At 44.0% G+C, this 142,141-nt stretch overlaps 47 non-coding genes across 47 annotated transcripts; all 47 read right to left on the bottom strand.

Moving 5' to 3' along the window:
• Nucleotides 1-43,441: 43,441 nt before the first annotated feature.
• On the bottom strand, nucleotides 43,442-43,515 carry trnat-agu (transfer RNA threonine (anticodon AGU)). The gene has a single exon. It is a non-coding gene; the product is annotated as a tRNA-Thr (tRNA).
• Nucleotides 43,516-45,711: 2,196 nt separating this feature from the next.
• Nucleotides 45,712-45,785, bottom strand: trnai-aau (transfer RNA isoleucine (anticodon AAU)). The gene has a single exon. It is a non-coding gene; the product is annotated as a tRNA-Ile (tRNA).
• A 2,195-nt stretch (nucleotides 45,786-47,980) lies between these two features.
• trnai-aau (transfer RNA isoleucine (anticodon AAU)) lies at nucleotides 47,981-48,054 on the bottom strand. Its single transcript has one exon. It is a non-coding gene; the product is annotated as a tRNA-Ile (tRNA).
• Nucleotides 48,055-50,250: 2,196 nt separating this feature from the next.
• trnai-aau (transfer RNA isoleucine (anticodon AAU)) lies at nucleotides 50,251-50,324 on the bottom strand. The gene has a single exon. It is a non-coding gene; the product is annotated as a tRNA-Ile (tRNA).
• A 2,195-nt stretch (nucleotides 50,325-52,519) lies between these two features.
• On the bottom strand, nucleotides 52,520-52,592 carry trnai-aau (transfer RNA isoleucine (anticodon AAU)). Its single transcript has one exon. It is a non-coding gene; the product is annotated as a tRNA-Ile (tRNA).
• A 2,196-nt stretch (nucleotides 52,593-54,788) lies between these two features.
• trnai-aau (transfer RNA isoleucine (anticodon AAU)) lies at nucleotides 54,789-54,862 on the bottom strand. Its single transcript has one exon. It is a non-coding gene; the product is annotated as a tRNA-Ile (tRNA).
• Nucleotides 54,863-56,454: 1,592 nt separating this feature from the next.
• On the bottom strand, nucleotides 56,455-56,526 carry trnae-uuc (transfer RNA glutamic acid (anticodon UUC)). Its single transcript has one exon. It is a non-coding gene; the product is annotated as a tRNA-Glu (tRNA).
• A 530-nt stretch (nucleotides 56,527-57,056) lies between these two features.
• On the bottom strand, nucleotides 57,057-57,130 carry trnai-aau (transfer RNA isoleucine (anticodon AAU)). Its single transcript has one exon. It is a non-coding gene; the product is annotated as a tRNA-Ile (tRNA).
• Nucleotides 57,131-58,712: 1,582 nt separating this feature from the next.
• trnae-uuc (transfer RNA glutamic acid (anticodon UUC)) lies at nucleotides 58,713-58,784 on the bottom strand. The gene has a single exon. It is a non-coding gene; the product is annotated as a tRNA-Glu (tRNA).
• Nucleotides 58,785-59,316: 532 nt separating this feature from the next.
• Nucleotides 59,317-59,390, bottom strand: trnai-aau (transfer RNA isoleucine (anticodon AAU)). The gene has a single exon. It is a non-coding gene; the product is annotated as a tRNA-Ile (tRNA).
• Nucleotides 59,391-61,586: 2,196 nt separating this feature from the next.
• On the bottom strand, nucleotides 61,587-61,660 carry trnai-aau (transfer RNA isoleucine (anticodon AAU)). Its single transcript has one exon. It is a non-coding gene; the product is annotated as a tRNA-Ile (tRNA).
• A 2,197-nt stretch (nucleotides 61,661-63,857) lies between these two features.
• trnai-aau (transfer RNA isoleucine (anticodon AAU)) lies at nucleotides 63,858-63,931 on the bottom strand. Its single transcript has one exon. It is a non-coding gene; the product is annotated as a tRNA-Ile (tRNA).
• A 1,593-nt stretch (nucleotides 63,932-65,524) lies between these two features.
• trnae-uuc (transfer RNA glutamic acid (anticodon UUC)) lies at nucleotides 65,525-65,596 on the bottom strand. The gene has a single exon. It is a non-coding gene; the product is annotated as a tRNA-Glu (tRNA).
• Nucleotides 65,597-66,128: 532 nt separating this feature from the next.
• Nucleotides 66,129-66,202, bottom strand: trnai-aau (transfer RNA isoleucine (anticodon AAU)). Its single transcript has one exon. It is a non-coding gene; the product is annotated as a tRNA-Ile (tRNA).
• A 1,593-nt stretch (nucleotides 66,203-67,795) lies between these two features.
• trnae-uuc (transfer RNA glutamic acid (anticodon UUC)) lies at nucleotides 67,796-67,867 on the bottom strand. Its single transcript has one exon. It is a non-coding gene; the product is annotated as a tRNA-Glu (tRNA).
• A 531-nt stretch (nucleotides 67,868-68,398) lies between these two features.
• trnai-aau (transfer RNA isoleucine (anticodon AAU)) lies at nucleotides 68,399-68,472 on the bottom strand. The gene has a single exon. It is a non-coding gene; the product is annotated as a tRNA-Ile (tRNA).
• Nucleotides 68,473-70,065: 1,593 nt separating this feature from the next.
• On the bottom strand, nucleotides 70,066-70,137 carry trnae-uuc (transfer RNA glutamic acid (anticodon UUC)). The gene has a single exon. It is a non-coding gene; the product is annotated as a tRNA-Glu (tRNA).
• A 532-nt stretch (nucleotides 70,138-70,669) lies between these two features.
• trnai-aau (transfer RNA isoleucine (anticodon AAU)) lies at nucleotides 70,670-70,743 on the bottom strand. Its single transcript has one exon. It is a non-coding gene; the product is annotated as a tRNA-Ile (tRNA).
• A 1,593-nt stretch (nucleotides 70,744-72,336) lies between these two features.
• Nucleotides 72,337-72,408, bottom strand: trnae-uuc (transfer RNA glutamic acid (anticodon UUC)). The gene has a single exon. It is a non-coding gene; the product is annotated as a tRNA-Glu (tRNA).
• Nucleotides 72,409-72,940: 532 nt separating this feature from the next.
• On the bottom strand, nucleotides 72,941-73,014 carry trnai-aau (transfer RNA isoleucine (anticodon AAU)). Its single transcript has one exon. It is a non-coding gene; the product is annotated as a tRNA-Ile (tRNA).
• Nucleotides 73,015-75,210: 2,196 nt separating this feature from the next.
• Nucleotides 75,211-75,284, bottom strand: trnai-aau (transfer RNA isoleucine (anticodon AAU)). Its single transcript has one exon. It is a non-coding gene; the product is annotated as a tRNA-Ile (tRNA).
• Nucleotides 75,285-77,480: 2,196 nt separating this feature from the next.
• Nucleotides 77,481-77,554, bottom strand: trnai-aau (transfer RNA isoleucine (anticodon AAU)). The gene has a single exon. It is a non-coding gene; the product is annotated as a tRNA-Ile (tRNA).
• A 2,196-nt stretch (nucleotides 77,555-79,750) lies between these two features.
• trnai-aau (transfer RNA isoleucine (anticodon AAU)) lies at nucleotides 79,751-79,824 on the bottom strand. Its single transcript has one exon. It is a non-coding gene; the product is annotated as a tRNA-Ile (tRNA).
• A 2,196-nt stretch (nucleotides 79,825-82,020) lies between these two features.
• Nucleotides 82,021-82,094, bottom strand: trnai-aau (transfer RNA isoleucine (anticodon AAU)). The gene has a single exon. It is a non-coding gene; the product is annotated as a tRNA-Ile (tRNA).
• Nucleotides 82,095-84,285: 2,191 nt separating this feature from the next.
• On the bottom strand, nucleotides 84,286-84,359 carry trnai-aau (transfer RNA isoleucine (anticodon AAU)). The gene has a single exon. It is a non-coding gene; the product is annotated as a tRNA-Ile (tRNA).
• A 2,196-nt stretch (nucleotides 84,360-86,555) lies between these two features.
• Nucleotides 86,556-86,629, bottom strand: trnai-aau (transfer RNA isoleucine (anticodon AAU)). Its single transcript has one exon. It is a non-coding gene; the product is annotated as a tRNA-Ile (tRNA).
• Nucleotides 86,630-88,825: 2,196 nt separating this feature from the next.
• trnai-aau (transfer RNA isoleucine (anticodon AAU)) lies at nucleotides 88,826-88,899 on the bottom strand. Its single transcript has one exon. It is a non-coding gene; the product is annotated as a tRNA-Ile (tRNA).
• Nucleotides 88,900-90,493: 1,594 nt separating this feature from the next.
• On the bottom strand, nucleotides 90,494-90,565 carry trnae-uuc (transfer RNA glutamic acid (anticodon UUC)). The gene has a single exon. It is a non-coding gene; the product is annotated as a tRNA-Glu (tRNA).
• A 531-nt stretch (nucleotides 90,566-91,096) lies between these two features.
• On the bottom strand, nucleotides 91,097-91,170 carry trnai-aau (transfer RNA isoleucine (anticodon AAU)). The gene has a single exon. It is a non-coding gene; the product is annotated as a tRNA-Ile (tRNA).
• A 2,197-nt stretch (nucleotides 91,171-93,367) lies between these two features.
• trnai-aau (transfer RNA isoleucine (anticodon AAU)) lies at nucleotides 93,368-93,441 on the bottom strand. Its single transcript has one exon. It is a non-coding gene; the product is annotated as a tRNA-Ile (tRNA).
• A 2,197-nt stretch (nucleotides 93,442-95,638) lies between these two features.
• trnai-aau (transfer RNA isoleucine (anticodon AAU)) lies at nucleotides 95,639-95,712 on the bottom strand. Its single transcript has one exon. It is a non-coding gene; the product is annotated as a tRNA-Ile (tRNA).
• Nucleotides 95,713-97,909: 2,197 nt separating this feature from the next.
• Nucleotides 97,910-97,983, bottom strand: trnai-aau (transfer RNA isoleucine (anticodon AAU)). The gene has a single exon. It is a non-coding gene; the product is annotated as a tRNA-Ile (tRNA).
• A 2,234-nt stretch (nucleotides 97,984-100,217) lies between these two features.
• Nucleotides 100,218-100,291, bottom strand: trnai-aau (transfer RNA isoleucine (anticodon AAU)). Its single transcript has one exon. It is a non-coding gene; the product is annotated as a tRNA-Ile (tRNA).
• Nucleotides 100,292-101,885: 1,594 nt separating this feature from the next.
• On the bottom strand, nucleotides 101,886-101,957 carry trnaa-ugc (transfer RNA alanine (anticodon UGC)). Its single transcript has one exon. It is a non-coding gene; the product is annotated as a tRNA-Ala (tRNA).
• A 542-nt stretch (nucleotides 101,958-102,499) lies between these two features.
• On the bottom strand, nucleotides 102,500-102,573 carry trnai-aau (transfer RNA isoleucine (anticodon AAU)). The gene has a single exon. It is a non-coding gene; the product is annotated as a tRNA-Ile (tRNA).
• Nucleotides 102,574-104,807: 2,234 nt separating this feature from the next.
• Nucleotides 104,808-104,881, bottom strand: trnai-aau (transfer RNA isoleucine (anticodon AAU)). Its single transcript has one exon. It is a non-coding gene; the product is annotated as a tRNA-Ile (tRNA).
• Nucleotides 104,882-107,090: 2,209 nt separating this feature from the next.
• trnai-aau (transfer RNA isoleucine (anticodon AAU)) lies at nucleotides 107,091-107,164 on the bottom strand. Its single transcript has one exon. It is a non-coding gene; the product is annotated as a tRNA-Ile (tRNA).
• A 2,208-nt stretch (nucleotides 107,165-109,372) lies between these two features.
• trnai-aau (transfer RNA isoleucine (anticodon AAU)) lies at nucleotides 109,373-109,446 on the bottom strand. The gene has a single exon. It is a non-coding gene; the product is annotated as a tRNA-Ile (tRNA).
• A 2,208-nt stretch (nucleotides 109,447-111,654) lies between these two features.
• trnai-aau (transfer RNA isoleucine (anticodon AAU)) lies at nucleotides 111,655-111,728 on the bottom strand. The gene has a single exon. It is a non-coding gene; the product is annotated as a tRNA-Ile (tRNA).
• Nucleotides 111,729-113,936: 2,208 nt separating this feature from the next.
• On the bottom strand, nucleotides 113,937-114,010 carry trnai-aau (transfer RNA isoleucine (anticodon AAU)). The gene has a single exon. It is a non-coding gene; the product is annotated as a tRNA-Ile (tRNA).
• Nucleotides 114,011-115,604: 1,594 nt separating this feature from the next.
• Nucleotides 115,605-115,676, bottom strand: trnaa-ugc (transfer RNA alanine (anticodon UGC)). The gene has a single exon. It is a non-coding gene; the product is annotated as a tRNA-Ala (tRNA).
• Nucleotides 115,677-116,218: 542 nt separating this feature from the next.
• trnai-aau (transfer RNA isoleucine (anticodon AAU)) lies at nucleotides 116,219-116,292 on the bottom strand. Its single transcript has one exon. It is a non-coding gene; the product is annotated as a tRNA-Ile (tRNA).
• A 6,749-nt stretch (nucleotides 116,293-123,041) lies between these two features.
• trnai-aau (transfer RNA isoleucine (anticodon AAU)) lies at nucleotides 123,042-123,115 on the bottom strand. The gene has a single exon. It is a non-coding gene; the product is annotated as a tRNA-Ile (tRNA).
• A 3,865-nt stretch (nucleotides 123,116-126,980) lies between these two features.
• Nucleotides 126,981-127,052, bottom strand: trnae-uuc (transfer RNA glutamic acid (anticodon UUC)). Its single transcript has one exon. It is a non-coding gene; the product is annotated as a tRNA-Glu (tRNA).
• A 2,198-nt stretch (nucleotides 127,053-129,250) lies between these two features.
• On the bottom strand, nucleotides 129,251-129,322 carry trnae-uuc (transfer RNA glutamic acid (anticodon UUC)). The gene has a single exon. It is a non-coding gene; the product is annotated as a tRNA-Glu (tRNA).
• A 542-nt stretch (nucleotides 129,323-129,864) lies between these two features.
• On the bottom strand, nucleotides 129,865-129,938 carry trnai-aau (transfer RNA isoleucine (anticodon AAU)). The gene has a single exon. It is a non-coding gene; the product is annotated as a tRNA-Ile (tRNA).
• Nucleotides 129,939-131,534: 1,596 nt separating this feature from the next.
• trnae-uuc (transfer RNA glutamic acid (anticodon UUC)) lies at nucleotides 131,535-131,606 on the bottom strand. Its single transcript has one exon. It is a non-coding gene; the product is annotated as a tRNA-Glu (tRNA).
• Nucleotides 131,607-142,141: the final 10,535 nt, after the last annotated feature.

Genomic DNA, 142,141 nt, shown 5'->3' with positions numbered 1-142,141 from the left:
TTAGAAATTACATTTTGATCAGGCATCCACGAAGAACATTGTTAGGTAATTTTTTTCAGTCAAGGTGTGATCTAAAAACAAGAAAATTCCCATTTTGAATCTGAGTTGGTGAACGTCTTGCCTCCTGCCAGCATCGCAAAATAGGTCGTCTGCCTTAGGTAGCGGGCATTAGTCCTAAATCGAGAAACGATTAATAGTTACTTTACAAACGCCGCAAATCCTGACCGTGCCATTACTTTTGAGGACTAGAACAATCGGGCTGGCCCACTCAACATAAGAACATGTGAAAATAAGAATTTCTAACAGGAGTAGGCCATCTAGCACCTCGAGCCTGCTCCGCCATTCAATAAGATCATGGCTGATCTGGCCGTGGACTAAGCTCCACTTACCCGCCCTCTCCCCATAACCATTAATTCCATTATTGGTTAAAAATCTATCTTCTGTGATTTGAATACATTCAATGAGCTAGCCTCAACTGCTTCCTTGGGCAGAGAATTTCACAGATTCTCAACCCTCTGGCAGAAGAAATTCCTTCTCAACTCGGTTATAATTTGCTCTCACGTATTTTGAGGCTGTGCACCCTAGTTCTAGTCTCCCCGACCAGTGGAAACAACCTCTCTGCCTCTAGCTTGTCTATCCCTTTCATTATTATATTATATGTTTCTATTGGATCACCCTTCATCCTTCTGAACTCCAACGAGTAAAGACCCAGTCTACTTAATCCTCATCTCCAGTATCAGCCTAGTGAATCGTCTCTGTACCCCCTCCAAAGTTAGTATATCCTTCCTTAAGTAAGTTAACAAAAACTGCACGCAGTACTCCAGGTGCGGCCTCACCAATACCATGTACAGTTGCAGCAGGACCTCGCTGCTTTTGTATTCCATCCCTCTCGCAATGAAGGCCAACATTCCATTGGCCTTCCTGATTACCTGCTGCACCTTCAAACTAATTTTCTGGGATTCATGCGCAAGGACACCCAGGTCCCTCTGCACCGCAGAATGTGGTAATTTTTCCCCATTCAAATAATATTCCTTTTTACTGTTTTTATTTCCAAAGTCGATGACCTCACATTTCCCGACATTGTATTCCATCTGCCAAATCTTAGCCCATTCGGTTAACCTATCTAAATCTCTTTGCAGCCTCTCGGTGTCCTCTACACAACCCGCTTTTCCACTAATTTTTGTATCATCTGCAAATTTTGTTACACTACACTCTGTCCCCTCTTCCAGGTCATCTATGTACATTGTAAACAGTTGTGGTCCCAGCACCGATCCCTATGGCACACAACTAACCACCGATTTCCAACCCGAAACGGACCCATTTATGCCGACTCTCTGCTTTCTGTTAGTTAGCCAATTCTTTATCTGTGCTAATACATTTCCTCTGACTTCGCGTACCTTTATCTTCTGCAGTAACCTTTTGTGCAGCACCTTATCGAATGCCTTTTGGAAATCTAAATACACCACATCCATCGGTACACCTCTATCCACCATGCTCGTTATATCCTCAAATCCCTTCTGTCCTAATGCTGATCAATGTCGCAGAGATATTGTGGGGCTATTGATATAAATATAGGAATAGGAATGTTCAACCACTCCACACTGTTCCTCTACTAATGAGCTCATGGCTAATCTGTATCCAAACTCCATTCATCTGCCTCGGTTCGTTGTCCCTAAATACTCCCAAATTACTCAGTTTTGCCGACTCACTGAATCTATCAATGTCTCTTTGTAATTTTATGCTACTTACTACCTCATAAATCTTTGTTTCGTCGCAACCTTTGATCTATGGCTCTCTATTCTGTTCTTGAAGACATTAACGAATACAAGTGATCCTATATAACAACATAAGAGCGTAAGAAATAGGAGCATGAGTCGGCCATATGGCCCCTCGCGTCTGCTCCTGTATTTATTACGATTCTGGCTGAACCGATCATGAACTCAGCTCCACTTACCTGCCCGCTCACCAGAAGATCTTATTTCCTTATCGGTTATGAACCTATCGATCTCTCTCTTAAATTTATTCAATTACCCAGCTTTCACAAAAAGGTTATGCCCCCTCGTTCTAGTCTCCGCTGTCAGTGGAAACATCCTCTATGCTTCCATCTTGTGAAGGCGCTTCATAGTCTTAAATATTTTGCTAAGATCACGCTCATTCTTCAGAATTCCGATGAATAGAGGCCCAACCTCCTCAACCTTCCTTCATAATCAACCCTCTCATCTCAGGAATCAACCTAATGAACCTTCTCTGAACCTCCAACAAAGCAAGTATATCCTTTCGTAAATATGGAAAACAAAACTGTTGCAGTATTCCATATGATGTCTCACCAATACCCTGTATATCTTTAGCAAGACGTCCCTGCTTTATACTCCATCCCCTTTGCAATAAAGCCCACGATTCCATTAGCTTCCCTGATCACTTGCTGTACCTGCATACTAACCTTTTGTGAATCATGCACAAGTAACCCCAGGTCCCGCTGAAATGCAGCACTTTGCAATATTTCTGCATTTAAATAATAACTTGCTCTTTGATTTTTTTTGCCAAAGTGCATGATCTCACACTGTACTGCATTATGCTCCATCTGCCAACATTTTCCCACTCACTTAGCCTGTCTATGTGCTTTTGCAGATGTTTTGTTCCCTCCTCACACATTGCTTTTCCCCCCATCTTTTTATCATCAATAACCTTGGCTACGTTACACTCGGTCCGTTCTTTCAAGTGATTAATATAGATAGCAAATAGTTGAGGGTCCAGCACTGATCCCTGCGGCACCGCACTAGCGACTGTTGGGCAAACCGAGAATGAACACTTCATCCCATCACTCTGCATTCTGTTAGTTAGCAAATCCTCTCTCCATGCGCATATCTTTCCCCCAAACCCCGTGAACCTTTATCATGTGCAGTAACCTTGTATGTGGCACCTTGTCAATTGCCTTCGGGAAGTCCAACTATACAACATCCACTGTTTCCCCTTTATCCACCCTGTTTGTTACATATTCAAGCAAATTTGTCAAACATGACTTTGCTTCATGATGTAAGATATCTGTTCAGATTTTCTGCCAACTCCATGTTTCCCATTACTAATTACCCGTTCTCAACTTCTTACGGACCAACATTTATTAAGCCACTCTTTTCCTTTCTCTATTCCGGTATCTTGCTATATGTTTTTATATTTCCTGCTACTTTAATTTCATAGTCTTACTTTTCTATTCCTTTTCTTAATCAATTTTAATCATTCTTTGCTGGCTTTTAAAAGCTTCCAAATCTTCTATCCTCCCACTAGTTTTGACCAATTTGTTTGCAGTTGGATATCGTGGTTTTTAGCTTCAGTTAGCCACGGATGTATATTTTTTCTTTCACACCCTTTGTAAAATCCTTATACAATACCACAAATCCACACGAGGCACATTCTATGGACAAGGTCACTCTGTGACCTGCACCTTTATTCACAGGACCAAGAAGTGATGACCCTGCGTGGGACCTCTCTTTACATACCTGGATGTCAAGGTGAGGGATGTCTCCCACAAGTTCACCCGCTGTGGTCAACGTGCGCATTTCTCAAGTAGACACAGTATTGCAGTGTTGTTACATGAAGGTTACATTCATGATAGCCTTTTCTCCTCACTGGAATATATATTTCAGAAGAGTAGTGAAATATCTCCGTAATGTACGCCACTGTTCATTCCTCGTCCAATTTTCCCAGTCCACTAAACCAACTCTGCCCTCGTACCTTCACTGCAACGTGTATTTAAGCTTAGTACGCTGGTTTGAGATCCAACTATCTCAACCTCCATTTGAATTTGAAATCCAATCATGCTATAATCACTAATTCCGATTGGATTCTTTACTCGGAGATTGTTCATTAATCCTTTCTCGTTACACAGGAGCAGATCCAAGATCGCCTGCCCCCTGGTTGGTTCCGTTACATACTGCTCAAGGAACCTCTCCCTTATGCACTCTCTGAACTATTCCTCAAGGCTATCATGACCAATTTGATTTGTCCTTTGAATATGGAGGTTAAAATCAGCCATGATTATTGCTGTTCCATTTTTAGAAGCCCCCACTATTTCCTGGTTTATGGTCCGACACAACAGAGATCCTAGTCTTAGCGACTTATAGACTACGCCCACCAGTGACCTTTTTCCAGTTATTATTCCTTATCTCCACGAAAACTGTTAAACATCATGATCATTTGAGCCAATTTCGTTTCTCACTGTTGCAGTTCGTCCAGTATTGACCAATAGAGCTATCCCGACTCCGCATCCTTTCTGTCTGTCCTTCAGGTCAGACTCGTTTGTATTTTGTTGTGCCGTCAACTCATCTATTTTGTCACGAATGATATGTACAATTAGACATGGAGCTTTTAATTTTTTTTTACCCCATTTTCCTGTTTGCAGCCTCTCTCCTTCAAAATTACTTTCTTGATTTTTGCTTTATTATTCAAGATCCACTACCTTGAGAATGTATTTTCAGGTTCCCATCCCCCAGCTAAGCTACTTTAAACTCTCCACAAAAGCACTTGCAACCCTCGCCCCACCGCGCCCGCCCCCCCCCCCCGCCACGAGGTTTTTGGTCCCGGCTCTGTTGATGTGAAACTTGTCCGTCATTTACAGGTTCCACCTCCCCCCAGAAGCGGTCCCAATGCCTCACGAATCTCAAGCCCTCCCGCCTGCACCGTCTCTCCAGCCATGCATTCATCTGCTCTATTCTCCTATTCCACCTTCACAAATCCATGCTGACTCGGCCTGACTGCAATTTGCTTTTCCAACTGTCCTGCTATTGCTTCTTTAATAATGGAGTGCAACAATTTCCCAACCAAAGATTATAGGCTAACTGGCTGTAGTTTCCTTCCTTTTGTCTGCCTTCTTTTTTAAATAGGGCCGTTAGATTTGCAGTTTTCCAATCTGCTGGGACCTCACCAGCATCCAGGAGATTTTGGTAAATTACAACTAATGCATCAACTATCTCTGCTTCTCGGCCTCTTAAGACCCCAGGATGCAAGCCATCAGGTTCAGGGAATTTAGCAGCCTTTAGTCCCATTATAGTGCTGAATACCCCTTCGTTAGTGATATTGATTGCGTTAGGTCCTCCCCACGATTGCCCCTTGGCTATCTACTGTTTGGATATTTTTAGTTTGCTCTACCATAAAGACTGATACAAAATATGTGTTCAAAATTTCTGCCATGTTCCCCTTCACTAATTCCCTAGTCTCGTCCACTAAGAGACCAACATTTGCTTTGTTGCATATAAACTACATCCATAGACATTCCCTTGCCTGCTAATTTGGATATTACCTCAAATAAAAACACAAACTTTCGTTCGACATTAACTACCTTTTATGATTCCATGTTGGCTCTAACGAAACACTCACGTTTACCTAATTGTTCAACAACAATTGGTGGAAACCATCAGGTCTTGGTGTTTTTCATTTTTTCGTGATTTTAATTTTAATTTTTCTGTTACTAGTTTCTTGCTTACGTTAACTTTAGTGAGTTCCAGTCCTTGATTCATTACTAATTTTGCTGGAATTTCACGTAAAGTATCGTCTTCCTCTACTGTGAGCACGGACATAATGTAATTACTCAAAAACTCTTGTATTTCCTTGTTTTCATTTGCAATATTACCCATGCCTGTTTTAAAGGGCTCACATTACCACTGAATCATTTTTCCTTACATTATAATAAAAAAGCTATGTTTTTTTCTTGATGTCCGTCGCAAGTTTGATTTCCAATTGCGTCTTTGCAGCTCTTGTTATCTTTTATTGTCTAACTTTGCTGTTCCTTATATCTCTGACAATCCACTCCTACGAAACTATTATTTCCACGTTTGTAGGTCCTTTCCATTACATTGATGTTGTCTCTCATCTCTTCCATTCAACATTGTCCACGACACCTGCTCCTGATCAGTGATGCTGGTATATATTGGGGCAATCACCTGGGCCCTGTACATGATCAGTGATGCTGGGATATATTGGAGCAATCCCCTGGATCCTGCTCCTGATCAGTGATGCTGGTATATATTGGAGCTATCCCCTGGGCCCTGCTCCTGATCAGTGATTCTGGGATATATTGGGGCAATGCCCTGGGCCCTGCCCCAGATCAGTGATGCTGGTATATATTGGGGCAATCTCCAGGGCCCTGTTACTGATCAGTGATGCTGTGAGATATTGGAGCAATCCCTTGGATCCTGCTCCTGATCAGTGATGCTGGTAAATATTGGAACAATGCCCTGGGTGCTGCTCCTTATCAGTGACGCTGGGATATATTGAGGCAATCACCTGGGTCCTGCTCCTGATTAGTAATACTGGTATATATTAGGACAATCCACTGCGTCCTGCTCCTGATCAGTAATGCTGGTATATATTGTGAAATCTCTTGGTTCCTGATCCTAATGAGTGAGGCTGGGATATTTTGAGTCAATGCCCTGGGTCCACCTCCTGATCAGTGATGTTGGTATATATTGGGGCAATCTCCTGGGTTCTGCTCCTGATCAGTGAAGCTGGGATATGTTGGGGCAATCCCCTGGGTCCTGTTCCTGATCAGTGATGCTGCTATATATTGGGGAAATCCCTTGATTCCTGCCCCTGATCAATGATGCTGGTATCTATTGGGGCAATCCCCTGGGTCCTGCTCCTGATCAGTAATACTGGTATATATTAGGACAATCCACTGCGTCCTGCTCCTGATCAGTAATGCTGGTATATATTGTGAAATCTCTTGGTTCCTGATCCTAATGAGTGAGGCTGGGATATTTTGAGTCAATGCCCTGGGTCCACCTCCTGATCAGTGATGTTGGTATATATTGGGGCAATCTCCTGGGTTCTGCTCCTGATCAGTGAAGCTGGGATATGTTGGGGCAATCCCCTGGGTCCTGTTCCTGATCAGTGATGCTGCTATATATTGGGGCAATCCCTTGGGTCCTGCCCCTGATCAATGATGCTGGTATCTATTGGGGCAATCCCCTGGGTCCTGCCCCTGATCAGTGATGCTGGTATCTATTGGGGCAATCCCCTGTGTCCTACCCCTGATCAGTGATACTGGTATATATTGGGGCAATCCCCTGGGTCCGGCTTCTGATCAGTGCTGCTGGTATATATGGGGGAAATCCCCTGGGTCCTGCTCCTCATCAGTGATGCTGGTATCTATTTGGCAATCCACTGCAACCTGCCTCTGACCAGTGATGCTGGTATATATTGGGGCAATCCTCTGGGTCCTGCTCCTGATCAGTGATGCTGGTATCTATTGGGGCAATCTCATTTGTCCTGCTCCTGATCAGTTATGCTGGTATCTATTGGGGCAATCTCCTTTGCCCTGCTCCTGATCAGTTATGCTGGTATCTATTGGGGCAATCTCCATTGTCCTGCTCCTGATCAGTGATGCTGGTATATATTGGGACAATCCCCTGGGTCCTGCTCCTCATCAGTGATGCTGGTATATATTGGGGCAATCTCCAGGGTTCTGCTCCTGATCAGTGATGCTGGGATATATTGCGGCAATCCCCTGGCCCCTGTTCCTGATCAGTGATGCTGCTATATATTTGGGCAATCCCCTGGGTCCTGCCCCTGATCAGTGATGCTGGTATCTATTGGGGCAATCCCCTGGGTCCTGCCCCTGATCAGTGATGCCGGTATCTATTTGAGCAATGCCCTGGGTCCTGCTCCTGATCATTGAATCTGGTAGATATTGGGGCAATCCCCTAGGTCCTGCTCCTGATCAGTGATGCTGGTATATATGGGGCAAATCCCCTGGGTCCTGCTCCTCATCAGTGATGCTGGTATATATGGGGGAAATCCCCTGGGTACTGCTCCTCATCAGTGATGCTGGTATCTATTGGGGCAATCCCATGCAACCTGCCTCTGACCAGTGATGTTGGTATATATTGTGGCAATCTCCTGGGTCCTGCTCCTCATCAGTGATGCTGGTATCTATTGAGGCAATCGTCTGGGTCCTGCTCCTGACCAGTGATGCTGGTATCTATTGGGGCAATCTCCTTTGTCCTGCTCCTGATCAGTGATGCTGGTATATATTGGGGCAATCCCCTGGGTCCTGCTCCTGATCAGTAATGCTGGTATATATTGGAGCAATGCCCTTGGTCCTGCTCCTCCGCAGTGATGCTGGTATATATTGGGGGAATCCCTTGGGTCCTGCTCCTCATCAATGATGCTGGTATATATTGGGGCAATTCCCTGGGTCCTGCTCCAGATCAGTGATGCTTGTATATATTGTGGCAATCCCCTGCGTCCTGCCCCTGATCAATGATGCTGGTATTTTTTGGGGCAATCATCTTTGTCCTGCTCCTCATCAGTGATGCTGGTATATATTGGGGCAATCCCCTGGGTCCTGCTCCTGATCAGTGATGCTGGGATATATTGTGGCTATCTCCTGGTTCCTGCTCCTGATCAGTGACAAGGGGATAGGTTTTGGCTAATCTCCTCTGTCCTGGTCCTGATCAGAGATGCTGGGAAATATTGGGGTAATCACTTGGGTGCTGATGCTGCTCAGTGTGCAAAGCACTCTGCTGGAAAGTGTTTGAATGTTCGAGCAGATAAATGTTTGGTCAGCCAGGTTAAGTGCCATGGCAGAAGGACGTGTTTTTGCGGGTGCCTCGGTTCAAACTTTAAGAATAGTCATTTCAGATTGATCAAGGAACCGGAACTAAATCCCGAATAAACTCACCCGGCCAGCTCGAATGGGGAGGGATCAAGGCTGACACTGGCTTCATGCCCCGTCCAATTGCACGCAACATTAGATTCAATGGAAAGCAAACCGGCCGGCCTGTAACAAGTGTCCGTCCAGAATTCGCCTTGTTCGCGCTTGGCGGATGTGATTCAAGTTTTACCTGGAATTAGATGCAAGGGTCAGATAACATGAATGAAATAAAACCATCAATTAGACATTTGAAAATAAACATCAGCCATGAGATGGGTCGGAACAGGAGAGAGCGATAATCACTCTCAGAGGATATACTTCAAACTAAAGAGATCAGAACAAGGAGCAGAGGAGGACACCGGGCCATGAGGAGGGAGTAGTCTGTTTGAGTGTCAAACTCCGGCAAACAGCATAGAGGGAGTAAGGCTGAATCTTCTCTACCTGGGCAAGAAACATCTGGGGTGCGAAACGACAGCAGCAAAATGGACCAAAGGAGAATGTTGTGAAATCTCCTGTGGCACATGAGGTACCTCTTTTGTGAAAACTCCAAAAGGACACAAACCCATTGGGGCAGGAAGAGGTAGACATATTTTTTTAAATGGGTATTGGCAATATTAGCGGAGTTTTCTCTTTTGCTCCCGGATATGTAATGGCAGTAGCGATTGACTGAGCTCTTCTACTCAGTCCCATTTCAGTCATTGATCACTGGGGCAACCTTTCAACTTTCGGTGAAGAGGGAAACCGGATGCTGTCGAATGGGTGGATGTTTCAAAAACCCGACTCGGTTTTGTCACCTATTTAACTCAATGAAAAGCAAATTACTGAGCTGTGCACACTCTGTCTGTCTGTATTTCTAAATGTTAGTATATGTATCCATCTATTTCTATCTCTCCATTTCTCCATGTCTCTATCTCCATAAAAATATCGATCTATCTATCCATAAATCTGTCTCCCTCTCACTCTCTCTCTCTCTCTCTCTCTCTCTTACACACTATAATATATATATATATAAAGCTGCCTCTCCTTGTTTATCTCGCGGACTGTCTCTCCGTCTATCTGTCCATAAAACGATAAATGTCTGATGGTCTGCCACCTGTTTATCTGTCGATCCATCTCGTTATCCATTCCTTTATCTCTATCTATCTCTTTCTAATAATTCCTGTAATGGGAGAATTTCCACTTACATCTCAAAGCTATTCGAGCAAGTCACTGTGAATGGTCTGATGGTGTAACTAACAATGTGATCTTCCACCTTGATGTTGAGTAGGTATCTGAATTGAAACGGATCAATGCTATTCTGCTGTTTTCCACCTGTGAGTGTGAAATGAATAGGTTGCAATTTGATCGAGGGAATATAAGGTGATTAAATCACAATGAAATTTACTCTAAACATTTAGTACTCCATTTACAATCAATTGGAAATGAAAACAATTGGAATGATTTTTGGCCAATTGCAGATCTGTATCATTCAGTTTACCCAGTAGATATAAAAACAATATATTAAATCAATGAATATCTGTCTGATTTGATGTGATATTGTTTTCACTGTCAAACATTTAACACCCCCTGTCTGGAGCCCACAATGATAATCGGACGGGAAACAGACTGCTCAGCAATAATAGAACCCGTCTTATTCGCCTTCCTTTTAATTCAATGCAAGAACTATGGCTGGTTATGTAAATCATTCTCCAGCCACATTTGATTCTACTGACCTCATCAGTTATTGTTTAACGCCAAGATGATAACGATTCAAATCTTCTTCCAGAGCTGACAATAGGCAGCAGACTATAAACTATTCATTAAATAAGTTTCCCAGTGACAATTTCGCGGCAACAATATACTTTCATTCACATAACAAGTGGAATAAGCTGAATACGATGAATTGTTGGATATGGAGACTTGTGTAATGAGCACAATGTTTACAGTTAAATACCGTTTACATAATGACATAATGGTATGGTCATTTCCAAGGAACATCGACAGAAAATGGGATTTGAAAGATAGAATCCGGAATACAATTAAAATGGTTACGGAATTAATATCTGAAAATGGAGACTTACCAGGAACGCCAGTAAAAGCGAGGGCAGGAAAATACATTTTCTGTGTACGTTTAATTATCTTCCATTCCGTATATTCAACTGACTGACTCCGATCCATTCGTTCTACATCTGCAGAATGCTGCTTCGGTTTGTTCAGCAGACGAAACTCTTAGAGGCAATTTGGTTTAACACATTGAACGCATGCCCTTAAGTAAGGTGGGCGAAATCTCCACTGTATAATTAGGTAGAAGGAGAATGATATTAGTTACAGCGACTAAGCAAACAGATTCAGCTAATCACTTTTTTAAAAACATGTTGCAATGTCACATTTACGTTTAGTCAGATATTGCACAGATGGAAAATGAATCTCCCCAAAATCCAGGGAAGAACAGACTATGTGAAATCTTCAGTCTGGCAGCATTGGGTAATCGGGAACAGGTTTGGTTCAGGTTTATGATTAATTTTCTGGTTCCGTTATTTCAGAAAATGTCTCTCCAATTCTCAGTGTGCACTTTAAACTCAGCCAATGTAATCAAATTATGTGGGTGAAATCCCGTTAATATATTTATATCGTTTCCACAGCCCTTAAAATGTTGACACCCTCCTCGAGACCACAACGAAACTGTAGACATGCCGATGAATTGTTCCCAGGAATTTACATCCATTGACCCTTTACAATGTCAGGTATGACCATGTGCCTGCTGTAAATATTGAAACATCCCTGAGGCTTCCCACCAATATTGATACACATCCAGGAGCCTGTCCGACAAGTGTCCGAGTGCCCCATCCCTATAAATGGTGATGCAATCATTGTTAACTGAATAAAGATTTACAATTTCAATAGACTTACTGGATTTATGGCACAATTTCTGTGAACCCATCCGTAAATACAAACTGTTCCACAGAACCACTGCAAACAACAAGCTGCCAGGAGTATGTTGCAGTTATGTTCCTACTTCCTGGGACAGAGTAGAAAATCACACATTACCGCGATCCTCATCAGACCTAATCCATGAATCTTTACCAGGCATGAACGTTCTGTGGAGAGATTAGAGGAACTGGAAATGTTCTCCTTCGGCAGTGAAGTTTAAGCGGTGATTTAACAAAGACGGTCACAATCATGAATTAGATTGATTAGATCGGGAGAAACTGCTTCCACTGGAAGGAGGTTCGGTAGAAAAATGGTACAGCAGCTAAAACTTCCCACCAAAATCTAGGAAAGACATGAGGAGGCTTGATTTTATGCATCGACTTGTTCTGATCTGGAACACAATGGCTGAGAAGGTGAGCAAGCAGATACAATAGTAACTTTCAAAAGGATATGAGATATATACTTGAAAACATGATCTGTTTGCCTTTATATTCTATTCATCTATTTATAAACCAAAATAACCGATATCCATTTTAAGCAACTTCACAGCTTTTTCTGCCATCTTTCACGATTTGTGGATATGCACGCCAAGGTCTCTCTGTTCATCTAGAATATTCTATGTCGTGCCATTTATGCATACTGACTTTCCATATTCATGCGATCAAGCGGTATCACTTCATACTTCGCCACCTTGAACACCATCTACCAAGCTGCTGCCCATTTCAAAATCATGTCTCAATCAACTTAAAGCCTATCACAATCCACATCATTACCGACTACTTTGCCAAGTTTTAATTTATCTCGAAAGTTTAGAATTCCGCTCTTTACACACGATTCGAGGTCGTTTATAAAAATTGCAAAGAGCAATGGAGCCAAAATATACACCGAGGAACACCACGGCAAACCTCCTCACAATCTGAAAAACATCCACACACCAGCACACTTCACTGGTGTTATTGAGCTAACTGTGCATGCATACCGACACTTTCATGTTAATTACCTGGGCTTCCATTTCTTAATGACCTCTGGTGTATCACTTTGTCGAATATGTTCGCAATGTCCATAGATGCAAAATCAACTACATCAGGTCAAATAATGGCAAGAAAATCTTCTGCTGATTACCAATTACCGACCACCTTCAGCTGATGAATCAATTCTTCTTCATGTTGAACACCACTTGGAAGAAGCACTGATAGCATGGGCACAGAATGCAATCAGGTTCCGGGACTTCAATGACCATCAACAAAGGTGGCTCAATATCACCACTATTGACCGTGCTGGACGAGTCTTGAAGGTCATAGCTGCCAGACTGAGCTTTCACAACACAAAAGTGGCATGCAATGTCAACCTCCAACATTCAACAGCATTACGATCGCCGAATCCCCGCCTAACAAATCCTGGGGGTCACCATTGAGGAAATCCTTATCTTGGCCAGCTACATAAATAATGTGGCAACAAGAGCACGTAGGAGGCTGGATACTCTTGGCGAGTGTCTCAACTCCTCACTCAGATTTTCTACCATCTACAAGCCACATGACAGGAGTGTGGATGGAATGCACTCCACTTGCCTGGATGAGTGCAGCTCCAACAACACAAAAGACGCTCAACCCCATTCAAGACAAAGCAGCCCGCTTGATTGGAAAACCATCCATCACCCCTTAAAGATTAATTCCCTCCAAAAGCAGTGCACCGTGGATGCACTATGTACCATCGACAAGATGCACTGCAGAAACTGGCCAAGGGTTCTTCGGCAGCACCACCCAAACCAGCAAACTCTTCCAGCTCGAAGGACAAGGGCAGCAGGTGCATGGGAACATCATCACTTAGAAGTGCCCCTCAAAGATACACAGCAACCTGACATGGTAATATTTAGCCGTTCCTCCATCGTCGCGGAGTCAAAATTCTGGAAATCCCTATTTAACATTACTTTTACCCCAAGGACAGCAGCAGTTCAAGAAGGCGGTTCACCACCGCCTTCACAAGGGTAATTAGGCGATGGCCAATAAATGCTGGCTTTGCCAGCGATGACCACATCCCAGAATGAAAAAAATATCTAGGGACCCATTTATATCCGCTGATTTGTATTACACATCGGATGACACGAAATGCTCGACACAGCTGGATACTTGTGCGGAGCAAAATTGTGGCCAGTTGTAAAGGCTTTGCTTTGACACCAACCTCACATTCCAGGGTAATAATTGGCATAGAATTAGTGTACAAAGTATAGAGGGCGCAGTATTCATAACATATATTGTGGTGAGCATTTGTAGCCAGTACTTAGCAAGACAAACAAGACAGGGAGAAGTTCTGAACTTTGTTTTCGTGAATGAATTTGGATGGGTGAGTGAAATTATTTTGGTGGCATTGATCATAATTCAGTAAGATTTACAGTCGTTATATAAAAGGAGAAAGATAGACTAGGAGATAAATTTTTCAATTGGGGAAAGGCAAGTTTTACTGAGGTGGGATGTGATTTATGAAACGTGTACAGGAAACTACAGAAGTTAAATCAGTGTCGGAGTAGTGTGAGGCATTCAGTGAGGAAATAGTGAGGGTTCAGAGCAAATATCTTCCTATAATGAAAAAGCGTCTCAACATCTAGAGCCTGCTGTATGTCAATTAATAAGATAATGCAAAAAAGGAAGCTTAAGTCAGATACAGAAATCTAAATACTGCACAGAAACCCAAGCGGAGTACAGAAAGTGGAATTAAAAATGAAATTAAAAAAGCATGAATAAACATTGGCAAGTGGAATCAAAGATAACACAAATATGTGTTTTAATACATAAAGGGCAAAAGCCTAGCAAAAGAAAGTGTATGATCTATTAGAGACCAAAAAGTAACATGTGTGGATTTAGAAGACGTGGGAATGTTTCTCAATTAATAATTTGTACCTGTCTTCACAATGGACACGATGCAGACATATCAGTTAAGAGTTGGTGTATGAAATATTAGATTAGATGAACGTAGTGAGAAAGGAAATGTTAAGGAGTTTAGCATATGTGAAAGAAGATACTTCACGAGGCTCAGAAGAAATTTACCCCAGGCTATTAAGATAATCAATGGAGGAATTAGGGGAGGCTCTGACCATCAATTTCCTATCCGCTCTGGTTAAAGATGTGGTGCCGGAGGGCTGGTGGATTGCTAAAGGTGCACCATTGTTTAAAATGGAGAAAGGGATTCACCGAGTAATTAAAGCTGTGTGAACCAAACGTCGACCGTGGGAAAATTATTGGGAAACAAATCTGAGGGACATTATTTATCATCATTTGTAAAGGCACAGATTAATCAATGACAGTCAGCATGGATTTATTAAGGGAAAGTTATGCCGAACTAACTTGATTGAATTTTTTGAGGCGGTAACAAGGAGAGTCTATGAGGGCAGTGCGTTTGATGTAGTCTGCATAGATTTTATCCATTGCTTGCAACAAACTCCCACACGGAAGAAAAATAAAAACCATGGGATCCAAGCGAAACTGTCCCAGTGGCTGGAAACAAACATAGACATAGAAACATAGAAACATAGAAAATAGTTGCAGGAGCAGGCCATTCAGCCCTTCTAGCCTGCACCGCCATTCAATGAGTTCATGGCAAAGGGTAATGGTTGACTGGAAGCCTATTTCCAGTGGGGTTCGGTTGGGCTCAGTACTTGGCCCCTTGCTTTTTTTTTTATATATCAATGATTTTGGGCTAGACTTTCCATTAGTTTCTGCCCACTACCACCCTCTTATCACCCATTTAAATGCTCTGATGCTATAACGCCTGCTTATCTCCTAGTTACCCAAAAAATTTAAACTAACGTCCATTTATAGCCCATTTATTACCCATTTTCCCCCAGCATTAGTTTAGGCATCAAGTTAACGCCGAAAATTAATTTAACCTTCCGCCCATATTTGTATGACATCAATGCTCAGAATACAGGTTTTGAAAGAAACTAATGCCCAGAAACCACCCAGAAAATCGCTCGCCCAAGAAAACGCTGATAAAAAGCTGCACTCACCTGACCTTAAGCCAGTGGCATGGAATCTCTTTTGTAAATCGAATGACTTTTCATAGAAAAGGCAGCTTAAAATTCTGGGAAGCTTTGATTTAATCTGTGAATTATTTTAAGGCGAATATCAAAATTGATGAAACATCTTATCATATTGTGGACGAATTAACATTATTTTATGAGATTTCGGATGAAAATGTATTGTTACTGAAAAATAGGACCAATAGTAATTGTAATGGGCCCTGTAATTTCTCAGCCTGTATTGATGACTACTCACATGCTGCAGACAAGAGATGGGAGAAGGTATGTTGAAGAACATTATGTGCCCAATCAGGGACACGGCAGACTGAGGAGGAGGAGCAGAACAAACACCCAACGCACTTACAGGGAGAAACAGTCTTACCTGAACTTGTCCGAGAGCACGTGCCTTAGGAGAGTGCGATTGCAAAAGGAGGTCATCACTGAGATATACCAGCTCCTGAAGGAGATCTGAAGCCTAACAGCACCACCATGACCGCACTGTCCATTGAGGTCAAATTTACTGCACCACTTTCCTTCCATGCACCTGGCTCCCTTCAGGCCTCAGCATGTGAAATGTGTGCCATCTCTCAGCATGCCACACATTGCCGCTTTCGATAGGTGACTGAAGCCCTTTACGCTCGGAGGATGGACTTTATAAGGTTCCCTTTGACCAGGGAGGCGCAGACTGAGAGGGCTTTGGGTTTCTCAAGAATAGCAAAATTCCCCAAGGTGCAGGGAGCAATAGACTGGACGCACATCGCCATGCGAGCAGCCTTTCATGATGTAGATGTGTTTCTGACCCGAAAGCGATTCCACTTCCTGAATGTGCAGCTCCTTGTTGACAATAAGCAAAAAATCATGGCAGTCAATGCAATATTTCCAGGCAGCATCCATGATGCGCACATCTTGCGTGAGATCACTTTGTCAGTCCTGATTAGGTGTCAGCCACAAGTTCACGGTTGGATGCTGGGTGATAAAGGATATGAACTTACGTACTGACTGATGACTCCCCCTGCGTAAGCCCCAGAGAGAAGGCGAGAAGCGAAACATTGAAAGCCACATAGCCATACACAATGTCGTGGAAAAGATAAGTGGAGTGCTTAAACAGCATTTCAGATGCCTGGACCAGTCTGGAGACGAATTACAATGACAACCAGAGCAGGTTGCTCAGTTCATTTTGGTGTGCTCCATGCTGCATAATTTGGCTATCAGGTTGGGATAAGAATTACCAGATGGGACTGCCGGCCCACCTCAGGAGACAGGAGAAGAGGAAGAAGATGAGGTGGACGATGAACCCGGGGAAGACACTCAGGTTGACTTTGAAACCATGCCCCCACCCCGATCTAGACCGCAGGAAAATGCCCATGGATGCTACATAGCTGTAAGACTGTTGCAGGAGCAACTCATAAATGAATGTTGCCTGAAATAATGTTGGTGGTATTTACGCAGCTGCAAGTGTTGTGTCTGCACCTTATAAATGAACGGTTTGGGTTACATTGCTGACAGTTACCGTTATGGTTGATGTTCACTTTTCATGGTATGCAGTCGCCAGTGTTTAACGGTACAACAATCTGAATACAATGCACAACAATGTTAAAATTATTTTTAAAAAGTTAACTTAACGATTTTTTTTTAATTCAGAAAAAAACATAACACAACACAACACAACAGTAACCCCCTTCCAAACCCCCAGACCAATCTTTGAATATTTTAACAACACAATAACAATAGATTTTAATTTAAAAAGCCTGCATACCTCACTTTCCCCCAAACCATACCAATAATGAAACATTTCAAAACAGCAATTATTTAATCAACTAACACTAAATCGAAACACACACCCAGCCCACAGGCAACAATATTAATGTACAACAAATCCAATCCCTCCCTTTCTGCGGCCACGCACCTCCTTCCCTTTGCCCCCGGGTCTGAGCAACACCTCTTCCCTTCTCACGACTAACACCAAGCTGCGTTGCCGCAGTGTTCTGCAAGCACTGCTTCGATGGGCGGGGGTGCGGGAGTGAGAGGGGAGGGGGGGGTTGGGGGGCGGGGGTGACTGTAGATTGTCCAATTGGGGTGATGATGGTGGAGAGGACATTTCTGTGGAAATATCCTCTGAGCCTGATGTAAGACCGTCCTCCTGGCTAACATGAGTTTCATGAAGAAGTGCGGCATCTTGGGGTGCAGTGCCCGATTCCGGGACCATTAATAGCCCTCTGGCAGCAATGTCCTTGGCTATTATCTCCAGATCCTCCGCTCTCCGTCAATTTCTCCTTCATGTTAGCAGATCGGGTGTCCATCTGCTGAGATATTCCACCCATTGTCTGGACGGGCTCTTGAACAATCTCACCTCTTCTCCTGGACAAGTTACCCATGTACACGCTAAGAACTCCCGTACGTGGAGCAGTCCTACTGCGGTGAACCAATCTCCGCGGGGTCGTCACCGGCAGAGAATCACTGGAGGCACCCTGCGGCAAAGCGCTTAGCCCCGCTACCTCCTCGTCCGAGGAGGACATGGCCACAGGAAAACTGGAAGCTCCTGCCGCTGCAGGCTCCCCTTCCACCTCCTCACTGTCCTCAGTGGAGAGGAGGACCCGCAGCAGAACGGGTGAGATTCAGTCTCCACGAATCCAGAAATAATTATGACCGGCTCCATCGGTTGAATTGGTGGTTTGATTGCCATGGCCTGCGCTCTTGGTTGAGCTAGAAAACAAAAAAGAGATAATTAGTGGAGACGGGGTGCTAGGGTCACATGGGAATCCAAACGCTACACAGGAATATGCTGGAGAGCAAGTCTAATGTTGTAAGAATGATGATAGGCTTCACATTTGATGAACATCATGATAGTACAAGATCATCATTGCAACGATTTTCATGATCCCATCATTAATTACATAACATTACATTATTTCACGTAACATTGCATAACATTGCATCAATAAACCATCAATGATATATTTTAAGAATATAAGTGGCTTTAATTGACTTTACATCACCCAATGGTTTATAGTTTACAAACGTGGCATAAGGTCAGGTTCTGAAGCAGCATAGGTGGGCGAACGATTGTGGAACACCAAAAATGCCAGCGACCAACCTCGCGATCGGTGTGGGTGCATAGATCTGCTGGGTCGCCACCCATGCTCCGCAGCTCGTTCCTGTTCTACTAAAGCTTTTTCTGCAAAAGGTTTGGCGTTTCGTAAGATCATTGCCAGTTATTGTTACAGATACAGATACATAGATTGCTGACAGATATTTTATTGTTATCTTTATTATTATAAATATTATTATTATTACACAACACAACACAACACGCATGACTGTCCACCTGTAAATGTTATACATATCGTCGCACGCATGGTTACAACTGACGTCTGCAAAAATATTGTTTAACATCCAGGTTTATTTTAATTGCTGAATAAGAATTGATCAAATCGAAACGTAAACGTTTATGATGGGGATTGACAAGGTGGGTGCAGAAAGGATGTTTCCACTGATAGGTTAGACAAGAACTAGTGGGCATACTCTTAGAGTAGGGGGTCGCGCATTTTGGACTGAGATGAGGACGATTTTATTCTCGCAGAAGGTTGTAAATCTATGAAAGTCATTGCCTCAGATAGCTGTGAAAGCTCGATCATTGAATAAATTTAAGACAGAGATAGACAGTTTCTTAAACGATAAGTGAATAACGGGTTATGGGGAATGGGCGGGGAAGTGCAGCTGATGACATAATCAGATTAGCCATGATCTTGTTAAATGGCGGAGCAGGCTCGAGGGGGCCTATGGCCTACTACTGCTTCTATTTCTTATGTTCTTAACGTCTTATTTCCAATTAAACATTCACTGTGTTCCTTTAAAATATCCAGTCCTCTATTTCTACTTAAACACTCATTATGTTCCCGTAAATTATTCAGTTCTCTATTCCTAATTAAACGCTCACTGTTTGCTACTAAATTCCCCAGTCCTCGATTACTAATGAAACTCTCACTGTTTGCCCCTAAATTACCCAGTCCTCTATTTCTAATTAAACATTCACTATGTACCCTAAATTACCTAGTTCGCTATTTCTAATTAAACACTCACTGTTTGCCCCTAAATTACCCAGTCCTCTCTTTCTAATAAAACTCTCATTGTGTTCCCCTAAATTTCCCAGTCCTCTATTTCTAATTAAACACTCACTGTGTTCCCCTAAATTCCCCAGTCCTCTATTTCTAATTAAACACTCAATGTGTTCCCCTAAATTCCCAATCCTCTATTTCTAATTAAACACTCACTGTGTTCCCCTAAATTCCCCTGTGCTCTAATTCCACTGAAACACTCATTATGTTCCCCTAAATTAGCCAGTCCTCTATTTTTATATAGACAATTACTGTATTTCTCTGCAATTAACTTTATATGATTTGTAACTGAACAGTTGTTCTATTGCCCGAAATGCACCAGTTCTCTGTTTCGAATTAAACTCTGTCTGTATCCCTCGACATTCACCTGCCCTATATTTGTATTTCGACAGTAACTGTTTTACCATGAATACCCTGATTAACCCCATTTCCTGTCATGTCCTCGCCGAGCTCATTCTGACCACGTGATCCACCTCCTGGTCACCCGAACCGATTCTCACTCAGTCCCACAAAATGGCTGACATCTCCAATTCCGATCCTGGCCCACCACGCTAGTTCATACTCAGAATGATTCTCTCTGTTCTCTTTCTAAGCCCATTCCTTTCAAATCTGCCGTCAAGATTAACTCCAAACAATTCCAAATTGATAGACCTTTTTGAAAACCTTCGCCCCAATCTCCAATTTCCCACTTCTCTCCAAGGTCCGTGAAATTATTGTGTACGTGTTGCCCGTAATTCGACGTTTAAACTGCCCAATCAGATTCCTGCCCTTGTCGCAGCACCTCTTCATCTTGGAGCAAACCAAATCAAATGTCAATATGTAAGTCAGACATCCGGGACAAAGCTTGCCGTGCTCCAGCGCAGATATCTTCCTTAGAATTCCCTCTGAGTTGTAGGCCATATAGGATTGAGATGATGAGAAACTTCTTCACTCAGAGAGTTGTTAACCTGTGGAATTCCCTACAGCAGAGAGTTCTTGATGCCAGTGCATTGGATATATTCAAGAGGGAGTTCTATATGCCTTTTACAGCTAAAGACATCAAGGGGTTTGGAGAGAAAGCAGGAAAGGTGTACTATGGTGAATGATCAGCCATGATCTTTTTGAAAGGTGGTGCAGGCTCGGAGAGCGGAATGGCCCACTCCTGCACTATTTTCTATGGTTCTATGTTTCTATGTGCTCCATGTCAAATCAGGAGCTGCACAGTCGCTTGAATCTTCCATATCTGGTGAAGGTGGCAGCATTTACCTGACCAGTTCTGAGGAGGCTGATGACTGTCCACCGGTACGAGGAAGGTTATATCCCTTAGGTTGTATTATTGGACTCCTCGGTGAGGAACTCATTCCACCTTAGATTTAATAAGGAGTGTGGGACACTGGGCCCCCGGAAGGAGGGAGGGATTGTGGGCCTCAGTAACCCAAGGCAGAGAGGGAGAGAGGGATTGTCGGCCTGAGTAACTGCAGGGCAGGGAGGGAGGGAGTTTGTGCCTCAGTACCCACAAATCAGTGATGGAGGGAGTGTGGGTCTTAGTACGCCCAGGACAGGGAGGGAGGGAGTGTCGGCCTCAGTAAATCCAGATTTAGGGAGACGGGTAGTGTATGCCTCAGTACCGCTAGGGAGGGACGGAGGGAGTGTGTGACTCAGCACCACCAGGGAAGGGAGGGAGTGGGGCCTCAGCACACCCAGTGCACGCAGTAAGGGCGTGTTGGCCTCAGCACCCCTAGGGCAACGAGGTCGAGAGGTAGCTTGGGCCTCAGCACCCCCAGGGCCAGTAGGGATGGAGTGTGTGCCTCAACACCCCCGGGACACGGAGGGAGGGAGTGGGTACTCTGCAATCCCAGGGCAGGTTGAAGATGGGGTTGGACGTCGTAGCAACAAAGAAACATAGAAAATAGGTGCAGGAGTAGGCCATTCGGCCCTTCGAGCCTGCACCACCATTCAATAAAATCATGGCTGATCAGGCAACTTCAGTTCCCCATTCTTGCTTTCACCCCGTATCCTTTGATCCCTTTAGCCGCAAGGGCCACCGCGAACTCCCTTTTGTAAAATGTAACGAAATGGCATCAACAACTTTCTTGCTAGATTATTCCACAGGTTCACAATTCTCTGAGTGAAGAAATTTCTCCTCATCTCGGTCCTAAATGGCTTACCACTTATCATAAGACTTTGACCCCTGATTGTGGGCTTCTACAATATCGGGTACATTCCTCCTGCATCTAACCTGTCCAATCCCGTCTGAATTTAATTTAAGACTATGAGATCCCCTCTATTTCTTCTAAATTCCAGTAAATATAAGCCTAGTTGATCCAGCCTTTCTTCTTCTGTCAGTCCTAACATCCAGGGAATCAGTCTGGTGAAACTTCGCTGCACTCCCTCAGTGGCAAGAATGTCCTTCGTCAGATTGGGAGATCAAAACTCCACACAATATTCAAGTTGTGGCCTCACCAAGGCCCTGTACAAATGCATTAAGTCCTCCCTGCTCCGATACTCAAGTCTTCTCGTTACGAAGGCAACATGCCAGTTGTCATCTTCACTGTCTGTTGTACCTGCATGCCAACTTACAATGACTGATGTATCATGACACCAAGGTTTCGTTGCACCTCCACTTTTCCTAATCTGTCACCATTCATATAATATTCTGCCTTCCAGCTTTCGCTACCAAAATGGATAACCTCACATTTATATACATTATATCTGCCATGCATTTGACAACTCACCTAACCTATCCAAGTCACGCTGCAGCCCCTTGAATTTGATGAAGTCTGCCCTTGTTGGATGTCGTCTCAGGAGGTATGGAAAATTGTCCATGTTGTCATCTTTATGGAGCTTGATAACGGCGGGGGCAGTGCTGTGTGTTGAGGGCAGGTTGGTCTTGGACTTTTCTCTTCAGGCTGTTTAATATAATGCCCATGCTCTCGTATGGTTCGGAGAAGGTGTTCAAGATGGCTTCATGTTCGGTCAACGAATGTGCGCAGGCACAGGCATCGTTGGCGTACTGTAGTCCCGTGAAGGAGGTTGGGATGAACTTCACTCTGGCAGGGAGGCGGCAGATGTTGTACAGATTCTCGTTTGGCCTGTAAATTAGCTCCTCTCCAGAGGGGAGCTTGCTGAACGTGAGATGGAGCATAGCAGCAAGGAAGATCGAGAAGAGCGTGATGCGATGACAGCGCCTTGCTTCTCCCCGGTCCGTACATTGAATGGTTCTGTGCTGGATGAGTTGATCGGGAGCACGGCCAGCATTCCGTCCAGCAGAAGGCGGAGTAACTTGACAAACCTTTATGTGCAGTCGAATCTGAGGAGGACGCTCCATCATCCCTCATGGTTGACAGAATAGGCGGCTTTCATGAGATCAAAAAAAGCCATGTACAATTGTTGGTGCTATTCCCTTCATTTCTCTTGTATCTGCCGCGTGGTGAAGATCATATCCATTGTGCCAATTAGTGGGCGGAATCCGCATTGCGACTCTGGGAGGAGTTCCTCAGCCACAGGGAGAAGGTGGTTGAGGAGAATTCTTGCGACTACTTTGCTGTTGGTCGAGAGCAGCGACATTCCTCTGTAGTCGGACTCGTCAGCTTTCTTAATGATCATCACAATTAAACCTAGGCTGAGATCTCCTGGTGTGATCTCCTTGTTCCAGATAAGACAGATGAGGTCATGAATCCTTACCTGTAGTGCTTCACCGCCAAGCTTCAGTACTTCCGAGGCGATTCCCTTTGCTCCTGAGGCCTTGGTGTTTTTAGTTGCCGGACGGCCTTTTCAAAATCGTGCCGAACTGCGATTGTGTCAAGGAGGTGATGGGTAACATGCTGTGGGATGCATTCAAGGCCACTCACGTCATGGACACATTGTTGGTGGCGAAGATCCTCGAAGTGTTCTTTCCAGTGGCAACTGAAAGCCTCAATGTCCTTGAGGAGCACCTCTCCGTTCTTGACTTTCAGTGGAATAGGACCTTGTGTCATAGGTTCTACTGCACTGAAATATCCACCCACGTCGTGTTTGTCGGCTAGATGCTAGATTTCCTGCGCTATTAATTATCTATTAGTTGGAGTTTCTTTATTAAATTCACGTTCTCTATTCGTATGAGGTTTTATAATATTTTGAGGGGCTGTATTAGTTTGAGTTTCTCGAATAGTTTGCGGTGTATTATTTTAGATGGCTGTATTTGTTTGAGGTTCTCATATTGGTTTGAATTTCACTCATTGTTTGAGGTACTATATTAGCTGGAGTTCCTCTAAATGGTTGGAAGTGTTGTATCATGTTACGCTTCTTTATTTATTTGAGATTCTGTATTAATTTGAGGGTTTTTATCAGTTTGAGGGGCTGTGGTACTTTGAGGTTCTCTAGTAGTTTGCGAATATCTATTAGTTTGAGGATCTTTATTGTTTTAGGGGTTGTATCTGTTTCACGTTCTCTATTAGTTCTAGGGGCTGTATTAGTGTAGTAGGCTGATTTATCGGAAATGTTATGTTAGTTTCAATGGCTGTATGAATATAACTTGCTGTGTGTGGTGGAGTTGCTGTATTAGTTTTAAGGTCCTCCATTAGTTTGAGGTTCTCTATTAGCTTGACGTTCTCTATTTATTGTATTAGTTTGATGTTCTCTATTAGTTTAAGGGTCTGCATTAATTAGAGGTTCTCTATTAGTTTGAGGAGCTGTATTAGTTTGAGGTTTTGTATTAGTTTGAGGTCCTGTCGTGGTTGGAGATTCTCTATTAGTTTGCGGTGCTCTATCAGTTTGATGGGCTGTAATATTTTGGGCTTCTCTGTAAGTTATATGTTCGCAATTAGTTTGAATTTCTCTATTAGTTTGAGGTTATCTAATAGTTTAAGGATCTCTATTTCTTTGATGGGCTGCATTAGTTTAAGGGGCTGTATTAGTTTCAGTTCTTGTATTAGTTTGAAGTTCTCTATTACTTTGAGGAAATATATTAATTTCAGATCCTCGAAAAGTTTGATTTGTTGTATTATTTTAAGGATTTGTCTTAGTTCCTTTATAGGTATTAGGAAATCTACTAATTTGTGGTTCTTTACTCGTTTGGGGGTCTGTATTAATTTGAGAGACTGTATTAGCTTCAGGGTCTGTATTAGTTTGAGGAGCGTTATTAGTTTGAGGGTCTGTATTAGTTTGAGGAGCGTTATTAGTTTGAAGGACTGTATTAGTTTGAGGGACTGTATTAGCTTGAGGGACTGTATTAGTTTGAGGGGCTGTATTAGTTTGAGGGTCTGTTTCATTTTGAGGGACTGTATTAGTTGGAGGGACTGTATTAGCTTGAGGGGCTGTATTAGTTTGAGGGTCTGTATGAGTTACAGGGTCTGTATTAGTTTAAGGAGCTGTATTAGTTAGAGTTTCTTAATTAGTTTGAATATTTAGGTTATTTTGAGCGTCCCGATTAGTTTGAGGGTCTCTATTGGTTTGAGTAGATTATTCTGAGTGTCCCTATTAGTTTGAGTTTGCTTGTTTCAGTTTCTATCTTGGTTTAAATTTCAATATTAGTATGCGTTTCATTAATAGTTTGAGTCTCTCTATTAGTTTGAGGGTCTGTATTAGTTTTAGTTTCTTTATTATGTTGAGGGTATGTATTACTTTGAGGTTCTCTATAGATTTTTTAAGTTAATTTGACGTTCTTGATTAGTTTGAGTTTCTATTACTTTGAGGTTCTCTTTTAGTTTGAGGTTATCTTTTAATTTGAGGGTTTGTATTAGATTTAGTTTTAGTTTGAAGTACTTTGTAATATTAAAGGATTGTTTTAGTTTGAGGTTCTCTTGGTTTGAGGGGCTGCACTAGTTTGAGATTCTCTATCAGTTTGATGTGCTGCATTATTTTGAATGTCTGTATGATGAGAAGTGATGTATTAGTTTGCATTGTTTTTCCTGTATCAGTTTGAGGTGCAGTATTACTTTTAGGTAAGCTACGAGTATGAGGCACCGCATGTATATGAGGTGCTGTATGGGTATGAGAGGCTTAATAAATATGAGTACCTGTATTAGTTTGAGGACGATCATTGACATTCCCCATTTTAATTGTTTGACTGGATTTCCCTCGTTATAGAGATCAGCCACTTCCGAGACTGCACTTGAACAGCCTTGAGGAGGACATTCTAACATTTGTAATTTAACGACTGAATGCCTGCATTTAAAAGGGCAGCCACGACCCCGTTTGTAGTACACAAGACCTGAGAGAGAAACTCTAACATTGGGAAAGTAACTACTGAATAGCTACAGTTAAAGAAAGCAGCTACATCACAGAGAGCAGGAGAACAGCCCTGCGACTCTAAAATTTGGAATGTAATTACTGAATAGCTGCAGTTAAAAAAGACAGCCACATCACAGAGTGCAGTAGACCAGCCCTCAGAGCCATACACTAACATTGGGAATGTAATTACTGAATGAGCACAGCAGAGTAAATAACATCACCCAAAACAATATGCGATCTCCAGTTTGGCCTGATGGTTTTTGAAACAACAATGCAATTGCTGGGACGAGACAGCTGGAAACTTTCATGCGTTAATTAATGTGAGCAGAATTGTCCAGTCTTTGGGTTTCCAATTTGAATCTCTGCAGTAAATATATTCGTTCACAACAGGGAGTTAAATCGGCTGTCGTAATCTGTTTGTTCAAGTTTTTAAAATAACTGTTTTGATCGATGTTGCAACCTCAATGTCCCCGTGGAGAGACTGCAGGGTATAACTTAAAGGCGCTGGAATTGTACCGCCTCAAAGTATAATTCAGGTAGATTGCCTGCAGCACGAAGAGGCACATCGTTTCACACGGAAATGCTTCCAATTCGATATGCCGAGAAAATATGCTACACATTCATTGCCATCATTGGTGTTCCTGGTGAGTGACTAAAGCCATTGAAGTAGTCCAAATCTGTGTTTGAGCTGGTCTCTTGTTTTGCCCTTTCACTGATAATGTTACATCCTGGACTTGTGCTCACGGGTATACAGATACCTGATTGGTGATATCATTCCGTTCAGACAAATGGCCTGAATAACCACTGTGGTTTGATTCAGTTGCTCCATCTGAACATAAACTTGTGTTTGTAACTAACAGGATGATTGAATTATCAAGCTATTGTCTTTCGTCGAATATTGTGTACTTTTGAAACAGTCCTTACTCCACGCAACTATCTGAGAGAAGGTATTAGTTGGAGTGTCTGTCACTGTCGGATTTACTGAGTGTGAGTCACTACCGGGCATGGATCATGATACCCCAGTGACAATGTATTACAGTGAGTGTCTGTCACTGTACGATGTACTGAGTGTCGATCACTAACCGGTGTGGAACATTGTATCCCAGTGACCATGTATTACTGGGAGTTTCTATCACTGTAGGATATACTGAGCGTGGGTCACTAATCGGTGTGGAATACCGTACCTCAGTAACCATATATTACCAGGAGTGTCTGTCACTGTAGAATGTACTGAGTGTGAGTCACTAACCGGTGTGGAACACTGTGCCCCAGTGATCATGAATTATTGGGAGTGTCTGTCACTGTAGGATATCCTGAGCGTGGTTCACTAACCGGTGTGGAACACTGTACCACAGTGACCATGTAGAACTGGGAGTGTCTTTCACTGTAGATGTGTACTCACTAATGGTCACTACCCGATGTGGAACACCATACCCCAGTGACCATGTATTACTGGGCGTGTCTGTCACTGTAGGATATACTGAGTGTGTGTCACGAACCGGTGTGGAACACCGTATCGCAGGGACCATATATTACCGGATGTGTCTTTCACTGTAGGATTTACTGAGTGTGGGTCACTAACTGGCTTGGAACATTTTAACCCAGTTACCATGTATAAGTTGGAGTGTCTGTCACTGTATGATTTACTGAGTGTGAGTCACTGCCCGGCGTGGAACATCATACCACAGTGATCATGTATTACTGGGAGTGTTGTTCACTGTAGAACTGTACCGACTGTTGGTCACTAACCTGTGTGGCACACCGTGGCCGAGTCACCATGTATTACTGGGAGTGTGTGTCACTGTAGGATATATTGAGTGTGGGTCACTGACCGGTGTGGAACACCGTACGCCAGTGACCTTGTATTACCGAGAGTGTGTGTCACTGTCGGATATACTGAGTATGGGTCATTAACTAGAGTGAAACATCGTACCCCATTGACCATGTATTACTGGGCATATCTGTCTCTGTAGGATATACTGAGTGGGGGTCACTAACCGGTCTGGAACACTGTACCCCAGTGACCTTGTATTACTGGAAGTGTATGTCACTGTAGGATATACTGCGTGTGGGTCACTAACCGGTCTGGAATAATGTACCCCAGTGACCATGTATTACTGGGAGTGTGTGTCACTGTAGGATATACGAGTGTGGGTCAGGAACCGGTGTGGAACACCGTACGCCAGTGACCATGTATTACTGGGAGTATGTGTCACTGTACGTTATACTGAGTGTGGGTCATTAACGAGAGTGAAACACCGTGCCCCAGTGACAATGTGTTACTAGGAGTGTCTGTCATTGTATCATCTACTGACTGTGGGTGACTATTCAGTGTGGAACACTGTACACCAGTGACCATATATTACTGGGAGTGTGTGTCACTGTCGGATAGACTGAGCAGGGGTCACGAACCAGAGTGGAACACCGTACCCCAGTAACCATTTATTCGTGGGAGTTTCTGTCACTGTCGGATGTAGAGTGTGGTTCATAGAAACATAAAAATATAGAAAATAGGTGCAGGAGTAGGCCATTCGGCCCTTCTAGCCTGCACCGCCATTAAATGAGTTAATGGCTGAACATGCAACTTCAGTACCCCATTCCTGCTTTCTCGCCATAGCCCTTGATCCCCCCAGTTGTAAGGACTTTATCTAGCTCCTTTTTGAATATATTTCGTGAATTGGCCTCAACAACTTTCTGTGGCAGAGAATTCCACAGATTCACCACTCTCTGGGTGAAGAAGTTTCTCCTCATCTCGGTCCTAAATGGCTTAACCCTTATCCTTATTACTTCTCCTGCCTCTTCTGAGGCGCACGCTCGGAATCGAGAATGACTCGATTCCACACTAAAACTTAGGTCCCAGAGGGCTTAAGAGTCCAATGCATGACTTGATTTCTCTGTCACAGGTGAGGCAGACGGTGGTTGAACGAACGGGAGTGTGGGGTGCCTGGGTTGCTGCGTCCTACTTCCGCGATCTACGCTTGGCTTCAGTTTGCTCTCGGCGAGTCTACTGGAGGTGCTCTGCGCTGTGCGGATGCATTGCCTCCAATTTGCGTTGGCTTGGGCCAGGGTTTGCCAGGTGTAGGTGGGGATGTTCCATTTCTTCAAGTAGGTTTTGAATGTGTCATGGTGCGTTTCCTCTGCCCACATGTGGCTCGCTTTCAATAACGAATTAACGGGTGGAGTGTTTGCTTTTTGAATCTCATGTCAGGCATGCCGACGATGTGGCCCGCCCAACGGAGCTGATTGACTGTGGTTAATGCTTCGATGCTGGGGATGTTGGCCTGACCGGTAACACTGATGTTGTTGCGCCACTCCGGCCAATAAATTTGCAGGAAATTGCGGAGGCAGCGTTGGTACTTCTCTCTTGCTTTGAGGTGCCTGTTGTAAATATTCCATGAGTTTGAAGCTTATAGGAGGGCGGGTATCACTACTGCCCTGTAGACCATGAGCTTGGTCCAGGGTTTGAGGTCCTGGTCTCCAAGCACTTCCTTCTTCAGGTGTCCGAAGGCTGCACTGACACACTGAAGGCAGTGTTGGACTTTGCCATCAAAGTCTGCCCTTGTTAACAGTGAGCTCCCGAGGTATGGAAAATGGTCCACATTGTACAGTGTATTGCCCTGTAATCCCATGCTCCACTGAAACTCAGAGTGGATGTCGAGTTTCCCTGCGCCTATCCCCGCAGATACATTCTGAGGGCTACATTCACAAGATAATTCACTCACCATTCACACTGGAGGTCCTCTCGCCCTCACCGGCTTTGGGCTGGGAATGAAAACCCTTGCAGGTTGCTGATCCTGATCCTGTCCCCAGTGCACTGCCCTTGCTGAAAGTGCAAGTGCTGGACCTCTGGTTTGAACAATATTCTATCCCAACACTCCAAAATGCCGGTGTGGGAGCTCGGATGGTTTCTAGCTATGCTGCCTTTTCTTGGGATACAGGGAACCTTCGTTGTTCCAATTCTACTCCTGTCCTCTCCTTCACATATTTTTCCGGTTCATTGATGATTGTGGTCGCGCAATGTTATTTTCTAGCCATGAACTGGAAAATGTCCTAACTCGCACAAAGTCATGATCACCTCACCCCTATGTTTACTGACCTACATTGGCTCCCGGTTAAAGAACGCCACGATTTTGAAAATTCTCATCCTTGTTTACACATCTCTCCATGGCTTTGCAGCTCCCTACCTCTGTAAACTTTTTCAGACTCACAACCCCTCAAGATAGCTCCGCTCTTCAAGTGCTGCCCTCTCGAACATCCCTCATTATACTGCTGAACCATCGGTGGCCTTACCTTCAGTTGTTTGGGACCTAAACTCTGGAATCGCTCCCTGAACCTCTCCACTTCTCTAACCATCTTTCCATTTTAAAGTTATCCTGAAAATCAACCCTTTTCGCAAGCTTTTGGTAATATGCCTTAATTTCTTCTTTTTCTGTCGGTGTCATTTGTATCTGTGTTGTCCTGCTTTGAAGCGCCTTGCGAAGTTTAACTAGGTTAAACCTGCGATATATATAACAGTAATTGTTATTATTATTAATAATTATATTAATTATTTTAAATAGTATTATTAATCGTTAAAATTATAATTATAATTATATTTATGTGATCAACCTTGCTTATAATTTGCGCTACTCTCTCTCCTTCTCATGCTCCGTCTGTCACTTCCATTTCCGTCTGCAACATCTCTATGTCCATTTCCGAGGATCGGCTCTCTACCAACATCTATCAGACTGCGGCCGACTCTGACAGCTACCTTGATTATATGACCTCTCACCTAGCCTGCTGGAAGGACTCTTTGATACTTTCCAAATGTCGCTGCCTGCGTTCCATCTGTTCCGATGAAGCCACCTCCCACACCAGTGCTTACAGCATGTCTTTCTTTTTCTGAGCTGAGGATATCCATCCTCTGTGGTCATGATCCTGTGAGTCTGTAACCTAGCGTGGAGTGGGTAGGAGAGGAGGGGCGAAGCAGAGACATGGAAACAGTAACCGTTGAGTCAATACTTCGGGCTGAGAGGCTACAGTGGTGGGATGGTTCCCCGGTCCCCCACTGGTTGATTAGCTTCCTGCAGTGACCATGCCCTGTTCTGAGAAAGATCACCAGGCTGGTTCCTGAGATGAATATGTTGAATTATGAGGAAAGGATGAGCAGGTTGAGCATATATTTGTTGGAGTTTAGAAGAATGCGCGGTGATGTTATTGAAACGTATAAGATTCTGAGGTGGCTCGACAGGGTAGATGCAGAGAGGGTGTTTCCCCTCATGGGGGAATCTAGAACTTGGGGATAGAGTTAAAGTATGTTCCTGATGTTGGGGAAGTCCAGAACCAGGCGATATAGTCTGAGGATCAGGGGTAAGCCATTTAGGACCAAGATGAGGAGAAACCTCTTCACTCAGACAGTTGTTAACCTGAGGAATTCCCTCCCGCAGAGAGTTGTTGATGCAGTTCATTGGATATATTTAAGAGGCTGTTAGGTATGGCCCTTACGCTGAAGGTACCAAGGGGTCTGGAGGGAACGCAGGACAGGGGTTCTGAGAGAATGATCAGCCATGATCTTATTGAATCGTGGTGCAGGCACGAAGCGCCGAATGACCTAATCCTGCCCCTATATTCTATGTTTCTATGGACAGAGTCCTCAATCCAATTTCCCGCATTTATCCTCAGCCGAAGATTCCCCACCACTGTGGTGGACAAGGCACACCGCAGTGTCAATCCAATCTGCTGCCTTACTTTCATCGCCCCTGATCGTCCCTGCTAGAACCATGATAGGGTCCCCATGTCCTCACCTTGGTCTCAACCAACCCCCACATTCAATTGCTGTCACTTCCTTCTTAGTCCCACCACCAGACATATCCCCTTTGAGCATTCCCAATGGATCAGTCCCTCCACGACAACCTGGACCACTCCTGAATCGCCCCCAACAGTTCTCCCCAACCACCAGACCTTCCTGTGCAAAACCTAGGAGATGCAGCACCTGCCCTTTCACCTCCATTCATTCCATCGTCCAGGCCCTTCAATCTGAAACAGTAATAGACTTGTATTTCCTCCAATGTAGTATACTGTATTCGCTGTTCACGATGCTGTCTCCTGTAGATTGGGGAGGATTAAAGAGAGATTGTGTGATTACATTCCTGAACTTCTCAATTGTGTTTGGAAACGTGTGTCTCTCCCTCTCTCTGTCTCACACTGCCCCGCTCACTTTCCCCTTTAATTCTACATCCCACTCCCAGTCTGACATCTCCATCTTCCACAATCCAAAATGTTCCCCTTTGTATCTCAATGGGGAACAGCACCACAGGTTTCCATTATCCATTTATTGCAACCCGGCCATAAAACTGAGATGAAACTTTTCATATCAATACTACCGCTCCCATTTCCTCAGACAGCATGTGCTGGTAATGAAGGATGTCTTCAGTCGAGCCACTGCGAGTGGAGGAGGTGTGAGCTGGTGCTTGGGACCAGCTTTCGGTGTACGGCAGGCGGGCAGGACCGCACCCCGTTGGATCTACTGACCTTTCTTCGCCACATTCCTGGGCCGTGGGAGCCTTCTGATCTTTGCCAGATTTACCTTGCTCCCCACCGTCCCACCGCCCCACTCTGTAATCCTGCTCTATCCACTTACATCTCCTCAGGACCTTTTTCCTGTTCCTTTAGTTGTCCCATTTGTCTTACACCATCATCCCTTTTGTCGTTGAATCACTTCTGCCCACCATCACATCAAAGACCTTCAACTTTGTTCTTTCCCCCTCCGACCACAACTTTCTCTGTCTCTGCCATTGCGTTAAAACTGTTCCAGTATTGAAGAAAGGTTATTACATGAAATGTTAACTCTGTTTCTCTCTGCACAGATGCTGCCTGACATATTGAGTGTTTTTAGCTTACTCTGTATTTTATCAGATTTACAACCGTTTGTATAGGGGTAGTCAAAGCAGAGGGAGAGAGTGGGAGAACGTGTGGAGCCTTGGGGAAGGCACACCTGGATCTCCTGGCCCACAACCAGGGCCGTGAAGGCACTTCCATTGTCCGCGAAACTGTCCTCGGCTCACTTTAAATGCCCGGTATCCCGAGGCCTGGGAAACACAGCCGACCACAGTTAAATTGTAAAATAAGTTAAACCCGTAAAATAGTTTAAACCAGAAGCTGCCATCCCCATTAATACACTCAGAGAATTGTTAACCTGTGGAATTCCCTGCCGCAGAGAGTTGTTGATTTCAGTTAATTGGATATATTTAAGAGGGAGTTAGATATGGCCCTTATGGCTAAAGGTATCAAGGGGTATGGAGAGAAAGCAGGAAAGGGGTACTGAGGGAATGATCAGCCATGATCTTATTGAATGGTGTTGCAGGCTCGAAGGGCCGAATGGCCTACTCCTGCACCTATTTTTCATGTTTCTATGTTACTATTAATATTGCACACCCGCCCGCTGGGATGGCTCGGCTTCCCTCCCACTGCCCCGTCTCTGCTAAACTGGGAAGCAGCGGGTGGGAGGTAGGTTGGGTTGGGATGATATAATGTATATGTTAACCCATGACCCGACGTACACCCGGCTGTTTTTGTGCTAAATGACAGGCCTTACTGTCTGGGCTCAGTATTCGACAATGTGTGACCATTAATTGACCGTCTCTTTTCCCTTCTGTTTATTACAGTGAATTTAGTGGCGATTGTGATCCTGTCCCGGGGAAAGTGCGGGCTGTCCACCTGCACCACTCGCTACCTGGTGGCCATGGTAGCGGCGGATCTACTGGTGGTCATCACTGACGTCATACTGTGGAAGATCAGTCGGTATTATTTCCCTTGGTCTTTCCTGGATATCACCCCTGTGTGTTGTGTTACATATGTCCTGTCCCGTGTAACCACATACTGTTCTGTCTGGTTCACCGTCACTTTCACCTTTGATCGATTTGTGGCCATTTGTTGGGAGAAGCTGAAAACCAAACATTGCACCGGGAGAACTGCGGCTGTGGTTCTGGCAACAAGCTGCATTCTGCTCTGTTCAAAAAACATTCCCTTCTTCTTTACATTAGAACCTCGATATATAATCGGCAATGTTCTGTGGTACTGTGTCCCAATCCCAGCCTATTATACTGAGCCCAGATGGATGGGATTTGACTGGTTTGATACGGTTTTAACCCCACTGCTCCCATTCGCTGTAATTCTGTTGCTCAACGCTCTGACCGTCAGACACATTTGAGTGGCCAGTCGAGTCCGTAAAAGACTGAGGGGTGAGAGCAAGGGGGGGAATGGCAGTGACCCAGAAATGGAGAGCAGAAGGAAGTCTGTCATTTTACTCTTCAGCATATCCGGCAGCTTCATACTGCTGCGGCTGATAATTGTTATAGATTTCTTTTATTATAGCATGACAGGAATAAATCCCAGTGATTACAGTGATTCTTTAGATCAATTGACAAAGGTCGGATTTATACTGCGGAATTTAAGTTGCTGTACAAACACATTTATTTACGGGGTGACCCAGTCCAAGTTCAGAGAGCAGTTGAAGAGCGCGGTGAAATATGCGGTTACATCAATTGTACAATTAATTAATAAACAGAAATACTGAACGCAGCCCAGAGGCGGGTCCCTGTGTTTGCAGTCCAGAAATGTAATATTTAGCAGCAGAATCCCTTCCATTGAATTACACCAGGAATGGCTGGTGATCTGATCATAAACCCTGCGGCGGGACAAGCACTGTGTGTCGGATACGGCAATATTTCTGATTGAAAATTCCCAAATTGTTTTTTGGGAAAGTACCACACGAGCATTCTCTCTGAACTCTTCTGCAACGGGTCACTGCAGCTATTTAGTGCAGCTAGACATTGCATCTTTCAGATTGAGAGGCTCGACAATAGGTAGACAGGAAGTGCTGAGCTCTAGTTCAGTGGGTTATATTATACAGAACATAGAGCAGAGAATCAGGCTATTCGGCCCAACCAGTGTGTTATGGTGAGTATGCTTAGCACTAGATTAGAAAGTAAGAAACTGAATGAGGCAGAGGTGCACAGTATGACGTGCCAGACTGAGCAGGAGGTCCAGACCATACACACAGTGCATTTACAGCGAGAAGTGGTCTTACATCGATTTACCAAGGACACCTGCCTTCGGAAACTGCGCTTCCACAAAGTGGTTATCACTGAAATATAAACATAAGAACATAAGAACATAAGATTTAGGAACAGGAGTAGGCCATCTAGCCCCTCGAGCCTGCTCCGCCATTCAACAAGATCATGGCTGATCTGGCCGTGGACTCAGCTCCACTTACCCGCCCGCTCCCCATAACCCTTAATTCCCTTATTGGTTAAAAATCTATCTATCTGTGATTTGAATACACTCAATGAGCTAGCCTCAATTGCTTCCCTGGGCAGAGATTTCCACAGATTCACAACCCTCTGGGAGAAGATATTCCCTCTCAACTCTGTTTTAAATTGGCTCCCGCGTATTTTGAGGATGTGGCCCCTAGTTCTAGTCTCCCAACCAGTGGAAACAACCTCTCTGCCTCTATCTTGTCCATCCCTTTCATTATTTTAAATGTTTCTCAAAGATCACCCCTCATCCTTCTGAACTCCAACGAGTAAAGACCCAGTCTACTCAATCTATCATCATAAGGTAACCCCCTCATCTCCGGAATCAGCCTAGTGAATCGTCGCTGTAAACCCTCCAAGGCTAGTATATCCTTCCTTAAGTAAGGTGACCAAAACTGCACGCAGTATTCCAGGTGCGGCCTCACCAATACCCTGTACAGTTGCAAACTAACTTTTTTGGATTGATGCACAAGGACCCCCAGGTCCCTCTGCACCGCAGCATGATGTAATTTCTCCCCATTCAAATAATATTCCCGTTTCAGGTTTTTTTTCCAAGGTGGATGACCTCACATTTTCCGACATTGTATTCGATCTGCCAAACCTTAGCCCATTCGCTTAACCTATCTAAATATCTTTGCAGCCTCTCTTTGTCCGCTTTCCCACTAATCTTTGTGTCATCTGCAAATTTTGTTACACTACACTCTGTCCCATCTTCCAGGTCATCTATGTATATTGTAAACAGTTGTGGTCCCAGCACCGAACCCTGTGGCACACCACTAAACACGGATTTCCGACCTGAGAAGGATCCATTTATCCCGACTCTCTGCTTTCTGTTCGGCTGTTCGTCACTTACCAGGAACACCAATGAAGGCAATGATCATGTCGCATATTCGCAGGGCATATTGAATTGGAAGCCTTGTCTGCGTGGAATGATGTGCCCCTTTGTGCTGCAGGCAATCTCCCTGAATTATACTTTCAGGCGGTACAATTCCATCGCCTTTACGTTATACACTGCGGGCTCTCCACGGGAACATTGAGGTTGCAACATCGCTCAAAATAATTATTGTTAAAACTTGAACAAAGAGATTACGACAGCCAATTTATGTCCCTGTTGTGATTCAAATTTGAAACTGCAAAGACTGGACAATTCTGCTCACATTAATTAACAAATGAAGGTTTCCAGCTGTATTCTCCCAGCAATTGGTTTGTTGTTTCAAAAACCATCAGCCCAAACTGGAGATCGCATATAGTTTCTTGTAATATCTTTTGCACTGCTGTGTTCATTCAGAAATTACATTCCCAACGTTCGAGTTTCCCTCTCAGGGCTGCTCTACTGCACTCTGTGAGGTGGCTGCCTTCTTTAACTGCAGCTATTCAGTAATTATATTCCCAATGTTCGAGTTTCCCTCTCAGGGCTGCTCTACTGCACTCTGTGATGCGGCTGCCTTCTTTAACTGTAGCTATTCAGTAATTACATTTCCAATGTTCGAGTTTCCCTCTCAGGGCTGCTGTTCTACAAAGGGGGTCGTGGCTGCACCTTTCAATGCAGGAATTCAGTACATAAATTATAAATGATGGAAAGTCCTTCTCAAGGCTGTTTTCGTGCGGTCTAGGAAATGACTGATCTCTTTAACTTTGGAAATCCAGTTAAACAATTAAAGTGATGAATTTCTATGATGGTTCTCAAACTAATATAGGCCCTCATATTCATTAAGCCTCTCATACCCATACAGCGCCTCCTACACATGCGGTGCCTTATGCTCGTAGATTACCTAAAAATAATACAGCACCAAAAATTCATACAGCAAAAACAATGCAAACTAATACAGCATTTCTCATCATGCAGGCACTGAAAATAATACAGCATATCAAACTAATAGAGAACTTCAATCTAGTACATCCCCACAAACCAAGAGAACATCAAACTAACACAATCCTTTAATATTACAAAGTACCTCAAATTAAAAATAAAACTAATACAACACCTCAAACTAAAAGGTAACCTCAAACTAAAAGAGAACCTCAAAGTAATACAGAACCTGAAACCATTAAGGAATATCAAATTAAATTTTTATAAATCTCTAGATAACCTCAACATAAAATGGACACTTAAAATAATAATGAATCTGAAACTAATACAGACCCTCAAAAAAACAGAGACACTGAAACTGTTAATGAAACTCACATTAATATTTAAATTCAAATTAAGAGTGAATCTGAAACTGATAAACTTAAACTGATAGGGAGCCTCAAAGTAATCCACTCAAACTAACAGAAAAACTAATAGGGAGGATCAAATAAGCCAAATATTCAAGCTAAGAGAGAAAATAAAACTAATACAGCCCATCAAACTAATACTGTCCCTCAAACTAATACACTCTCTCAAACTAATACAGACCCTCAAACAAATACAGTCCGTCAAACTAATACAGCCCCTCAAGCTAATATAGGCCCTCAAACTAATACAGCCCCTCAAACAAATATAGCCCCTCAAACTAATACAACCCCTCAAACTAATACAGGCCGTCAAACTAATAGAGAACCTCAAACTCATCGAGAAACTCAAACTAATACAGTCCATCAAACTAATACAGTCCGTCAACCTAATAGAGAAGCTCAAACTCATCGTGAATCTCAAACTATTACAGACCCTCTATTAGCTTGAGGTTCTCTGTTAGTTTGACGTTCTCTATTTATTGTATTATTTTGAGGTTTTCGATTAGTTTAAGGGTCTGCATTAATTAGATGTTCTCTATTAGTTTGAGGTTTTCAATTATGTTGAGTTCTCCAATAGCTTCAGCGGTTGCATTAGTTTGAGCTTCTCTATTATTTTGAGGAAATATATTAATTTGAGCTTCTGGATAAGTTAATATTCTTGTATTATTTTAAGCGGCTGTATTTGTCCAAGGTCCACTACAGTAAGTAGTACATCTATTAATTTGAGGTTCATGATTAGTTTGAGCAGCTGTATTAGTTTGAGGGTCTGTATTAGTTTGAGGCCTGTATTAGTTTGAGGGATTGTATTAGATTGAGGGTCTGTATTAGTTTGAGGGGCTGTATTTGTTTGAGAGTCTGTATTAGTTTGAGGTGCTGTATTAGTTTGAGGGACTGTATTTGTTTGATGGACTGTATAAAATTGAGGGGCTGTATGAGTTTGAGGGACTCTATTAGTTTGATGGACTGTATTATATTGAGGGCAGTATTATTTTGAGGGACTGTATTAGTTTGATGGACTGTATTCGATTGAAGGTTTGTATTATTTTGATGGACTGTATTAGTTTGAGGGATTGCATTAGTTTGTGGGACTGTATTATGTTGAGAGGCTGTATTAGTTTGTGGGGCTGTATTAGTTTGAGAGGCTGTATTTGTTTGAGGGACTGTATTAGTTTGAGGGTCTGTATTAGTTTGAGATTCACGTTGAGTTTGAGGTTCTCTATTAGCTTGACGCACTGTATTAGATTGAGGGACTGTATTAGTTTGAGTTTCTCGATGAGTTTGAGGTTCTCTATTAGTTGGACGGTCTGTATTAGTTTGAGGGGTTGTATTAGTTTGAGGGGCTATATTAGTTTGAGGGGCAGTATTAGTTTGAGGGACTGTATTTGTTTGATCGACTGTATTCGATTAAGGGTCTGTATTCGTTTGATGGACTGTATTAGTTTGAGGGATTGCATTAGCTTGTGGGATTGTATTAGGTTGAGGAGCTGTATTAGTTTGAGGGTCTGTATTAGTTTGTGGGGCTGTATTAGTTTGAGAGGCTTTATTAGTTTGAGGGAATGTATTAATTTGAGGGTATTTAAACCCAATACAGCAACTCTACCACACACAGAAAGTTATATTCATACAGCCATTGAAACTCACACAGCATTTCCGATAAAACAGTCTATGAAACTACTACGGCCATTAGAACTAATAGAGAACGTGAAACAAATACAGCCGCTAAAACAATAAAGATCCTCAAACTAATAAATAACCGCAAACGACGAGAGAAACTCAAAATATTACAGCCTATGAAACTGATAAATACCCTCAAATTAATACAGAATCTCAAATAAATACAGCAGCGTCAAATAATATTACAATTCCACCATTTACAGAAACTCAAGCTAATATATAACCTCAAACTATAAAAGAAACTCAAACCAATATGAGAAACTCAAACAAATACAGCCACCTAAAATAATACACCTCAAACCATTAGAGCAACTGAAACTAATGCAGCCTTTCAAATTAATACAGCCACTCTAACTATTATAGAACCTCAAACTAATAGAGAACGTGAATGTAATATAGAAACTACAACTAATAGATAATTAATAGCGTCTAGCCGACAATCACGAAGTGGCTGGATTTTTCAGTGGAGTAGAACCGGTGGCCCAAGGTCTTATTCCACTGAAAGCCAAGAACAGAGAACTGCTCATCAAGGACAGTGAGGCTGCCGGTGCTGGCTGGAAAGAACACTTCGAGGATCTTAGCAACAAAGAATCCGCCTTCGATGTGAGTGTCCTTGACTTCATCCCACAGCATGCTACCCATCACCTCCTTGGCACAATCACAGCTCGGCACGAGTTTGCAAAGACCTTCCGACAACTAAAAACAACAAGGCCTCAGGAGCAGAATGAATCCCCTTGGAAGTACTGAAGCTTGGCAGCGAAGCACTAATGGCACGTATTCATGACCTTATCTGGAAGGAGGAGATCATGCCAGGAGATCTCGGAGTAGATTTAATTGCGATGATCTTAAAGAAAGGTGATGAGTCTGACTGCGGTAACGACAGAGGAATCTCGCTGCTCTCAACCAAAGGCTAAGTCATCGCAAGTTTTCTTCTCAACCACCTTCTCCCTGTGGCTGAAGAATTCCTCCCAGTTTCGCAATGTGGATTCCGCCCACTAATTGGCACAATGGATATTATCTTCACCACACGGCAGATACTAGAGAAATGCAGCGAATAGCACCAAAACTTGAACATGGCCTATTTTAAACTCACGAAAGCCTCCAACCGTGTCAGCCATGAGGGTTTATGGAGCGTCCTCCAAAGATTCGGCTGCACTTCAAGGTTTGTCACCATGCTCCACCTTCTGAATGATGAAATGTAAGCCGTGCTCCCGGTCAAGGCATCCATTACAGAAACATTCCACATACGGACCGGGGTCAAGCAAGGGTGTGTCATCGCAGCACGAGCGGAAGGAAGCAGAAGCCAAGTCCATGGCACCGTGAGTAGCTCTGCTGCACAGGAGGGCAGGATAAAGAGTGGAAGAGCTACAGTGACAGGGGATTATATTGTAAAGGGAATAGATAGGCGTTTTTGCGGTAGGAAACGAGAATCCAGGATGGTATGTTTCCACCTGGTGCAAGCGTCAAGGATGTCTCGGAGCGGATGCAGGGCTTTCTGAAGGGGGAGGGTGAACAGCCAGTTGTAATTGTGCATACCGGTACCAACGGGATGAGGTCCTCCAAGCTGAATTTAGGGAGCTAGGTGTTAAATTAAAAAGTAGGACCACAAAGGTACCAATCTGAGGATTGTTACCAGTGCCACGTGCTAGTCAGAGTCGGAATCGCAGGATAGCTCAGATGAATCCATAGCTTGAGGAGTGTTGCAAGAGGGAGCGAATCAAATTCCTGTGACATTGGAAGCGGTTCTGGTGGAGGTGGGACCAGTACAAACCGGACGGTCTGCACCTGGGCAGGACCGGAACCAATGTCATGGTGGGGGTGTTTGCACGTGCTGTTGGGGAGGGGTTAAACTAATATGGCAGGGGAATGGGGACCCAAGCTGGGATTCAGAGGGAGGTAAAATGAGGGCTGAAGCAAAAGATAGAAAGGAGAATAGCAAAAGTGGAGGGCAGAGAAACCCAAGGCAAAAATAAAAAGGAACACATTACAGAAAAAGTCTAAATGAAAAAAGAGGGATAAAAAGACAAGTCTGAAGGCTCAGTGTCTCAATGCGAGGAGTATTCAGAATAAGGTGGATGAATTAACTTCGCTCTTTATGATGAAAATATAATTGGGGTCACGGAGGCATGGCTCCAGGTTGACCAAGGCTGGGAACTCAACATCCAGGGTATTCAACATTCAGGAAGAACAGACAGAAAGGAAAGGGAGGTGGATTGGCGTTGCTTGTTAAAGAGGAAATAAGCGCAATAGTAAGAAAGGCCATGAACTTGAATGATGTGGAATCCATATAGTTATAGCTACGGAAAACCAAAGTACAGAAAAGAGAGTGAGAGTAGTGTCCAGGCAACGAAACAGCAGTAACGAGATTGGAGATGGCATCAAACAAGAAATTAGGGATGTTTGCAATAAAGGTACGGCAGTTATCATGGGCGGCTTTAATCTACAGATAGATTGGGCTAACCAAACTGGTAGCAATGCGGTGGAGGAGGAATTCCTGGAGTGTATTAGTGATGGCTTTAGAGACCAATATGTCGAGGAATCAACTAGAGAGCTGGCCAACCTAGACTGGGTGTTGTGTAATGAGAGAGGACTAATCAGCAATCTTGTTGTGCGAGGCCCCTGGAAGGGTGACCACAATATGGTAGAATTATTTTTAAGATGGAGAGTGAAATGTTAATTCATAGACTCGGGTACTGAATTTAAGGAAAGGTTACTTCGATGGTATGAGATGTGGATTGGGTAGGATAGACTGGCAAATGATACTTAAAGGGTTGACAGTGGATACGCAATGGCAGACATTTATCGATTAAATGGATGAACTTCAACAATTGTACATCCCTGTCCGGAGTAAAAATAAATAGGGGAAGGTAGAACAACCGTGGCTAACAAGGGAAATTAGAGATAGTGTTAAATCCAAGGAAGAGGCATGTAAATTGGCGAGAATAACCAGCAAACATGAGGACTGGGTGAAATTCAGAATTCATAAAGAAACAAAGCTTGCACAACAGGCTCGATCTCACCTTCTTGAAGACACAGTGAAATATACTGTAGAGTTTATAACTGTTTGAGAACATAAAATGTCAGTAAAATACCCCGTTCTTTTCTCGACACTGATGGGCTGTGAAAGGGAGACCGGCCGAAGTCCCACATAGCCGCACTGACCCCGAGGCAAGGTGAAATTCTAACAGGTTCAGTCCATAGCAGTGCTATGCTGAAGAGAGATAAGTGTCGCGAATCAAGGAGAGATTTAATAATACTGATGTTGAATGTCGGTTACATCAATCACTCCATGAATTCACTGCTGGGAAATTCAGAGCTTGTAAATTGCCTGTGAACGCTAAACAGAGACACACAGTGAGCCAATGTTCAATATAGGAGGGGCCCAAGCCAAATGAATGCTCGGGATAAGTTATCAGTGGCCATGGCCCAGGCATTCACTGATTCCAGTCTTGCAGACGTTGCTAAGTTTAAAATGCTTAATATTTCCACACTGGCAATGCATTGACAGATGGTCAGCTAGAGTGATATGCCGCAAAAATGTTCATGGAAGGCTAAATTAAGCCATGATTGGCAACATTTACGGTGTCAATCAGCACTTGTTGAGCGAGATCTCCCCATTTGCTGCTGAGTTTGAAACGGAAGGCACTGAAGTGTGGGCTGCATCACGACAACGAATGATGCGCTGCTGATGGTTGGGGCAGCAAGAGTGCAGTGAGCTGTAAATTTGTTCAGGAACAGCCTAGCAATTCAAACGGCCGGAAATACAATGATCCCTGACCGGGTATCGAACCAGGCCGAAGCGGTGAAAGCGCCGAAGCCTAACCACTGGACCACCAGGGAAGCTGCTACACATTTGCTTGCCAACAAGCAGACCAACACAGTCTTTCCTGCTTGCTCCTTTCAAATTCTCACCACATTCGCGCCATTTAAAACTGTTCGTTGCAAATGGCATTTTTTTTGTGGAGAACACCAAAGATATGTCCGCGCATCCACAGCATCACATGCGGGTAGGCATCCACTGAAATCTATTTCCTTCTGTCCTTTTCTCGGGATTTTTCACTCTCGGTGCCGGGTGAACATTTAATTTCGTGTTTTTGTCCTGAACTGCTGCCTTTTGCCCATCTCCAGGCGACAGAACCGTTCTGTCTGTCTGTTCCTACTTTTGAGCATTTACGGGAACAGGCCTCCGGTTCATCCTTTATCAGCAAACGAAGAAACAGAAATAAACAGAAGGATGTGCCTCTCCACCCCGTCGGCAAAGAAGCAATGACTGTTATTCCAAATAATTCCCAACCCTTGGGATTCTGTGTGGATTTGTTTCATTAAAAAGATTTCATTTTCAAAGTGACTAAAAACCGAATAAAAATTATGAAAAACACTGGAAGGGCCCGTACGGGGATCGAACCCGCGACCTTGGCGTTACTAGCACCACGCTCTAACCAACTGAGCTAACCGGCCACAAATTGTGCTAACGTTGCGTGAAAGCTCAGTCTGCGGGGATTGTGTTTCCAACTCACACTGGATGACAGATTTACTGCATAAACATTGAACACATCACATCGCTTAAACATTGTTCACTGTTCATCTACAACACTGCGCAGAGTGTAAATAGAACGTAACAGAAAAAGAGCGCTAAATCTAAAAACAATTCATGTTGAAAATTATTATCACGCAACCGCTGAACAGCCCACTGTCCCGATATAAAATCAGCCACTAGCCTTAGAATGAAGGGAACGCGAAATAACCAAAAATTGCTGAAACACGGGATTGAGCCATGAACCATCTGGATCTTCAGTCAAACGCCTTCCCAACTGAACTATTTCGGTCTGACAGTGAACGAAGCAAAGTTTTCTCACACCGTTTTGAAAGAAAACCTGACCCCGGAAGGAATTGCCCCACCCACTCTGTCCTCGTTTCGGGGCAATGGGTCCCAAACACATCTCAGAGCTCAGGTTGTGTCAATGTAAAATATAATGATACCGAAAATCTTAATGCTCATGTTCCGTTATCACTGCCCACGATCCAGGCAGTGGTCTTGTACACGTTGCTAAGTTCAAAATGTGTATTATTTCGCACTGGCAATGAATTAACTGATATCTGTGCTGTGATCAACTAGGTTACTTAGGGTGATGTCGTGCAAGAACGTAATGGAAGCCTAATTATAATGGTGATTGTTTTCACACTGCAGTTAAATGTTGGCAAACGTACAGTGTCAATCAGCAATTCCAGTTCCATATGTTGATTTAATGTTCTGCTGAAGTGTTCATAAAGAAACAAAGCTTGCACAACAGGCTCGATCTCACCTTCTTGAAGACACAGTGAAATATACTGTAGAGTTTATAACTGTTTGAGAACATAAAATGTCAGTAGAATACCCCGTTCTTTTCTCGACACTGATGGGCTGTGAAAGGGAGACCGGCCGAAGTCCCACATAGCCGCACTGACCCCGAGGCAAGGTGCAATTCTAACAGGTTCAGTCCATAGCAGTGCTATGCTGAAGAGAGATAAGTGTCGCGAATCAAGGAGAGATTTAATAATACTGATGTTGAATGTCGGTTAGATCAATCACTCCATGAATTCACTGCTGGGAAATTCAGAGCTTGTAAATTGCCTGTGAACGCTAAACATAGACACACAGTGAGCCAATGTTCAATATAGGAGGGGCCCAGGCCAAATGAATGCTCGGGATAAGTTATCAGTGGCCATGGCCCAGGCATTCACTGATTCCAGTCTTGCAGACGTTGCTAAGTTTAAAATGCTGAATATTTCCACACTGGCAATGCATTGACAGATGGTAAGCTAGAGTGATGTGCCGCAAAAATGTTCACGGAAGGCTAAAGTAAGCCATGATTGGCAACATTTACGGTGTCAATCAGCACTTGTTGAGCGAGATCTCCCCATTTACTGCTGAGTTTGAAACGGATGGCACTGAAGTGTGTGCTGTATCACGACAACGAATGATGCGCTGCTGATGGTTGGGGCAGCAAGAGTGCAGTGAGCTGTAAATTTGTTCAGGAACAGCCTCGCAATTCAAACGGCCGGAAATACAATGATCCCTGACCGGGAATCGAACCCGGGCCGCTGCGGTGAAAGCGCCGAAGCCTAACCACTGGACCACCAGGAAAGCTGCTACACATTTGCTTGCCAACAAGCAGACCAAGACAGTCTTTCCTGCTTGCTCCTTCCAAATTCTCGCCAGGGAAAACTGTTCGTTGCAAAAGGCATTTTTGTGCAGAACACCAAAGATATGTCCGCGCATCCACAGCATCACGTGCGGGTAGGCATCCACTGAAATCTATTTCATTCTGTCCTTTTCTCGGGATTTTTCACTCTCGGTGCCAGGTGAACATTTCATTTAGTGTTTTTGTCCTGAACTGCTGTCTTTTGCCCATCTCCAGGCGACAGAACCGTTCTGTCTGTCTGTTCCTACTTTTGAGCATTTACGGGAACAGGCCTCCGGTTCATCCTTTATCAGCAAACCAAGAAACAGAAATAAACAGAAAGATGTGCCTCTCGACCCCGTCGGCAAAGAAGCAATGACTGTTATTCCAAATAATTCCCAACCCTTGGGATTCTGTGTGGATTTGTTTCATTATAAAGATTTGATTTTCAACGTGACGAAAAACCGAATAAAAATTATGAAAAACACTGGAATGGCCCGTACGGTGATCGAACCCGCGACCTTGGCGTTATTAGCACCACGCTCTAACCAACTGAGCTAACCGGCCACAAAGTGTGTTAACGTTGCGTGAAAGCTCAGTCTGCGGGGATTGTGTTTCCAACTCACACTGGATGACAGATTTACTGCATAAACATTGAACACATCACATCGCTTAAACATTGTTCACTGTTCATCTACAACACTGCGCAGAGTGTAAATAGAACGTAACAGAAAAAGAGCGCTAAATCTAAAAACAATTCATGTTGAAAATTATTATCACGCAACCGCTGAACAGCCCACTGTCCCGATATAAAATAAGCCACTACCCTTAGAATGAAGGGAACGCGAAATAACCAAAAATTGCTGAAACACGGGATTGAGCCATGAACCATCTGGATCTTCAGTCAAACGCCTTCCCAACTGAACTATTTCGGTCTGACAGTGAACGAAGCAAAGTTTTCTCACACCTTTCTGAAAGAAAACCTGACCCCGGAAGGAATTGCCCCACCCACTCTGTCCTCGTTTCGGGGCAATGGGTCCCAAACACATCTCAGAGCTCAGGTTGTGTCAATGTAAAGTATAATGATACCGAAAATCTTAATGCTCATGTTCCGTTATCACTGCCAACGATCCAGGCAGTGGTCTTGTACACGTTGCTAAGTTCAAATTGTCTATTATTTCGCACTGGCAATGAAGTAACTGATATCTGTGCTGTGATCAACTAGGTTACTTAGGGTGATGTCGTGCAAGAACGTAATGGAAGCCTAATTATAATGGTGATTGTTTTCACACTGCAGTTAAATGTTGGCAAACGTACAGTGTCAATCAGCAATTCTAGTTCCACATGTTGATTTAATGTTCTGCTGAAGTGTTCATAAAGAAACAAAGCTTGCACAACAGGCTCGATCTCACCGTCTTGAAGACACAGTGAAATATATGTCGAGTTTGTAACTGTTTGAGAACATAAAATGTCAGTAAAATACCCCGTTTTTTCTCGACACTGATGGGCTGTGAAAGGGAGACCGGCCGAAGTCCCACATAGCCGCACTGACCCCGAGGCAAGGTGAAATTCTAACAGGTTCAGTCCATAGCAGTGCTATGCTGAAGAGAGATAAGTGTCGCGAATCAAGGAGAGACTTAACAATACTGATGTTGAATGTCGGTTAGATCAATCACTCCATGAATTCACTGCTGGGAAATTCAGAGCTTGTAAATTGCCTGTGAACGCTAAACATAGACACACAGTGAGCCAATGTTCAATATAGGAGGGGCCCAGGCCAAATGAATGCTCGGGATAAGTTATCAGGGGCCGTGGCCCAGGCATTCACTGATTCCAGTCTTGCAGACGTTGCTAAGTTTAAAATGCTGAATATTTCCACACTGGCAATGCATTGACAGATGGTAAGCTAGAGTGATGTGCCGCAAAAATGTTCACGGAAGGCTAAAGTAATCCATGATTGGCAACATTTATGGTGTCAATCAGCACTTGTTGAGCGAGATCTCCCCATTTACTGCTGAGTTTGAAACGGATGGCACTGAAGTGTGGGCTGCATCACGACAACGAATGATGCGCTGCTGATGGTTGGGGCAGCAAGAGTGCAGTGAGCTGCAAATTTGTTCAGGAACAGCCTAGCAATTCAAACGGCCGGAAATACAATGATCCCTGACCGGGAATCGAACCCGGGCCGCAGCGGTGAAAGCGCCGAAGCCTAACCACTGGACCACCAGTGAAGCTGCTACACATTTGCTTGCCAACAAGCAGACCAACACAGTCTTTCCTGCTTGCTCCTTTCAAATTCTCGCCAGGTAAAACAGTTCGTTGCAAATGGCATTTTTTGTGCAGAACACCAAAGATATGTCCGCGCAGCCACAGCATCACGTGCGGGTAGGCATCCACTGAAATCTATTTCATTCTGTCCTTTTCTCGGGATTTTTCACTCTCGGTGCCGGGTGAACATTTCATTTAGTGTTTTTGTCATGAACTGCTTTCTTTTGCCCATCTCCAGGCGACAGAACCGTTCTGTCTGTCTGTTCCTACTTTTGAGCATTTACGGGAACAGGCCTCCGGTTCATCCTTTATCAGCAAACCAAGAAACAGAAATAAACAGAAAGATGTGCCTCTCCACCCCGTCGGCAAAGAAGCAATGACTGTTATTCCAAATAATTCCCAACCCTTGGGATTCTGTGTGGATTTGTTTCATTATAAAGATTTGATTTTCAACGTGACTAAAAACCGAATAAAAATTATGAAAAACACTGGAATGGCCCGTACGGGGATCGAACCCGCGACCTTGGCGTTATTAGCAACACGCTCTAACCAACTGAGCTAACCGGCCACAAAGTGTGTTAACGTTGCGTGAAAGCTCAGTCTGCGGGGATTGTGTTTCCAACTCACACTGGATGACAGATTTACTGCAAAAACATTGAACACATCACATCGCTTAAACATTGTTCACTGTTCATCTACAACACTGCGCAGAGTGTAAATAGAACGTAACAGAAAAAGAGCGCTAAATCTAAAAACAATTCATGTTGAAAATTATTATCACGCAACCGCTGAACAGCCCACTGTCCCGATATAAAATAAGCCACGACCCTTAGAATGAAGGGAACGCGAAATAACCAAAAATTGCTGAAACACGGGATTGAGCCATGAACCATCTGGATCTTCAGTCAAACGCCTTCCCAACTGAACTATTTCGGTCTGACAGTGAACGAAGCAAAGTTTTCTCACACCTTTCTGAAAGAAAACCTGACCCCGGAAGGAATTGCCCCACCCACTCTGTCCTCGTTTCGGGGCAATGGGTCCCAAACACATCTCAGAGCTCAGGTTGTGTCAATGTAAAGTATAATGATACCGAAAATCTTAATGCTCATGTTCCGTTATCACTGCCAACGATCCAGGCAGTGGTCTTGTACACGTTGCTAAGTTCAAATTGTCTATTATTTCGCACTGGCAATGAAGTAACTGATATCTGTGCTGTGATCAACTAGGTTACTTAGGGTGATGTCGTGCAAGAACGTAATGGGAGCCTAATTATAATGGTGATTGTTTTCACACTGCAGTTAAATGTTGGCAAACGTAGAGTGTCAATCAGCAATTCTAGTTCCACATGTTGATTTAATGTTCTGCTGAAGTGTTCATAAAGAAACAAAGCTTGCACAACAGGCTCGATCTCACCGTCTTGAAGACACAGTGAAATATACTGTAGAGTTTATAACTGTTTGAGAACATAAAATGTCAGTAAAATACCCCGTTCTTTTCTCGACACTGATGGGCTGTGAAAGGGAGACCGGTCGAAGTCCCACATAGCCGCACTGACCCCGAGGCAAGGTGAAATTCTAACAGGTTCAGTCCACAGCAGTGCTATGCTGAAGATAGATAAGTGTCGCGAATCAAGGAGAGACTTAACAATACTGATGTTGAATGTTGGTTAGATCAATCACTCCATGAATTCACTGCTGGGAAATTCAGAGCTTGTAAATTGCCTGTGAACGCTAAACATAGACACACAGTGAGCCAATGTTCAATATAGGAGGGGCCCAGGCAAAATGAATGCTCGGGATAAGTTATCAGGGCCGTGGCCCAGGCATTCACTGATTCCAGTCTTGCAGACGTTGCTAAGTTTAAAATGCTGAATATTTCCACACTGGCAATGCATTGACAGATGGTAAGCTGGAGTGATGTGCCGCAAAAATGTTCACGGAAGGCTCAAGTGATCCATGATTGGCAACATTTACGGTGTCAATCAGCACTTGTTGAGCGAGATCTCCCCATTTACTGCTGAGTTTGAAACGGATGGCACTGAATTGTGCACTGCATCACGACAACGAATGATGCGCTGCTGATGGTTGGGGCAGCAAGAGTGCAGTGAGCTGTAAATTTGTTCAGGAACAGCCTAGCAATTCAAACGGCCGGAAATACAATGATCCCTGACCGGGAATCGAACCCGGGCCGCAGCGGTGAAAGCGCCGAAGCCTAACCACTGGACCACCAGTGAAGCTGCTACACATTTGCTTGCCAACAAGCAGACCAACACAGTCTTTCCTGCTTGCTCCTTTCAAATTCTCGCCAGGTAAAACAGTTCGTTGCAAATGACATTTTTTGTGCAGAACACCAAAGATATGTCCGCGCAGCCACAGCATCACGTGCGGGTAGGCATCCACTGAAATCTATTTCATTCTGTCCTTTTCTCGGGATTTTTCACTCTCGGTGCCGGGTGAACATTTCATTTAGTGTTTTTGTCATGAACTGCTTTCTTTTGCCCATCTCCAGGCGACAGAACCGTTCTGTCTGTCTGTTCCTACTTTTGAGCATTTACGGGAACAGGCCTCCGGTTCATCCTTTATCAGCAAACCAAGAAACAGAAATAAACAGAAAGATGTGCCTCTCCACCCCGTCGGCAAAGAAGCAATGACTGTTATTCCAAATAATTCCCAACCCTTGGGATTCTGTGTGGATTTGTTTCATTATAAAGATTTGATTTTCAACGTGACTAAAAACCGAATAAAAATTATGAAAAACACTGGAATGGCCCGTACGGGGATCGAACCCGCGACCTTGGCGTTATTAGCACCACGCTCTAACCAACTGAGCTAACCGGCCACAAAGTGTGTTAACGTTGCGTGAAAGCTCAGTCTGCGGGGATTGTGTTTCCAACTCACACTGGATGACAGATTTACTGCATAAACATTGAACACATCACATCGCTTAAACATTGTTCACTGTTCATCTACAACACTGCGCAGAGTGTAAATAGAACGTAACAGAAAAAGAGCGCTAAATCTAAAAACAATTCATGTTGAAAATTATTATCACGCAACCGCTGAACAGCCCACTGTCCCGATATAAAATAAGCCACGACCCTTAGAATGAAGGGAACGCGAAATAACCAAAAATTGCTGAAACACGGGATTGAGCCATGAACCATCTGGATCTTCAGTCAAACGCCTTCCCAACTGAACTATTTCGGTCTGACAGTGAACGAAGCAAAGTTTTCTCACACCTTTCTGAAAGAAAACCTGACCCCGGAAGGAATTGCCCCACCCACTCTGTCTCCGTTTCGGGGCAATGGGTCCCAAACACATCTCAGAGCTCAGGTTGTGTCAATGTAAATTATAATGATACCGAAAATCTTAATGCTCATGTTCCGTTATCACTGCCCACGATCCAGGCAGTGGTCTTGTACACGTTGCTAAGTTCAAATTGTCTATTATTTCGCACTGGCAATGAATTAACTGATATCTGTGCTGTGATCAACTAGGTTACTTAGGGTGATGTCGTGCAAGAACGTAATGGAAGCCTAATTATAATGGTGATTGTTTTCACACTGCAGTTAAATGTTGGCAAACGTACAGTGTCAATCAGCAATTCTAGTTCCACATGTTGATTTAATGTTCTGCTGAAGTGTTCAAAAGAAACAAAGCTTGCACAACAGGCTCGATCTCACCGTCTTGAAGACACAGTGAAATATATGTAGAGTTTGTAACTGTTTGAGAACATAAAATGTCAGTAAAATACCCCGTTCTTTTCTCGACACTGATGGGCTGTGAAAGGGAGACCGGCCGAAGTCCCACATAGCCGCACTGACCCCGAGGCAAGGTGAAATTCTAACAGGTTCAGTCCATAGCAGTGCTATGCTGAAGAGAGATAAGTGTCGCGAATCAAGGAGAGACTTAACAATACTGATGTTGAATGTCGGTTAGATCAATCACTCCATGAATTCACTGCTGGGAAATTCAGAGCTTGTAAATTGCCTGTGAACGCTAAACATAGACACACAGTGAGCCAATGTTCAATATAGGAGGGGCCCAGGTAAAATGAATGCTCGGGATAAGTTATCAGGGGCCATGGCCCAGGCATTCACTGATTCCAGTCTTGCAGACGTTGCTAAGTTTAAAATGCTGAATATTTCCACACTGGCAATGCATTGACAGATGGTAAGCTAGAGTGATGTGCCGCAAAAATGTTCACGGAAGGCTAAAATAATCCACGATTGGCAACATTTACGGTGTCAATCAGCACTTGTTGAGCGAGATCTCCCCATTTACTGCTGAGTTTGAAACGGATGGCACTGAAGTGTGTGCTGTATCACGACAACGAATGATGCGCTGCTGATGGTTGGGGCAGCAAGAGTGCAGTGAGCTGTAAATTTGTTCAGGAACAGCCTAGCAATTCAAACGGCCGGAAATACAATGATCCCTGACCGGGAATCGAACCCGGGCCGCAGCGGTGAAAGCGCCGAAGCCTAACCACTGGACCACCAGTGAAGCTGGTACACATTTGCTTGCCAACAAGCAGACCAACACAGTCTTTCCTGCTTGCTCCTTTCAAATTCTCGCCAGGTAAAACAGTTCGTTGCAAATGGCATTTTTTGTGCAGAACACCAAAGATATGTCCGCGCATCCACAGCATCACGTACGGGTAGGCATCCACTGAAATCTATTTCATTCTGTCCTTTTCTCGGGATTTTTCACTCTCGGTGCCGGGTGAACATTTCATTTAGTGTTTTTGTCATGAACTGCTTTCTTTTGCCCATCTCCAGGCGACAGAACCGTTCTGTCTGTCTGTTCCTACTTTTGAGCATTTACGGGAACAGGCCTCCGGTTCATCCTTTATCAGCAAACCAAGAAACAGAAATAAACAGAAAGATGTGCCTCTCCACCCCGTCGGCAAAGAAGCAATGACTGTTATTCCAAATAATTCCCAACCCTTGGGATTCTGTGTGGATTTGTTTCATTATAAAGATTTGATTTTCAACGTGACTAAAAACCGAATAAAAATTATGAAAAACACTGGAATGGCCCGTACGGGGATCGAACCCGCGACCTTGGCGTTATTAGCACACGCTCTAACCAACTGAGCTAACCGGCCACAAAGTGTGTTAACGTTGCGTGAAAGCTCAGTCTGCGGGGATTGTGTTTCCAACTCACACTGGATGACAGATTTACTGCATAAACATTGAACACATCACATCGCTTAAACATTGTTCACTGTTCATCTACAACACTGCGCAGAGTGTAAATAGAACGTAACGGAGAAAGAGCGCTGAATCTAAAAACAATTCATGTTGAAAATTATTATCACGCAACCGCTGAACAGCCCACTATCCCGATATAAAATCAGCCACTACCCTTAGAATGAAGGGAACGCGAAATAACCAAAAATTGCTGAAACACGGGATTGAGCCATGAACCATCTGGATCTTCAGTCAAACGCCTTCCCAACTGAACTATTTCGGTCTGACAGTGAACGAAGCAAAGTTTTCTCACACCTTTCTGAAAGAAAACCTGACCCCGGAAGGAATTGCCCCACCCACTCTGTCCTCGTTTCGGGGCAATGGGTCCCAAACACATCTCAGAGCTCAGGTTGTGTCAATGTAAAGTATAATGATACCGAAAATCTTAATGCTCATGTTCCGTTATCACTGCCAACGATCCAGGCAGTGGTCTTGTACACGTTGCTAAGTTCAAATTGTCTATTATTTCGCACTGGCAATGAAGTAACTGATATCTGTGCTGTGATCAACTAGGTTACTTAGGGTGATGTCGTGCAAGAACGTAATGGAAGCCTAATTATAATGGTGATTGTTTTCACACTGCAGTTAAATGTTGGCAAACGTACAGTGTCAATCAGCAATTCTAGTTCCACATGTTGATTTAATGTTCTGCTGAAGTGTTCATAAAGAAACAAAGCTTGCACAACAGGCTCGATCTCACCGTCTTGAAGACACAGTGAAATATACTGTAGAGTTTATAACTGTTTGAGAACATAAAATGTCAGTAAAATACCCCGTTCTTTTCTCGACACTGATGGGCTGTGAACGGGAGACCGGTCGAAGTCCCACATAGCCGCACTGACCCCGAGACAAGGTGAAATTCTAACAGGTTCAGTCCACAGCAGTGCTATGCTGAAGAGAGATAAGTGTCGCGAATCAAGGAGAGACTTAACAATACTGATGTTGAATGTCGGTTAGATCAATCACTCCATGAATTCACTGCTGGGAAATTCAGAGCTTGTAAATTGCCTGTGAACGCTAAACATAGACACACAGTGAGCCAATGTTCAATATAGGAGGGGCCCAGGCAAAATGAATGCTCGGGATAAGTTATCAGGGCCGTGGCCCAGGCATTCACTGATTCCAGTCTTGCAGACGTTGCTAAGTTTAAAATGCTGAATATTTCCACACTGGCAATGCATTGACAGATGGTAAGCTAGAGTGATGTGCCGCAAAAATGTTCACGGAAGGGTAAAGTAATCCATGATTGGCAACATTTACGGTGTCAATCAGCACTTGTTGAGCGAGATCTCCCCATTTACTGCTGAGTTTGAAACGGATGGCACTGAAGTGTGTACTGTATCACGACAACGAATGATGCGCTGCTGATGGTTGGGGCAGCAAGAGTGCAGTGAGCTGTAAATTTGTTCAGGAACAGCCTAGCAATTCAAACGGTCGGAAATACAATGATCCCTGACCAGGAATCGAACCCGGGCCGCAGCGGTGAAAGCGCCGAAGCCTAACCACTGGACCACCAGGGAAGCTGCTACACATTTGCTTGCCAACAAGCAGACCAACACAGTCTTTCCTGCTTGCTCCTTCCAAATTCTCGCCAGGTAAAACAGTTCGTTGCAAATGGCATTTTTTGTGCAGAACACCAAAGATATGTCCGCGCATCCACAGCATCACGTGCGGGTAGGCATCCACTGAAATCTATTTCATTCTGTCCTTTTCTCGGGATTTTTCACTCTCGGTGCCGGGTGAACATTTCATTTAGTGTTTTTGTCATGAACTGCTTTCTTTTGCCCATCTCCAGGCGACAGAACCGTTCTGTCTGTCTGTTCCTACTTTTGAGCATTTACGGGAACAGGCCTCCGGTTCATCCTTTATCAGCAAACCAAGAAACAGAAAGAAACAGAAAGATGTGCCTCTCCACCCCGTCGGCAAAGAAGCAATGACTGTTATTCCAAATAATTCCCAACCCTTGGGATTCTGTGTGGATTTGTTTCATTATAAAGATTTGATTTTCAACGTGACTAAAAAGCGAATAAAAATTATGAAAAACACTGGAATGGCCCGTACGGGGATCGAACCCGCGACCTTGGCGTTATTAGCACCACGCTCTAACCAACTGAGCTAACCGGCCACAAAGTGTGTTAACGTTGCGTGAAAGCTCAGTCTGCGGGGATTGTGTTTCCAACTCACACTGGATGACAGATTTACTGCATAAACATTGAACACATCACATCGCTTAAACATTGTTCACTGTTCATCTACAACACTGCGCAGAGTGTAAATAGAACGTAACAGAAAAAGAGCGCTAAATCTAAAAACAATTCATGTTGAAAATTATTATCACGCAACCGCTGAACAGCCCACTGTCCCGATATAAAATCAGCCACTACCATTAGAATGAAGGGAACGCGAAATAACCAAAAATTGCTGAAAAACGGGATTGAGCCATGAACCATCTGGATCTTCAGTCAAACGCCTTCCCAACTGAACTATTTCGGTCTGACAGTGAACGACGCAAAGTTTTCTCACACCTTTCTGAAAGAAAACCTGACCCCGGAAGGAATTGCCCCACCCTCTCTGTCCCCGTTTCGGGGCAATGGGTCCCAAACACATCTCAGAGCTCAGGTTGTGTCAATGTAAATTATAATGATACCGAAAATCTTAATGCTCATGTTCCGTTATCACTGCCCACGATCCAGGCAGTGGTCTTGTACACGTTGCGAAGTTCAAATTGTCTATTATTTCGCACTGGCAATGAATTAACTGATATCTGTGCTGTGATCAACTAGGTTACTTAGGGTGATGTCGTGCAAGAACGTAATGGAAGCCTAATTATAATGGTGATTGTTTTCACACTGCAGTTAAATGTTGGCAAACGTACAGTGTCAATCAGCAATTCTAGTTCCACATGTTGATTTAATGTTCTGCTGAAGTGTTCAAAAGAAACAAAGCTTGCACAACAGGCTCGATCTCACCGTCTTGAAGACACAGTGAAATATATGTAGAGTTTGTAACTGTTTGAGAACATAAAATGTCAGTAAAATACCCCGTTCTTTTCTCGACACTGATGGGCTGTGAAAGGGAGACCGGCCGAAGTCCCACATAGCCGCACTGACCCCGAGGCAAGGTGAAATTCTAACAGGTTCAGTCCATAGCAGTGCTATGCTGAAGAGAGATAAGTGTCGCGAATCAAGGAGAGACTTAACAATACTGATGTTGAATGTCGGTTAGATCAATCACTCCATGAATTCACTGCTGGGAAATTCAGAGCTTGTAAATTGCCTGTGAACGCTAAACATAGACACACAGTGAGCCAATGTTCAATATAGGAGGGGCCCAGGTAAAATGAATGCTCGGGATAAGTTATCAGGGGCCATGGCCCAGGCATTCACTGATTCCAGTCTTGCAGACGTTGCTAAGTTTAAAATGCTGAATATTTCCACACTGGCAATGCATTGACAGATGGTAAGCTAGAGTGATGTGCCGCAAAAATGTTCACGGAAGGCTAAAATAATCCACGATTGGCAACATTTACGGTGTCAATCAGCACTTGTTGAGCGAGATCTCCCCATTTACTGCTGAGTTTGAAACGGATGGCACTGAAGTGTGTGCTGTATCACGACAACGAATGATGCGCTGCTGATGGTTGGGGCAGCAAGAGTGCAGTTAGCTGTAAATTTGTTCAGGAACAGCCTAGCAATTCAAACGGCCGGAAATACAATGATCCCTGACCGGGAATCGAACCCAGGCCGCAGCGGTGAAAGCGCCGAAGCCTAACCACTGGACCACCAGGGAAGCTGCTACACATTTGCTTGCCAACAAGCAGACCAACACAGTCTTTCCTGCTTGCTCCTTCCAAATTCTCGCCAGGTAAAACAGTTCGTTGCAAAAGGCATTTTTGTGCAGAACACCAAAGATATGTCCGCGCATCCACAGCATCACGTGCGGGTAGGCATCCACTGAAATCTATTTCATTCTGTCCTTTTCTCGGGATTTTTCACTCTCGGTGCCAGGTGAACATTTCATTTAGTGTTTTTGCCCTGAACTGCTGTCTTTTGCCCATCTCCAGGCGACAGAACCGTTCTGTCTGTCTGTTCCTATTTTTGAGCATTTACGGGAACAGGCCTCCGGTTCATCCTTTATCAGCAAACCAAGAAACAGAAATAAACAGAAAGATGTGCCTCTCGACCCCGTCGGCAAAGAAGCAATGACTGTTATTCCAAATAATTCCCAACCCTTGGGATTCTGTGTGGATTTGTTTCATTATAAAGATTTGATTTTCAACGTGACTAAAAACCGAATAAAAATTATGAAAAACACTGGAATGGCCCGTACGGGGATCGAACCCGCGACCTTGGCGTTATTAGCACCACGCTCTAACCAACTGAGCTAACCGGCCACAAATTGCGTTAACGATGCGTGAAAGCTCAGTCTGCGTGGATTGTGTTTCCAACTCACACTGGATGACAGATTTACTGCATAAACATTGAACACATCACATCGCGAAAACATTGTTCACTGTTCATCTGCAACACTGCGCAGAGTGTAAATAGAACGTAACAAAAAAAGACCGCTGAATCTAAAAACAATTCATGTTGAAAATTATTATCACGCAACCGCTGAACAGCCCACTGTCCCGATATAAAATCAGCCACTCCCCTTAGAATGAAGGGAACGCGAAATAACCAAAAATTGCTGAAACACGGGATTGAGCCATGAACCATCTGGATCTTCAGTCAAACGCATTCCCAACTGAACTATTTCGGTCTGACAGTGATCGAAGCAAAGTTTTCTCACAGCTTTCTGAAAGAAAACCTGACCCCGGAAGGAATTGCCCCACCCACTCTGTCCTCGTTTCGGGGCAATGGGTCCCAAACACATCTCAGAGCTCAGGTTGTGTCAATGTAAAGTATAATGATACCGAAAATCTTAATGCTCATGTTCCGTTATCACTGCCCACGATCCAGGCAGTGGTCTTGTACACGTTGCGAAGTTCAAATTGTCTATTATTTCGCACTGGCAATGAATTAACTGATATCTGTGCTGTGATCAACTAGGTTACTTAGGGTGATGTCGTGCAAGAACGTAATTATAATGGTGATTGTTTTCACACTGCAGTTAAATGTTGGCAAACGTACAGTGTCAATCAGCAATTCTAGTTCCACATGTTGATTTAATGTTCTGCTGAAGTGTTCATAAAGAAACAAAGCTTGCACAACAGGCTCGATCTCACCGTCTTGAAGACACAGTGAAATATATGTAGAGTTTGTAACTGTTTGAGAACATAAAATGTCAGTAAAATACCCCGTTCTTTTCTCGACACTGATGGGCTGTGAAAGGGAGACCGGCCGAAGTCCCACATAGCCGCACTGACCCCGAGGCAAGGTGAAATTCTAACAGGTTCAGTCCATAGCAGTGCTATGCTGAAGAGAGATAAGTGTCGCGAATCAAGGAGAGACTTAACAATACTGATGTTGAATGTCGGTTAGATCAATCACTCCATGAATTCACTGCTGGGAAATTCAGAGCTTGTAAATTGCCTGTGAACGCTAAACATAGACACACAGTGAGCCAATGTTCAATATAGGAGGGGCCCAGGCAAAATGAATGCTCGGGATAAGTTATCAGGGGCCGTGGCCCAGGCATTCACTGATTCCAGTCTTGCAGACGTTGCTAAGTTTCGAATGCTGAATATTTCCACACTGGCAATGCATTGACAGATGGTAAGCTAGAGTGATGTGCCGCAAAAATGTTCACGGAAGGCTAAAGTAATCCATGATTGGCAACATTTACGGTGTCAATCAGCACTTGTTGAGCGAGATCTCCCCATTTACTGCTGAGTTTGAAACGGATGGCACTGAAGTGTGTACTGTATCACGACAACGAATGATGCGCTGCTGATGGTTGGGGCAGCAAGAGTGCAGTGAGCTGTAAATTTGTTCAGGAACAGCCTAGCAATTCAAACGGCCGGAAATACAATGATCCCTGACCGGGAATCGAACCCGGGCCGCAGCGGTGAAAGCGCCGAAGCCTAACCACTGGACCACCAGGGAAGCTGCTACACATTTGCTTTGCCAACAAGCAGACCAACACAGTCTTTCCTGCTTGCTCCTTCCAAATTCTCGCCAGGTGAAACAGTTCGTGGCAAATGGCATTTTTTGTGCAGAACACCAAAGATATGTCCGCGCATCCACAGCATCACGTGCGGGTAGGCATCCACTGAAATCTATTTCATTCTGTCCTTTTCTCGGGATTTTTCACTCTCGGTGCCGGGTGAACATTTCATTTAGTGTTTTTGTCATGAACTGCTTTCTTTTGCCCATCTCCAGGCGACAGAACCGTTCTGTCTGTCTGTTCCTACTTTTGAGCATTTACGGGAACAGGCCTCCGGTTCATCCTTTATCAGCAAACCAAGAAACAGAAATAAACAGAAAGATGTGCCTCTCCACCCCGTCGGCAAAGAAGCAATGACTGTTATTCCAAATAATTCCCAACCCTTGGGATTCTGTGTGGATTTGTTTCATTATAAAGATTTGATTTTCAACGTGACTAAAAACCGAATAAAAATTATGAAAAACACTGGAATGGCCCGTACGGGGATCGAACCCGCGACCTTGGTGTTATTAGCACCACGCTCTAACCAACTGAGCTAACCGGCCACAAAGTGTGTTAACGTTGCGTGAAAGCTCAGTCTGCGGGGATTGTGTTTCCAACTCACACTGGATGACAGATTTACTGCATAAACATTGAACACATCACATCGCTTAAACATTGTTCACTGTTCATCTACAACACTGCGCAGAGTGTAAATAGAACGTAACAGAAAAAGAGCGCTAAATCTAAAAACAATTCATGTTGAAAATTATTATCACGCAACCGCTGAACAGCCCACTGTCCCGATATAAAATCAGCCACTACCCTTAGAATGAAGGGAACGCGAAATAACCAAAAATTGCTGAAACACGGGATTGAGCCATGAACCATCTGGATCTTCAGTCAAACGCCTTCCCAACTGAACTATTTCGGTCTGACAGTGAACGAAGCAAAGTTTTCTCACACCTTTCTGAAAGAAAACCTGACCCCGGAAGGAATTGCCCCACCCACTCTGTCCTCGTTTCGGGGCAATGGGTCCCAAACACATCTCAGAGCTCAGGTTGTGTCAATGTAAAGTATAATGATACCGAAAATCTTAATGCTCATGTTCCGTTATCACTGACAACGATCCAGGCAGTGGTCTTGTACACGTTGCTAAGTTCAAATTGTCTATTATTTCGCACTGGCAATGAAGTAACTGATATCTGTGCTGTGATCAACTAGGTTACTTAGGGTGATGTCGTGCAAGAACGTAATGGAAGCCTAATTATAATGGTGATTGTTTTCACACTGCAGTTAAATGTTGGCAAACGTACAGTGTCAATCAGCAATTCTAGTTCCACATGTTGATTTAATGTTCTGCTGAAGTGTTCATAAAGAAACAAAGCTTGCACAACAGGCTCGATCTCACCGTCTTGAAGACACAGTGAAATATACTGTAGAGTTTATAACTGTTTGAGAACATAAAATGTCAGTAAAATACCCCGTTCTTTTCTCGACACTGATGGGCTGTGAAAGGGAGACCGGTCGAAGTCCCACATAGCCGCACTGACCCCGAGGCAAGGTGAAATTCTAACAGGTTCAGTCCACAGCAGTGCTATGCTGAAGAGAGATAAGTGTCGCGAATCAAGGAGAGACTTAACAATACTGATGTTGAATGTCGGTTAGATCAATCACTCCATGAATTCACTGCTGGGAAATTCAGAGCTTGTAAATTGCCTGTGAACGCTAAACATAGACACACAGTGAGCCAATGTTCAATATAGGAGGGGCCCAGGCAAAATGAATGCTCGGGATAAGTTATCAGGGCCGTGGCCCAGGCATTCACTGATTCCAGTCTTGCAGACGTTGCTAAGTTTAAAATGCTGAATATTTCCACACTGGCAATGCATTGACAGATGGTAAGCTAGAGTGATGTGCCGCAAAAATGTTCACGAAAGGGTAAAGTAATCCATGATTGGCAACATTTACGGTGTCAATCAGCACTTTTTGAACGAGATCTCCCCATTTACTGCTGAGTTTGAAACGGATGGCACTGAAGTGTGTACTGTATCACGACAACGAATGATGCGCTGCTGATGGTTGGGGCAGCAAGAGTGCAGTGAGCTGTAAATTTGTTCAGGAACAGCCTAGCAATTTAAACGGTCGGAAATACAATGATCCCTGACCAGGAATCGAACCCGGGCCGCAGCGGTGAAAGCGCCGAAGCCTAACCACTGGACCACCAGGGAAGCTGCTACACATTTGCTTGCCAACAAGCAGACCAACACAGTCTTTCCTGCTTGCTCCTTCCAAATTCTCGCCAGGTAAAACAGTTCGTTGCAAATGGCATTTTTTGTGCAGATAACCAAAGATATGTCCGCGCATCCACAGCATCACGTGCGGGTAGGCATCCACTGAAATCTATTTCATTCTGTCCTTTTCTCGGGATTTTTCACTCTCGGTGCCGGGTGAACATTTCATTTAGTGTTTTTGTCATGAACTGCTTTCTTTTGCCCATCTCCAGGCGACAGAACCTTTCTGTCTGTCTGTTCCTACTTTTGAGCATTTACGGGAACAGGCCTCCGGTTCATCCTTTATCAGCAAACCAAGAAACAGAAATAAACAGAAAGATGTGCCTCTCCACCCCGTTGGCAAAGAAGCAATGACTGTTATTCCAAATAATTCCCAACCCTTGGGATTCTGTGTGGATTTGTTTCATTATAAAGATTTGATTTTCAACGTGACTAAAAACCGAATAAAAATTATGAAAAACACTGGAATGGCCCGTACGGGGATCGAACCCGCGACCTTGGCGTTATTAGCACCACGCTCTAACCAACTGAGCTAACCGGCCACAAATTGTGTTAACGTTGCGTGAAAGCTCAGTCTGCGGGGATTGTGTTTCCAACTCACACTGGATGACAGATTTACTGCATAAACATTGAACACATCACATCGCTTAAACATTGTTCACTGTTCATCTACAACACTGCGCAGAGTGTAAATAGAACGTAACAGAAAAAGAGCGCTAAATCTAAAAACAATTCATGTTGAAAATTATTATCACGCAAACGCTGAACAGCCCACTGTCCCGATATAAAATCAGCCACTATCCTTAGAATGAAGGGAACGCGAAATAACCAAAAATTGCTGAAACACGGGATTGAGCCATGAACCATCTGGATCTTCAGTCAAACGCCTTCCCAACTGAACTATTTCGGTCTGACAGTGAACGAAGCAAAGTTTTCTCACACCTTTCTGAAAGAAAACCTGACCCCGGAAGGAATTGCCCCACCCACTCTGTCTCCGTTTCGGGGCAATGGGTCCCAAACACATCTCAGAGCTCAGGTTGTGTCAATGTAAATTATAATGATACCGAAAATCTTAATGCTCATGTTCCGTTATCACTGCCCACGATCCAGGCAGTGGTCTTGTACACGTTGCTAAGTTCAAATTGTCTATTATTTCGCACTGGCAATGAATTAACTGATATCTGTGCTGTGATCAACTAGGTTACTTAGGGTGATGTCGTGCAAGAACGTAATGGAAGCCTAATTATAATGGTGATTGTTTTCACACTGCAGTTAAATGTTGGCAAACGTACAGTGTCAATCAGCAATTCTAGTTCCACATGTTGATTTAATGTTCTGCTGAAGTGTTCATAAAGAAACAAAGCTTGCACAACAGGCTCGATCTCACCGTCTTGAAGACACAGTGAAATATACTGTAGAGTTTATAACTGTTTGAGAACATAAAATGTCAGTAAAATACCCCGTTCTTTTCTCGACACTGATGGGCTGTGAAAGGGAGACCGGCCGAAGTCCCACATAGCCGCACTGACCCCGAGGCAAGGTGAAATTCTAACAGGTTCAGTCCATAGCAGTGCTATGCTGAAGAGAGATAAGTGTCGCGAATCAAGGAGAGACTTAACAATACTGATGTTGAATGTCGGTTAGATCAATCACTCCATGAATTCACTGCTGAGAAATTCAGAGCTTGTAAATTGCCTGTGAACGCTAAACATAGACACACAGTGAGCCAATGTTCAATATAGGAGGGGCCCAGGTAAAATGAATGCTCGGGATAAGTTATCAGGGGCCATGGCCCAGGCATTCACTGATTCCAGTCTTGCAGACGTTGCTAAGTTTAAAATGCTGAATATTTCCACACTGGCAATGCATTGACAGATGGTAAGCTAGAGTGATGTGCCGCAAAAATGTTCACGGAAGGGTAAAGTAATCCATGATTGGCAACATTTACGGTGTCAATCAGCACTTGTTGAGCGAGATCTCCCCATTTACTGCTGAGTTTGAAACGGATGGCACTGAAGTGTGTACTGCATCACGACAACGAATGATGCGCTGCTGATGGTTGGGGCAGCAAGAGTGCAGTGAGCTGTAAATTTGTTCAGGAACAGCCTAGCAATTCAAACGGCCGGAAATACAATGATCCCTGACCGGGAATCGAACCCGGGCCGCAGCGGTGAAAGCGCCGAAGCCTAACCACTGGACCACCAGTGAAGCTGCTACACATTTGCTTGCCAACAAGCAGACCAACACAGTCTTTCCTGCTTGCTCCTTTCAAATTCTCGCCAGGTAAAACAGTTCGTTGCAAATGGCATTTTTTGTGCAGAACACCAAAGATATGTCCGCGCATCCACAGCATCACGTGCGGGTAGGCATCCACTGAAATCTATTTCATTCTGTCCTTTTCTCGGGATTTTTCACTCTCGGTGCCGGGTGAACATTTCATTTAGTGTTTTTGTCATGAACTGCTTTCTTTTGCCCATCTCCAGGCGACAGAACCGTTCTGTCTGTCTGTTCCTACTTTTGAGCATTTACGGGAACAGGCCTCCGGTTCATCCTTTATCAGCAAACCAAGAAACAGAAATAAACAGAAAGATGTGCCTCTCCACCCCGTCGGCAAAGAAGCAATGACTGTTATTCCAAATAATTCCCAACCCTTGGGATTCTGTGTGGATTTGTTTCATTATAAAGATTTGATTTTCAAAGTGACTAAAAACCGAATAAAAATTATGAAAAACACTGGAATGGCCCGTACGGGGATCGAACCCGCGACCTTGGCGTTATTAGCACCACGCTCTAACCAACTGAGCTAACCGGCCACAAAGTGTGTTAACGTTGCGTGAAAGCTCAGTCTGCGGGGATTGTGTTTCCAACTCACACTGGATGACAGATTTACTGCATAAACATTGAACACATCACATCGCTTAAACATTGTTCACTGTTCATCTACAACACTGCGCAGAGTGTAAATAGAACGTAACAGAGAAAGAGCGCTGAATCTAAAAACAATTCATGTTGAAAATTATTATCACGCAACCGCTGAACAGCCCACTGTCCCGATATAAAATCAGCCACTACCCTTAGAATGAAGGGAACGCGAAATAACCAAAAATTGCTGAAACACGGGATTGAGCCATGAACCATCTGGATCTTCAGTCAAACGCCTTCCCAACTGAACTATTTCGGTCTGACAGTGAACGAAGCAAAGTTTTCTCACACCTTTCTGAAAGAAAACCTGACCCCGGAAGGAATTGCCCCACCCACTCTGTCCTCGTTTCGGGGCAATGGGTCCCAAACACATCTCAGAGCTCAGGTTGTGTCAATGTAAAGTATAATGATACCGAAAATCTTAATGCTCATGTTCCGTTATCACTGCCAACGATCCAGGCAGTGGTCTTGTACACGTTGCGAAGTTCAAATTGTCTATTATTTCGCACTGGCAATGAAGTAACTGATATCTGTGCTGGGATCAACTAGGTTACTTAGGGTGATGTCGTGCAAGAACGTAATGGAAGCCTAATTATAATGGTGATTGTTTTCACACTGCAGTTAAATGTTGGCAAACGTACAGTGTCAATCAGCAATTCTAGTTCCACATGTTGATTTAATGTTCTGCTGAAGTGTTCATAAAGAAACAAAGCTTGCACAACAGGCTCGATCTCACCGTCTTGAAGACACAGTGAAATATACTGCAGAGTTTATAACTGTTTGAGAACATAAAATGTCAGTAAAATACCCCGTTCTTTTCTCGACACTGATGGGCTGTGAAAGGGAGACCGGTCGAAGTCCCACATAGCCGCACTGACCCCGAGGCAAGGTGAAATTCTAACAGGTTCAGTCCACAGCAGTGCTATGCCTAAGAGAGATAAGTGTCGCGAATCAAGGAGAGACTTAACAATACTGATGTTGAATGTCGGTTAGATCAATCACTCCATGAATTCACTGCTGGGAAATTCAGAGCTTGTAAATTGCCTGTGAACGCTAAACATAGACACACAGTGAGCCAATGTTCAATATAGGAGGGGCCCAGGCAAAATGAATGCTCGGGATAAGTTATCAGGGCCGTGGCCCAGGCATTCACTGATTCCAGTCTTGCAGACGTTGCTAAGTTTAAAATGCTGAATATTTCCACACTGGCAATGCATTGACAGATGGTAAGCTAGAGTGATGTGCCGCAAAAATGTTCACGGAAGGGTAAAGTAATCCATGATTGGCAACATTTACGGTGTCAATCAGCACTTGTTGAGCGAGATCTCCCCATTTACTGCTGAGTTTGAAACGGATGGCACTGAAGTGTGTACTGTATCACGACAACGAATGATGCGCTGCTGATGGTTGGGGCAGCAAGAGTGCAGTGAGCTGTAAATTTGTTCAGGAACAGCCTAGCAATTCAAACGGCCGGAAATACAATGATCCCTGACCGGGAATCGAACCCGGGCCGCAGCGGTGAAAGCGCCGAAGCCTAACCACTGGACCACCAGGGAAGCTGCTACACATTTGCTTTGCCAACAAGCAGACCAACACAGTCTTTCCTGCTTGCTCCTTCCAAATTCTCGCCAGGTGAAACAGTTCGTGGCAAATGGCATTTTTTGTGCAGAACACCAAAGATATGTCCGCGCATCCACAGCATCACGTGCGGGTAGGCATCCACTGAAATCTATTTCATTCTGTCCTTTTCTCGGGATTTTTCACTCTCGGTGCCGGGTGAACATTTCATTTAGTGTTTTTGTCATGAACTGCTTTCTTTTGCCCATCTCCAGGCGACAGAACCGTTCTGTCTGTCTGTTCCTAATTTTGAGCATTTACGGGAACAGGCCTCCGGTTCATCCTTTATCAGCAAACCAAGAAACAGAAATAAACAGAAAGATGTACCTCTCCACCCCGTCGGCAAAGAAGCAATGACTGTTATTCCAAATAATTCCCAACCCTTGGGATTCTGTGTGGATTTGTTTCATTATAAAGATTTGATTTTCAACGTGACTAAAAACCGAATAAAATTTATGAAAAACACTGGAATGACCCGTACGGGGATCGAACCCGCGACCTTGGCGTTATTAGCACCACGCTCTAACCAACTGAGCTAACCGGCCACAAAGTGTGATAACGTTGCGTGAAAGCTCAGTCTGCGGGGATTGTGTTTCCAACTCACACTGGATGACAGATTTACTGCATAAACATTGAACACATCACATCGCTTAAACATTGTTCACTGTTCATCTACAACACTGCGCAGAGTGTAAATAGAACGTAACAGAAAAAGAGCGCTAAATCTAAAAACAATTCATGTTGAAAATTATTATCACGCAACCGCTGAACAGCCCACTGTCCCGATATAAAATCAGCCACTACCCTTAGAATGAAGGGAACGCGAAATAACCAAAAATTGCTGAAACACGGGATTGAGCCATGAACCATCTGGATCTTCAGTCAAACGCCTTCCCAACTGAACTATTTCGGTCTGACAGTGAACGAAGCAAAGTTTTCTCACACCTTTCTGAAAGAAAACCTGACCCCGGAAGGAATTGCCCCACCCACTCTGTCCTCGTTTCGGGGCAATGGGTCCCAAACAAATCTCTGAGCTCAGGTTGTGTCAATGTAAATTATAATGATACCGAAAATCTTAATGCTCATGTTCCGTTATCACTGCCCACGATCCAGGCAGTGGTCTTGTACACGTTGCTAAGTTCAAATTGTCTATTATTTCGCTCTGGCAATGAATTAACTGATATCTGTGCTGTGATCAACTAGGTTACTTAGAGTGATGTCGTGCAAGAACGTAATGGAAGCCTAATTATAATGGTGATTGTTTTCACACTGCAGTTAAATGTTGGCAAACGTACAGTGTCAATCAGCAATTCTAGTTCCGCATGTTGATTTAATGTTCTGCTGAAGTGTTCATAAAGAAGCAAAGCTTGCACAACAGATTCGATCTCACCGTCTTGAAGACACAGTGAAATATACTGCAGAGTTTATAACTGTTTGAGAACATAAAATGTCAGTAAAATACCCCGTTCTTTTCTCGACACTGATGGGCTGTGAAAGGGAGACCGGTCGAAGTCCCACATAGCCGCACTGACCCCGAGGCAAGGTGAAATTCTAACAGGTTCAGTCCACAGCAGTGCTATGCCTAAGAGAGATAAGTGTCGCGAATCAAGGAGAGACTTAACAATACTGATGTTGAATGTCGGTTAGATCAATCACTCCATGAATTCACTGCTGGGAAATTCAGAGCTTGTAAATTGCCTGTGAACGCTAAACATAGACACACAGTGAGCCAATGTTCAATATAGGAGGGGCCCAGGCAAAATGAATGCTCGTGATAAGTTATCAGGGCCGTGGCCCAGGCATTCACTGATTCCAGTCTTGCAGACGTTGCTAAGTTTAAAATGCTGAATATTTCCACACTGGCAATGCATTGACAGATGGTAAGCTAGAGTGATGTGCCGCAAAAATGTTCACGGAAGGGTAAAGTAATCCATGATTGGCAACATTTACGGTGTCAATCAGCACTTGTTGAGCGAGATCTCCCCATTTACTGCTGAGTTTGAAACGGATGGCACTGAAGTGTGTACTGTATCACGACAACGAATGATGCGCTGCTGATGGTTGGGGCAGCAAGAGTGCAGTGAGCTGTAAATTTGTTCAGGAACAGCCTAGCAATTCAAACGGCCGGAAATACAATGATCCCTGACCGGGAATCGAACCCGGGCCGCAGCGGTGAAAGCGCCGAAGCCTAACCACTGGACCACCAGGGAAGCTGCTACACATTTGCTTTGCCAACAAGCAGACCAACACAGTCTTTCCTGCTTGCTCCTTCCAAATTCTCGCCAGGTGAAACAGTTCGTGGCAAATGGCATTTTTTGTGCAGAACACCAAAGATATGTCCGCGCATCCACAGCATCACGTGCGGGTAGGCATCCACTGAAATCTATTTCATTCTGTCCTTTTCTCGGGATTTTTCACTCTCGGTGCCGGGTGAACATTTCATTTAGTGTTTTTGTCATGAACTGCTTTCTTTTGCCCATCTCCAGGCGACAGAACCGTTCTGTCTGTCTGTTCCTAATTTTGAGCATTTACGGGAACAGGCCTCCGGTTCATCCTTTATAGCAAACCAAGAAACAGAAATAAACAGAAAGATGTACCTCTCCACCCCGTCGGCAAAGAAGCAATGACTGTTATTCCAAATAATTCCCAACCCTTGGGATTCTGTGTGGATTTGTTTCATTATAAAGATTTGATTTTCAACGTGACTAAAAACCGAATAAAATTTATGAAAAACACTGGAATGACCCGTACGGGGATCGAACCCGCGACCTTGGCGTTATTAGCACCACGCTCTAACCAACTGAGCTAACCGGCCACAAAGTGTGATAACGTTGCGTGAAAGCTCAGTCTGCGGGGATTGTGTTTCCAACTCACACTGGATGACAGATTTACTGCATAAACATTGAACACATCACATCGCTTAAACATTGTTCACTGTTCATCTACAACACTGCGCAGAGTGTAAATAGAACGTAACAGAAAAAGAGCGCTAAATCTAAAAACAATTCATGTTGAAAATTATTATCACGCAACCGCTGAACAGCCCACTGTCCCGATATAAAATCAGCCACTACCCTTAGAATGAAGGGAACGCGAAATAACCAAAAATTGCTGAAACACGGGATTGAGCCATGAACCATCTGGATCTTCAGTCAAACGCCTTCCCAACTGAACTATTTCGGTCTGACAGTGAACGAAGCAAAGTTTTCTCACACCTTTCTGAAAGAAAACCTGACCCCGGAAGGAATTGCCCCACCCACTCTGTCCTCGTTTCGGGGCAATGGGTCCCAAACAAATCTCTGAGCTCAGGTTGTGTCAATGTAAATTATAATGATACCGAAAATCTTAATGCTCATGTTCCGTTATCACTGCCCACGATCCAGGCAGTGGTCTTGTACACGTTGCTAAGTTCAAATTGTCTATTATTTCGCTCTGGCAATGAATTAACTGATATCTGTGCTGTGATCAACTAGGTTACTTAGAGTGATGTCGTGCAAGAACGTAATGGAAGCCTAATTATAATGGTGATTGTTTTCACACTGCAGTTAAATGTTGGCAAACGTACAGTGTCAATCAGCAATTCTAGTTCCGCATGTTGATTTAATGTTCTGCTGAAGTGTTCATAAAGAAGCAAAGCTTGCACAACAGATTCGATCTCACCGTCTTGAAGACACAGTGAAATATACTGCAGAGTTTATAACTGTTTGAGAACATAAAATGTCAGTAAAATACCCCGTTCTTTTCTCGACACTGATGGGCTGTGAAAGGGAGACCGGTCGAAGTCCCACATAGCCGCACTGACCCCGAGGCAAGGTGAAATTCTAACAGGTTCAGTCCACAGCAGTGCTATGCCTAAGAGAGATAAGTGTCGCGAATCAAGGAGAGACTTAACAATACTGATGTTGAATGTCGGTTAGATCAATCACTCCATGAATTCACTGCTGGGAAATTCAGAGCTTGTAAATTGCCTGTGAACGCTAAACATAGACACACAGTGAGCCAATGTTCAATATAGGAGGGGCCCAGGCAAAATGAATGCTCGGGATAAGTTATCAGGGCCGTGGCCCAGGCATTCACTGATTCCAGTCTTGCAGACGTTGCTAAGTTTAAAATGCTGAATATTTCCACACTGGCAATGCATTGACAGATGGTAAGCTAGAGTGATGTGCCGCAAAAATGTTCACGGAAGGGTAAAGTAATCCATGATTGGCAACATTTACGGTGTCAATCAGCACTTGTTGAGCGAGATCTCCCCATTTACTGCTGAGTTTGAAACGGATGGCACTGAAGTGTGTACTGTATCACGACAACGAATGATGCGCTGCTGATGGTTGGGGCAGCAAGAGTGCAGTGAGCTGTAAATTTGTTCAGGAACAGCCTAGCAATTCAAACGGCCGGAAATACAATGATCCCTGACCGGGAATCGAACCCGGGCCGCAGCGGTGAAAGCGCCGAAGCCTAACCACTGGACCACCAGGGAAGCTGCTACACATGTGCTTTGCCAACAAGCAGACCAACACAGTCTTTCCTGCTTGCTCCTTCCAAATTCTCGCCAGGTGAAACAGTTCGTGGCAAATGGCATTTTTTGTGCAGAACACCAAAGATATGTCCGCGCATCCACAGCATCACGTGCGGGTAGGCATCCACTGAAATCTATTTCATTCTGTCCTTTTCTCGGGATTTTTCACTCTCGGTGCCGGGTGAACATTTCATTTAGTGTTTTTGTCATGAACTGCTTTCTTTTGCCCATCTCCAGGCGACAGAACCGTTCTGTCTGTCTGTTCCTAATTTTGAGCATTTACGGGAACAGGCCTCCGGTTCATCCTTTATCAGCAAACCAAGAAACAGAAATAAACAGAAAGATGTACCTCTCCACCCCGTCGGCAAAGAAGCAATGACTGTTATTCCAAATAATTCCCAACCCTTGGGATTCTGTGTGGATTTGTTTCATTATAAAGATTTGATTTTCAACGTGACTAAAAACCGAATAAAATTTATGAAAAACACTGGAATGACCCGTACGGGGATCGAACCCGCGACCTTGGCGTTATTAGCACCACGCTCTAACCAACTGAGCTAACCGGCCACAAAGTGTGATAACGTTGCGTGAAAGCTCAGTCTGCGGGGATTGTGTTTCCAACTCACACTGGATGACAGATTTACTGCATAAACATTGAACACATCACATCGCTTAAACATTGTTCACTGTTCATCTACAACACTGCGCAGAGTGTAAATAGAACGTAACAGAAAAAGAGCGCTAAATCTAAAAACAATTCATGTTGAAAATTATTATCACGCAACCGCTGAACAGCCCACTGTCCCGATATAAAATCAGCCACTACCCTTAGAATGAAGGGAACGCGAAATAACCAAAAATTGCTGAAACACGGGATTGAGCCATGAACCATCTGGATCTTCAGTCAAACGCCTTCCCAACTGAACTATTTCGGTCTGACAGTGAACGAAGCAAAGTTTTCTCACACCTTTCTGAAAGAAAACCTGACCCCGGAAGGAATTGCCCCACCCACTCTGTCCTCGTTTCGGGGCAATGGGTCCCAAACAAATCTCTGAGCTCAGGTTGTGTCAATGTAAATTATAATGATACCGAAAATCTTAATGCTCATGTTCCGTTATCACTGCCCACGATCCAGGCAGTGGTCTTGTACACGTTGCTAAGTTCAAATTGTCTATTATTTCGCTCTGGCAATGAATTAACTGATATCTGTGCTGTGATCAACTAGGTTACTTAGGGTGATGTCGTGCAAGAACGTAATGGAAGCCTAATTATAATGGTGATTGTTTTCACACTGCAGTTAAATGTTGGCAAACGTACAGTGTCAATCAGCAATTCTAGTTCCGCATGTTGATTTAATGTTCTGCTGAAGTGTTCATAAAGAAGCAAAGCTTGCACAACAGATTCGATCTCACCGTCTTGAAGACACAGTGAAATATACTGTAGAGTTTATAACTGTTTGAGAACATAAAATGTCAGTAAAATACCCCGTTCTTTTCTCGACACTGATGGGCTGTGAAAGGGAGACCGGTCGAAGTCCCACATAGCCGCACTGACCCCGAGGCAAGGTGAAATTTTAACAGGTTCAGTCCACAGCAGTGCTATGCTGAAGAGAGATAAGTGTCGCGAATCAAGGAGAGACTTAACAATACTGATGTTGAATGTCGGTTAGATCAATCACTCCATGAATTCACTGCTGGGAAATTCAGAGCTTGTAAATTGCCTGTGAACGCTAAACATAGACACACAGTGAGCCAATGTTCAATATAGGAGGGGCCCAGGCAAAATGAATGCTCGGGATAAGTTATCAGGGCCGTGGCCCAGGCATTCACTGATTCCAGTCTTGCAGACGTTGCTAAGTTTAAAATGCTGAATATTTCCACACTGGCAATGCATTGACAGATGGTAAGCTAGAGTGATGTGCCGCAAAAATGTTCACGGAAGGGTAAAGTAATCCATGATTGGCAACATTTACGGTGTCAATCAGCACTTGTTGAGCGAGATCTCCCCATTTACTGCTGAGTTTGAAACGGATGGCACTGAAGTGTGTGCTGTATCACGACAACGAATGATGCGCTGCTGATGGTTGGGGCAGCAAGAGTGCAGTGAGCTGTAAATTTGTTCAGGAACAGCCTAGCAATTCAAACGGCCGGAAATACAATGATCCCTGACCGGGAATCGAACCCGGGCCGCAGCGGTGAAAGCGCCGAAGCCTAACCACTGGACCACCAGGGAAGCTGCTACACATTTGCTTTGCCAACAAGCAGACCAACACAGTCTTTCCTGCTTGCTCCTTCCAAATTCTCGCCAGGTGAAACAGTTCGTGGCAAATGGCATTTTTTGTGCAGAACACCAAAGATATGTCCGCGCATCCACAGCATCACGTGCGGGTAGGCATCCACTGAAATCTATTTCATTCTGTCCTTTTCTCGGGATTTTTCACTCTCGGTGCCGGGTGAACATTTCATTTAGTGTTTTTGTCATGAACTGCTTTCTTTTGCCCATCTCCAGGCGACAGAACCGTTCTGTCTGTCTGTTCCTAATTTTGAGCATTTACGGGAACAGGCCTCCGGTTCATCCTTTATCAGCAAACCAAGAAACAGAAATAAACAGAAAGATGTACCTCTCCACCCCGTCGGCAAAGAAGCAATGACTGTTATTCCAAATAATTCCCAACCCTTGGGATTCTGTGTGGATTTGTTTCATTATAAAGATTTGATTTTCAACGTGACTAAAAACCGAATAAAATTTATGAAAAACACTGGAATGACCCGTACGGGGATCGAACCCGCGACCTTGGCGTTATTAGCACCACGCTCTAACCAACTGAGCTAACCGGCCACAAAGTGTGATAACGTTGCGTGAAAGCTCAGTCTGCGGGGATTGTGTTTCCAACTCACACTGGATGACAGATTTACTGCATAAACATTGAACACATCACATCGCTTAAACATTGTTCACTGTTCATCTACAACACTGCGCAGAGTGTAAATAGAACGTAACAGAAAAAGAGCGCTAAATCTAAAAACAATTCATGTTGAAAATTATTATCACGCAACCGCTGAACAGCCCACTGTCCCGATATAAAATCAGCCACTACCCTTAGAATGAAGGGAACGCGAAATAACCAAAAATTGCTGAAACACGGGATTGAGCCATGAACCATCTGGATCTTCAGTCAAACGCCTTCCCAACTGAACTATTTCGGTCTGACAGTGAACGAAGCAAAGTTTTCTCACACCTTTCTGAAAGAAAACCTGACCCCGGAAGGAATTGCCCCACCCACTCTGTCCTCGTTTCGGGGCAATGGGTCCCAAACAAATCTCTGAGCTCAGGTTGTGTCAATGTAAATTATAATGATACCGAAAATCTTAATGCTCATGTTCCGTTATCACTGCCCACGATCCAGGCAGTGGTCTTGTACACGTTGCTAAGTTCAAATTGTCTATTATTTCGCTCTGGCAATGAATTAACTGATATCTGTGCTGTGATCAACTAGGTTACTTAGGGTGATGTCGTGCAAGAACGTAATGGAAGCCTAATTATAATGGTGATTGTTTTCACACTGCAGTTAAATGTTGGCAAACGTACAGTGTCAATCAGCAATTCTAGTTCCGCATGTTGATTTAATGTTCTGCTGAAGTGTTCATAAAGAAGCAAAGCTTGCACAACAGATTCGATCTCACCGTCTTGAAGACACAGTGAAATATACTGTAGAGTTTATAACTGTTTGAGAACATAAAATGTCAGTAAAATACCCCGTTCTTTTCTCGACACTGATGGGCTGTGAAAGGGAGACCGGTCGAAGTCCCACATAGCCGCACTGACCCCGAGGCAAGGTGAAATTTTAACAGGTTCAGTCCACAGCAGTGCTATGCTGAAGAGAGATAAGTGTCGCGAATCAAGGAGAGACTTAACAATACTGATGTTGAATGTCGGTTAGATCAATCACTCCATGAATTCACTGCTGGGAAATTCAGAGCTTGTAAATTGCCTGTGAACGCTAAACATAGACACACAGTGAGCCAATGTTCAATATAGGAGGGGCCCAGGCAAAATGAATGCTCGGGATAAGTTATCAGGGCCGTGGCCCAGGCATTCACTGATTCCAGTCTTGCAGACGTTGCTAAGTTTAAAATGCTGAATATTTCCACACTGGCAATGCATTGACAGATGGTAAGCTAGAGTGATGTGCCGCAAAAATGTTCACGGAAGGGTAAAGTAATCCATGATTGGCAACATTTACGGTGTCAATCAGCACTTGTTGAGCGAGATCTCCCCATTTACTGCTGAGTTTGAAACGGATGGCACTGAAGTGTGTACTGTATCACGACAACGAATGATGCGCTGCTGATGGTTGGGGCAGCAAGAGTGCAGTGAGCTGTAAATTTGTTCAGGAACAGCCTTGCAATTCAAACGGTCGGAAATACAATGATCCCTGATCAGGAATCGAACCCGGGCCGCAGCGGTGAAAGCGCCGAAGCCTAACCACTGGACCACCAGGGAAGCTGCTACACATTTGCTTGCCAACAAGCAGACCAACACAGTCTTTCCTGCTTGCTCCTTCCAAATTCTCGCCAGGTAAAACAGTTCGTTGCAAATGGCATTTTTTGTGCAGATAACCAAAGATATGTCCGCGCATCCACAGCATCACGTGCGGGTAGGCATCCACTGAAATCTATTTCATTCTGTCCTTTTCTCGGGATTTTTCACTCTCGGTGCCGGGTGAACATTTCATTTAGTGTTTTTGTCATGAACTGCTTTCTTTTGCCCATCTCCAGGCGACAGAACCGTTCTGTCTGTCTGTTCCTACTTTTGAGCATTTACGGGAACAGGCCTCCGGTTCATCCTTTATCAGCAAACCAAGAAACAGAAATAAACAGAAAGATGTGCCTCTCCACCCCGTCGGCAAAGAAGCAATGACTGTTATTCCAAATAATTCCCAACCCTTGGGATTCTGTGTGGATTTGTTTCATTATAAAGATTTGATTTTCAACGTGACTAAAAACCGAATAAAAATTATGAAAAACACTGGAATGGCCCGTACGGGGATCGAACCCGCGACCTTGGCGTTATTAGCACCACGCTCTAACCAACTGAGCTAACCGGCCACAAATTGTGTTAACGTTGCGTGAAAGCTCAGTCTGCGGGGATTGTGTTTCCAACTCACACTGGATGACAGATTTACTGCATAAACATTGAACACATCACATCGCTTAAACATTGTTCACTGTTCATCTACAACACTGCGCAGAGTGTAAATAGAACGTAACAGAGAAAGAGCGCTGAATCTAAAAACAATTCATGTTGAAAATTATTATCACGCAACCGCTGAACAGTCCACTGTCCCGATATAAAATCAGCCACTACCCTTAGAATGAAGGGAACGCGAAATAACCAAAAATTGCTGAAAGACGGGATTGAGCCATGAACCATCTGGATCTTCAGTCAAACGCCTTCCCAACTGAACTATTTCGGTCTGACAGTGAACGAAGCAAAGTTTTCTCACACCTTTCTGAAAGAAAACCTGACCCCGGAAGGAATTGCCCCACCCACTCTGTCCTCGTTTCGGGGCAATGGGTCCCAAACACTTCTCAAAGCTCAGGTTGTGTCAATGTAAAGTATAATGATACCGAAAATCTTAATGCTCATGTTCCGTTATCACTGCCAACGATCCAGGCAGTGGTCTTGTACACGTTGCGAAGTTCAAATTGTCTATTATTTCGCACTGGCAATGAAGTAACTGATATCTGTGCTGTGATCAACTAGGTTACTTAGGGTGATGTCGTGCAAGAACGTAATGGAAGCCTAATTATAATGGTGATTGTTTTCACACTGCAGTTAAATGTTGGCAAACGTACAGTGTCAATCAGCAATTCTAGTTCCGCATGTTGATTTAATGTTCTGCTGAAGTGTTCATAAAGAAGCAAAGCTTGCACAACAGATTCGATCTCACCGTCTTGAAGACACAGTGAAATATACTGTAGAGTTTATAACTGTTTGAGAACATAAAATGTCAGTAAAATACCCCGTTCTTTTCTCGACACTGATGGGCTGTGAAAGGGAGACCGGTCGAAGTCCCACATAGCCGCACTGACCCCGAGGCAAGGTGAAATTTTAACAGGTTCAGTCCACAGCAGTGCTATGCTGAAGAGAGATAAGTGTCGCGAATCAAGGAGAGACTTAACAATACTGATGTTGAATGTCGGTTAGATCAATCACTCCATGAATTCACTGCTGGGAAATTCAGAGCTTGTAAATTGCCTGTGAACGCTAAACATAGACACACAGTGAGCCAATGTTCAATATAGGAGGGGCCCAGGCAAAATGAATGCTCGGGATAAGTTATCAGGGCCGTGGCCCAGGCATTCACTGATTCCAGTCTTGCAGACGTTGCTAAGTTTAAAATGCTGAATATTTCCACACTGGCAATGCATTGACAGATGGTAAGCTAGAGTGATGTGCCGCAAAAATGTTCACGGAAGGGTAAAGTAATCCATGATTGGCAACATTTACGGTGTCAATCAGCACTTGTTGAGCGAGATCTCCCCATTTACTGCTGAGTTTGAAACGGATGGCACTGAAGTGTGTACTGTATCACGACAACGAATGATGCGCTGCTGATGGTTGGGGCAGCAAGAGTGCAGTGAGCTGTAAATTTGTTCAGGAACAGCCTTGCAATTCAAACGGTCGGAAATACAATGATCCCTGATCAGGAATCGAACCCGGGCCGCAGCGGTGAAAGCGCCGAAGCCTAACCACTGGACCACCAGGGAAGCTGCTACACATTTGCTTGCCAACAAGCAGACCAACACAGTCTTTCCTGCTTGCTCCTTCCAAATTCTCGCCAGGTAAAACAGTTCGTTGCAAATGGCATTTTTTGTGCAGATAACCAAAGATATGTCCGCGCATCCACAGCATCACGTGCGGGTAGGCATCCACTGAAATCTATTTCATTCTGTCCTTTTCTCGGGATTTTTCACTCTCGGTGCCGGGTGAACATTTCATTTAGTGTTTTTGTCATGAACTGCTTTCTTTTGCCCATCTCCAGGCGACAGAACCGTTCTGTCTGTCTGTTCCTACTTTTGAGCATTTACGGGAACAGGCCTCCGGTTCATCCTTTATCAGCAAACCAAGAAACAGAAATAAACAGAAAGATGTGCCTCTCCACCCCGTCGGCAAAGAAGCAATGACTGTTATTCCAAATAATTCCCAACCCTTGGGATTCTGTGTGGATTTGTTTCATTATAAAGATTTGATTTTCAACGTGACTAAAAACCGAATAAAAATTATGAAAAACACTGGAATGGCCCGTACGGGGATCGAACCCGCGACCTTGGCGTTATTAGCACCACGCTCTAACCAACTGAGCTAACCGGCCACAAATTGTGTTAACGTTGCGTGAAAGCTCAGTCTGCGGGGATTGTGTTTCCAACTCACACTGGATGACAGATTTACTGCATAAACATTGAACACATCACATCGCTTAAACATTGTTCACTGTTCATCTACAACACTGCGCAGAGTGTAAATAGAACGTAACAGAGAAAGAGCGCTGAATCTAAAAACAATTCATGTTGAAAATTATTATCACGCAACCGCTGAACAGCCCACTGTCCCGATATAAAATCAGCCACTACCCTTAGAATGAAGGGAACGCGAAATAACCAAAAATTGCTGAAACACGGGATTGAGCCATGAACCATCTGGATCTTCAGTCAAACGCCTTCCCAACTGAACTATTTCGGTCTGACAGTGAACGAAGCAAAGTTTTCTCACACCTTTCTGAAAGAAAACCTGACCCCGGAAGGAATTGCCCCACCCACTCTGTCCTCGTTTCGGGGCAATGGGTCCCAAACACTTCTCAGAGCTCAGGTTGTGTCAATGTAAAGTATAATGATACCGAAAATCTTAATGCTCATGTTCCGTTATCACTGCCAACGATCCAGGCAGTGGTCTTGTACACGTTGCGAAGTTCAAATTGTCTATTATTTCGCACTGGCAATGAAGTAACTGATATCTGTGCTGTGATCAACTAGGTTACTTAGGGTGATGTCGTGCAAGAACGTAATGGAAGCCTAATTATAATGGTGATTGTTTTCACACTGCAGTTAAATGTTGGCAAACGTACAGTGTCAATCAGCAATTCTAGTTCCACATGTTGATTTAATGTTCTGCTGAAGTGTTCATAAAGAAACAAAGCTTGCACAACAGGCTCGATCTCACCGTCTTGAAGACACAGTGAAATATACTGCAGAGTTTATAACTGTTTGAGAACATAAAATGTCAGTAAAATACCCCGTTCTTTTCTCGACACTGATGGGCTGTGAAAGGGAGACCGGTCGAAGTCCCACATAGCCGCACTGACCCCGAGGCAAGGTGAAATTCTAACAGGTTCAGTCCACAGCAGTGCTATGCCTAAGAGAGATAAGTGTCGCGAATCAAGGAGAGACTTAACAATACTGATGTTGAATGTCGGTTAGATCAATCACTCCATGAATTCACTGCTGGGAAATTCAGAGCTTGTAAATTGCCTGTGAACGCTAAACATAGACACACAGTGAGCCAATGTTCAATATAGGAGGGGCCCAGGCAAAATGAATGCTCGGGATAAGTTATCAGGGCCGTGGCCCAGGCATTCACTGATTCCAGTCTTGCAGACGTTGCTAAGTTTAAAATGCTGAATATTTCCACACTGGCAATGCATTGACAGATGGTAAGCTAGAGTGATGTGCCGCAAAAATGTTCACGGAAGGGTAAAGTAATCCATGATTGGCAACATTTACGGTGTCAATCAGCACTTGTTGAGCGAGATCTCCCCATTTACTGCTGAGTTTGAAACGGATGGCACTGAAGTGTGTACTGTATCACGACAACGAATGATGCGCTGCTGATGGTTGGGGCAGCAAGAGTGCAGTGAGCTGTAAATTTGTTCAGGAACAGCCTTGCAATTCAAACGGTCGGAAATACAATGATCCCTGATCAGGAATCGAACCCGGGCCGCAGCGGTGAAAGCGCCGAAGCCTAACCACTGGACCACCAGGGAAGCTGCTACACATTTGCTTGCCAACAAGCAGACCAACACAGTCTTTCCTGCTTGCTCCTTCCAAATTCTCGCCAGGTAAAACAGTTCGTGGCAAATGGCATTTTTTGTGCAGATAACCAAAGATATGTCCGCGCATCCACAGCATCACGTGCGGGTAGGCATCCACTGAAATCTATTTCATTCTGTCCTTTTCTCGGGATTTTTCACTCTCGGTGCCGGGTGAACATTTCATTTAGTGTTTTTGTCATGAACTGCTTTCTTTTGCCCATCTCCAGGCGACAGAACCGTTCTGTCTGTCTGTTCCTACTTTTGAGCATTTACGGGAACAGGCCTCCGGTTCATCCTTTATCAGCAAACCAAGAAACAGAAATAAACAGAAAGATGTGCCTCTCCACCCCGTCGGCAAAGAAGCAATGACTGTTATTCCAAATAATTCCCAACCCTTGGGATTCTGTGTGGATTTGTTTCATTATAAAGATTTGATTTTCAACGTGACTAAAAACCGAATAAAAATTATGAAAAACACTGGAATGGCCCGTACGGGGATCGAACCCGCGACCTTGGCGTTATTAGCACCACGCTCTAACCAACTGAGCTAACCGGCCACAAATTGTGTTAACGTTGCGTGAAAGCTCAGTCTGCGGGGATTGTGTTTCCAACTCACACTGGATGACAGATTTACTGCATAAACATTGAACACATCACATCGCTTAAACATTGTTCACTGTTCATCTACAACACTGCGCAGAGTGTAAATAGAACGTAACAGAGAAAGAGCGCTGAATCTAAAAACAATTCATGTTGAAAATTATTATCACGCAACCGCTGAACAGCCCACTGTCCCGATATAAAATCAGCCACTACCCTTAGAATGAAGGGAACGCGAAATAACCAAAAATTGCTGAAACACGGGATTGAGCCATGAACCATCTGGATCTTCAGTCAAACGCCTTCCCAACTGAACTATTTCGGTCTGACAGTGAACGAAGCAAAGTTTTCTCACACCTTTCTGAAAGAAAACCTGACCCCGGAAGGAATTGCCCCACCCACTCTGTCCTCGTTTCGGGGCAATGGGTCCCAAACACTTCTCAGAGCTCAGGTTGTGTCAATGTAAAGTATAATGATACCGAAAATCTTAATGCTCATGTTCCGTTATCACTGCCAACGATCCAGGCAGTGGTCTTGTACACGTTGCGAAGTTCAAATTGTCTATTATTTCGCACTGGCAATGAAGTAACTGATATCTGTGCTGTGATCAACTAGGTTACTTAGGGTGATGTCGTGCAAGAACGTAATGGAAGCCTAATTATAATGGTGATTGTTTTCACACTGCAGTTAAATGTTGGCAAACGTACAGTGTCAATCAGCAATTCTAGTTCCACATGTTGATTTAATGTTCTGCTGAAGTGTTCATAAAGAAACAAAGCTTGCACAACAGGCTCGATCTCACCGTCTTGAAGACACAGTGAAATATACTGCAGAGTTTATAACTGTTTGAGAACATAAAATGTCAGTAAAATACCCCGTTCTTTTCTCGACACTGATGGGCTGTGAAAGGGAGACCGGTCGAAGTCCCACATAGCCGCACTGACCCCGAGGCAAGGTGAAATTCTAACAGGTTCAGTCCACAGCAGTGCTATGCCTAAGAGAGATAAGTGTCGCGAATCAAGGAGAGACTTAACAATACTGATGTTGAATGTCGGTTAGATCAATCACTCCATGAATTCACTGCTGGGAAATTCAGAGCTTGTAAATTGCCTGTGAACGCTAAACATAGACACACAGTGAGCCAATGTTCAATATAGGAGGGGCCCAGGCAAAATGAATGCTCGGGATAAGTTATCAGGGCCGTGGCCCAGGCATTCACTGATTCCAGTCTTGCAGACGTTGCTAAGTTTAAAATGCTGAATATTTCCACACTGGCAATGCATTGACAGATGGTAAGCTAGAGTGATGTGCCGCAAAAATGTTCACGGAAGGGTAAAGTAATCCATGATTGGCAACATTTACGGTGTCAATCAGCACTTGTTGAGCGAGATCTCCCCATTTACTGCTGAGTTTGAAACGGATGGCACTGAAGTGTGTACTGTATCACGACAACGAATGATGCGCTGCTGATGGTTCGGGCAGCAAGAGTGCAGTGAGCTGTAAATTTGTTCAGGAACAGCCTTGCAATTCAAACGGTCGGAAATACAATGATCCCTGACCAGGAATCAAACCCGGGCCGCAGCAGTGAAAGCGCCGAAGCCTAACCACTGGACCACCAGGGAAGCTGCTACACATTTGCTTGCCAACAAGCAGACCAACACAGTCTTTCCTGCTTGCTCCTTCCAAATTCTCGCCAGGTAAAACAGTTCGTTGCAAATGGCATTTTTTGTGCAGATAACCAAAGATATGTCCGCGCATCCACAGCATCACGTGCGGGTAGGCATCCACTGAAATCTATTTCATTCTGTCCTTTTCTCGGGATTTTTCACTCTCGGTGCCGGGTGAACATTTCATTTAGTGTTTTTGTCATGAACTGCTTTCTTTTGCCCATCTCCAGGCGACAGAACCGTTCTGTCTGTCTGTTCCTACTTTTGAGCATTTACGGGAACAGGCCTCCGGTTCATCCTTTATCAGCAAACCAAGAAACAGAAATAAACAGAAAGATGTGCCTCTCCACCCCGTCGGCAAAGAAGCAATGACTGTTATTCCAAATAATTCCCAACCCTTGGGATTCTGTGTGGATTTGTTTCATTATAAAGATTTGATTTTCAACGTGACTAAAAACCGAATAAAAATTATGAAAAACACTGGAATGGCCCGTACGGGGATCGAACCCGCGACCTTGGCGTTATTAGCACCACGCTCTAACCAACTGAGCTAACCGGCCACAAATTGTGTTAACGTTGCGTGAAAGCTCAGTCTGCGGGGATTGTGTTTCCAACTCACACTGGATGACAGATTTACTGCATAAACATTGAACACATCACATCGCTTAAACATTGTTCACTGTTCATCTACAACACTGCGCAGAGTGTAAATAGAACGTAACAGAAAAAGAGCGCTAAATCTAAAAACAATTCATGTTGAAAATTATTATCACGCAACCGCTGAACAGCCCACTGTCCCGATATAAAATCAGCCACTATCCTTCGAATGAAGGGAACGCGAAATAACCAAAAATTGCTGAAACACGGGATTGAGCCATGAACCATCTGGATCTTCAGTCAAACGCCTTCCCAACTGAACTATTTCGGTCTGACAGTGAACGAAGCAAAGTTTTCTCACACCTTTCTGAAAGAAAACCTGACCCCGGAAGGAATTGCCCCACACACTCTGTCTCCGTTTCGGGGCAATGGGTCCCAAACACATCTCAGAGCTCAGGTTGTGTCAATGTAAATTATAATGATACCGAAAATCTTAATGCTCATGTTCCGTTATCACTGCCCACGATCCAGGCAGTGGTCTTGTACACGTTGCTAAGTTCAAATTGTCTATTATTTCGCACTGGCAATGAATTAACTGATATCTGTGCTGTGATCAACTAGGTTACTTAGGGTGATGTCGTGCAAGAACGTAATGGAAGCCTAATTATAATGGTGATTGTTTTCACACTGCAGTTAAATGTTGGCAAACGTACAGTGTCAATCAGCAATTCTAGTTCCACATGTTGATTTAATGTTCTGCTGAAGTGTTCATAAAGAAACAAAGCTTGCACAACAGATTCGATCTCACCGTCTTGAAGACACAGTGAAATATACTGTAGAGTTTATAACTGTTTGAGAACATAAAATGTCAGTAAAATACCCCGTTCTTTTCTCGACACTGATGGGCTGTGAAAGGGAGACCGGCCGAAGTCCCACATAGTCGCACTGACCCCGAGGCAAGGTGAAATTCTAACAGGTTCAGTCCATAGCAGTGCTATGCTGAAGAGAGATAAGTGTCGCGAATCAAGGAGAGACTTAACAATACTGATGTTGAATGTAAGTTAGATCAATCACTCCATGAATTCACTGCTGAGAAATTCAGAGCTTATAAATTGCCTGTGAACGCTAAACATAGACACACAGTGAGCCAATGTTCAATATAGGAGGGGCCCAGGTAAAATGAATGCTCGGGATAAGTTATCAGGGGCCATGGCCCAGGCATTCACTGATTCCAGTCTTGCAGACGTTGCTAAGTTTAAAATGCTGAATATTTCCACGTTGGCAATGCATTGACAGATGGTAAGCTAGAGTGATGTGCCGCAAAAATGTTCACGGAAGGGTAAAGTAATCCATGATTGGCAACATTTACGGTGTCAATCAGCACTTGTTGAGCGAGATCTCCCCATTTACTGCTGAGTTTGAAACGGATGGCACTGAAGTGTGTACTGTATCACGACAACGAATGATGCGCTGCTGATGGTTGGGGCAGCAAGAGTGCAGTGAGCTGTAAATTTGTTCAGGAACAGCCTAGCAATTCAAACGGCCGGAAATACAATGATCCCTGACCGGGAATCGAACCCGGGCCGCAGCAGTGAAAGCGCCGAAGCCTAACCACTGGACCACCAGGGAAGCTGCTACACATTTGCTTGCCAACAAGCAGACCAACACAGTCTTTCCTGCTTGCTCCTTCCAAATTCTCGCCAGGTGAAACAGTTCGTGGCAAATGGCATTTTTTGTGCAGAACACCAAAGATATGTCCGCGCATCCACAGCATCACGTGCGGGTAGGCATCCACTGAAATCTATTTCATTCTGTCCTTTTCTCGGGATTTTTCACTCTCGGTGCCGGGTGAACATTTCATTTAGTGTTTTTGTCATGAACTGCTTTCTTTTGCCCATCTCCAGGCGACAGAACCGTTCTGTCTGTCTGTTCCTACTTTTGAGCATTTACGGGAACAGGCCTCCGGTTCATCCTTTATCAGCAAACCAAGAAACAGAAATAAACAGAAAGATGTACCTCTCCACCCCGTCGGCAAAGAAGCAATGACTGTTATTCCAAATAATTCCCAACCCTTGGGATTCTGTTTGTTTCATTATAAAGATTTGATTTTCAACGTGACTAAAAACCGAATAAAAATTATGAAAAACACTGGAATGGCCCGTACGGGGATCGAACCCGCGACCTTGGCGTTATTAGCACCACGCTCTAACCAACTGAGCTAACCGGCCACAAAGTGTGTTAACGTTGCGTGAAAGCTCAGTCTGCGGGGATTGTGTTTCCAACTCACACTGGATGACAGATTTACTGCATAAACATTGAACACATCACATCGCTTAAACATTGTTCACTGTTCATCTACAACACTGCGCAGAGTGTAAATAGAACGTAACAGAAAAAGAGCGCGAAATCTAAAAACAATTCATGTTGAAAATTATTATCACGCAACCGCTGAACAGCCCACTGTCCCGATATAAAATCAGCCACTACCCTTAGAATGAAGGGAACGCGAAATAACCAAAAATTGCTGAAACACGTGATTGAGCCATGAACCATCTGGATCTTCAGTCAAACGCCTTCCCAACTGAACTATTTCGGTCTGACAGTGAACGAAGCAAAGTTTTCTCACACCTTTCTGAAAGAAAACCTGACCCCGGAAGGAATTGCCCCACCCACTCTGTCCTCGTTTCGGGGCAATGGGTCCCAAACAAATCTCTGAGCTCAGGTTGTGTCAATGTAAATTATAATGATACCGAAAATCTTAATGCTCATGTTCCGTTATCACTGCCCACGATCCAGGCAGTGGTCTTGTACACGTTGCTAAGTTCAAATTGTCTATTATTTCGCTCTGGCAATGAATTAACTGATATCTGTGCTGTGATCAACTAGGTTACTTAGGGTGATGTCGTGCAAGAACGTAATGGAAGCCTAATTATAATGGTGATTGTTTTCACACTGCAGTTAAATGTTGGCAAACGTACAGTGTCAATCAGCAATTCTAGTTCCACATGTTGATTTAATGTTCTGCTGAAGTGTTCATAAAGAAACAAAGCTTGCACAACAGGCTCGATCTCACCGTCTTGAAGACACAGTGAAATATACTGTAGAGTTTATAACTGTTTGAGAACATAAAATGTCAGTAAAATACCCCGTTCTTTTCTCGACACTGATGGGCTGTGAAAGGGAGACCGGTCGAAGTCCCACATAGCCGCACTGACCCCGAGGCAAGGTGAAATTCTAACAGGTTCAGTCCACAGCAGTGCTATGCTGAAGAGAGATAAGTGTCGCGAATCAAGGAGAGACTTAACAATACTGATGTTGAATGTCGGTTAGATCAATCACTCCATGAATTCACTGCTGGGAAATTCAGAGCTTGTAAATTGCCTGTGAACGCTAAACATAGACACACAGTGAGCCAATGTTCAATATAGGAGGGGCCCAGGCAAAATGAATGCTCGGGATAAGTTATCAGGGCCGTGGCCCAGGCATTCACTGATTCCAGTCTTGCAGACGTTGCTAAGTTTAAAATGCTGAATATTTCCACACTGGCAATGCATTGACAGATGGTAAGCTAGAGTGATGTGCCGCAAAAATGTTCACGGAAGGGTAAAGTAATCCATGATTGGCAACATTTACGGTGTCAATCAGCACTTGTTGAGCGAGATCTCCCCATTTACTGCTGAGTTTGAAACGGATGGCACTGAAGTGTGTGCTGTATCACGACAACGAATGATGCGCTGCTGATGGTTGGGGCAGCAAGAGTGCAGTGAGCTGTAAATTTGTTCAGGAACAGCCTTGCAATTCAAACGGTCGGAAATACAATGATCCCTGACCAGGAATCGAACCCGGGCCGCAGCGGTGAAAGCGCCGAAGCCTAACCACTGGACCACCAGGGAAGCTGCTACACATTTGCTTGCCAACAAGCAGACCAACACAGTCTTTCCTGCTTGCTCCTTCCAAATTCTCGCCAGGTAAAACAGTTCGTTGCAAATGGCATTTTTTGTGCAGATAACCAAAGATATGTCCGCGCATCCACAGCATCACGTGCGGGTAGGCATCCACTGAAATCTATTTCATTCTGTCCTTTTCTCGGGATTTTTCACTCTCGGTGCCGGGTGAACATTTCATTTAGTGTTTTTGTCATGAACTGCTTTCTTTTGCCCATCTCCAGGCGACAGAACCGTTCTGTCTGTCTGTTCCTACTTTTGAGCATTTACGGGAACAGGCCTCCGGTTCATCCTTTATCAGCAAACCAAGAAACAGAAATAAACAGAAAGATGTGCCTCTCCACCCCGTCGGCAAAGAAGCAATGACTGTTATTCCAAATAATTCCCAACCCTTGGGATTCTGTGTGGATTTGTTTCATTATAAAGATTTGATTTTCAACGTGACTAAAAACCGAATAAAAATTATGAAAAACACTGGAATGGCCCGTACGGGGATCGAACCCGCGACCTTGGCGTTATTAGCACCACGCTCTAACCAACTGAGCTAACCGGCCACAAATTGTGTTAACGTTGCGTGAAAGCTCAGTCTGCGGGGATTGTGTTTCCAACTCACACTGGATGACAGATTTACTGCATAAACATTGAACACATCACATCGCTTAAACATTGTTCACTGTTCATCTACAACACTGCGCAGAGTGTAAATAGAACGTAACAGAGAAAGAGCGCTGAATCTAAAAACAATTCATGTTGAAAATTATTATCACGCAACCGCTGAACAGCCCACTGTCCCGATATAAAATCAGCCACTACCCTTAGAATGAAGGGAACGCGAAATAACCAAAAATTGCTGAAACACGGGATTGAGCCATGAACCATCTGGATCTTCAGTCAAACGCCTTCCCAACTGAACTATTTCGGTCTGACAGTGAACGAAGCAAAGTTTTCTCACACCTTTCTGAAAGAAAACCTGACCCCGGAAGGAATTGCCCCACCCACTCTGTCCTCGTTTCGGGGCAATGGGTCCCAAACACATCTCAGAGCTCAGGTTGTGTCAATGTAAAGTATAATGATACCGAAAATCTTAATGCTCATGTTCCGTTATCACTGCCAACGATCCAGGCAGTGGTCTTGTACACGTTGCTAAGTTCAAATTGTCTATTATTTCGCACTGGCAATGAAGTAACTGATATCTGTGCTGTGATCAACTAGGTTACTTCGGGTGATGTCGTGCAAGAACGTAATGGAAGCCTAATTATAATGGTGATTGTTTTCACACTGCAGTTAAATGTTGGCAAACGTACAGTGTCAATCAGCAATTCTAGTTCCACATGTTGATTTAATGTTCTGCTGAAGTGTTCATAAAGAAACAAAGCTTGCACAACAGGCTCGATGTCACCGTCTTGAAGACACAGTGAAATATACTGCAGAGTTTATAACTGTTTGAGAACATAAAATGTCAGTAAAATACCCCGTTCTTTTCTCGACACTGATGGGCTGTGAAAGGGAGACCGGTCGAAGTCCCACATAGCCGCACTGACCCCGAGGCAAGGTGAAATTCTAACAGGTTCAGTCCACAGCAGTGCTATGCCTAAGAGAGATAAGTGTCGCGAATCAAGGAGAGACTTAACAATACTGATGTTGAATGTCGGTTAGATCAATCACTCCATGAATTCACTGCTGGGAAATTCAGAGCTTGTAAATTGCCTGTGAACGCTAAACATAGACACACAGTGAGCCAATGTTCAATATAGGAGGGGCCCAGGCAAAATGAATGCTCGGGATAAGTTATCAGGGCCGTGGCCCAGGCATTCACTGATTCCAGTCTTGCAGACGTTGCTAAGTTTAAAATGCTGAATATTTCCACACTGGCAATGCATTGACAGATGGTAAGCTAGAGTGATGTGCCGCAAAAATGTTCACGGAAGGCTAAAATAATCCACGATTGGCAACATTTACGGTGTCAATCAGCACTTGTTGAGCGAGATCTCCCCATTTACTGCTGAGTTTGAAACGGATGGCACTGAAGTGTGTGCTGTATCACGACAACGAATGATGCGCTGCTGATGGTTGGGGCAGCAAGAGTGCAGTGAGCTGTAAATTTGTTCAGGAACAGCCTTGCAATTCAAACGGTCGGAAATACAATGATCCCTGACCAGGAATCGAACCCGGGCCGCAGCGGTGAAAGCGCCGAAGCCTAACCACTGGACCACCAGGGAAGCTGCTGCACATTTGCTTGCCAACAAGCAGACCAACACAGTCTTTCCTGCTTGCTCCTTCCAAATTCTCGCCAGGTAAAACAGTTCGTTGCAAATGGCATTTTTTGTGCAGATAACCAAAGATATGTCCGCGCATCCACAGCATCACGTGCGGGTAGGCATCCACTGAAATCTATTTCATTCTGTCCTTTTCTCGGGATTTTTCACTCTCGGTGCCGGGTGAACATTTCATTTAGTGTTTTTGTCATGAACTGCTTTCTTTTGCCCATCTCCAGGCGACAGAACCGTTCTGTCTGTCTGTTCCTACTTTTGAGCATTTACGGGAACAGGCCTCCGGTTCATCCTTTATCAGCAAACCAAGAAACAGAAATAAACAGAAAGATGTGCCTCTCCACCCCGTCGGCAAAGAAGCAATGACTGTTATTCCAAATAATTCCCAACCCTTGGGATTCTGTGTGGATTTGTTTCATTATAAAGATTTGATTTTCAACGTGACTAAAAACCGAATAAAAATTATGAAAAACACTGGAATGGCCCGTACGGGGATCGAACCCGCGACCTTGGCGTTATTAGCACCACGCTCTAACCAACTGAGCTAACCGGCCACAAATTGTGTTAACGTTGCGTGAAAGCTCAGTCTGCGGGGATTGTGTTTCCAACTCACACTGGATGACAGATTTACTGCATAAACATTGAACACATCACATCGCTTAAACATTGTTCACTGTTCATCTACAACACTGCGCAGAGTGTAAATAGAACGTAACAGAGAAAGAGCGCTGAATCTAAAAACAATTCATGTTGAAAATTATTATCACGCAACCGCTGAACAGCCCACTGTCCCGATATAAAATCAGCCACTACCCTTAGAATGAAGGGAACGCGAAATAACCAAAAATTGCTGAAACACGGGATTGAGCCATGAACCATCTGGATCTTCAGTCAAACGCCTTCCCAACTGAACTATTTCGGTCTGACAGTGAACGAAGCAAAGTTTTCTCACACCTTTCTGAAAGAAAACCTGACCCCGGAAGGAATTGCCCCACCCACTCTGTCCTCGTTTCGGGGCAATGGGTCCCAAACACATCTCAGAGCTCAGGTTGTGTCAATGTAAAGTATAATGATACCGAAAATCTTAATGCTCATGTTCCGTTATCACTGCCAACGATCCAGGCAGTGGTCTTGTACACGTTGCTAAGTTCAAATTGTCTATTATTTCGCACTGGCAATGAAGTAACTGATATCTGTGCTGTGATCAACTAGGTTACTTCGGGTGATGTCGTGCAAGAACGTAATGGAAGCCTAATTATAATGGTGATTGTTTTCACACTGCAGTTAAATGTTGGCAAACGTACAGTGTCAATCAGCAATTCTAGTTCCACATGTTGATTTAATGTTCTGCTGAAGTGTTCATAAAGAAACAAAGCTTGCACAACAGGCTCGATCTCACCGTCTTGAAGACACAGTGAAATATACTGCAGAGTTTATAACTGTTTGAGAACATAAAATGTCAGTAAAATACCCCGTTCTTTTCTCGACACTGATGGGCTGTGAAAGGGAGACCGGTCGAAGTCCCACATAGCCGCACTGACCCCGAGGCAAGGTGAAATTCTAACAGGTTCAGTCCACAGCAGTGCTATGCCTAAGAGAGATAAGTGTCGCGAATCAAGGAGAGACTTAACAATACTGATGTTGAATGTCGGTTAGATCAATCACTCCATGAATTCACTGCTGGGAAATTCAGAGCTTGTAAATTGCCTGTGAACGCTAAACATAGACACACAGTGAGCCAATGTTCAATATAGGAGGGGCCCAGGCAAAATGAATGCTCGGGATAAGTTATCAGGGCCGTGGCCCAGGCATTCACTGATTCCAGTCTTGCAGACGTTGCTAAGTTTAAAATGCTGAATATTTCCACACTGGCAATGCATTGACAGATGGTAAGCTAGAGTGATGTGCCGCAAAAATGTTCACGGAAGGGTAAAGTAATCCATGATTGGCAACATTTACGGTGTCAATCAGCACTTGTTGAGCGAGATCTCCCCATTTACTGCTGAGTTTGAAACGGATGGCACTGAAGTGTGTACTGTATCACAACAACGAATGATGCGCTGCTGATGGTTGGGGCAGCAAGAGTGCAGTGAGCTGTAAATTTGTTCAGGAACAGCCTAGCAATTCAAACGGTCGGTAAATACAATGATCCCTGACCGGGAATCGAACCCGGGCCGCAGCGGTGAAAGCGCCGAAGCCTAACCACTGGACCACCAGGGAAGCTGCTACACATTTGCTTGCCAACAAGCAGACCAACACAGTCTTTCCTGCTTGCTCCTTCCAAATTCTCGCCAGGTAAAACAGTTCGTTGCAAATGGCATTTTTTGTGCAGAACACCAAAGATATGTCCGCGCATCCACAGCACCACGTGTGGGTAGGCATCCACTGAAATCTATTTCATTCTGTCCTTTTCTCGGGATTTTTCACTCTCGGTGCCGGGTGAACATTTCATTTAGTGTTTTTGTCCTGAACTGCTGTCTTTTGCCCATCTCCAGGCGACAGAACTGTTCTGTCTGTCTGTTCCAACTTTTGAGCATTTACGGGAACAGGCCTCCGGTTCATCCTTTATCAGCAAACCAAGAAGCAGAAATAAACAGAAAGATGTGCCTCTCCACCCCGTCGGCAAAGAAGCAATGACTGTTATTCCAAATAATTCCCAACCCTTGGGATTCTGTGTGGATTTGTTTCATTATAAAGATTTGATTTTCAACGTTACTAAAAACCGAATAAAAATTATGAAAAACACCGGAATGGCCCGTACGGGGATCGAACCCGCGACCTTGGCGTTATTAGCACCACGCTCTAACCAACTGAGCTAACCGGCCACAAATTGTGCTATCGTTGCGTGAAAGCTCAGTCTGCGGGGATTGTGTTTCAAACTCACACTGGATGACAGATTTACTGCATCAACATTGAACACATCACATCGCTTAAACATTGTTCACTGTTCATCTACAACACTGCGCAGAGTGTAAATAGAACGTAACAGAAAAAGAGCGCTAAATCTAAAAACAATTCATGTTGAAAATTATTATCACGCAACCGCTGAACAGCCCACTGTCCCGATATAAAATCAGCCACTACCCTTAGAATGAAGGGAACGCGAAATAACCAAAAATTGCTGAAACACGGGATTGAGCCATGAACCATCTGGATCTTCAGTCAAACGCCTTCCCAACTGAACTATTTCGGTCTGACAGTGATCGAAGCAAAGTTTTCTCACACCTTTCTGAAAGAAAACCTGACCCCGGAAGGAATTGCCCCACCCACTCTGTCCTCGTTTCGGGGCAATGGGTCCCAAACACATCTCAGAGCTCAGGTTGTGTCAATGTAAAGTATAATGATACCGAAAATCTTAATGCTCATGTTCCGTTATCACTGTCCACGATCCAGGCAGTGGTGTTGTACACGTTGCTAAGTTCAAAATGTGTATTATTTCGCACTGGCAATGAATTAACTGATATCTGTGCTGTGATCAACTAGGTTACTTAGGGTGATGTCGTGCAAGAACGTAATGGAAGCCTAATTATAATGGTGATTGTTTTCACACTGCAGTTAAATGTTGGCAAACGTACAGTGTCAATCAGCAATTCTAGTTCCACATGTTGATTTAATGTTCTGCTGAAGTTTTCATAAAGAAACAAAGCTTGCACAACAGGCTCGATCTCACCGTCTTGAAGACACAGTGAAATATACTGTAGAGTTTATAACTGTTTGAGAACATAAAATGTCAGTAAAATACCCCGTTCTTTTCTCGACACTGATGGGCTGTGAAAGGGAGACCGGCCGAAGTCCCACATAGCCGCACTGACCCCGAGGCAAGGTGAAATTCTAACAGGTTCAGTCCATAGCAGTGCTATGCTGAAGAGAGACAAGTGTCGCGAATCAAGGAGAGATTTAACAATACTGATGTTGAATGTCGGTCAGATCAATCACTCCATGAATTCACTGCTGGGAAATTCAGAGCTTGTAAATTGCCTGTGAACGCTAAACATAGACACACAGTGAGCCAATGTTCAATATAGGAGGGGCCCAGGCCAAATGAATGCTCGGGATAAGTTTTCAGTGGCCATGGCCCAGGCATTCACTGATTCCAGTCTTCCACACGGAGCTAAGTTTAAAATGCTGAATATTTCCACACTGGCAATGCATTGACAGATGGTAAGCTAGAGTGATGTGCCGCAAAAATGTTCACGGAAGGCTAAAATAATCCACGATTGGCAACATTTACGGTGTCAATCAGCACTTGTTGAGCGAGATCTGCCCATTTACTGCTGAGTTTGAAACGGATGGCACTGAAGTGTGTGCTGTATCACGACAACGAATGATGCGCTGCTGATGGTTGGGGCAGCAAGAGTGCAGTGAGCTGTAAATTTGTTCAGGAACAGCCTAGCAATTCAAACGGCCGGAAATACAATGATCCCTGACCGGGAATCGAACCCGGGCCGCAGCGGTGAAAGCGCCGAAGCCTAACCACTGGACCACCAGTGAAGCTGCTACACATTTGCTTGCCAACAAGCAGACCAACCCAGTCTTTCCTGCTTGCTCCTTCCAAATTCTCGCCAGGGAAAACAGTTCGTTGCAAATGGCATTTTTTGTGCAGAACACCAAAGATATGTCCGCGCATCCACAGCATCACGTACGGGTAGGCATCCACTGAAATCTATTTTATTCTGTCCTTTTCTCGGGATTTTTCACTCTCGGTGCCGGGTGAACATTTCATTTAGTGTTTTTGTCCTGAACTGCTGTCTTTTGCCCATCTCCAGGCGACAGAACTGTTCTGTCTGTCTGTTCCAACTTTTGAGCATTTACGGGAACAGGCCTCCGCTTCATCCTTTATCAGCAAACCAAGAAACAGAAATAAACAGAAAGATGTGCCTCTCCACCCCGTCGGCAAAGAAGCAATGACTGTTATTCCAAATAATTCCCAACCCTTGGGATTCTGTGTGGATTTGTTTCATTATAAAGATTTGATTTTCAACGTGACGAAAAACCGAATAAAAATTATGAAAAACACTGGAATGGCCCGTACGGGGATCGAACCCGCGACCTTGGCGTTATTAGCACCACGTTCTAACCAACTGTGCTAACCGGCCACAAAGTGTGTTAACGTTGCGTGAAAGCTCAGTCTGCGGGGATTGTGTTTCCAACTCACACTGGATGACAGATTTACTGCATAAACATTGAACACATCACATCGCTTAAACATTGTTCACTGTTCATCTACAACACTGCGCAGACTGTAAATAGAACGTAACAGAAAAAGAGCGCTAAATCTAAAAACAATTCATGTTGAAAATTATTATCACGCAACCGCTGAACAGCCCACTGTCCCGATATAAAATCAGCCACTTCCCTTAGAATGAGGGGAACGCGAAATAACCAAAAATTGCTGAAACACGGGATTGAGCCATGAACCATCTGGATCTTCAGTCAAACGCCTTCCCAACTGAACTATTTCGGTCTGACAGTGATCGAAGCAAAGTTTTCTCACACCTTTCTGAAAGAAAACCTGACCCCGGAAGGAATTGCCCCACCCACTCTGTCCTCGTTTCGGGGCAATGGGTCCCAAACACATCTCAGAGCTCAGGTTGTGTCAATGTAAAGTATAATGATACCGAAAATCTTAATGCTCATGTTCCGTTATCACTGTCCACGATCCAGGCAGTGGTGTTGTACACGTTGCTAAGTTCAAAATGTGTATTATTTCGCACTGGCAATGAATTAACTGATATCTGTGCTGTGATCAACTAGGTTACTTAGGGTGATGTCGTGCAAGAACGTAATGGAAGCCTAATTATAATGGTGATTGTTTTCACACTGCAGTTAAATGTTGGCAAACGTACAGTGTCAATCAGCAATTCTAGTTCCACATGTTGATTTAATGTTCTGCTGAAGTTTTCATAAAGAAACAAAGCTTGCACAACAGGCTCGATCTCACCGTCTTGAAGACACAGTGAAATATACTGTAGAGTTTATAACTGTTTGAGAACATAAAATGTCAGTAAAATACCCCGTTCTTTTCTCGACACTGATGGGCTGTGAAAGGGAGACCGGCCGAAGTCCCACATAGCCGCACTGACCCCGAGGCAAGGTGAAATTCTAACAGGTTCAGTCCATAGCAGTGCTATGCTGAAGAGAGATAAGTGTCGCGAATCAAGGAGAGACTTAACAATACTGATGTTGAATGTCGGTTAGATCAATCACTCCATGAATTCACTGCTGGGAAATTCAGAGCTTGTAAATTGCCTGTGAACGCTAAACATAGACACACAGTGAGCCAATGTTCAATATAGGAGGGGCCCAGGCAAAATGAATGCTCGGGATAAGTTATCAGGGGCCATGGCCCAGGCATTCACTGATTCCAGTCTTGCACACGTTGCTAAGTTTAAAATGCTGAATATTTCCACACTGGCAATGCATTGACAGATGGTAAGCTAGAGTGATGTGCCGCAAAAATGTTCACGGAAGGCTCAAGTGATCCATGATTGGCAACATTTACGGTGTGAATCAGCACTTGTTGAGCGAGATCTCCCCATTTACTGCTGAGTTTGAAACGGATGGCACTGAAGTGTGTACTGTATCACGACAACGAATGATGCGCTGCTGATGGTTGGGGCAGCAAGAGTGCAGTGAGCTGTAAATTTGTTCAGGAACAGCCTAGCAATTCAAACGGCCGGAAATACAATGATCCCTGACAGGGAATCGAAACCGGGCCGCAGCGGTGAAAGCGCCAAAGCCTAACCACTGGACCACCAGGGAAGCTGCTACACATTTGCTTGCCAACAAGCAGATCAACACAGTCTTTCCTGCTTGCTCCTTCCAAATTCTCGCCAGGTAAAACAGTTCGTTGCAAATGGCATTTTTTGTGCAGAACACCAAAGATATGTCCGCGCATCCACAGCACCACGTGTGGGTAGGCATCCACTGAAATCTATTTCATTCTGTCCTTTTCTCGGGATTTTTCACTCTCGGTGCCGGGTGAACATTTCATTTAGTGTTTTTGTCCTGAACTGCTGTCTTTTGCCCATCTCCAGGCGACAGAACTGTTCTGTCTGTCTGTTCCAACTTTTGAGCATTTACGGGAACAGGCCTCCGGTTCATCCTTTATCAGCAAACCAAGAAGCAGAAATAAACAGAAAGATGTGCCTCTCCACCCCGTCGGCAAAGAAGCAATGACTGTTATTCCAAATAATTCCCAACCCTTGGGATTCTGTGTGGATTTGTTTCATTATAAAGATTTGATTTTCAACGTGACTAAAAACCGAATAAAAATTATGAAAAACACCGGAATGGCCCGTACGGGGATCGAACCCGCGACCTTGGCGTTATTAGCACCACGCTCTAACCAACTGAGCTAACCGGCCACAAATTGTGCTATCGTTGCGTGAAAGCTCAGTCTGCGGGGATTGTGTTTCAAACTCACACTGGATGACAGATTTACTGCATCAACATTGAACACATCACATCGCTTAAACATTGTTCACTGTTCATCTACAACACTGCGCAGAGTGTAAATAGAACGTAACAGAAAAAGAGCGCTAAATCTAAAAACAATTCATGTTGAAAATTATTATCACGCAACCGCTGAACAGCCCACTGTCCCGATATAAAATCAGCCACTACCCTTAGAATGAAGGGAACGCGAAATAACCAAAAATTGCTGAAACACGGGATTGAGCCATGAACCATCTGGATCTTCAGTCAAACGCCTTCCCAACTGAACTATTTCGGTCTGACAGTGATCGAAGCAAAGTTTTCTCACACCTTTCTGAAAGAAAACCTGACCCCGGAAGGAATTGCCCCACCCACTCTGTCCTCGTTTCGGGGCAATGGGTCCCAAACACATCTCAGAGCTCAGGTTGTGTCAATGTAAAGTATAATGATACCGAAAATCTTAATGCTCATGTTCCGTTATCACTGTCCACGATCCAGGCAGTGGTGTTGTACACGTTGCTAAGTTCAAAATGTGTATTATTTCGCACTGGCAATGAATTAACTGATATCTGTGCTGTGATCAACTAGGTTACTTAGGGTGATGTCGTGCAAGAACGTAATGGAAGCCTAATTATAATGGTGATTGTTTTCACACTGCAGTTAAATGTTGGCAAACGTACAGTGTCAATCAGCAATTCTAGTTCCACATGTTGATTTAATGTTCTGCTGAAGTTTTCATAAAGAAACAAAGCTTGCACAACAGGCTCGATCTCACCGTCTTGAAGACACAGTGAAATATACTGTAGAGTTTATAACTGTTTGAGAACATAAAATGTCAGTAAAATACCCCGTTCTTTTCTCGACACTGATGGGCTGTGAAAGGGAGACCGGCCGAAGTCCCACATAGCCGCACTGACCCCGAGGCAAGGTGAAATTCTAACAGGTTCAGTCCATAGCAGTGCTATGCTGAAGAGAGACAAGTGTCGCGAATCAAGGAGAGATTTAACAATACTGATGTTGAATGTCGGTCAGATCAATCACTCCATGAATTCACTGCTGGGAAATTCAGAGCTTGTAAATTGCCTGTGAACGCTAAACATAGACACACAGTGAGCCAATGTTCAATATAGGAGCGGCCCAGGCCAAATGAATGCTCGGGATAAGTTTTCAGTGGCCATGGCCCAGGCATTCACTGATTCCAGTCTTGCACACGGAGCTAAGTTTAAAATGCTGAATATTTCCACACTGGCAATGCATTGACAGATGGTAAGCTAGAGTGATGTGCCGCAAAAATGTTCACGGAAGGCTAAAGTAATCCATGATTGGCAACATTTACGGTGTCAATCAGCACTTGTTGAGCGAGATCTCCCCATTTACTGCTGAGTTTGAAACGGATGGCACTGAAGTGTGTACTGCATCACGACAACGAATGATGCGCTGCTGATGGTTGGGGCAGCAAGAGTGCAGTGAGCTGTAAAATTGTTCAGGAACAGCCTAGCAATTCAAACGGCCGGAAATACAATGATCCCTGACAGGGAATCGAAACCGGGCCGCAGCGGTGAAAGCGCCAAAGCCTAACCACTGGACCACCAGGGAAGCTGCTACACATTTGCTTGCCAACAAGCAGATCAACACAGTCTTTCCTGCTTGCTCATTCCAAATTCTCGCCAGGTAAAACAGTTCGTTGCAAATGGCATTTTTTGTGCAGAACACCAAAGATATGTCCGCGCATCCACAGCACCACGTGTGGGTAGGCATCCACTGAAATCTATTTCATTCTGTCCTTTTCTCGGGATTTTTCACTCTCGGTGCCGGGTGAACATTTCATTTAGTGTTTTTGTCCTGAACTGCTGTCTTTTGCCCATCTCCAGGCGACAGAACTGTTCTGTCTGTCTGTTCCAACTTTTGAGCATTTACGGGAACAGGCCTCCGCTTCATCCTTTATCAGCAAACCAAGAAACAGAAATAAACAGAAAGATGTGCCTCTCCACCCCGTCGGCAAAGAAGCAATGACTGTTATTCCAAATAATTCCCAACCCTTGGGATTCTGTGTGGATTTGTTTCATTATAAAGATTTGATTTTCAACGTGACTAAAAACCGAATAAAAATTATGAAAAACACTGGAATGGCCCGTACGGGGATCGAACCCGCGACCTTGGCGTTATTAGCACCACGCTCTAACCAACTGAGCTAACCGGCCACAAAGTGTGTTAACGTTGCGTGAAAGCTCAGTCTGCGGGGATTGTGTTTCCAACTCACACTGGATGACAGATTTACTGCATAAACATTGAACACATCACATCGCTTAAACATTGTTCACTGTTCCTCTACAACACTGCGCAGAGTGTAAATAGAACCTAACAGAAAAAGAGCGCTAAATCTAAAAACAATTCATGTTGAAAATTATTATCACGCAACCGCTGAACAGCCCACTGTCCCGATATAAAATCAGCCACTTCCCTTAGAATGAAGGGAACGCGAAATAACCAAAAATTGCTGAAACACGGGATTGAGCCATGAACCATCTGGATCTTCAGTCAAACGCCTTCCCAACTGAACTATTTCGGTCTGACAGTGATCGAAGCAAAGTTTTCTCACACCTTTCTGAAAGAAAACCTGACCCCGGAAGGAATTGCCCCACCCACTCTGTCCTCGTTTCGGGGCAATGGGTCCCAAACACATCTCAGAGCTCAGGTTGTGTCAATGTAAAGTATAATGATACCGAAAATCTTAATGCTCATGTTCCGTTATCACTGTCCACGATCCAGGCAGTGGTGTTGTACACGTTGCTAAGTTCAAAATGTGTATTATTTCGCACTGGCAATGAATTAACTGATATCTGTGCTGTGATCAACTAGGTTACTTAGGGTGATGTCGTGCAAGAACGTAATGGAAGCCTAATTATAATGGTGATTGTTTTCACACTGCAGTTAAATGTTGGCAAACGTACAGTGTCAATCAGCAATTCTAGTTCCACATGTTGATTTAATGTTCTGCTGAAGTTTTCATAAAGAAACAAAGCTTGCACAACAGGCTCGATCTCACCGTCTTGAAGACACAGTGAAATATACTGTAGAGTTTATAACTGTTTGAGAACATAAAATGTCAGTAAAATACCCCGTTCTTTTCTCGACACTGATGGGCTGTGAAAGGGAGACCGGCCGAAGTCCCACATAGCCGCACTGACCCCGAGGCAAGGTGAAATTCTAACAGGTTCAATCCATAGCAGTGCTATGCTGAAGAGAGACAAGTGTCGCGAATCAAGGAGAGATTTAACAATACTGATGTTGAATGTCGGTCAGATCAATCACTCCATGAATTCACTGCTGGGAAATTCAGAGCTTGTAAATTGCCTGTGAACGCTAAACATAGACACACAGTGAGCCAATGTTCAATATAGGAGGGGCCCAGGCCAAATGAATGCACGGGATAAGTTATCAGTGGCCATGGCCCAGGCATTCACTGATTCCAGTCTTGCACACGGAGCTAAGTTTAAAATGCTGAATATGTCCACACTGGCAATGCATTGACAGATGGTAAGCTAGAGTGATGTGCCGCAAAAATGTTCACGGAAGGCTAAAGTAATCCATGATTGGCAACATTTACGGTGTCAATCAGCACTTGTTGAGCGAGATCTCCCCATTTACTGCTGAGTTTGAAACGGATGGCACTGAAGTGCGTGCTGCATCACGACAACGAATGATGCGCTGCTGATGGTTGGGGCAGCAAGAGTGCAGTGAGCTGTAAATTTGTTCAGGAACAGCCTAGCAATTCGAACGGCCGGAAATAGAATGATCCCTGACCGGGAATCGAAACCGGGCCGCAGCGGTGAAAGAGCCGAAGCCTAACCACTGGACCACCAGGGAATCCGCTACACATTTGCTTGCCAACAAGCAGATCAACACAGTCTTTCCTGCTTGCTCCTTCCAAATTCTCACCACATTCGCGCCATTCAAAACTGTTCGTTGCAAATGGCATTTTTTGTGGAGAACACCAAAGATATGTCCGCGCATCCACAGCATCACGTGCGGGTAGGCATCCACTGAAATCTATTTCATTCTGTCCTTTTCTCGGGATTTTTCACTCTCGGTGCCGGGTGAACATTTCATTTAGTGTTTTTGTCCTGAACTGCTTTCTTTTGCCCATCTCCAGGCGACAGAACCGTTCTGTCTGTCTGTTCCAACTTTTGAGCATTTACGGGAACAGGCCTCCGGTTCATCCTTTATCAGCAAACCTCCGGTTCATCCTTTATCAGCAAACCAAGAAGCAGAAATAAACAGAAAGATGTGCCTCTCCACCCCGTCGGCAAAGAAGCAATGACTGTTATTCCAAATAATTCCCAACCCTTGGGATTCTGTGTGGATTTGTTTCATTATAAAGATTTGATTTTCAACGTGACTAAAAACCGAATAAAAATTATGAAAAACACCGGAATGGCCCGTACGGAGATCGAACCCGCGACCTTGGCGTTATTAGCACCACGCTCTAACCAACTGAGCTAACCGGCCACAAATTGTGCTATCGTTGCGTGAAAGCTCAGTCTGCGGGGATTGTGTTTCAAACTCACACTGGATGACAGATTTACTGCATCAACATTGAACACATCACATCGCTTAAACATTGTTCACTGTTCATCCACAACACTGCGCAGAGTGTAAATAGAACGTAACAGAAAAAGAGCGCTAAATCTAAAAACAATTCATGTTGAAAATTATTATCACGCAACCGCTGAACAGCCCACTGTCCCGATATAAAATCAGCCACTACCCTTAGAATGAAGGGAACGCGAAATAACCAAAAATTGCTGAAACACGGGATTGAGCCATGAACCATCTGGATCTTCAGTCAAACGCCTTCCTAACTGAACTATTTCGGTCTGACAGTGAACGAAGCAAAGTTTTCTCACACCTTTCTGAAAGAAAACCTGACCCGGAAGGAATTGCCCCACCCACTCTGTCCTCGTTTCGGGGCAATGGGTCCCAAACACATCTCAGAGCTCAGGTTGTTTCAATGTAAAGTATAATGATACCGAAAATCTTAATGCTCATGTTCCGTTATCACTGCCCACGATCCAGGCAGTGGTCTTGCACACGTTGCTAAGTTCAAAATGTCTATTATTTCGCACTGGCAATGAATTAACGGATATCTGTGCTGTGATCAACTAGGTTACTTAGGGTGATGTCGTGCAAGAACGTAATGGAAGCCTAATTATAATGGTGATTGTTTTCACACTGCAGTTAAATGTTGGCAAACGTACAGTGTCAATCAGCAATTCTAGTTCCAAATGTTGATTTAATGTTCTGCTGAAGTGTTCATAAAGAAACAAAGCTTGCACAACAGGCTCGATCTCACCGTCTTGAAGACACAGTGAAATATACTGTAGAGTTTATAACTGTTTGAGAACATAAAATGTCAGTAAATTACCCCGTTCTTTTCTCGACACTGATGGGCTGTGAAAGGGAGACCGGCCGAAGTCCCACATAGCCGCACTGACCCCGAGGCAAGGTGAAATTCTAACAGGTTCAGTCCATAGCAGTGCTATGCTGAAGAGAGACAAGTGTCGCGAATCAAGGAGAGATTTAACAATACTGATGTTGAATGTCGGTTAGATCAATCACTCCATGAATTCACTGCTGGGAAATTCAGAGCTTGTAAATTGCCTGTGAACGCTAAACATAGACACACAGTGAGCCAATGTTCAATATAGGAGGGGCCCAGGCCAAATGAATGCTCGGGATAAGTTTTCAGTGGCCATGGCCCAGGCATTCACTGATTCCAGTCTTGCACACGTTGCAAAGTTTAAAATGCTGAATATTTCCACACTGGCAATGCATTGAAAGATGGTAAGCTAGAGTGATGTGCCGCAAAAATGTTCCCGGAAGGCTAAAGTAATCCATGATTGGCAACATTTACGGTGTCAATCAGCACTTGTTGAGCGAGATCTCCCCATTTACTGCTGAGTTTGAAACGGATGGCACTGAAGTGTGTGCTGTATCACGACAACGAATGATGCGCTGCTGATGGTTGGGGCAGCAAGAGTGCAGCGAGCTGTAAATTTTTTTCAGGAACAGCCTAGCAATTTAAACGGCCGGAAATACAATGTTCCCTGACCGGGAATCGAACCCAGGCCGCAGCGGTGCAAACGCCGAAACCTAACCACTGGACCACCAGGGAAGCTGCTACACATTTGCTTGCCAACAAGCAGAGCAACACAGCCTTTCCTGCTTGCTCCTTCCAAAGTATCACCACATTCGCGCCAGGTAAAACTGTTCGTTGCAAATGGCATTTTTTGTGGAGAACACCAAAGATATGTCCGCGCATCCACAGCATCACGTGCGGGTAGGCATCCACTGAAATCTATTTCATTCTGTCCTTTTCTCGGGATTTTTCACTCTCGGTGCCGGGTGAACATTTCATTTAGTGTTTTTGTCCTGAACTGCTGTCTTTTGCCCATCTCCAGGCGACAGAACCGTTCTGTCTGTCTGTTCCGACTTTTGAGCATTGAAGGGAACAGGCCTCCGGTTCATCCTTTATCAGCAAACCAAGAAGCAGAAATAAACAGAAAGATGTGCCTCTCCACCCCGTCGGCAAAGAAGCAATGACTGTTATTCCAAATAATTCCCAACCCTTGGGATTCTGTGTGGATTTGTTTCATTATAAAGATTTGATTTTCAACGTGACTAAAAACCGAATAAAAATTATGAAAAACACTGGAATGGCCCGTACGGGGATCGAACCCGCGACCTTGGCGTTATTAGCACCACGCTCTAACCAACTGAGCTAACCGGCCACAAAGTGTGTTAACGTTGCGTGAAAGCTCAGTCTGCGGGGATTGTGTTTCCAACTCACACTGGATGACAGATTTACTGCATAAACATTGAACACATCACATCGCTTAAACATTGTTCACTGTTCCTCTACAACACTGCGCAGAGTGTAAATAGAACCTAACAGAAAAAGAGCGCTAAATCTAAAAACAATTCATGTTGAAAATTATTATCACGCAACCGCTGAACAGCCCACTGTCCCGATATAAAATCAGCCACTTCCCTTAGAATGAAGGGAACGCGAAATAACCAAAAATTGCTGAAACACGGGATTGAGCCATGAACCATCTGGATCTTCAGTCAAACGCCTTCCCAACTGAACTATTTCGGTCTGACAGTGATCGAAGCAAAGTTTTCTCACACCTTTCTGAAAGAAAACCTGACCCCGGAAGGAATTGCCCCACCCACTCTGTCCTCGTTTCGGGGCAATGGGTCCCAAACACATCTCAGAGCTCAGGTTGTGTCAATGTAAAGTATAATGATACCGAAAATCTTAATGCTCATGTTCCGTTATCACTGTCCACGATCCAGGCAGTGGTGTTGTACACGTTGCTAAGTTCAAAATGTGTATTATTTCGCACTGGCAATGAATTAACTGATATCTGTGCTGTGATCAACTAGGTTACTTAGGGTGATGTCGTGCAAGAACGTAATGGAAGCCTAATTATAATGGTGATTGTTTTCACACTGCAGTTAAATGTTGGCAAACGTACAGTGTCAATCAGCAATTCTAGTTCCACATGTTGATTTAATGTTCTGCTGAAGTTTTCATAAAGAAACAAAGCTTGCACAACAGGCTCGATCTCACCGTCTTGAAGACACAGTGAAATATACTGTAGAGTTTATAACTGTTTGAGAACATAAAATGTCAGTAAAATACCCCGTTCTTTTCTCGACACTGATGGGCTGTGAAAGGGAGACCGGCCGAAGTCCCACATAGCCGCACTGACCCCGAGGCAAGGTGAAATTCTAACAGGTTAGGTCCATAGCAGTGCTATGCTGAAGAGAGACAAGTGTCGCGAATCAAGGAGAGATTTAACAATACTGATGTTGAATGTCGGTCAGATCAATCACTCCATGAATTCACTGCTGGGAAATTCAGAGCTTGTAAATTGCCTGTGAACGCTAAACATAGACACACAGTGAGCCAATGTTCAATATAGGAGGGGCCCAGGCCAAATGAATGCACGGGATAAGTTATCAGTGGCCATGGCCCAGGCATTCACTGATTCCAGTCTTGCACACGGAGCTAAGTTTAAAATGCTGAATATGTCCACACTGGCAATGCATTGACAGATGGTAAGCTAGAGTGATGTGCCGCAAAAATGTTCACGGAAGGCTAAAGTAATCCATGATTGGCAACATTTACGGTGTCAATCAGCACTTGTTGAGCGAGATCTCCCCATTTACTGCTGAGTTTGAAACGGATGGCACTGAAGTGCGTGCTGCATCACGACAACGAATGATGCGCTGCTGATGGTTGGGGCAGCAAGAGTGCAGTGAGCTGTAAATTTGTTCAGGAACAGCCTAGCAATTCGAACGGCCGGAAATAGAATGATCCCTGACCGGGAATCGAAACCGGGCCGCAGCGGTGAAAGAGCCGAAGCCTAACCACTGGACCACCAGGGAATCTGCTACACATTTGCTTGCCAACAAGCAGATCAACACAGTCTTTCCTGCTTGCTCCTTCCAAATTCTCACCACATTCGCGCCATTCAAAACTGTTCGTTGCAAATGGCATTTTTTGTGGAGAACACCAAAGATATGTCCGCGCATCCACAGCATCACGTGCGGGTAGGCATCCACTGAAATCTATTTCATTCTGTCCTTTTCTCGGGATTTTTCACTCTCGGTGCCGGGTGAACATTTCATTTAGTGTTTTTGTCCTGAACTGCTTTCTTTTGCCCATCTCCAGGCGACAGAACCGTTCTGTCTGTCTGTTCCAACTTTTGAGCATTTACGGGAACAGGCCTCCGGTTCATCCTTTATCAGCAAACCTCCGGTTCATCCTTTATCAGCAAACCAAGAAGCAGAAATAAACAGAAAGATGTGCCTCTCCACCCCGTCGGCAAAGAAGCAATGACTGTTATTCCAAATAATTCCCAACCCTTGGGATTCTGTGTGGATTTGTTTCATGATAAAGATTTGATTTTCAACGTGACTAAAAACCGAATAAAAATTATGAAAAACACCGGAATGGCCCGTACGGGGATCGAACCCGCGACCTTGGCGTTATTAGCACCACGCTCTAACCAACTGAGCTAACCGGCCACAAATTGTGCTATCGTTGCGTGAAAGCTCAGTCTGCGGGGATTGTGTTTCAAACTCACACTGGATGACAGATTTACTGCATCAACATTGAACACATCACATCGCTTAAACATTGTTCACTGTTCATCTACAACACTGCGCAGAGTGTAAATAGAACGTAACAGAAAAAGAGCGCTAAATCTAAATACAATTCATGTTGAAAATTATTATCACGCAACCGCTGAACAGCCCACTGTCCCGATATAAAATCAGCCACTACCCTTAGAATGAAGGGAACGCGAAATAACCAAAAATTGCTGAAACACGGGATTGAGCCATGAACCATCTGGATCTTCAGTCAAACGCCTTCCTAACTGAACTATTTCGGTCTGACAGTGAACGAAGCAAAGTTTTCTCACACCTTTCTGAAAGAAAACCTGACCCCGGAAGGAATTGCCCCACCCACTCTGTCCTCGTTTCGGGGCAATGTGTCCCAAACACATCTCAGAGCTCAGGTTGTTTCAATGTAAAGTATAATGATACCGAAAATCTTAATGCTCATGTTCCGTTATCACTGCCCACGATCCAGGCAGTGGTCTTGCACACGTTGCTAAGTTCAAAATGTCTATTATTTCGCACTGGCAATGAATTAACGGATATCTGTGCTGTGATCAACTAGGTTACTTAGGGTGATGTCGTGCAAGAACGTAATGGAAGCCTAATTATAATGGTGATTGTTTTCACACTGCAGTTAAATGTTGGCAAACGTACAGTGTCAATCAGCAATTCTAGTTCCACATGTTGATTTAATGTTCTGCTGAAGTGTTCATAAAGAAACAAAGCTTGCACAACAGGCTCGATCTCACCGTCTTGAAGACACAGTGAAATATACTGTAGAGTTTATAACTGTTTGAGAACATAAAATGTCAGTAAATTACCCCGTTCTTTTCTCGACACTGATGGGCTGTGAAAGGGAGACCGGCCGAAGTCCCACATAGCCGCACTGACCCCGAGGCAAGGTGAAATTCTAACAGGTTCAGTCCATAGCAGTGCTATGCTGAAGAGAGACAAGTGTCGCGAATCAAGGAGAGATTTAACAATACTGATGTTGAATGTCGGTTAGATCAATCACTCTATGAATTCACTGCTGGGAAATTCAGAGCTTGTAAATTGCCTGTGAACGCTAAACATAGACACACAGTGAGCCAATGTTCAATATAGGAGGGGCCCAGGCCAAATGAATGCTCGGGATAAGTTTTCAGTGGCCATGGCCCAGGCATTCACTGATTCCAGTCTTGCACACGTTGCTAAGTTTAAAATGCTGAATATTTCCACACTGGCAATGCATTGACAGATGGTAAGCTAGAGTGATGTGCCGCAAAAATGTTCCCGGAAGGCTAAAGTAATCCATGATTGGCAACATTTACGGTGTCAATCAGCACTTGTTGAGCGAGATCTCCCCATTGACTGCTGAGTTTGAAACGGATGGCACTGAAGTGTGTGCTGTATCACGACAACGAATGATGCGCTGCTGATGGTTGGGGCAGCAAGAGTGCAGTGAGCTGTAAATTTTTTTCAGGAACAGCCTAGCAATTTAAACGGCCGGAAATACAATGTTCCCTGACCGGGAATCGAACCCAGGCCGCAGCGGTGCAAGCGCCGAAACCTAACCACTGGACCACCATGGAAGCTGCTGCACATTTGCTTGCCAACAAGCAGAGCAACACAGCCTTTCCTGCTTGCTCCTTCCAAAGTATCACCACATTCGCGCCAGGTAAAACTGTTCGTTGCAAATGGCATTTTTTGTGGAGAACACCAAAGATATGTCCGCGCATCCACAGCATCACGTGCGGGTAGGCATCCACTGAAATCTATTTCATTCTGTCCTTTTCTCGGGATTTTTCACTCTCGGTGCCGGGTGAACATTTCATTTAGTGTTTTTGTCCTGAACTGCTGTCTTTTGCCCATCTCCAGGCGACAGAACCGTTCTGTCTGTCTGTTCCGACTTTTGAGCATTGAAGGGAACAGGCCTCCGGTTCATCCTTTATCAGCAAATCAAGAAGCAGAAATAAACAGAAAGATGTGCCTCTCCACCCCGTCGGCAAAGAAGCAATGACTGTTATTCCAAATAATTCCCAACCCTTGGGATTCTGTGTGGATTTGTTTCATGATAAAGATTTGATTTTCAACGTGACTAAAAACCGAATAAAAATTATGAAAAACACCGGAATGGCCCGTACGGGGATCGAACCCGCGACCTTGGCGTTATTAGCACCACGCTCTAACCAACTGAGCTAACCGGCCACAAATTGTGCTATCGTTGCGTGAAAGCTCAGTCTGCGGGGATTGTGTTTCAAACTCACACTGGATGACAGATTTACTGCATCAACATTGAACACATCACATCGCTTAAACATTGTTCACTGTTCATCTACAACACTGCGCAGAGTGTAAATAGAACGTAACAGAAAAAGAGCGCTAAATCTAAAAACAATTCATGTTGAAAATTATTATCAGCAACCGCTGAACAGCCCACTGTCCCGATATAAAATCAGCCACTACCCTTAGAATGAAGGGAACGCGAAATAACCAAAAATTGCTGAAACACGGGATTGAGCCATGAACCATCTGGATCTTCAGTCAAACGGCTTCCTAACTGAACTATTTCGGTCTGACAGTGAACGAAGCAAAGTTTTCTCACACCTTTCTGAAAGAAAACCTGACCCCGGAAGGAATTGCCCCACCCACTCTGTCCTCGTTTCGGGGCAATGGGTCCCAAACACATCTCAGAGCTCAGGTTGTTTCAATGTAAAGTATAATGATACCGAAAATCTTAATGCTCATGTTCCGTTATCACTGCCCACGATCCAGGCAGTGGTCTTGCACACGTTGCTAAGTTCAAAATGTCTATTATTTCGCACTGGCAATGAATTAACGGATATCTGTGCTGTGATCAACTAGGTTACTTAGGGTGATGTCGTGCAAGAACGTAATGGAAGCCTAATTATAATGGTGATTGTTTTCACACTGCAGTTAAATGTTGGCAAACGTACAGTGTCAATCAGCAATTCTAGTTCCACATGTTGATTTAATGATCTGCTGAAGTGTTCATAAAGAAACAAAGCTTGCACAACAGGCTCGATCTCACCGTCTTGAAGACACAGTGAAATATACTGTAGAGTTTATAACTGTTTGAGAACATAAAATGTCAGTAAATTACCCCGTTCTTTTCTCGACACTGATGGGCTTTGAAAGGGAGACCGGCCGAAGTCCCACATAGCCGCACTGACCCCGAGGCAAGGTGAAATTCTAACAGGTTCAGTCCATAGCAGTGCTATGCTGAAGAGAGACAAGTGTCGCGAATCAAGGAGAGATTTAACAATACTGATGTTGAATGTCGGTTAGATCAATCACTCCATGAATTCACTGCTGGGAAATTCAGAGCTTGTAAATTGCCTGTGAACGCTAAACATAGACACACAGTGAGCCAATGTTCAATGTAGGAGGGGCTCAGGCCAAATGAATGCTCGGGATAAGTTTTCAGTGGCCATGGCCCAGGCATTCACTGATTCCAGTCTTGCACACGTTGCTAAGTTTAAAATGCTGAATATTTCCACACTGGCAATGCATTGACAGATGGTAAGCTAGAGTGATGTGCCGCAAAAATGTTCCCGGAAGGCTAAAGTAATCCATGATTGGCAACATTTACGGTGTCAATCAGCACTTGTTGAGCGAGATCTCCCCATTTACTGCTGAGTTTGAAACGGATGGCACTGAAGTGTGTGCTGTATCACGACAACGAATGATGCGCTGCTGATGGTTGGGGCAGCAAGAGTGCAGTGAGCTGTAAATTTTTTTCAGGAACAGCCGAGCAATTTAAACGGCCGGAAATACAATGTTCCCTGACCGGGAATCGAACCCAGGCCGCAGCGGTGCAAGCGCCGAAACCTAACCACTGGACCACCATGGAAGCTGCTGCACATTTGCTTGCCAACAAGCAGAGCAACACAGCCTTTCCTGCTTGCTCCTTCCAAAGTATCACCACATTCGCGCCAGGTAAAACTGTTCGTTGCAAATGGCATTTTTTGTGGAGAACACCAAAGATATGTCCGCGCATCCACAGCATCACGTGCGGGTAGGCATCCACTGAAATCTATTTCATTCTGTCCTTTTCTCGGGATTTTTCACTCTCGGTGCCGGGTGAACATTTCATTTAGTGTTTTTGTCCTGAACTGCTGTCTTTTGCCCATCTCCAGGCGACAGAACCGTTCTGTCTGTCTGTTCCGACTTTTGAGCATTGAAGGGAACAGGCCTCCGGTTCATCCTTTATCAGCAAATCAAGAAGCAGAAATAAACAGAAAGATGTGCCTCTCCACCCCGTCGGCAAAGAAGCAATGACTGTTATTCCAAATAATTCCCAACCCTTGGGATTCTGTGTGGATTTGTTTCATGATAAAGATTTGATTTTCAACGTGACTAAAAACCGAATAAAAATTATGAAAAACACCGGAATGGCCCGTACGGGGATCGAACCCGCGACCTTGGCGTTATTAGCACCACGCTCTAACCAACTGAGCTAACCGGCCACAAATTGTGCTATCGTTGCGTGAAAGCTCAGTCTGCGGGGATTGTGTTTCAAACTCACACTGGATGACAGATTTACTGCATCAACATTGAACACATCACATCGCTTAAACATTGTTCACTGTTCATCTACAACACTGCGCAGAGTGTAAATAGAACGTAACAGAAAAAGAGCGCTAAATCTAAAAACAATTCATGTTGAAAATTATTATCAGCAACCGCTGAACAGCCCACTGTCCCGATATAAAATCAGCCACTACCGTTAGAATGAAGGGAACGCGAAATAACCAAAAATTGCTGAAACACGGGATTGAGCCATGAACCATCTGGATCTTCAGTCAAACGGCTTCCTAACTGAACTATTTCGGTCTGACAGTGAACGAAGCAAAGTTTTCTCACACCTTTCTGAAAGAAAACCTGACCCCGGAAGGAATTGCCCCACCCACTCTGTCCTCGTTTCGGGGCAATGGGTCCCAAACACATCTCAGAGCTCAGGTTGTTTCAATGTAAAGTATAATGATACCGAAAATCTTAATGCTCATGTTCCGTTATCACTGCCCACGATCCAGGCAGTGGTCTTGCACACGTTGCTAAGTTCAAAATGTCTATTATTTCGCACTGGCAATGAATTAACGGATATCTGTGCTGTGATCAACTAGGTTACTTAGGGTGATGTCGTGCAAGAACGTAATGGAAGCCTAATTATAATGGTGATTGTTTTCACACTGCAGTTAAATGTTGGCAAACGTACAGTGTCAATCAGCAATTCTAGTTCCACATGTTGATTTAATGATCTGCTGAAGTGTTCATAAAGAAACAAAGCTTGCACAACAGGCTCGATCTCACCGTCTTGAAGACACAGTGAAATATACTGTAGAGTTTATAACTGTTTGAGAACATAAAATGTCAGTAAATTACCCCGTTCTTTTCTCGACACTGATGGGCTGTGAAAGGGAGACCGGCCGAAGTCCCACATAGCCGCACTGACCCCGAGGCAAGGTGAAATTCTAACAGGTTCAGTCCATAGCAGTGCTATGCTGAAGAGAGACAAGTGTCGCGAATCAAGGAGAGATTTAACAATACTGATGTTGAATGTCGGTTAGATCAATCACTCCATGAATTCACTGCTGGGAAATTCAGAGCTTGTAAATTGCCTGTGAACGCTAAACATAGACACACAGTGAGCCAATGTTCAATGTAGGAGGGGCCCAGGCCAAATGAATGCTCGGGATAAGTTTTCAGTGGCCATGGCCCAGGCATTCACTGATTCCAGTCTTGCACACGTTGCTAAGTTTAAAATGCTGAATATTTCCACACTGGCAATGCATTGACAGATGGTAAGCTAGAGTGATGTGCCGCAAAAATGTTCCCGGAAGGCTAAAGTAATCCATGATTGGCAACATTTACGGTGTCAATCAGCACTTGTTGAGCGAGATCTCCCCATTTACTGCTGAGTTTGAAACGGATGGCACTGAAGTGTGTGCTGTATCACGACAACGAATGATGCGCTGCTGATGGTTGGGGCAGCAAGAGTGCAGTGAGCTATAAATTTTTTTCAGGAACAGCCGAGCAATTTAAACGGCCGGAAATACAATGTTCCCTGACCGGGAATCGAACCCAGGCCGCAGCGGTGCAAGCGCCGAAACCTAACCACTGGACCACCATGGAAGCTGCTGCACATTTGCTTGCCAACAAGCAGAGCAACACAGCCTTTCCTGCTTGCTCCTTCCAAAGTATCACCACATTCGCGCCAGGTAAAACTGTTCGTTGCAAATGGCATTTTTTGTGGAGAACACCAAAGATATGTCCGCGCATCCACAGCATCACGTGCGGGTAGGCATCCACTGAAATCTATTTCATTCTGTCCTTTTCTCGGGATTTTTCACTCTCGGTGCCGGGTGAACATTTCATTTAGTGTTTTTGTCCTGAACTGCTGTCTTTTGCCCATCTCCAGGCGACAGAACCGTTCTGTCTGTCTGTTCCGACTTTTGAGCATTGAAGGGAACAGGCCTCCGGTTCATCCTTTATCAGCAAATCAAGAAGCAGAAATAAACAGAAAGATGTGCCTCTCCACCCCGTCGGCAAAGAAGCAATGACTGTTATTCCAAATAATTCCCAACCCTTGGGATTCTGTGTGGATTTGTTTCATGATAAAGATTTGATTTTCAACGTGACTAAAAACCGAATAAAAATTATGAAAAACACCGGAATGGCCCGTACGGGGATCGAACCCGCGACCTTGGCGTTATTAGCACCACGCTCTAACCAACTGAGCTAACCGGCCACAAATTGTGCTATCGTTGCGTGAAAGCTCAGTCTGCGGGGATTGTGTTTCAAACTCACACTGGATGACAGATTTACTGCATCAACATTGAACACATCACATCGCTTAAACATTGTTCACTGTTCATCTACAACACTGCGCAGAGTGTAAATAGAACGTAACAGAAAAAGAGCGCTAAATCTAAAAACAATTCATGTTGAAAATTATTATCAGCAACCGCTGAACAGCCCACTGTCCCGATATAAAATCAGCCACTACCGTTAGAATGAAGGGAACGCGAAATAACCAAAAATTGCTGAAACACGGGATTGAGCCATGAACCATCTGGATCTTCAGTCAAACGGCTTCCTAACTGAACTATTTCGGTCTGACAGTGAACGAAGCAAAGTTTTCTCACACCTTTCTGAAAGAAAACCTGACCCCGGAAGGAATTGCCCCACCCACTCTGTCCTCGTTTCGGGGCAATGGGTCCCAAACACATCTCAGAGCTCAGGTTGTTTCAATGTAAAGTATAATGATACCGAAAATCTTAATGCTCATGTTCCGTTATCACTGCCCACGATCCAGGCAGTGGTCTTGCACACGTTGCTAAGTTCAAAATGTCTATTATTTCGCACTGGCAATGAATTAACGGATATCTGTGCTGTGATCAACTAGGTTACTTAGGGTGATGTCGTGCAAGAACGTAATGGAAGCCTAATTATAATGGTGATTGTTTTCACACTGCAGTTAAATGTTGGCAAACGTACAGTGTCAATCAGCAATTCTAGTTCCACATGTTGATTTAATGATCTGCTGAAGTGTTCATAAAGAAACAAAGCTTGCACAACAGGCTCGATCTCACCGTCTTGAAGACACAGTGAAATATACTGTAGAGTTTATAACTGTTTGAGAACATAAAATGTCAGTAAATTACCCCGTTCTTTTCTCGACACTGATGGGCTTTGAAAGGGAGACCGGCCGAAGTCCCACATAGCCGCACTGACCCCGAGGCAAGGTGAAATTCTAACAGGTTCAGTCCATAGCAGTGCTATGCTGAAGAGAGACAAGTGTCGCGAATCAAGGAGAGATTTAACAATACTGATGTTGAATGTCGGTTAGATCAATCACTCCATGAATTCACTGCTGGGAAATTCAGAGCTTGTAAATTGCCTGTGAACGCTAAACATAGACACACAGTGAGCCAATGTTCAATGTAGGAGGGGCCCAGGCCAAATGAATGCTCGGGATAAGTTTTCAGTGGCCATGGCCCAGGCATTCACTGATTCCAGTCTTGCACACGTTGCTAAGTTTAAAATGCTGAATATTTCCACACTGGCAATGCATTGACAGATGGTAAGCTAGAGTGATGTGCCGCAAAAATGTTCCCGGAAGGCTAAAGTAATCCATGATTGGCAACATTTACGGTGTCAATCAGCACTTGTTGAGCGAGATCTCCCCATTTACTGCTGAGTTTGAAACGGATGGCACTGAAGTGTGTGCTGTATCACGACAACGAATGATGCGCTGCTGATGGTTGGGGCAGCAAGAGTGCAGTGAGCTGTAAATTTTTTTCAGGAACAGCCGAGCAATTTAAACGGCCGGAAATACAATGTTCCCTGACCGGGAATCGAACCCAGGCCGCAGCGGTGCAAGCGCCGAAACCTAACCACTGGACCACCATGGAAGCTGCTGCACATTTGCTTGCCAACAAGCAGAGCAACACAGCCTTTCCTGCTTGCTCCTTCCAAAGTATCACCACATTCGCGCCAGGTAAAACTGTTCGTTGCAAATGGCATTTTTTGTGGAGAACACCAAAGATATGTCCGCGCATCCACAGCATCACGTGCGGGTAGGCATCCACTGAAATCTATTTCATTCTGTCCTTTTCTCGGGATTTTTCACTCTCGGTGCCGGGTGAACATTTCATTTAGTGTTTTTGTCCTGAACTGCTGTCTTTTGCCCATCTCCAGGCGACAGAACCGTTCTGTCTGTCTGTTCCGACTTTTGAGCATTGAAGGGAACAGGCCTCCGGTTCATCCTTTATCAGCAAATCAAGAAGCAGAAATAAACAGAAAGATGTGCCTCTCCACCCCGTCGGCAAAGAAGCAATGACTGTTATTCCAAATAATTCCCAACCCTTGGGATTCTGTGTGGATTTGTTTCATGATAAAGATTTGATTTTCAACGTGACTAAAAACCGAATAAAAATTATGAAAAACACCGGAATGGCCCGTACGGGGATCGAACCCGCGACCTTGGCGTTATTAGCACCACGCTCTAACCAACTGAGCTAACCGGCCACAAATTGTGCTATCGTTGCGTGAAAGCTCAGTCTGCGGGGATTGTGTTTCAAACTCACACTGGATGACAGATTTACTGCATCAACATTGAACACATCACATCGCTTAAACATTGTTCACTGTTCATCTACAACACTGCGCAGAGTGTAAATAGAACGTAACAGAAAAAGAGCGCTAAATCTAAAAACAATTCATGTTGAAAATTATTATCAGCAACCGCTGAACAGCCCACTGTCCCGATATAAAATCAGCCACTACCGTTAGAATGAAGGGAACGCGAAATAACCAAAAATTGCTGAAACACGGGATTGAGCCATGAACCATCTGGATCTTCAGTCAAACGGCTTCCTAACTGAACTATTTCGGTCTGACAGTGAACGAAGCAAAGTTTTCTCACACCTTTCTGAAAGAAAACCTGACCCCGGAAGGAATTGCCCCACCCACTCTGTCCTCGTTTCGGGGCAATGGGTCCCAAACACATCTCAGAGCTCAGGTTGTTTCAATGTAAAGTATAATGATACCGAAAATCTTAATGCTCATGTTCCGTTATCACTGCCCACGATCCAGGCAGTGGTCTTGCACACGTTGCTAAGTTCAAAATGTCTATTATTTCGCACTGGCAATGAATTAACGGATATCTGTGCTGTGATCAACTAGGTTACTTAGGGTGATGTCGTGCAAGAACGTAATGGAAGCCTAATTATAATGGTGATTGTTTTCACACTGCAGTTAAATGTTGGCAAACGTACAGTGTCAATCAGCAATTCTAGTTCCACATGTTGATTTAATGATCTGCTGAAGTGTTCATAAAGAAACAAAGCTTGCACAACAGGCTCGATCTCACCGTCTTGAAGACACAGTGAAATATACTGTAGAGTTTATAACTGTTTGAGAACATAAAATGTCAGTAAATTACCCCGTTCTTTTCTCGACACTGATGGGCTGTGAAAGGGAGACCGGCCGAAGTCCCACATAGCCGCACTGACCCCGAGGCAAGGTGAAATTCTAACAGGTTCAGTCCATAGCAGTGCTATGCTGAAGAGAGACAAGTGTCGCGAATCAAGGAGAGATTTAACAATACTGATGTTGAATGTCGGTTAGATCAATCACTCCATGAATTCACTGCTGGGAAATTCAGAGCTTGTAAATTGCCTGTGAACGCTAAACATAGACACACAGTGAGCCAATGTTCAATGTAGGAGGGGCCCAGGCCAAATGAATGCTCGGGATAAGTTTTCAGTGGCCATGGCCCAGGCATTCACTGATTCCAGTCTTGCACACGTTGCTAAGTTTAAAATGCTGAATATTTCCACACTGGCAATGCATTGACAGATGGTAAGCTAGAGTGATGTGCCGCAAAAATGTTCCCGGAAGGCTAAAGTAATCCATGATTGGCAACATTTACGGTGTCAATCAGCACTTGTTGAGCGAGATCTCCCCATTTACTGCTGAGTTTGAAACGGATGGCACTGAAGTGTGTGCTGTATCACGACAACGAATGATGCGCTGCTGATGGTTGGGGCAGCAAGAGTGCAGTGAGCTGTAAATTTTTTTCAGGAACAGCCTAGCAATTTAAACGGCCGGAAATACAATGTTCCCTGACCGGGAATCGAACCCAGGCCGCAGCGGTGCAAGCGCCGAAACCTAACCACTGGACCACCAGGGAAGCTGCTACACATTTGCTTGCCAACAAGCAGAGCAACACAGCCTTTCCTGCTTGCTCCTTCCAAAGTATCACCACATTCGCGCCAGGTAAAACTGTTCGTTGCAAATGGCATTTTTTGTGGAGAACACCAAAGATATGTCCGCGCATCCACAGCATCACGTGCGGGTAGGCATCCACTGAAATCTATTTCATTCTGTCCTTTTCTCGCAATTTTTCACTCTCGGTGCCGGGTGAACATTTCATTTAGTGTTTTTGTCCTGAACTGCTGTCTTTTGCCCATCTCCAGGCGACAGAACCGTTCTGTCTGTCTGTTCCTACTCTTGAGCATTGAAGGGAACAGGCCTCCGGTTCATCCTTTATCAGCAAACCAAGAAGCAGAAATAAACAGAAAGATGTGCCTCTCTACCCCATCGGCAAAGAAGCAATGACTGTTATTCCAAATAATTCCCAACCCTTGGGATTCTGTGTGGATTTGTTTCATTATAAAGATTTGATTTTCAACGTGACTAAAAACCGAATAAAAATTATGAAAAACACTGGAATGACCCGTACGGGGATCGAACCCGCGACCTTGGCGTTATTAGCACCACGCTCTAACCAACTGAGCTAACCGGCCACAAATTGTGCTAACGTTGCGTGAAAGCTCATTCTGCGGGGATTGTGTTTCCAACTCACACTGGATGACAGATTTACTGCATAAACATTGAACACATCACATCGCTTAAACATTGTTCACTGTTCATCTACAACACTGCGCAGAGTGTAAATAGAACGTAACAGAAAAAGAGCGCTAAATCTAAAAACAATTCATGTTGAAAATTATTATCACGCAACCGCTGAACAGCCCACTGTCCCGATATAAAATCAGCCACTACCCTTAGAATGAAGGGAACGCGAAATAACCAAAAATTGCGGAAACACGGGATTGAGCCATGAACCATCTGGATCTTCAGTCAAACGCCTTCCCAACTAAACTATTTCGGTCTGACAGTGAATGAAGCAAAGTTTTCTCACACATTTCTGAAAGAAAACCTGACCCCGGAAGGAATTGCCCCACCCACTCTGTCCTCGTATCGGGGCAATGGGTCCCAAACACATCTCAGAGCTCAGGTTGTGTCAATGTAAAGTATAAAGATACCGAAAATCTTAATGCTCATGTTCCGTTATCACTGCCCACGATCCAAGCAGTGGTCTTGTACACGTTGCTAAGTTCAAAATGTGTATTATTTCGCACTGGCAATGAATTAACGGATATCTGTGCTGTGATCAACTAGGTTACTTAGGGTGATGTCGTGCAAGAACGTAATTGAAGCCTAATTATAATGGTGATTGTTTTCACACTGCAGTTAAATGTTGGCAAACGTACAGTGTCAATCAGCAATTCTAGTTCCACATGTTGATTTAATGTTCTGCTGAAGTGTTCATAAAGAAACAAAGCTTGCAGAACAGGCTCGATCTCACCGTCTTGAAGACACAGTGAAATATACTGTAGAGTTTATAACTGTTTGAGAACAAAAAATGTCAGTAAAATACCCCGTTCTTTTCTCGACACAGATGGGCTGTGAAAGGGAGCCCGGCCGAAGTCCCACATTGCCGCACTGACCCCGAGGCAAGGTGAAATTCTAACAGGTTCAGTCCATGGCAGTGCTATGCTGAAGAGAGATAAGTGTCGCGAATCAAGGAGAGACTTAACAATACTGATGTTGAATGTCGGTTAGATCAATCACTCCATGAATTCACTGCTGGGAAATTCAGAGCTTGTAAATTGCCTGTGAACGTTAATCATAGACACACAGTGAGCCAATGTTCAATATAGGAGGGGCCCAGGCCAAATGAATGCTCGGGATAAGTTATCAGTGGCCATGGCCCAGGCATTCACTGATTCCAGTCTTGCAGACGTTGCTAAGTTTAAAATGCTGAATATTTCCACACTGGCAATGCATTGACAGATGGTAAGCTAGAGTGATGTGCCGCAAAAATGTTCACGGAAGGCTAAAGTAATCCATGATTGGCAACATTTACGGTGTCAATCAGCACTTGTTGAGCGAGATCGCCTCATTTGCTGCTGACTTTGAAACGGAAGGCACTGAAGTGTGTGCTCTATCACGACAACGAATGATGCGCTGCTGATGGTTGGGGCAGCAAGAGTGCAGTGAGCTGTAATTTTTTTTCAGGAACAGCCAAGCAATTTAAACGGCCGGAAATACAATGTTCCCTGACCGGGAATCGAACCCAGGCCGCAGCGGTGAAAGCGCCGCAAATTAACCATTGGACCACCAGGGAAGCTGCTACACATTTGCTTGCCAACAAGCAGACCAACACAGTCTTTCCTGCTTGCTCCTTCCAAAGTATCACCACATTCGCGCCAGGTAAAACTGTTCGTTGCAAATGGCATTTTTTGTGGAGAACAGCAAAGATATGTCCGCGCATCCACAGCATCACGTGCGGGTAGGCATCCACTGAAATCTATTTCATTCTGTCCTTTTCTCGGGATTTTTCACTCTCGGTGCCGGGTGAACATTTCATTTAGTGTTTTTGTCCTGAACTGCTGTCTTTTGCCCATCTCCAGGCGACAGAACCGTTCTGTCTGTCTGTTCCTACTCTTGAGCATTGAAGGGAACAGGCCTCCGGTTCATCCTTTATCAGCAAACCAAGAAGCAGAAATAAACAGAAAGATGTGCCTCTCCACCCCGTCGGCAAAGAAGCAATGACTGTTATTCCAAATAATTCCCAACCCTTGGGATTCTGTGTGGATTTGTTTCATTATAAAGATTTGATTTTCAACGTGACTAAAAACCGAATAAAAATTATGAAAAACACTGGAATGACCCGTACGGGGATCGAACCCGCGACCTTGGCGTTATTAGCACCACGCTCTAACCGGCCACAAATTGTGCTAACGTTGCGTGAAAGCTCAGTCTGCGGGGATTGTGTTTCCAACTCACACTGGATGACAGATTTACTGCATAAACATTGAACACATCACATCGCTTAAACATTGTTCACTGTTCATCTACAACACTGCGCAGAGTGTAAATAGAACGTAACAGAAAAAGAGCGCTAAATCTAAAAACAATTCATGTTGAAAATTATTATCACGCAACCGCTGAACAGCCCACTGTCCCGATATAAAATCAGCCACTACCCTTAGAATGAAGGGAACGCGAAATAACCAAAAATTGCGGAAACACGGGATTGAGCCATGAACCATCTGGATCTTCAGTCAAACGCCTTCCCAACTAAACTATTTCGGTCTGACAGTGAATGAAGCAAAGTTTTCTCACACCTTTCTGAAAGAAAACCTGACCCCGGAAGGAATTGCCCCACCCACTCTGTCCTCGTTTCGGGGCAATGGGTCCCAAACACATCTCAGAGCTCAGGTTGTGTCAATGTAAAGTATAAAGATACCGAAAATCTTAATTCTCATGTTCCGTTATCACTGCCCACGATCCAAGCAGTGGTCTTGTACACGTTGCTAAGTTCAAAATGTGTATTATTTCGCACTGGCAATGAATTAACGGATATCTGTGCTGTGATCAACTCGGTTACTTAGGGTGATGTCGTGCAAGAACGTAATGGAAGCCTAATTATAATGGTGATTGTTTTCACACTGCAGTTAAATGTTGGCAAACGTACAGTGTCAATCAGCAATTCTAGTTCCACATGTTGATTTAATGTTCTGCTGAAGTGTTCATAAAGAAACAAAGCTTGCACAACAGGCTCGATCTCACCGTCTTGAAGACACAGTGAAATATACTGTAGAGTTTATAACTGTTTGAGAACAAAAAATGTCAGTAAAATACCCCGTTCTTTTCTCGACACAGATGGGCTGTGAAAGGGAGCCCGGCCGAAGTCCCACATTGCCGCACTGACCCCGAGGCAAGGTGAAATTCTAACAGGTTCAGTCCATGGCAGTGCTATGCTGAAGAGAGATAAGTGTCGCGAATCAAGGAGAGACTTAACAATACTGATGTTGAATGTCGGTTAGATCAATCACTCCATGAATTCACTGCTGGGAAATTCAGAGCTTGTAAATTGCCTGTGAACGTTAATCATAGACACACAGTGAGCCAATGTTCAATATAGGAGGGACCCAGGCCAAATGAATGCTCGGGATAAGTTATCAGTGGCCATGGCCCAGGTATTCACTGATTCCAGTCTTGCAGACGTTGCTAAGTTTAAAATGCTGAATATTTCCACACTGGCAATGCATTGACAGATGGTAAGCTAGAGTGATGTGCCGCAAAAATGTTCACGGAAGGCTAAAGTAATCCATGATTGGCAACATTTACGGTGTCAATCAGCACTTGTTGAGCGAGATCGCCTCATTTGCTGCTGACTTTGAAACGGAAGGCACTGAAGTGTGTGCTCTATCACGACAACGAATGATGCGCTGCTGATGGTTGGGGCAGCAAGAGTGCAGTGAGCTGTAATTTTTTTTCAGGAACAGCCAAGCAATTTAAACGGCCGGAAATACAATGTTCCCTGACCGGGAATCGAACCCAGGCCGCAGCGGTGAAAGCGCCGCAAATTAACCATTGGACCACCAGGGAAGCTGCTACACATTTGCTTGCCAACAAGCAGACCAACACAGTCTTTCCTGCTTGCTCCTTCCAAAGTATCACCACATTCGCGCCAGGTAAAACTGTTCGTTGCAAATGGCATTTTTTGTGGAGAACAGCAAAGATATGTCCGCGCATCCACAGCATCACGTGCGGGTAGGCATCCACTGAAATCTATTTCATTCTGTCCTTTTCTCGGGATTTTTCACTCTCGGTGCCGGGTGAACATTTCATTTAGTGTTTTTGTCCTGAACTGCTGTCTTTTGCCCATCTCCAGGCGACAGAACCGTTCTGTCTGTCTGTTCCTACTCTTGAGCATTGAAGGGAACAGGCCTCCGGTTCATCCTTTATCAGCAAACCAAGAAGCAGAAATAAACAGAAAGATGTGCCTCTCCACCCCGTCGGCAAAGAAGCAATGACTGTTATTCCAAATAATTCCCAACCCTTGGGATTCTGTGTGGATTTGTTTCATTATAAAGATTTGATTTTCAACGTGACTAAAAACCGAATAAAAATTATGAAAAACACTGGAATGACCCGTACGGGGATCGAACCCGCGACCTTGGCGTTATTAGCACCACGCTCTAACCGGCCACAAATTGTGCTAACGTTGCGTGAAAGCTCAGTCTGCGGGGATTGTGTTTCCAACTCACACTGGATGACAGATTTACTGCATAAACATTGAACACATCACATCGCTTAAACATTGTTCACTGTTCATCTACAACACTGCGCAGAGTGTAAATAGAACGTAACAGAAAAAGAGCGCTAAATCTAAAAACAATTCATGTTGAAAATTATTATCACGCAACCGCTGAACAGCCCACTGTCCCGATATAAAATCAGCCACTACCCTTAGAATGAAGGGAACGCGAAATAACCAAAAATTGCGGAAACACGGGATTGAGCCATGAACCATCTGGATCTTCAGTCAAACGCCTTCCCAACTAAACTATTTCGGTCTGACAGTGAATGAAGCAAAGTTTTCTCACACCTTTCTGAAAGAAAACCTGACCCCGGAAGGAATTGCCCCACCCACTCTGTCCTCGTTTCGGGGCAATGGGTCCCAAACACATCTCAGAGCTCAGGTTGTGTCAATGTAAAGTATAAAGATACCGAAAATCTTAATTCTCATGTTCCGTTATCACTGCCCACGATCCAAGCAGTGGTCTTGTACACGTTGCTAAGTTCAAAATGTGTATTATTTCGCACTGGCAATGAATTAACGGATATCTGTGCTGTGATCAACTCGGTTACTTAGGGTGATGTCGTGCAAGAACGTAATGGAAGCCTAATTATAATGGTGATTGTTTTCACACTGCAGTTAAATGTTGGCAAACGTACAGTGTCAATCAGCAATTCTAGTTCCACATGTTGATTTAATGTTCTGCTGAAGTGTTCATAAAGAAACAAAGCTTGCACAACAGGCTCGATCTCACCGTCTTGAAGACACAGTGAAATATACTGTAGAGTTTATAACTGTTTGAGAACAAAAAATGTCAGTAAAATACCCCGTTCTTTTCTCGACACAGATGGGCTGTGAAAGGGAGCCCGGCCGAAGTCCCACATTGCCGCACTGACCCCGAGGCAAGGTGAAATTCTAACAGGTTCAGTCCATGGCAGTGCTATGCTGAAGAGAGATAAGTGTCGCGAATCAAGGAGAGACTTAACAATACTGATGTTGAATGTCGGTTAGATCAATCACTCCATGAATTCACTGCTGGGAAATTCAGAGCTTGTAAATTGCCTGTGAACGTTAATCATAGACACACAGTGAGCCAATGTTCAATATAGGAGGGACCCAGGCCAAATGAATGCTCGGGATAAGTTATCAGTGGCCATGGCCCAGGTATTCACTGATTCCAGTCTTGCAGACGTTGCTAAGTTTAAAATGCTGAATATTTCCACACTGGCAATGCATTGACAGATGGTAAGCTAGAGTGATGTGCCGCAAAAATGTTCACGGAAGGCTAAAGTAATCCATGATTGGCAACATTTACGGTGTCAATCAGCACTTGTTGAGCGAGATCGCCTCATTTGCTGCTGACTTTGAAACGGAAGGCACTGAAGTGTGTGCTCTATCACGACAACGAATGATGCGCTGCTGATGGTTGGGGCAGCAAGAGTGCAGTGAGCTGTAAATTTTTTTCAGGAACAGCCAAGCAATTTAAACGGCCGGAAATACAATGTTCCCTGACCGGGAATCGAACCCAGGCCGCAGCGGTGAAAGCGCCGCAAACTAACCACTGGACCACCAGTGAAGCTGCTACACATTTGCTTGCCAACAAGCAGACCAACACAGTCTTTCCGGCTTGCTCCTTCCAAAGTATCACCACATTCGCGCCAGGTAAAACTGTTCGTTGCAAATGGCATTTTTTGTGGAGAACAGCAAAGATATGTCCGCGCATCCACAGCATCACGTGCGGGTAGGCATCCACTGAAATCTATTTCATTCTGTCCTTTTCTCGGGATTTTTCACTCTCGGTGCCGGGTGAACATTTCATTTAGTGTTTTTGTCCTGAACTGCTGTCTTTTGCCCATCTCCAGGCGACAGAACCGTTCTGTCTGTCTGTTCCTACTTTTGAGCATTGAAGGGAACAGGCCTCCGGTTCATCCTTTATCAGCAAACCAAGAAGCAGAAATAAACAGAAAGATGTGCCACTCCACCACGTCGGCAAAGAAGCAATGACTGTTATTCCAAATAATTCCCAACCCTTGGGATTCTGTGTGGATTTGTTTCATTATAAAGATTTGATTTTCAAAGTGAATAAAAACCGAATAAAAATTATGAAAAACACTGGAATGGCCCGCACGGGGATCGAACCCGCGACCTTGGCGTTATTAGCACCACGCTCTAACCAACTGAGCTAACCGGCCACAAATTGTGCTAACGTTGCGTGAAAGCTCAGTCTGCGGGAATTGTGTTTCAAACTCACACTGGATGACAGATTTATTGCATAAACATTGAACACATCACATCGCTTAAACATTGTTCACTGTTCATCTACAACACTGCGCAGAATGTAAATAGAACGTAACAGAAAAAGAGCGCTAAATCTAAAAACAATTTTTGTTGAAAATTATTATCACGCAACCGCTGAACAGCCCACTGTCCCGATATAAAATCAGCCACTACCCTTAGAATGAAGGGAACGCGAAATAACCAAAAATTGCTGAAACACGGGATTGAGCCATGAACCATCTGGATCTTCAGTCAAACGCCTTCCCAACTGAACTATTTCGGTCGGACAGTGAACGAAGCAAAGTTTTCTTACACCTTTCTGAAAGAAAACCTGACCCCGGAAGGAATTGCCCCACCCACTCTGTCCTCGTTTCGGGTCAATGGGTCCCAAACACATCTCAGAGCTCAGGTTGTGTCAATGTAAAGTATAATGATACTGAAAATCTTAATGCTCATGTTCCGTTATCACTGCCCACGATCCAGGCAGTGGTCTTGTACACGTTGCTAAGTTCAAAATGTGTATTATTTCGCACTGGCAATGAATTAACGGATATCTGTGCTGTGATCAACTAGGTTACTTAGGGTGATGTCGTGCAAGAACGTAATGGAAGCCTAATTATAATGGTGATTGTTTTCACACTGCAGTTAAATGTTGGCAAACGTCCAGTGTCAATCAGCAATTCTAGTTCCACATGTTGATTTAATGTTCTGCTGAAGTGTTCATAAAGAAACAAAGCTTGCACAACAGGCTCGATCTCACCGTCTTGAAGACACAGTGAAATATACTGTAGAGTTTATAACTGTTTGAGAACATAAAATGTCAGTAAAATACCCCGTTCTTTTCTCGACACTGATGGGCTGTGAAAGGGAGACCGGCCGAAGTCCCACATCGCCGCACTGACCCCGAGGCAAGGTGAAATTCTAACAGGTTCAGTCCATGGCAGTGCTCTGCTGAAGAGAGATAAGTGTGGCGAATCAAGGAGAGACTTAACAATACTGATGTTGAATGTCGGTTAGATCAATCACTCCATGAATTCACTGCTGGGAAATTCAGAGCTTGTAAATTGCCTGTGAACGTTAAACATAGACACACAGTGAGCCAATGTTCAATATAGGAGGGGCCCAGGCCAAATGAATGCTCGGGATAAGTTATCAGTGGCCATGGCCCAGGCATTCACTGATTCCAGTCTTGCAGACGTTGCTAAGTTTAAAATGCTGAATATTTCCACACTGGCAATGCATTGACAGATGGTAAGCTAGAGTGATGTGCCGCAAAAATGTTCACGGAAGGCTAAAGTAAGCCATGATTGGCAACATTTACGGTGTCAATCAGCACTTGTTGAGTGAGATCTCCTCATTTGCTGCTGACTTTGAACCGGAAGGCACTGAAGTGTGTGCTCTATCACGACAACGAATGATGCGCTGCTGATGGTTGGGGCAGCAAGAGTGCAGTGAGTTTTAAATTTTTTTCAGGAACAGCCTAGCAATTTAAACGGCCGGAAATACAATGTTCCCTGACCGGGAATCGAACCCAGGCCGCAGCGGTGAATGCGCCGAAACCTAACCACTGGACCACCAGGGAAGCTGCTGCACATTTGCTTGCCAACAAGCAGACCAACACAGTCTTTCCTGCTTGCTCCTTCCAAAGTATCACCACATTCGCGCCAGGTAAAACTGTTCGTTGCAAATGGCATTTTTTGTGGAGAACAGCAAAGATATGTCCGCGCATCCACAGCATCACGTGCGGGTAGGCATCCACTGAAATCTATTTCATTCTGTCCTTTTCTCGGGATTTTTCACTCTCGGTGCCGGGTGAACATTTCATTTAGTGTTTTTGTCCTGAACTGCTGTCTTTTGCCCATCTCCAGGCGACAGAACCGTTCTGTCTGTCTGTTCCTACTCTTGAGCATTGAAGGGAACAGGCCTCCGGTTCATCCTTTATCAGCAAACCAAGAAGCAGAAATAAACAGAAAGATGTGCCTCTCTACCCCATCGGCAAAGAAGCAATGACTGTTATTCCAAATAATTCCCAACCCTTGGGATTCTGTGTGGATTTGTTTCATTATAAAGATTTGATTTTCAACGTGACTAAAAACCGAATAAAAATTATGAAAAACACTGGAATGACCCGTACGGGGATCGAACCCGCGACCTTGGCGTTATTAGCACCACGCTCTAACCGGCCACAAATTGTGCTAACATTGCGTGAAAGCTCAGTCTGCGGGGATTGTGTTTCCAACTCACACTGGATGACAGATTTACTGCATAAACATTGAACACATCACATCGCTTAAACATTGTTCACTGTTCATCTACAACACTGCGCAGAGTGTAAATAGAACGTAACAGAAAAAGAGCGCTAAATCTAAAAACAATTCATGTTGAAAATTATTATCACGCAACCGCTGAACAGCCCACTGTCCCGATATAAAATCAGCCACTACCCTTAGAATGAAGGGAACGCGAAATAACCAAAAATTGCGGAAACACGGGATTGAGCCATGAACCATCTGGATCTTCAGTCAAACGCCTTCCCAACTAAACTATTTCGGTCTGACAGTGAATGAAGCAATGTTTTCTCACACCTTTCTGAAAGAAAACCTGACCCCGGAAGGAATTGCCCCACCCACTCTGTCCTCGTTTCGGGGCAATGGGTCCCAAACACATCTCAGAGCTCAGGTTGTGTCAATGTAAAGTATAAAGATACCGAAAATCTTAATGCTCATGTTCCGTTATCACTGCCCACGATCCAAGCAGTGGTCTTGTACACGTTGCTAAGTTCAAAATGTGTATTATTTCGCACTGGCAATGAATTAACGGATATCTGTGCTGTGATCAACTCGGTTACTTAGGGTGATGTCGTGCAAGAACGTAATGGAAGCCTAATTATAATGGTGATTGTTTTCACACTGCAGTTAAATGTTGGCAAACGTACAGTGTCAATCAGCAATTCTAGTTCCACATGTTGATTTAATGTTCTGCTGAAGTGTTCATAAAGAAACAAAGCTTGCACAACAGGCTCGATCTCACCGTCTTGAAGACACAGTGAAATATACTGTAGAGTTTATAACTGTTTGAGAACAAAAAATGTCAGTAAAATACCCCGTTTTATTCTCGACACAGATGGGCTGTGAAAGGGAGCCCGGCCGAAGTCCCACATTGCCGCACTGACCCCGAGGCAAGGTGAAATTCTAACAGGTTCAGTCCATGGCAGTGCTATGCTGAAGAGAGATAAGTGTGGCGAATCAAGGAGAGACTTAACAATACTGATGTTGAACGTCGGTTAGATCAATCACTCCATGAATTCACTGCTGGGAAATTCAGAGCTTGTAAATTGCCTGTGAACGTTAAACATAGACACACAGTGAGCCAATGTTCAATATAGGAGGGGCCCAGGCCAAATGAATGCTCGGGATAAGTTATCAGTGGCCATGGCCCAGGCATTCACTGATTCCAGTCTTGCAGACGTTGCTAAGTTTAAAATGCTGAATATTTCCACACTGGCAATGCATTGACAGATGGTAAGCTAGAGTGATGTGCCGCAAAAATGTTCACGGAAGGCTAAAGTAAGCCATGATTGGCAACATTTACGGTGTCAATCAGCACTTGTTGAGTGAGATCTCCTCATTTGCTGCTGACTTTGAACCGGAAGGCACTGAAGTGTGTGCTCTATCACGACAACGAATGATGCGCTGCTGATGGTTGGGGCAGCAAGAGTGCAGTGAGTTTTAAATTTTTTTCAGGAACAGCCTAGCAATTTAAACGGCCGGAAATACAATGTTCCCTGACCGGGAATCGAACCCAGGCCGCAGCGGTGAAAGCGCCGAAACCTAACCACTGGACCACCAGGGAAGCTGCTGCACATTTGCTTGCCAACAAGCAGACCAACACAGTCTTTCCTGCTTGCTCCTTCCAAAGTATCACCACATTCGCGCCAGGTAAAACTGTTCGTTGCAAATGGCATTTTTTGTGGAGAACAGCAAAGATATGTCCGCGCATCCACAGCATCACGTGCGGGTAGGCATCCACTGAAATCTATTTCATTCTGTCCTTTTCTCGGGATTTTTCACTCTCGGTGCCGGTTGAACATTTCATTTCGTGTTTTTGTCCTGAACTGCTGTCTTTTGCCCATCTCCAGGCGACAGAACAGTTCTGTCTGTCTGTTCCTACTCTTGAGCATTGAAGGGAACAGGCCTCCGGTTCATCCTTTATCAGCAAACCAAGAAGCAGAAATAAACAGAAAGATGTGCCTCTCTACCCCATCGGCAAAGAAGCAATGACTGTTATTCCAAATAATTCCCAACCCTTGGGATTCTGTGTGGATTTGTTTCATTATAAAGATTTGATTTTCAACGTGACTAAAAACCGAATAAAAATTATGAAAAACACTGGAATGACCCGTACGGGGATCGAACCCGCGACCTTGGCGTTATTAGCACCACGCTCTAACCGGCCACAAATTGTGCTAACATTGCGTGAAAGCTCAGTCTGCGGGGATTGTGTTTCCAACTCACACTGGATGACAGATTTACTGCATAAACATTGAACACATCACATCGCTTAAACATTGTTCACTGTTCATCTACAACACTGCGCAGAGTGTAAATAGAACGTAACAGAAAAAGAGCGCTAAATCTAAAAACAATTCATGTTGAAAATTATTATCACGCAACCGCTGAACAGCCCACTGTCCCGATATAAAATCAGCCACTACCCTTAGAATGAAGGGAACGCGAAATAACCAAAAATTGCGGAAACACGGGATTGAGCCATGAACCATCTGGATCTTCAGTCAAACGCCTTCCCAACTAAACTATTTCGGTCTGACAGTGAATGAAGCAATGTTTTCTCACACCTTTCTGAAAGAAAACCTGACCCCGGAAGGAATTGCCCCACCCACTCTGTCCTCGTTTCGGGGCAATGGGTCCCAAACACATCTCAGAGCTCAGGTTGTGTCAATGTAAAGTATAAAGATACCGAAAATCTTAATGCTCATGTTCCGTTATCACTGCCCACGATCCAAGCAGTGGTCTTGTACACGTTGCTAAGTTCAAAATGTGTATTATTTCGCACTGGCAATGAATTAACGGATATCTGTGCTGTGATCAACTCGGTTACTTAGGGTGATGTCGTGCAAGAACGTAATGGAAGCCTAATTATAATGGTGATTGTTTTCACACTGCAGTTAAATGTTGGCAAACGTACAGTGTCAATCAGCAATTCTAGTTCCACATGTTGATTTAATGTTCTGCTGAAGTGTTCATAAAGAAACAAAGCTTGCACAACAGGCTCGATCTCACCGTCTTGAAGACACAGTGAAATATACTGTAGAGTTTATAACTGTTTGAGAACAAAAAATGTCAGTAAAATACCCCGTTTTATTCTCGACACAGATGGGCTGTGAAAGGGAGCCCGGCCGAAGTCCCACATTGCCGCACTGACCCCGAGGCAAGGTGAAATTCTAACAGGTTCAGTCCATGGCAGTGCTATGCTGAAGAGAGATAAGTGTGGCGAATCAAGGAGAGACTTAACAATACTGATGTTGAACGTCGGTTAGATCAATCACTCCATGAATTCACTGCTGGGAAATTCAGAGCTTGTAAATTGCCTGTGAACGTTAAACATAGACACACAGTGAGCCAATGTTCAATATAGGAGGGGCCCAGGCCAAATGAATGCTCGGGATAAGTTATCAGTGGCCATGGCCCAGGCATTCACTGATTCCAGTCTTGCAGACGTTGCTAAGTTTAAAATGCTGAATATTTCCACACTGGCAATGCATTGACAGATGGTAAGCTAGAGTGATGTGCCGCAAAAATGTTCACGGAAGGCTAAAGTAAGCCATGATTGGCAACATTTACGGTGTCAATCAGCACTTGTTGAGTGAGATCTCCTCATTTGCTGCTGACTTTGAACCGGAAGGCACTGAAGTGTGTGCTCTATCACGACAACGAATGATGCGCTGCTGATGGTTGGGGCAGCAAGAGTGCAGTGAGTTTTAAATTTTTTTCAGGAACAGCCTAGCAATTTAAACGGCCGGAAATACAATGTTCCCTGACCGGGAATCGAACCCAGGCCGCAGCGGTGAAAGCGCCGAAACCTAACCACTGGACCACCAGGGAAGCTGCTGCACATTTGCTTGCCAACAAGCAGACCAACACAGTCTTTCCTGCTTGCTCCTTCCAAAGTATCACCACATTCGCGCCAGGTAAAACTGTTCGTTGCAAATGGCATTTTTTGTGGAGAACAGCAAAGATATGTCCGCGCATCCACAGCATCACGTGCGGGTAGGCATCCACTGAAATCTATTTCATTCTGTCCTTTTCTCGGGATTTTTCACTCTCGGTGCCGGTTGAACATTTCATTTCGTGTTTTTGTCCTGAACTGCTGTCTTTTGCCCATCTCCAGGCGACAGAACAGTTCTGTCTGTCTGTTCCTACTCTTGAGCATTGAAGGGAACAGGCCTCCGGTTCATCCTTTATCAGCAAACCAAGAAGCAGAAATAAACAGAAAGATGTGCCTCTCTACCCCATCGGCAAAGAAGCAATGACTGTTATTCCAAATAATTCCCAACCCTTGGGATTCTGTGTGGATTTGTTTCATTATAAAGATTTGATTTTCAACGTGACTAAAAACCGAATAAAAATTATGAAAAACACTGGAATGACCCGTACGGGGATCGAACCCGCGACCTTGGCGTTATTAGCACCACGCTCTAACCAACTGAGCTAACCGGCCACAAATTGTGCTAACGTTGCGTGAAAGCTCAGTCTGCGGGAATTGTGTTTCAAACTCACACTGGATGACAGATTTACTGCATAAACATTGAACACATCACATCGCTTAAACATTGTTCACTGTTCATCTACAACACTGCGCAGAATGTAAATAGAACGTAACAGAAAAAGAGCGCTAAATCTAAAAACAATTTTTGTTGAAAATTATTATCACGCAACCGCTGAACAGCCCACTGTCCCGATATAAAATCAGCCACTACCCTTAGAATGAAGGGAACGCGAAATAACCAAAAATTGCTGAAACACGGGATTGAGCCATGAACCATCTGGATCTTCAGTCAAACGCCTTCCCAACTGAACTCTTTCGGTCTGACAGTGAACGAAGCAAAGTTTTCTCACACCTTTCTGAAAGAAAACCTGACCCCGGAAGGAATTGCCCCACCCACTCTGTCCTCGTTTCGGGTCAATGGGTCCCAAACACATCTCAGAGCTCAGGTTGTGTCAATGTAAAGTATAATGACACTGAAAATCTTAATGCTCATGTTCCGTTATCACTGCCCACGATCCAGGGAGTGGTCTTGTACACGTTGCTAAGTTCAAAATGTGTATTATTTCGCACTGGCAATGAATTAACGGATATCTGTGCTGTGATCAACTAGGTTACTTAGGGTGATGTCGTGCAAGAACGTAATGGAAGTCTAATTATAATGGTGATTGTTTTCACACTGCAGTTAAATGTTGGCAAACGTACAGTGTCAATCAGCAATTCTAGTTCCACTTGTTGATTTAATGTTCTGCTGAAGTGTTCATAAAGAAACAAAGCTTGCACAACAGGCTCGATCTCACCGTCTTGAAGACACAGTGAAATATACTGTAGAGTTTATAACTGTTTGAGAACATAAAATGTCAGTAAAATACCCCGTTCTTTTCTCGACACTGATGGGCTGTGAAAGGGAGACCGGCCGAAGTCCCACATCGCCGCACTGACCCCGAGGCAAGGTGAAATTCTAACAGGTTCAGTCCATGGCAGTGCTCTGCTGAAGAGAGATAAGTGTCGCGAATCAAGGAGAGACTTAACAATACTGATGTTGAATGTCGGTTAGATCAATCACTCCATGAATTCACTGCTGGGAAATTCAGAGCTTGTAAATTGCCTGTGAACGTTAAACATAGACACACAGTGAGCCAATGTTCAATATAGGAGGGGCCCAGGCCAAATGAATGCTCGGGATAAGTTATCAGTGGCCATGGCCCAGGCATTCACTGATTCCAGTCTTGCAGACGTTGCTAAGTTTAAAATGCTGAATATTTCCACACTGGCAATGCATTGACAGATGGTAAGCTAGAGTGATGTGCCGCAAAAATGTTCACGGAAGGCTAAAGTAAGCCATGATTGGCAACATTTACGGTGTCAATCAGCACTTGTTGAGTGAGATCTCCTCATTTGCTGCTGACTTTGAACCGGAAGGCACTGAAGTGTATGCTCTATCACGACAACGAATGATGCGCTGCTGATGGTTGGGGCAGCAAGAGTGCAGTGAGTTTTAAATTTTTTTTCAGGAACAGCCTAGCAATTTAAACGGCCGGAAATACAATGTTCCCTGACCGGGATTCGAACCCGGGCCTCAGCGGTGAAAGCGCCGAAACCTAACCACTGGACCACCAAGGAATCTGCTACACATGTCCTTGCCAATAAGCAGACCAACCCAGTCTTTCCTGCTTGCTCCTTCAAAATTCTCACCACATTCGCGCCAGGGAAAACTGTTCGCAGCAAATGGCATTTTTTGTGGAAAACACCAAAGATCTGTCCACGCATCCACAGCATCACGTGCGGGTAGGCATCCACTGAAATCTATTTCATTCTTTTCTTTTCTCGGCATTTTTCACTCTCGGTGCCTGGTGAACATTTCATTTGGTGTTGAGATGGAAGATCATGATCTTATTGAGTGGTGGAGCAGTCTCAAGGGTCAGAATGTCCCAGTCTGCTGCTAATTCTATATACATATATTCTCTCTTGCTTTTTCTTCGTAGCCCGGGATTTTACTCCAGTCATCTGTTTATCCAATTCCGTTTTGAAAATTACTATTTAATCTGCTTCCACCAACCTTTCAGGCAGTCAAATTCAGATTGCAACAAATTGCTGCGTAAGAAAAAACTCACCTCGCCTCTGAATCTTTTGCCGTTTATCTTAAATCTGTTTCTTCTGGTACCGTCCATTCCGCCACTGGAAAATGTTTCTCCTTGTTCTCTCCATCAAAACTGCTCATAATTTTGAATCCCGCTATCATGTCTCCTATTCACCTTCTCTGCTCTGAGGAGAAAAATCCCAACTTCTCTTTTCTCTACGTGTAACTGAAGTAATTCATTCCCAGTACCTTTCTAGTAATTCTCCTCTTTGATCTCTCCAAACCGTTCACACGCAAACTAAAGCGTGCTGCCCAGAATTGGGAATAATTTAAATCACGGAATAATATTTGGCCAGTTTTTGCAGTTCCCGAAGTTATCTAACTGAAATTTGCTATTAAAGCACGGGAACAGGACACCGGTACAGGAATGATGGACCGAATGGCTTCCTCCTGCACATGCAAATCCCATGACTCTGTGAGCGTGTGAACGTCAGCAAGGAAAGGTTTTTCTTGAAAAAAATCGGAGTGTCCATATCAGGCTTACAGCTCCCACGATCGCACCGTGTGCCGGTCATTTAATTAAAGACAAATTCTTATCTAAACACAGTGAAAAAACCTTCTCAGCTGTAGAAAGGGTAAAGTCTTTAAAACTTGCCCAGCACATTTATCACTCTGGCTGTGGGTGGAGTGAAAGGTTGCACAGTCACAGTCATTTCCAAATTAATTCTATGAAACTGTTTTTGCTGACTGAATCATTGCAAATGTTACAACTTTGAAAAAATAGGGACTGGGATAAACCTGGCAAGTACAAACCTCACAGTCTAAGGTCAGTGGTGAGGAAACCTTTAATGTCAATAATGCTTGGTAAAATTAATTGTCTATGGGGAACAATGCGATAATAAATGAAAGTCATCTCGCATTTGATAAAAGGCAAATGGTGTTTGTCTAACCGGATCGCATTCTGTGCTGAATTAGCGGAGTGTGTATATGATGCTACTGTGCTTGATGTTGTGTACCTGGACTTTCAACAGGCAAAATCGACTTGTAAGCAAACCTAACTCCCATGGGATTAAAGGGAGAGTGACAGCATTGATCCAAATTTGCCAAAGGGTCATAAGGCAGAGGGTTGTTTCTTCTAACAGGAAGGAGGTACACAGCGGTGTTACTTGGGACCACGGCACATTATTATCTCCAGTAGTAAAATTAATTTGGGTGTAAAAGACATAATTCAATGGTTTCAGAAGATAAAAAACTCGGAAATGTAATAAAAAATAAGTTAGCTGAGAACATAATTCAGGAGGATAACAGACTGATAAAATGGGCAGATACGTGGCCGATAATATTTAACACAGTAAAGTTTGAACTCATATATTTTGGTCGAGACATTGAGGGGAGACACTATATACTACATTGTGTAATTTAAATGTGGTGTATGTACACACAACATTGAAAGTAACAGGACACGTTGAGAAGGCTTCTAAACAGTATGACTGAATCGGATTTATTTACACATAGAATAGAAAGCAAAGACGGTGTGTGAAACATTTAAAACACACTGGGCCTCAGCTGGAGTATTTTGTTTAAGTCTGGGGACAACACGTTGGAAGGATGCTAATGCCTTCGACATAGTGCAGAAGAGATTAAGTGGAATGGTACTAGGGATGAGGGACTTCAGTTCCATTGAGGGACTGGAGAAGCAGGGGTTGTTCTCCATGTGCAGAGAAGTTTCAGAGCAGATGTTCATCATCATAGGCAGTCCCTCGAAATCGAGGAAGACTTGCTTCCATTCTAAACATGAGTTCTCAGGTGACTGAACTGTCGAATACGGGAATTACAGTCTCTGTCACAGGTGGGGCAAACTGTCTTTCAAGGAAAGGGGGGTGAGTGGGGTGGCTGGTTTGCCGCACACCGCTTGTTTTCTGCCTGCTCTCGGCGATGAGAATCGAGGTGCTCAGCGTCCTTCCAGATTCTCTTTCTCCACTTAGGGCGGCCTTTGACCAGGGACACCCAGGTGTCGGTGGGATGTTGCATTTTATACTCAAATCCTCTCGCGATGAAGGCCAACATGCCATTGGCCTTCTTCACCGTCTGCTGTACCTGCAGGCCAACTGTCAATGACTGATGTACAATGACACGCAGGTCTCGTTGCACCTCCCCTTTCCTAATCTGTCACCATTCAGATAATAATCTTCCTTCTTTTCTTTGCCACCAAAGTGGATAACCTCACATTTATTTACATTATACTGCCTCTGCCATGCATTTGCCCACTCACATAACCTGTCCAAGTCACCCTGTAGCCTCTTAGCATCCTCCTCACAGCTCACACTGCCAACCAGCTTAGTGTCGTCTGCAAACTTGGAGATATTACGTTCAATTCCTTCGGCTAAACCATTAATGCATATTATAAATAGCTGGCGTACCAGCACTGAACCTTGCGGTACCCCACTAGTCACTGCCTGCTATTCTGAAAAGGATCTGTTTATGCCTCCTATTTTCTTCCTTTCTACCAACCAGCTCTCTATCCATGTCAATACATTACCCCCAATAACATGTGCTTTAATTTTGCATACTAATCTCTTGTGTGGGACCTTGTCAGAAGCCTTTTGAAAGTCCAAATACACAACAACCACAGGTTCTCCCTTGTCCACTCTACTAGTTACATCCTCAAATAATTCTAGAATATTTGTCAAGCTTGATTTCCCTTTCATAAATCCGTGCTAACATGGACCGATCATGTCACTGCTTTCCAAATGCGCTGCTATTACATTTTTTATAATTGATTACAACATTTTCCCCACTGCCAATGTCAGGCTAACCGATCTATAATTCCCTGTTTTCTCTCTCCCTCCTTTTTTTTAAGAAATTTGGGTAACATTAACTACCCTCCAATCCATAGGAACTGATGCAGAATCGACTGAATGTTGGAAAATGACCACCAATGCATCCACTATTTCTAGGGACACTTCCTTAAATACTCTGGGATGCAGACTATTAGGCCCTGGTGATTTATCGGCTTTCAACCCCATCAATTTCCATAACACAATTTCCTGACTAAAAAGGATTTCCTTCAGTTCCTCCTTCTCACTAGACCCTCGGTTCCCAGTATTTCAGGAAGGTTATTTTGTGTCTTCCTTCGTGAAGACGGAAGAAAACTATTTGTTCAATTTGGTCTGACATTTTTTTTCCTCATTATAAATTCATCTGATTCTGACTGCAAGGCACCTACTTTTGTCTTCACTAATCTCTTTCTTTCCATATATATAAAAAAGCTTTTGCTGTCAGTTTTTATGTTCCCTGCAAGCTGACTTTCAGATTCTATTTTCCCCCTCCTAATTAAAGCCTTTATCGTCCTCCTGCTGAATTGGAAATTTCTCCCAATCGTCAGGTTTGCTTCTTTTTCCGGCCAATTTATATGCCTCTTTCTTGCATTTAAAACTATCCCTAATTTCCCTTGTTAGCTACGATTGAGCCACCCTCCCTGTTTTATTGTTACGCCAGACTGGGATGTACAATTGTTGAAATTCATCTATGTGATCTTGAAATGTCTGCTGTTGTAGCTTCTCATCCCGCACTCAGATTATCAGCTTTTACTGTATGACTAAACAGCTTTCAGTTGCTACTTTGCACAGCCAGCTAACAAACTAATGTCGATTGCTAAATCTTCCACGGGACATATTAATGGTTGCAGATGGACTCAGTAATTGCCCTTTTTCATAATTTGATTGAATTTAATGATAAGACATACAACCAATGCATAATATATCATAGCTGATGTGTAAGCTCTGTCTGAGTGTTTACCACTGTTGCCTGTGTGGAAGAAGGCTCTGCGTGTAAGCCCAACTTCGAGGCCAACACTCCCAATTACATATGGAGGTTCTGCTGCACTGTCAAAACTCTTGCATATAAAACATTAATCAGAGGGCCCTGTTTGCTCTCTCCGTAGAAACCCTATTTTCCAAGAAGAAGACGGTATTTCTTCCGATGTCCAGTCAATATTTAACCCTTAACCAACATCTTTGATAAATAAACAGATTATCTGCTAATTTGCACATTGCTGTAATGGGAGCTTGCTGTGTACAATTTTTCTGGTGCGTTTCCTCCATAACAACATTGACTACATTTGACAAATAGTTAATTGGCTGTGAAGTGCTGTGGGACTTTGAGTAATTTAAATTGCGATATAAATGCACGCCTTTCTTATGATTCCGACATGTAATTGTTCGTACAGAATATCACCAATAGTCTCCAACTGCAGTGATAGCGTAAACTTGGCACGTCTCCATTTCAATTTTCAACTCAGCAGTTCACCAATATTCTACAGAGAAACACAAAATCTGCAAGTATACATCAAGTTCAGCAAAGGTTCACCATTGACATCTTTCATAGATTTCGTCAATGTTTCAAAACTACTGCTGTTTGGCCCTAACTGCAGCCTTTGATCTCATACATATCATCAGTATTTCCAACTGATGGGCAATTCTCTCCACAACCATGAGGTGAAACAACAACAACAATGTATATAGCATCTTTAATGTAGTGACACGTCCCAAAGCTCTTCACGGGTGCATTATGTGAAAAAACATTTGAAACCGAGCGGCATATGTAGAAATTAGTTCAGGTGACCAAAAGCTTTCAAAGGGGATATGTTTAAAGGAGAGTCTTCAAGGAGGAAAGAGCGATAGAGAGGTGGAAAGTTTTAAGCAGGGAGTTCTAGAGTTTGGGGCTAGGCAACAATGGTTGAGTGATTATAATCCGGGGTGCTCCAGAGGGCAGAATTAGAGGAGCGCAGGCATCTTGGGGGGATTGTGGGGCTGGAGGAGATGACAGAGATAGGGAGGGACGAGGCCATGGAGGGATTTGAAAATAAGGATAAGAATTTTGAAATAGAGGCGTTGCTGAACCAGAAGCCAATGTAACTCAGCGAGCACACGGTTGACGGGTGAGCAGAAATCAAACAGATTCTAATGACCAAATCGATGGAATGCGGTTAAAATGTGCATTGACCAACGGGTGGTGCCTCATTAGGAAATCCTTTGGTTGAGCGAATCCAAAGCCACCGTCCTCACAGGGACCAAATGGCATTTCCTAATTCTACTGATGAGTAAATTCGCACCCTGCTTTGCCTGTTTAGAAGGGTATGGAAGGATGAGATCAAGTGAGTGGGAGTGGACTGATGTGGAGCTTGAACACCGCGCACACCAGTTATGGGAAATGATCATTACTGTGCTGAATCTTCAATTGTTCTCTGTGTCTCTTCCATATTGTTGATAGGAATTTAATTGTCATCTGAGTTTCCAAGTTAACTATCAAATTTGGCAAAAAGTACAAAATTGTGGCATTCCTATTGGAGGTACCCCAGCTGATAAATATAAGATCAGTTCACAATTGCAGAAGGGTAAAGTTCTTCATGGTAAATAGCGAAAGGGCAACTGAGTAGTTTCTATTGCCAATAACTACCTGACCCCTTGAGGTGGACACCACCCAGGACTGTAAAATAAGGAAGGAGCGACTCTATCTCTGCTTGCTGCAGTGGGCACCGGATTTTAGGAACATAGGACAGGAAGAGCATATTCAGACCCTCGATACTGTAATATAGCCACAGGAGGATGCAATTCTGCCCTTCAATCCTATTTCATAGGAAAAGGAGCAGGCCATTCTGCACCTGAAGCCTGTTAAATAGGAACAGACATATGCTGTTCAGGCCCTCGCTACTGTTATATAGAAAATGGAGAATGACTTTTTGCCCCCACACCCGCCTGCCGGAGCCTGCTACATAGCAACAGGAGGAGGCCGTTCAGCTCCTCGAGCCCGTTTCATCGGAACAGGAGCAGGCCATTGACCCCTTCACACCTGTTACATATGAACAGGAGGAGGCCATTTACATTTTTCGGAACATTTAGTTAGAAACATCAGGATGCCATTCAGTCCCTCGCAATGTTTACATAGGAAAAAGAGCAGGTTATTTACCCGCTAATGCCTGTTACATATGAACAGGCGTATGCCACTAACCCGCTCACGTCTGTTACACGGGAACAGAGGAAGCTGTTCAGCCCCTCGAGCCTGCACCACCATTGAGTTAGATAATGGCTGATCGATATCTCAACGCATTTTTACGCTTTTACTCCAAATCCCTCAAAATGTGTCCAACATACATCTATCCATCCTGTAATCAAATGCTTCCTATTGGCCTCCTCGGTGCTCTTCATCTTTGTGCCATAACTGTGTACATTTATACAGAAATTTAGCCCATAATCTCATACTCGTTTTCAGTATTTCAATTTAAGGCTGCAATCCACCATAAAAGTTGACAGTCTCTTTGGGAACTATTAAGAAATGACCATTTCATTCTGATCTTAATCCACACAGAAGGGGTAAAACAGGATGCGAATGACCTGAACACTTGCATTGGATAAGGACATCTTCGCCCAATGAGAATAGTGGTATGGGATTTGTTTACATGATTGAGGTCGCCAGTGGTCATTGAAACATATAAAGAACGAAGCCCTATTTATAAACATGATTCACAATATTAGATCATCCCAAAGTGCTTTACAATCAATTCAGCGCTTTGTTTTTAAGAGTGTAGTCAATATTGTAAATGGGAAACACGGCAGCCAATTTGCACAGAGCAAGCTCCCACACATAGCGATCTGATCATAAACTGTTAATCTGTCTTTTTTAATTATGTTAGTTGAGGGACAAATGCAGGCCAGAAAACCAGGGTGAACTCTAGTGCTCTACTTGCAATAGTGCCATGTATCATTAAAGTCCATCTGAGAGTGAAGTCTGGGCCGGGTTCTCCCGAATCATCCAAAAGCCGGAATTGCTGACAGAAGAGCGCTCCCTCAATACTGTCAATGGAAGTGCCGACCTAGAATATGTGCTCAACACTGTGCAGTGGGATTTGACCCCACCACCTTCTGACTCAAAGGCCAGAATGACGTGAACGATGTCAACCATAGGGACATTATCTCTGGATCGAAAGGCTTTGGGTTCAAGCGCCTCTCCAGGGACCTGTGCACAAAGTTTAGACCAACACTCCCAGTGCATTATTGAGGGAGTGCTGCGCTGTCGCTGGTGCTGTCTTTCAGATCAGATGTTAAAACGAGGGCCTCGTCTGCTCTCTCATGTGAACGTAAAAGCTCGTATGGCAATATTTTCGAAGAAGAGCAGGCGAAGTCTCTCCGGTTCCCGGTCCAATATTGATAGTTTTCTCTAATTAATCGAAAACAGATTATCCAATCATTGTCGCAATCCTGTAGTTGGAGGTTGCTGAGTTCAAATTTGGCTGCCGCATTTCTTACATTGCAACAGTGACAGCAATTCAAAAATGCATATTTTTTGTAAAGCGCTTTGGGACGTCCTCAGGACATGAAAGACGCTGGGCCCTGGAGTCTGCGCATGATCTTTCGAAGAGCAATCCAGTTAATCCCACTCCCCAATCTTTCACCATAATCCCTGCATTTTTTCTTAAATTATTTATACCATTCCCTTTTGAAAGCCACGATTGAATCTGCCTCCACCGTTCTATTAGACAGTATATTCCAAATTCTAACCACTCTTTGCGAAAGATAAATTTTCCTCCTGCGGCCGCTGCTTCTTTTGACACCCTCCTTAAATCTGGCTATCGACCATTTAGAGCTTTGACACAGTTTCGCTTTATTTACTCTATCTAAATACGTCATAATCTTTAACACCACTATCAAATCTCCTCTTAGCCCTCTCTGCTTTAAGGATAACAAGCCCAGCTTCTCTCGTCTATCACAATAACTATAATGCCCCATCCTTGTAACTATTTTAGCTTTCTGTACCCTCTATAATAGTCATGTTCTTCCAAAAATGTGCTCCCCAGAATTGGACACAATCCAGCTGGGGCAGAACTAATGTCTTATATAGGTTCAGTAAAATATCTTAGCTTTTGTAATCTATGCTGCTACTAATAAAGCGCCGGATCCATTTGCTTTATGAACTTCTCTGCTAATTTGTCCAGCCAAAGTCGAACATTAGGAACTGGAGAATGGTTTACTGTTCTCCTGTCACACCTGCCCGCCAGAGCCTGCTAAAATGCCAAACATTTATGAAAGAACTCCCGCAGGTCTCTCTGTTCTTGCACCCCCTTTAAAAGTGTACATTTCAGTGTTTATGGTCTCTCCTCATTCTTAGTACCAAATCTATTCCCCCACACTTCTCTGCTTTGAATAATGTTTGAAATGTGCCCGTCTATTCCATCAGCCCGCCTATGTGTTTTAAAGTCTATCACTATCTTCCTCACTGCGAACTACACTTCTAAGTTTTGTATAATCTTCAAATTTCAAAAATATGTCCCCCGTGTTCCCAAGAGCAAGTCAGTAATGTATATCAGAAACAGCAGGAGTCCTGGCAATAAAACTTGGGAATGCCACGTGATTACTCTATCTTACGTTTCCTTTTATTTCTGCTTTTAGTTTTTAATACGCAATATTATCAAACCTCTCCCACTGAAGGGATTGCTTAATCTTGACATGTCTCAGTTTCAGTTCCATCTAAAGTGTTCAACAAGATGATATTTTTACAAAGCAAAGCAGAATCTGCACGTACACGAGGTTTCACCACAGTTCTGCTTTGAGATCTTTGGCAGCTTTTATCAAATTGTCATAACTAGATACATTATTGCCAAAATGCAGCTTTTAATCTCATCACATTGTTCGTATTTCCTACTGATGGGGCAGTTCTCTCCGCAACCGGGGCATATTGATCAACGAGATTATAATGATCGGGAAGTGTAATTGGACCTAACCAGGGACTCCATTGTTTGAGCAGATACAAGCCCAACATTTTTAAAAGGCCAAGATTGCATTTTTCAATTCAAGCATTCAATTAATTCACATTGTGCTTTGTGTGTTTAGAAGGTTATGGTGATAGGGTTAGATGTAGATGGCTGGGAGGAGGCTCCTGCGCAGCTTAAACACTGACATGCTCCAGTTGGAGGAACTGGTCTTTCACTGTGCTGTACGTTGGGTGTAAGTATATCTTCAAATATGGTTATTGAGAACCATTTATGGTCATGTGAGATTCCAAGTTAAGATTCGAATTTGGAAAAGGAGTAGAAAATTATGGCATTCCGATTGGAGGTAGCCTGGCGGATGTGATGAATGTCAGTTCCCAAATGAAGAGGGCACTGCTCTATATGGTAAATGGTAATTGGTCCTCTGAGTAGCTTTTATTTCCGATAACTACCTGATCCCTTCAGGCGGTCATCACCCAGGACATGTTAATAAGGAAGGAGCGATCGTATCTGCCCCTGCTTAAGGGGGAGACCACATGCTCACTCACACTAATAGCAATATTGAAACAGCAGGAGACCAATCAAACCCTCGATATTGTTACATAGAAAGAGGAGGAGGCCATTCCGCTGATCGATACTGTTAAATAGGAAAAGGAGGAGGCAATTCCTCTCCTCAAGGCTCTTACACAGCTGCACAAATAGTTTGCTCTGTCCCCCCGATACATTTACATATGAATTACAGAATTATTTTTTGCTGTCCCGTCACGCCCGCCCGCCAGATGCTGCTACAACTTCAAACATATTGGGAAATTACACCCCCAGTTCTCTCTGCTTTTGCACCTATTTACGATTGTACAGTTTAGTGTGTATGGTCTCTCCTTAGTCTTCGCACCAAATGTATCACCTCACAATTCTCTGCGTTGAATTATATTTGAGATGTGTCCGTCTATTCCACCAGCCTGTCTATGTCTTTTTAAGTCTATCACTATGTACCTCACTGTTTACTACACTTCTACATTTCCTATCATTCGCAAATTCCGAAATTGTGACCTGTAGCCCCAAGATCAAGTCATTAATGTATATCAGAAACCGCAGTGCTCCTAGTAGTAAACCTTGGGGAACGCCTCTCAATATGTCTATCTTTCCTTTGTTTTTATCTCAACTTTTAAATTTTACTGTACAATACCACCAAGAGTCCCCACTGAAGTAATTGCTTAATCTTGTCACATCGCAGTTTCAATTCCATTTAAAGTTTTTAGACAACATGATTTATTTGCAAAGCAAAGCAGACTCTGTACGCACACAAGAGGTTTC

This window comes from Pristiophorus japonicus, unplaced genomic scaffold, assembly GCF_044704955.1.
Source record: "Pristiophorus japonicus isolate sPriJap1 unplaced genomic scaffold, sPriJap1.hap1 HAP1_SCAFFOLD_189, whole genome shotgun sequence".
Taxonomy (NCBI): Eukaryota; Metazoa; Chordata; class Chondrichthyes; family Pristiophoridae; genus Pristiophorus; species Pristiophorus japonicus.
The sequence above is the reverse complement of the archived record's forward strand: the minus strand, read 5'-3'. Positions and strand labels throughout refer to the sequence as shown.